Source organism: Ptychodera flava, chromosome 8 (genome assembly GCF_041260155.1).
Source record: "Ptychodera flava strain L36383 chromosome 8, AS_Pfla_20210202, whole genome shotgun sequence".
Lineage (NCBI taxonomy): Eukaryota > Metazoa > Hemichordata > Enteropneusta > Ptychoderidae > Ptychodera > Ptychodera flava.
This window is the reverse complement of record NC_091935.1, coordinates 5,449,914-5,564,524: the sequence shown is the minus strand read 5'-3', so window position 1 is coordinate 5,564,524 and position 114,611 is coordinate 5,449,914. Positions and strand designations below refer to the sequence as shown.

General features: G+C 37.9%; 8 protein-coding genes and 1 pseudogene across 8 annotated transcripts; 3 read left to right on the top strand and 6 right to left on the bottom strand.

The window, feature by feature from the left end:
• Nucleotides 1-6,173: 6,173 nt before the first annotated feature.
• On the top strand, nt 6,174-9,871 carry LOC139139486 (arylsulfatase D-like). Its single transcript, XM_070708400.1, has 3 exons — nt 6,174-6,885; nt 8,166-8,447; nt 9,534-9,871. Exons 1-3 carry the CDS (start codon nt 6,261-6,263, stop codon nt 9,869-9,871), a joined length of 1,245 nt encoding a protein of 414 aa, XP_070564501.1. The 5' UTR covers nt 6,174-6,260.
• Nucleotides 9,872-13,917: 4,046 nt separating this feature from the next.
• LOC139138268 (arylsulfatase D-like) lies at nt 13,918-27,497 on the top strand. The gene is made up of 6 exons (XM_070706577.1): nt 13,918-14,101; nt 18,478-18,766; nt 23,056-23,187; nt 24,090-24,800; nt 25,504-25,788; nt 26,334-27,497. The coding sequence occupies exons 1-6, from the start codon at nt 14,093-14,095 to the stop codon at nt 26,684-26,686; spliced, it is 1,779 nt and encodes a 592-aa protein (XP_070562678.1). The 5' UTR covers nt 13,918-14,092; the 3' UTR covers nt 26,687-27,497.
• A 493-nt stretch (nt 27,498-27,990) lies between these two features.
• LOC139138267 (arylsulfatase D-like) lies at nt 27,991-39,805 on the bottom strand (annotated as a pseudogene).
• An 8,585-nt stretch (nt 39,806-48,390) lies between these two features.
• Nucleotides 48,391-52,774, bottom strand: LOC139139485 (steryl-sulfatase-like). The gene is made up of 4 exons (XM_070708399.1): nt 52,473-52,774; nt 50,927-51,057; nt 49,729-49,945; nt 48,391-48,680 (listed from the first exon to the last, which is right to left on the bottom strand). Exons 3-4 carry the CDS (start codon nt 49,892-49,894, stop codon nt 48,391-48,393), a joined length of 456 nt encoding a protein of 151 aa, XP_070564500.1. The 5' UTR covers nt 49,895-49,945; nt 50,927-51,057; nt 52,473-52,774.
• LOC139139484 (arylsulfatase L-like) lies at nt 50,930-52,737 on the bottom strand. Its single transcript, XM_070708398.1, has 2 exons — nt 52,473-52,737; nt 50,930-51,057 (listed from the first exon to the last, which is right to left on the bottom strand). The coding sequence occupies exons 1-2, from the start codon at nt 52,735-52,737 to the stop codon at nt 50,930-50,932; spliced, it is 393 nt and encodes a 130-aa protein (XP_070564499.1).
• Nucleotides 52,775-62,646: 9,872 nt separating the features above from the next.
• LOC139138266 (zinc transporter ZIP1-like) lies at nt 62,647-63,851 on the top strand. Its single transcript, XM_070706575.1, has one exon. The coding sequence runs from the start codon at nt 62,792-62,794 to the stop codon at nt 63,698-63,700; it is 909 nt and encodes a 302-aa protein (XP_070562676.1). The 5' UTR covers nt 62,647-62,791; the 3' UTR covers nt 63,701-63,851.
• An 18,676-nt stretch (nt 63,852-82,527) lies between these two features.
• LOC139139483 (zinc transporter ZIP1-like) lies at nt 82,528-83,280 on the bottom strand. Its single transcript, XM_070708397.1, has one exon. The coding sequence runs from the start codon at nt 83,278-83,280 to the stop codon at nt 82,528-82,530; it is 753 nt and encodes a 250-aa protein (XP_070564498.1).
• Nucleotides 83,281-87,033: 3,753 nt separating this feature from the next.
• Nucleotides 87,034-90,522, bottom strand: LOC139137879 (uncharacterized). The gene is made up of 4 exons (XM_070706145.1): nt 90,481-90,522; nt 90,009-90,056; nt 88,275-88,523; nt 87,034-87,432 (listed from the first exon to the last, which is right to left on the bottom strand). Exons 2-4 carry the CDS (start codon nt 90,028-90,030, stop codon nt 87,200-87,202), a joined length of 504 nt encoding a protein of 167 aa, XP_070562246.1. The 5' UTR covers nt 90,031-90,056; nt 90,481-90,522; the 3' UTR covers nt 87,034-87,199.
• An 8,318-nt stretch (nt 90,523-98,840) lies between these two features.
• LOC139138265 (uncharacterized) lies at nt 98,841-113,429 on the bottom strand. Its single transcript, XM_070706574.1, has 4 exons — nt 113,266-113,429; nt 105,532-105,621; nt 100,228-100,494; nt 98,841-99,745 (listed from the first exon to the last, which is right to left on the bottom strand). Exons 1-4 carry the CDS (start codon nt 113,354-113,356, stop codon nt 99,519-99,521), a joined length of 675 nt encoding a protein of 224 aa, XP_070562675.1. The 5' UTR covers nt 113,357-113,429; the 3' UTR covers nt 98,841-99,518.
• Nucleotides 113,430-114,611: the final 1,182 nt, after the last annotated feature.

Below are 114,611 nucleotides of genomic sequence, written 5' to 3'. Positions count from 1 at the left end.
CAAATCCTGAGTACATACTGTAGTGACAAGCAGATTACAGTTGAGTTGTCTCGCTGTGCATGATTGATGCTACACACAAGACAGCGAAAATAACCATAAATTAAACGCAAACAACAAAGATATGAACGATGTGTGAAGTTGCTTTTCATCTTTCCCAAAACTCGCACGCTAGTTTGGCTTAGCTGTTATTCCACAGGTAAAGTTACGTCCCCTTTGTTTAGTATGACTTTGTAATCTTTTTTGTTGCAAAATTGTCAAAATCCCGACTGTAGGCTTAAGCGTATACTGAAATGAAGACATTGCCGACGATAATAAATTACAATGAAACCCCGCTATTACCATGCAGCTTTATCAAAATGAGCGCGAAAATCGTTGTCTCGGAAACTATATGCGAGAGAACTGAGTTTCATGTCTGTTTGACGGTCAAACGACGATTTATTAACAAAGAAAAAATTTATATTGCGACTCGCAGCCCGCAGCCTGCAAACTACCGCATCCGCTCGCGTGTTGGCTAAAACGCCCCCATCAATCCCTGTGGTATTTTGCAGTGTGACCTTGATTCATTTACACTAGGTGTCAATAGCCATATAGGGCTTCCCCAGGCTAATGAGACTAGGGTCAATAGCCAACATGCCCTGTATTTGGCTATTGACGTCCCTCCCTTCTTTCGCCAGTTGGTGTCCAAACTCGTCTAAACTTAGCCTATTATTCTTAACAATATGTATTCTGATTAGAAACCAAAATAATTCTTTCTATGTATCCACTGTGGTCATAATATCGCAGTCCCTATGTGCCATTTAGGCTGCCTACCAATGGGTGCCAATAGCCAACTTCGCGGATAAAGTCAGGTTTTATTGACCCCCAGCTGTCAACAGTGGGATATATTTCTACAACACTAGAATTCTAACCATGGAAAAGGGGGATCAACTTGTTAGATGGCCGACGTAACTTTGCTCGATTCTGAAAAGGTTCGAGTAGGGGTCAGGGGGAGTAGGGGTCAGGGGCTGTCAATAACCACATAGGGCAGCTCTTGTCTATTGACCCGGGTGTCAGTAGACACTCCGATATTTTTATTCTGGCCACAGTACCAACAACCGCTCGTATACACACTGCCCGTCCTTCAAAAAAGATTAATTTCAACAATGCTTGTTCTTCTTCAAATCTTCATGCTAACAGTTTCGGCACTTGCAACATTGAATATGAAGCCAAATTTTGTCATATTCATAGCGGATGACCTTGGCATCGGAGATATTGGCTGCTTCGCAAACGACACCATGCGTACACCGGCCATCGACAGCATTAAAGTTGAATAAGAGCAGTTCTAGAAACATTCAATATTGGGGTCACTGCAGGAACCAGTATATGTACAACAGATACTTTTAATGACAAGTCATAAGCCCGCACATCGCTGTAAAGAAAAACAATGGACACACGGTCTCCAGTGCAGGCTATGTGGACAAGCTGAATTGAGTATTAAGGTGTAAGGATGAGACTATATAACATAAGCACAACAGATGAATAATGCTACTTAAAGGTTCAAATTGAAGCAGTAGGTACATGTAAAACAACAGCAAAAGTGTGAGTAAAATATTAAATCAAATAGGGGCATTAATAAAATGAAATGCAATGAATAGAGATGTTTTTGAAAATGTTTTGACCATACGGTGCGCTGAAAATGAAAGATGTGATAAATAATGTGCTCTTCTGCCCCCCCCCCCCAACTGATGCATTGTAGCATCGAATGCCGTTTTGCGGTTGAATGCACAAGAGTCCAAAGTAACAAACGGGCAGACACATAATCGGTACATACTTTATGAGGTTAGTGAAAAAGTCAAGCTACCATTTACAAAGTTAAAATACCCCGACCTTACATGGTATTCAGGTCGAGGTGGAATACTGCCAAGGGATATTCTGATTCATCAGGGTTGCCATTATTTGCGCAAGCGTTATTGAAGGACCGTGAGATTTCATGCATACCTTTTTATGGCGGGCTGCCTTTTTACTCAAGCCGACACTATTCTACTGTAACTGCTGTGAGTGAATGATGGATACATAGTGTTACAACAAAACATCATCGGAAATGGCTGTTTGTATGGCAGGGACATTTCAAAATTTACGTCGTACAATAGCTAGAGGTGAGCTGGAGACTGACCAATATACACGCGGGCCAAGGCAGAGATACATACCCTCATACAATACAATGCAATACAATACAATAGCTCCTTATTATCCCAAAACATGGGCAATTCTTTGTACGACAGCGGACAAGTCAAAAAGTTACACAGATAAGACATGTATAAAATATTTAAAAAGGGTCAGTGACGTTAAAACACATTATATAAAAGCAGAGATGACTAGTCGTTTCTGTTTTGATTCAGTACAGAAATTGCAGTGGGAATGAACGAATGTTTTGATCTATTTGTTCTAGTTATTGGAACCCTATAACGCCGGCGAGATGGTAAAATATTGAATTCCTTGTAAAGTGGGTGGTGATGATTCCTGACTATAGAATTGGCTTTGTGTAAAACTTGTTTTTTATACAATGTACTGAGATTAGTTTGTTGTACTCCAATTATTTTACTACAGATGTTTACTATTCTACCAAGTTTGTTCTTGCACTGTACAGTGAGGTTTCCAAACCAGCAAATGAGTGAAAATGTAAAAAAGCACAAGCATTCTTCTGTCAACTTTGAAGAATTTCAATTTCCTCAAGAAGAACAGACGCTGCTGGCATTTAAATAAAATGATATAATGTTATCCTCCCATCGCAGCTTATTATCCAAAATAGAACCCAGATAGTTGTATTTCTCAACAATTTCCACTTCTTTACCATTAATAATTGTTACATCAGCTAATGGTGCGTCTTTCCTAAAATCTATACACAAATCTTTGGTCTTACCAATGTTAAGTTCGAGAAAAGAACTTTTACTACACTCTACAAAGTCATCAACCACTGGCCCATGATTTCTTTCATGATTTTGGAGTAGACTGATTATGGCAGAGTCATCTGCGAACTTAATTATAAATCTATCATCATGGTGACTTCTGCAATCATCGGTATATAGAATATACAGAAGTGGTGACAGTACACAACCTTGCGGTGAGCCAGTAGATGAGATACATACATCAGAAAAAGTGCCGTTCACTCGAACATGTTGTGATCTCCCAGTTAAGAAATCCAAAACCCAACCGACAATCTTAGGATAAATGCAGATGAAAAATCAACAAATAGAACCCGGGCATACTGGTTAGGTAAGCTCCTGCTGCTCATGAATAGTATGAACAATAATGACATGACACTATGTCACACTATGGTACAAATGAAATGCAATGTATCTAAAGCCAGTTTTGAGCAGTTTTTTGCAGTTTCTCACGAAGTAAAATTCACGATAATTGTTACAATTTCAAATTTAGTCCCTGGAGAATGTCAAGATCATTTAAAAACGTCCTAGTCGTATTAAAGGCTCCTTAAGAAAGAGTGGTTGTACCAGGAGTCGAAGCTGGTGTAATGGTCGGAAGTAATGTTGATGTGCGTGTTTTAACTCGAATTTATTCATTGATCCTAGCTATGATTTCTTCAAGCATTTTTTCTCCTTCCTTGACATACAAACCTAAACCATATTCCCAAAGGTTTCAGACGATACAGATAATACGTTGTGTTTAACCATTTTTAACCATGTTTTCGATGACAGTCTGACTTCAAAGCATGTAATGATTCAACGATGCAAAAATGATACAATATTTTTAACTGCAGCACGCCGGCAACATGCATCCAATGGAATGATAAGGTAGATTCGACAGAAATCGCCGGAAATGTAATCCTATTTTTTCCAAATCCGGAAACAAGCTAGATATAGGTCTCTGTAACCGTCCATAACAATGGGTTTCATCAGATTTCAAAGAGTTCAAGAATAAGTTTAATTAATCCTTCTATGTTGACACTGTACCTTGTAGAAATGAATAAATCTACAACGAAGTGTCTTTTTACGTCCAAGTTACTTGGATAGAATAAATTAAATACTCTTGACACTTACAACAGCTAAAAAGAAATGAATGTCAAGACCTATGAAGTAACAAAAATCTTATGAAACCGTACCTGTCTCTTGCAGGATCTGCAGTTTCAAACTGATAAAACATAATGTATCTGTACCCTTGTATTAATGAAATTTACTCATATGAGAAGAATTACATAGAGCAACAGGAGCTTACCTAATTATTTCCCATATGTAATTAAACTCGGACGTATTTCTATTGTCAAAATGCTAAACATACGTTTTACCTTATCTTCGGCGGTTATGTATATAACGACATTAAACTTGAACAATAATCATTTTCTTTCAAGGTCCATAAGGGACGTTTGTAATTCACAAAGTTAAGTAAGTCAATCCTGAACCATTGATAGTTAGTGGTGGTATCAGGTTCCGGAATGGGTATACGCGTACCCTACTAGAATACTACACCCGTCAGGATTGGTCCCAAAATTGTCTTAATTGTATGACGTGATACAGTATATAAATCACTTTAGTAAGTCAAAGTTGGGAATGCTGTCGCTAATCATTTGAGTGTCGTTTGATGCAAATGAGCTGTGTCTCATTTGAAAATAAACTTAGAAATCACAAGCTCTACAATATCTGAGAATTAGAGAAACGTACACACCATAAGCAGGTGCAGACGTGATATTACTTGAATATTTGACCTGTGTGGCATGCCATATTTAAATCCAGAAAAACATAGTTTTGAACGAACTGAAAGTATCTGCAATAAGGATGAAAGGTAACTTTGTACAGAATTTACTGTTATCTCTGTAACACAAACTCACATACCCAACACACGGAGTTCCATCAGTAATGATGTTTCCCTCATAATTTGCTTAACTTCTTTCCCTGTGATTCTCCACTAAAAGTAGCTTCGAAGAATATGATCCTCCAAAAACGGGCATACAGTTTGGTCGCTGAACCCATTTTCCTGTCCCCTATTATTAAATCTAATTTAATTGTGCCTTTTTGAATTTTTGAACAAAAAATGCCATTCTTGTATTTCGATTTCCTTTCAAAGCTGTATTGTTTTTTATAAAATGTTACTATTTCAATCTTTGGTCATAGATTTTGGCAATTATATATGCGACAGCCATATTTGAGTTCCAACTCACTCATTATTAAGTTTTTTTATAATTTAAGTTTAGCGTTCGTAGAGATAATGAAAAACGTCCTGTTATCACGCTTAGGTAAGCATTTTTACTCAATGTATTTGATTTCAAAGCATTTTATCGAACAAAGCAAAAAATAAGCTAATGAAACTTTTCTGTTTCGTACCTTACCGTACCTTTCTTTTTACTGAAGGTATGCTGTCTGCGTGGGAGCCAGGAGTAATAACTATGATAACTCGCACAGACTGCAAAGCTGGCCGGCCTCTGAATGAAACTACCTTAGCAGAGTTGGTTAAAGCTGCTGGATATTCTACTGCCATCATAGGTGAATAACTGCGTATTGCAAAAAGTGCGTGATTGATGACCATGTTGGTTACCCTTTAACAATAAAATATAAAAAAACTAACATGGCATTGCGGCAGTGACAAGCATACACATTAATTACAAAAATACATGCATTAAAATCCGGGCGGCACACAGTAATACTCAGTAGAAAGCACACACCAGTAAAATGACTGCAATATAAAATTTTAAAAGCTATTTCTGTTCAATCATCATCGGATAGCATTTCGCTCTGTTGTTTTTTTAAAATCTGTACTTTAAAACGACGAGATGGGATGTAAATGATGCGGATTCTTGGAATGCAAGATGGACTTTCCTTTGCATAAAACTTGGTTATCGCGCAAGATTACAGCTACATTTCGTTCACGTTTGTTTGCGGATTATCTTTGACAGTCTTTAGAAACAATCGCTTTGGTCGCCCTCTGTTTCAAGGATTGCTGGTTATTCTTCAGACGACGTCAAATATATTGATCCGGTGTTACAAAAATCTGAGTGGCAAGAAATCGACAGAACCTAGAAAAACCTGGAAAAAATAACTTCATTCTACGGCAAGAGCAGGACATTGAAACAATCTTTGGACAGAGACATTTATAATGAAATCGACAAATAAGGGCCGGCTTTTGATATGCACGCAAGCATATTTGAATCAGCGAAACTGAATTTTACCCTCTTATTACAATTTGTAGGGAAATGGCATCTTGGAACTAACTTGGACTCGTCAAGCGATCACTACTTTTACCCAGTAAACCAAGGATTCGATTATTTTTATGGCATGCCCTTAACTCTTATCGATGATTGCGGGCCAGATGGAAGATATGTACCAAGGCCGAGCCGAAAGCAGAACATCATTCAATGCTGTCTCTGGTCCATGGCTTATGCAGTCGTCGTTGCTGTTCTACATCTCCTGGGTGTATTGGGTAGGAGAGGATTTATTATTATCGGATTCCACATACTGTTGTGGTTTGGTTGGAACTTTGCCAGTAATACACTTTTGTTCAGTCGATTCATGTGCGTGCTTGTGAAGAACCTTGACGTCATCGAACAGCCATTAGTCTTGGATACAATATCGACAAGGATGGTAAACCAGGCGAATTCTTTCATCGAACGAACCACATCTCAAGGACCCTTCTTGCTCTATTTTTCCTTTCTACAAACGCACACCCCTTTGTTTAACATGAAAAACTTCACTGGGTCTAGTAAGCACGGGAAATATGGAGACACCGTTAAAGAAATGGACTGGATGGTCGGCAAAGTTTTGTCAAAACTGAGTGAACTTGGCTTGGAAGAGAACACTTTTATCTATTTTACTTCAGATAACGGTGGTGCTTTAAAAGAAGTTTCTGTTCTCCCTCCTCGTGTTGGTGAGGTGGAAGGGGGATGGAACGGAATCTACAAAGGTATCAGAAACTTTCAAATTAATCCACGGCAGCCACATTTTTCGTTCAGCGCTTTTTACATCGGTCTGACTGTGGCTATATCACTTCTTAAAAGTTTTCTTTTCGGGAAAGATCACGGATATTTATGCTTAGACGTTGAAGGTTCTGTTCAGTGTTTCATTTTACAATAAGGCCAAAGTAATTAAATTCTTTGTTTTGCGTCCCCACCCGCTTACGTTTTTAAGGTTTTCATGAAAAACACACAGTGTATTTGAATAGGAAATTTTAGGACATGACCGCTTAGCTTTCCTGAACTAAAATTAAGTTACAATTTTTTATTTGCTGCAATCAAATTACATTGTGTTAATTTTCTTGTGTGTTTTTTTCAGCCGCTTAGACGCGTACCTTTTCCCATTTAGAGTGGACGCAAAACAAAGAATTTAATTACTTTGGCCTAAATCTTTGATGTGATGTGATAAAACCTCAGACGTAAATCAAAAGACAAATTTTGCCTTCATTTCATTATTTTTTCGTTGATTTCTGCTCTTAAGTTCTACTGATCCGATAATGCCGTAAATTTGCATATGCTTACATTAAATGCGTGCCTTGTCCTTCACCGTGGGTAAAGATGACGCGATGATGTAATTTTGTATTTTATTTCGTGTATGCCTTTATTTTTTGCGCATAACCACCACAAAAGAATACATGACCCGGGCGAAAAGATTTATCGGCCTTCATTTATACAAGATGGATAATGAGGAAAACGCACCTAGCGAACAGATATTCAGACTCTCAAAATTTGACAATGCTTTTATTTGGTCTACTAACTGTGGGGTTGATTTTGAAGCCCATGGAGTAAGTAACGTATCCACTCGCTTATTTTTGTGAAAAGCTGAGATTTGATTTTCCCCATATAGTTCACATAGGCATGGCGGCCATTTTGAATTTGAAGTGTCGGTATAGTTAGTAATTTGTTTCTAAAATACCAAATTTAGCTGTGTCCCTGCTTTTAATTCTTGATTGCAAAAGGGAATGGTTTAAAGTTTTCTTAAGGGAAGTTTGAGCTGAAGTTTAAGTCTTTCAACGAGACGCGTACTAGCTGAATCCATAAAAGAGACAGGTATCTATCTTATAGTGGTTCTATTTTGCAGCATCATATACACTGCAAATATTGAGTACAGCGAAGTAAAACAACATTGCATTTAAGAGAGGCGACACTTAACAGGGAAATAGGAAGGTTTTTGTTTGATTACTTACTTGTAGTTTGTACATAACAGCTATGTGCTTTGATGTCATTTTAGGAGGTAAAGGCCAGAATTGGGAGGGAGGTATACGCGTCCCTACAGTTGTACGCTATCCACGGATGCTTCCAAGAGGCATTGGGATATCAGTTCCAACAAGCACAATGGATGCCTTTCCAACGATTGCATCGCTGGCTGGAGTGGATTTGTCAAGTGATAGAGTTATTGATGGGCGAGACTTGATGCCTCTGCTGAGAGGGAAGAGTACAGCGCCCCCTCACGACTTTCTGTTCCATTACTGCGGTAAATGGCTGGCGGCTGTCACTTTCACATCTCGGGCAGGTACTTGTTACTAATACAGAGTTTGTAACAGATATCGAAAATCCTTGGCCCCTTTAAGAATTTCTTCGTGAACTTTTTACCTGAATGGATAGGATTGGAGGCAGTGAGTTTCACTAATATAAGTACAATTGAATGGTAAAATGTAAGATCCTATCGATACACCAGCCAATTCGAGAGATCTATTGAACCGAAAGTGTTCAGAAGGTGTGTTGTAATGAGTCACACACGGAATTTCCAGTTTTGTACAGATAACATGATCATGTATAGGGTTGATAGAAAGAATATGTTTTCAGTATCAACTTTGAGGAGCTAATGTAACACCTTCAACACTAATGTTTTGTTTTGTTTTTAATTTTATCGCAAGGGAGTTTGCAGTTTTTATCGATCATACACATCTAATAGAGAGTGACAGTTTGTCAAACCTATATAGTCCACATTCATTCTCAAAGAACTTGTTTAAAAATCATTTACATTTCATTCTATGTTTCTCTTATTGGGATCCATCATGTAAAAGGTGTTCATCATCATCGTTGCTTATGAAAATGTATCTATCAATATATATTTTGTCGCAAAGGCGGTCGTGATGGTGCCCTTAAATAATATTTGTCTCTGCAATTTGAGATAGTGTAGGCCCGCTATATTGAAGTATCGAAGGGCTTCAGTCTACGAGAATAAAGATATCATAGAACATAAACGGCAATGAATATCTTGATTTTTGTAATATCAATTTCTCTGCTAATTATTATATGGCCCTTAATCAACTATTGCATACGAGTCTTCATTCATGAAACAAACCTGATTTTTCATGTAACTGCATATCATGTACATTCGCGTTGTAATATACCTGTTATTATTGCAAAATTTATTTTATGATTGATCATGTTCACTTCGAAGCAGATATCACACAAGCATATGTATCCATACTAATATTTTCCGCATAAATTTCGCACTATTTTTTAAACTGTGTCTGAAGTTTCAATAATATACTGTACCTTATAACTTTCATAGATCCAGTATATGTTCCATTGTAATGCATAATCACACAATAAACTTTTGCTTTTATCTGTCGCTGTCCTTTCTCATCAGATAATGCGATATATAAGGTGCATTACGTTACACCAAATATACCAACGGGAGAAAGAGACTGCCTTGGATCTGTGTATTGCCCTTGCACAGGAGATGGAACGACTCGCCACGACCCACCCCTGGTTTACGATTTGAGGAGAGATCCAGCTGAACAGCGCCCTCTTCCAGCTACTGATGATCAAATCAGGGATATTGTATCTCGCGTGGACGAAGCCATATCAGAGCACAGAAGGTCCATTGTACCCGTTGTTCCCCAAATTACACGAGAAAATTTAGCGGGAAGTTTCTTACGACAGCCATGTTGTAATTTTCCTTTTTGCTCGTGTCAAGAAGATTGATATACATAACTCGAACGTTGCAGATCTTTGAGGCGGATAATTAACATATTTTAATGATATGATAATATTAATGATCATAGTCTGAATCACAACAAATAGGTTCGATTTCAAGTTAATTTCAAAATAGGAATCAAAACGACCAAAATTATACTCGTTTATGGTGTCAAAGTTTCTATTGTAATAAAAATCGTTCCGAGTTATCTGTCTTACAATGGCAGGATGCATAAAACTTAAGTAACATATATTATTACTTTGCACTCGAAGGAATTTGTGCTATTATTTAAATACCTCTGCTTTTGTTATCGAGCGCTGTAATTTCTAACAAGGGCATCTGTGTACTTTGATATATATATATATATATATATATATATTATATATATATATATATATATATATATATATATATATATATATATATATCTGTTGTAATATTTAAAAAAGTAACTTAAATTCAATAACTTAGGGAGCTTTCAGTAATTACAGGGAGAGTTTGGCCTGGGGGAATTTCACGCACACCACTATTCATGGTGTCTATGATGAAATTATCAATAGTTTTTTCCAATACAAAAATAGGTAAATCTTTACATTTGTGTACTCTTGATTATTGATATTACTTTTCTTGATTAGACTAGAGTGGTTACAAATCAATGGTTGTGCAAGAAATTTGATTTTGGAAATTCACTGAAATGTCGATTCACTATGCATTGCGGTCTATGATGAAACTATGAATGATTTTTTTGTTAGTACAAAATTAGATTAATCTGTGCATATATGTATGGTTATTAATTTTCTTGATTAGACTAGAGCGGTTACAAGTCTATGGTTGTGTAACAAATTTGATTTTGGAATTTAACTGAAATGTCGATTCACTATGCATTGTGGTCTATGATGAAACTATGATTTTTTTGAGCGGTCTATAATGTGCATGTATTTTGTTGGTGATTTGCTATTCAGGAAATATCACATGGACAATCAAAGTTTTGGCCATAAAATCAGCTTCTGTCAAAAGTGACCCTCCCCCTAAGATAGGTTCATAAAAAGTGACCCTCCCCCTTGAATTGTTCTCTAAAAACTGACCCTGCCCCCAATTTTTCCGGCCCAGCCCCCTATAATTACTGAAGGCTCCCTTATTTATATTTGTAAAGTTTGTCAAACCTTCTGACTACCGTTATTTAATCAGTCTGAAGATCCTTTTTATCAGCTTCTATAGTTTTTGATATTTTTATTTTGGTGTTATGCGTACTAATTAGACTTGTACACCAACAAGTAAAACTTTCCATTTCAAAATCTGATGGATTCCTTGAGGGCGCCCCTCACGCAGTACAGCTGTATACAGCTGTAGCATGGAAGTATAATACTTCCATGGCCGTAGCAATCGATCTTGCCAGTAAAACTGTCTCCCACCCTCAATCACATTAATATTTGCTCAACTAATCTAGAGACACACACACAGAATGTCTTTCAAATATGAATCACGAAGAAAGATACTTAGAAAATTAATTGCATGAGGCAGTATATGTAGTTAGTATCGCTGCTCAAGTGCAATCACTGGACGCCATATTTGCTCTGGCCCATTCCAAATTCTGGTACAGGTGTCAAAGTCCTCACTGTGTTAGGCCTTTTTAAATGACATTTTAAATTCAACCCTAGATTATCAAAGCTTACAGTATTTGTACGTGCCTCTATCTCCTCCACCTACAAACTAATGTTTATCACTAACAGAATTAAGCATCTCCCTACTGATTAAATACAACTTTCCTTTACTGATATACCTTCAACAAAGTGGTACAACTCAAAACAAGGCTTGAATCTCATCAGAATATAAGTACATCAGCCAATCGGAAAACTGGACATAGGCCAATGGGAAAACTGGACATAAGCCAATCGGAAAACTGGACATAAGCCAGTGAAAAACGTCAAGCCAATTACAACATATTTCAAAATAGCCACTCATTCAGTTCAATTTTTAACGTACTATTTCAATTGTTAGCACAGATATATATATATATATATATATATATATATATATATATATATATATATATATATATATATATATATATATATATATATATATATATATATTACCATCTGTGACTCATTGTCCCTGGCCTGTTTTAAAATCCTTAATGGCAAGGACACATCTTTGCTCTATTCCATGCAGTAATTATTTAAGAATCGGTGTTGAAGGTATTATCATGAACCGGGCTCTGCTCACCGCTACAGTCGACTTTCCGCTTATCTTAAAGCCAGAGCTTGCGTTACCTGCGACACCCTAGGAATACAATGTATCTCGCAGAAAAATCATGGCATTCGAGATTATAGAGTTGTATCTGTAGGATCGTATGTATATGCGATACAGTTCTGAACATGAACTCATCGTCATCGCGTGTCAGAATCATGAATTCATCTAAGTTTCCTCCAAATTGACGCAAAGAAAGTTGATATGTAACTCTCTCAATACATTAGCGTATAAGCATTACCTATTTTTTGTGAGTTAGACGGAGACCTTTCCGAGACCACCGACGACCGTGAACCAAAGCCTATTGCATGTTAGACGTGCTAATTGTAAGCTTTATTGTGTAACTTGCTTGTTACTCGGTTAATAAAGTACGACGACTTAGAGTATTTCTGTCTACCTGTTGCTGTTTGTTCTGGTTCAACGGTCCATCCTAGAGTTTACGAATCAAACGCCCTATAGCCTCACTCTGATACATGACATATATCAGATTTGTGAGTTTTTTTTTATTTCTTGACAATAGTACTTACATCTTTTGAGTTGAAAAAGCAAAAATATTGAAAACATAGCACGTCCCCTCAAAAATTCTCCGGGAAACGTTGAATAAGAATGATACAGAAACATATTGCTTTTAAAGGTATACTGTCACCTATTCCAATTTTGCCACAGTTACCATGGAAAATGAAAATCTAACCAATCACAGATTTTAAGCGGGTGACCACTTTTTAAAAACAGCGCCCTCACATGGGCATTTTGAATACCAAGGAACGCCCCTTTGACCATATATGGGCATATTTACATTACAGGTGACTTTTACCTTTAACCCTTCTCTGGCATTTTAAACCCTAGATCACTTCCCAGGAACCCTTTATTTCAAATTCTGACTGTTTAGTTTGTGTGGTTGCAGAAGTAACATATGCTAGTCATATTTATCAGAAAAGACTATTCGTCTGAAATACGAAAAGAAAGAAGTTTGTCACTAAATTATAAATGTTATGGGCGAATTCTATGGAGAAACGTTCGAAGGGTTTTTGCTATAACACGATTAGAACTAACTTGGGATAATTGGATGGTGAAGTAATGTTTGTTTCATCTGTAAATGTAATCTCATCTGCTTTTCTTTTTGAAGTTATACACCTGGTTTTATGAGTAATTTGTAATATTGCAACATTCGGCTATAAAGCACCTAACACTGTTGAGAAATTCGAAAAATATGAAGATCCAATTATCCCACATGAGTTCCAATCGTGTTCTATATGCTGAGTTAATGAAGTTAACTGAATTTAAATAATGCAAAATTATAGTAACAAGAGGAGTGATACCGTAGCTATTATCGTTTCGGGTATCGTTCCGTTTACGACCTTTGGTAGTCTTGTATTGTTGAAAGTGTGTAACGTTATACTTTGCCTGCATACTTGTGACACAGTATCCAAAAGAGCATCCACAAGTCACTCACGGCTACACCCCCTGGGCAGACATATTACAAAACGGTCGAAGAATTCAAATGAATTGTTTTGAGGGGTCATGGGACAGCAGGCCGAAATTCGCAATAAAATATAATAGAAAACAGCCTTAAGTAACGTCATCATGATGTCAATGTTCACAAACAGTCAGAAATAAAGCTATTGCTACATGTGGTTGCCGCGATACACCGGACAGGAATTTGAAAGACGTTAGGCGGGTACATGAGACCCAAAGGTGGCATTGCTAGTCACGCTTAAGAAAACACAGAACCTATTTTGGTATTTTACGAGATTTGACCTTTGGCCAAGAAAATCCGAACTATAGTATGTGAACGCTCTGTGTCACTCTTGTCGCGGTGACTCAAAGTGGCAAAGAAAAGGCATACCGCTGGCAACATCAACGTTGGTTAAAGCGAGTCTATCAGAATAGGCACACAACGATCCGGACACTGGCGAAATCCCTACAGTTCGGCATTGCTTCAGACATAATACCCTCTCCCTTCAAAAGTACAGTAAGCCATGGAGCAGGTACTGTTTGCGTTAATTTCTTTTGTTTTTTTTGGTTTTTTTGTCAGTGCAACTGGTGTTGAGAACTACTCCAACGAGTGTGCACATGTTGATTCCGCATGGTAAAGAACTGGCTTTCTTAAAAATAGAGAACACCTTACGAAAGACAAAGTTTGCCACCTCTTTTCGCACTGGGTTTTTGTCACTTTTATAGCGCATTAACGGTTGACATCTCGTTTATGCCTTCAAAAAGGTCGTGGGTTACTACATCAGATGCGTCAGAAAACGTGGTAGTTGATTTAAACTAGAGACACTTGCGGGAAATTACGCCTTAGAGGCTAGCCAGTACGCTACCATTGGTTCCGCATGATAAACTTTAACCATCGCTGTCTTTTTGGCAGCATTTTTGCGTGAAAGATTTCTCAAGCGCAGGATTCTTTCAAACTGACGACCTTATAGGCAATGCTGACAGAAATAACCTCTTTTTCAGGAAGGTTGATTTAGCTACAGTGAGGTACAGAGCTCTCACGAATGAGTGTGGTATTGTGAGTTGAGAATTTACATTACAACTAATGGATTTTCATCAGAAGAGAACAGTCAACCGTGTTCGAGTTAGTATATAGTACACAATGGACGGCGATACAAGTTAGATGAGCGCAAAAACGGTGGAGAAAATATCAAACCCTCAAATCCTTGAAAATCATGGATTTATGAAATGAACAAATTCAAATAGAATCGGGTGGAAGTATCAATTAGCCTTACAAAGCAAAGCCACTGTGTACGATGCAATGCTATTATCAACAATTGAATTCCACTCCAGGCTGAAATTCTGAGACAAAAAAAATAACAGAGGACGAAATATACAAACAGACTGCATTTGACAAATTTTGTGAGTAGAACATCAACAAGTCGTATTTGAAAAACACGTCTCCTGTATATCTGACTGTGCCTTAAATATCCCTCCCCTCCTCCAGTGTTATCTGAGTTTGGCAGGTTCAAAAAAAACTTTTCTGAACTCTGTGCTGAATCGCCACCGGGGCTTACAGTTAAGCTCTGCTTTCCTTTTCACACAAATTTCACATACATTTATTTTCCTTTAGCAAATCTTCCTTTTGAATCATACAAGTCGATAAAATCTACGGCTATGTAAAAGTATTAAAATGAGAGAGAGAGAGAGAGAGACAGAGAGACAGAGAGACAGAGAGAGGTAGAGAGAGAGAGAGAGAGAGAGAGAGAGAGAGAGAGAGAGAGAGAGACAGACAGACAGACAGAGAGAGAGAGAGAGAGAGACAGAGACAGAGAGAGAGAGAGAGAGACAGAGAGACAGAGAGACAGAGAGAGGTAGGGTACTGTTATCTTATTAAAATAACATGTAGAGATGGTATAGCTTAACGGTAACTTGAAAAATCAAAGGAGAGGGCACAATCGCATCGTTCACCAACTCTACATCTGATTTTAATCAGACTTACTTTCGATACAGATACCCCAATTAACAGAGTGTTTATTTTCTCCTGAATCGAAGTTGCCGTTCTCCGTTCCTAAATTCTGCCGTTGACTGTACTAAAGACAAAAGGTCCAAATTACAATGTGTGCCACGAGATCTACTTTCTTTTGTTGCTGTACTCTATGGCAGGTTTCAGTAGACAGAGAAATACTGGGGGGTTTCAGTTATTATGAGGGGCGATTGGCTGGAGGAATGGGCGGTCACATTTTATAAAATTAGTCTAGGGGAGAGTAACATTTTACATTGCTAAGTTTATAATGAATGCAAAGTCTGAATTGTGTAAAGAAACTCCACAACAATACTGCCATGTACAGTGAATCAACATTTTCCGTGAAATGCCAAAATAAAATTTCTTTTACACATATGCGCTTATTCCCACCCTATTTTAATCACGTACAATTATAGTCGCGCCAGCGGCTTACTGACTACGCATGCGCATATTCATACTATACAATACGAGTTACCGGAAGTGTACACTACTTTCATGGGCGCCGCCATGTTTTTTGAGTTCTCGTAAATAAACAAATACGAAACGTGCAAATCATTATTTTATAACATGCCATTTATAAAATTTATCTCTTTTATTAGCCAGTAAGTGTTATCATCCACCTTGTCGCTGATACAAAAATCGTTAATATCACGCATGAAAATAGAAAAAGGGAGAAAACTGTCATGCTATGAACGGGGGGGGGGGCATACGCAAAGAATGCTGGGATTGAATTTTAGAAAAGCGCCCTCTGTCTCAAAAAGCAGATTCAAAAATTGCCAGTTTTTAGATGGAACGCTATAGTTTTCAGCTTGCAAAGTGGAAGGTGGGCAGTGCGGTTACAATTGCAATGATAATGATGACATAATACGTTAACACGATAGGCTGTTATCATGGTAAAAATTGCCAATTTTTGTTCAACATTTATACACATTACAGAAAATCTATACCTGCACTGCTGCAGGGTTTGACGTCGTGAAGGCCTATGAACGTGAACTGCTTTCATCAGAGGGAAACTGGGCATAGTTGTCATACAAATGTATATGAAGTAACAGTTAATTTATAATTCTAATTCTAATAATAATTCTAATAATTCTATTTTATCATGAATCAATGCAAATAACATTGCCAATATTAACCCCTGCCGCGACAACAAGGGCTGACCCCTATGTAATATTATTAATTATCCAATGTCTATTAAGGCACATATATTGTTAGTTTTAGATTGGAATCGTTCAATGTTTTGTCATAGACGCCCATCTGTAGTGTATCCATATTGTCGGTTAAATTCCAAAATCAAACTACACACCATACTACACATGTTCACGCACGAGTAACTACCCTAATCTAATCAAGCACATAAAGTATCCACTATCTATATATACACAGATATTGCCAGTTTTATATTTAAAAATAGTATTCATAATTTTTTCTTATCGACAACCAAGTACAAGGGCTCAACATCTTTGGTAAAATTCCAAAATCTAATTTCCTGTACATATACACGTACTTGCAATCACCCTATTCTAGTCAGGTACATTTATGTCAATTATTCAATGCCTATAAATGCATAGATATTGGTACTTTTATTTTGGAAAAAAAAATCATATATTTCCTTATAGACTCCCTTGTCTAGTGGATCCACATCTTTTATGAAATTCCGAAATCAAATTTCTTGGATGTACATATATGCAATGTAACCATCCTATTCTAATCAAGTAAATTTATATCAATTATTCAACGACTATAAATGAACAATTATTGCTATTTTATATTGGAAAAATTGTTTATAGTTTTGTCGTAGACTACAATGAATAGTAAATCAACATTTTTGAAGGTATCCAAAACTCAAATTTCTTGTACTTACATGCACTTTGTATCTCCCACTTCAAGCAAAGTATGTTTACATAATTTATTAAACATTTACAAAAGAACAGATATGGCTAAGTTTTGTTGAGGAAAATTGTTAACAGTTTTCCTGATAGACTACCACATATGAATGGACGAAGCACTATATCAGACACATCTTCTCATAGTTGCCGGAAAAATTGTAACCCTCCCCAAAGACAAGCGTGAAATTTCTTGACCCTTCAAAAATGCCTGTGCGAAATATTGTGACCCATATAAAGACCGGCCTTCCCCCTTCTGCATCTGTCCAGTCCCTTAGCTTATTAACACAGCCTATATTTGTGCAATTAGCATTGGTATTGTTGAAAACTGAATTCGATTCCGGACAAAAATTCATATTTCAATAATAACAATTGTCTTTAAAGTGCATATATTGGCTTTGTTGACAAGCAGAATACTTGGCATGCTTACATGCTATAGACAGGAAACAGCATTTGATACACAGAATAAAAAGCTAAGGTATGACCAAAAATGTATTAAATGTCCCTTTAATATTTTTGCTTGTAATATAACAAATTCAGCAGTTCTATCAAGGTTATACACATATTTCAAAGTTTTAAGTTTTGGAGGGGAGGGAGTTGGAGGGTCATAATTTAGAAAGAGGCATCAGGGGGACGGTCACATTTAATGGTTGACCACCCTCAATGTCTTCTGGCTCATTCCCCTCATAATAACTGAAGGTTCCCTTGCATGCTGTATCAAAAAACGAGGCTGCCGACAACGACATTGGAAACCTTGTTTAAAGTAACCCTATACCTACCGTAGAAAAACCCACCGACCCTATACATTTTTTCCGCATTTTCAAAACATCTCAAGTTAATTCTCTAAATTTTATCTTACATTATGGTCATCAGCAAACAACAAGAAAAGAAAAAAAAACTAATTCCCCCGACGTACCTAATTTTAATTTCCGTGAGCATGTTACCGCAAACACACACTTGTTTTGTTTTTTTATTTAGCCTTAGTAAAACAATGTTTTTTTCTTCTCATTTTTACTAGGCGTTCTGTTCGAAGACGTTTGTTTTTCAACGTCTACTACTGCTGCTTGTGGAAGTAGTAATTGTTTTAGGAAGCGATGCAGAGAGAAATAAACCAAACTTCGTAATATTCCTAGCAGACGATCTTGGTATTGGAGATATCGGCTGTTTCGGAAACGACACAATCCGTACACCGGCCATTGACAGCATTTCTGAAGAAGGCGCCAAATTAAAGCACAACTTGGCAGCTGCAGCAACATGTACACCCAGTCGGGCTGCTTTCTTAACCGGACGTTATCCAATACGGTCTGGTGAGAATATTTTTTTGTTAAAAGTATATATTTTAAACAGAAGTTTTAGTTTACAAAAGATAGTACCAAATCAAAGTTTAGGCAACTGTATAACTTGGTATTGCTTCACAGTGGTAACCACATTTATATATGTCGTTTCTCTTTATACAGAGAAAAGGGCAGGGGGTTTAGGGAGGGACGTGCAGTACTTAAAATTACTATTGCGACTGAAGGAAATGGCGAGGTAACCTTTGAAACGATGGGGGTCTGAAAAGCTCGATAGACAAAATAAGGACCTCATTCTGTCCATAGCTACAAGCTCATTTTGTGTCGTGATTAATTAAAACACGTTACGTGGCTAGAAAATAGATATCTTGTGCCCAGTGGCTTCAAAAGATGTAGCTCGGGGGTGTTTTTCAAAGACTATTTCACTATGGAAATAATCCATTTCCATAGGGAAATAGGCTTTGAAAAATTGCCTGGTCGTGTGAACATGCACAGAGGTTGTCTGCAACTGTGAAAGAATTTGAATGGCGGGTTGTTTGAGCGCGATGAGCTGCAAAGTGAAAGAGGTAGATTTTCCTGTCGAACAGCGCAGGAGCTTGAAGAGCTCAGTAACAGTAAGATTCGAGAATAACCAAGGACGTGACTTGATACGCTAAGGACATTCTGGCTTCTTTTGACAAGAAACTGGCAAAACGATGACCGCCGTTAAAAATTTGCCCCATGAACTTCTCACCATGTGTTGTTGCAGGGCATATATCAAAGCAGATTAAAGCAATAACACAAAACAGCATGAGCAAGTGGCAATTATTAGTGCCATCGTTGCTTTGAAATCTGTTTTTTTCCTTTTTAATAAAGCAAGAGACTTTCTTGACAGCGATGCAATACCTCTATTGGACTTTAATACCCCTGAGAAAACGATCATATGGCCGTTACGTCCAATCATCACTATCAGGGAGCCATCCTCTGGCAAATCTAATGATTTTTGCGCCATCCACAATTTTGTCGACATCTGTTCATTTGAGAAATGGAGGTCCCCGCGCTGACTATTGAAGGTTATTGATGGCAAGGACGAGAGGAACGCCAAAACTAATGAACAAGGTGCATCAACGACGGACGCGTGACAGAGTGCGAGCATGATACTGGGCCATACTACAATCCGTTCATTTGGGTCTTCAGGGCCAAGCTGATGCATCAGGTCGGGTTTTTTTAAAAATAATCGTGAATATTTGTTTTATTACATACATTCAAGGGCTTCAAGATGTTCCATATATCGAGTGTTAATAGTCAAAGGAGTTGCACCAATTGTCTATTGAAAGTATCTAGAATTATATTGATAACACGCAAGAGCATTATAATGCCGGATAGTACCAAATAATCTCGCCTACTAGCTTCCCTATATTATGTTAACTTCTTCTTCTCTATTATCAAAGCTCATTTCCGTGTCACTTTAGGAAATCTCTTTCTCAAAATGAGTATGAAAATGCAGCAGGAACAATAGTAATTGCTTACCTTTACGGTAATACGCGCCTGGCAATTAAAATACTTAAAGTTTTGCTCAACATTCGATACGAAAACTTTCAACTATTTTCCTTTCGAAATCAAGGATAAAAATAAGGGTCATCGCGCGCCGAACTACCGTTTATGCAGGACGCCAAACATAGGAAATGCTCATCGAAAATGTGAGAAACGTATAAAAATTTACATATAACATAAATTATATGTGTTTGCTGACCCACGCCCAAGGTTAATTTTTCTGATGTTGTCACACCCTACACCAAAGTAAATGAGGGTCTACGACTACATGATTTTTTAACCTTTGGAACCCGATATATCTAAGCCCAAACATGGTTTGTTATGTTCCTAATACAGACTGCACTAACTTAGACCTCGTTGCAGGAGTGTAACGGCAGTATATATCACATTATATATCTTCATAGAAACTTTGACAGATGAATTCGGGTAGCGTTGGCCGAATTTTTAATTGTGTCCAGTTTTCCTGACAGATGAAGGGAGTCGTCTTGTTTCCAAACTTAATCTTCTTATGTGATCGCAAAAGGGACAACAGCTGCAATGTTTACCTTCACTTGGCTTGTACTTGTACAGAGATCACTACTATTGCTTTGCAAAAACCTTATTACGGCCTTAAAGTCAAGATTTAACAAAATATACCTACACATTACAGATATAGCAATTTTGTCAGGGAAAACATTTAATAGTTTACCTGAGAAGTGAAATATAAATTTTAGGTGAAATAAAAATATCATGTTAGTTGTCCTCATCTAAACTGTCAAAGACCCTATTTGTATCAAGTACAATTGTATCAATCAACAAACGCTTATAAAAGCACAGATTAAGTTAATCTAGCATTGTGAAAAAATTATTCATAGTTTTCTCACAGACTTAAATGTACAGTGGATCAACGTTTTCGTGAAATTCAAATTCAAAGTTCTCGCCCACATATGCACTTGTAACCACTCTATTCTAATCAAGTACAGTGATGTCAATTATCAAAGGTCTATATTGCACAAATATTGCAATGTTATATAAGGAAAAATATTCACATTAATCTTTTGTCGTAGACTCCTATTAATAGTCGATCAACGTTTTTGGTGAAATTCAAAAAACATATTTCTTGTAAACATATACACTTGTAATCACTGTATTCTAATCAAATGCATTTTCTATTCTAATCAAATACATTTATATCAATTACCCAACGTCTTTATATGCACAAGTATAGTAATATTTATATTGAAAAAAAATTATTCACGGTTTCATCATAGACTCGCACATATGGTAAATGAACATTTTCGGTGAAATTCCAAAATTAAATTTCTTGCACACATATGTACTTGTAACCACCCTATGATAATGAAGTAATTTATCTATATATGCACTAGTGTAGTAGGTTTTGTACTGGAAAATATAAATCATATTTTCTCAAAGATTTAATGTACAGTGAATTAACATTTTCAGCGAAATTCCAAATCAAATTTCTTGCACACACATACACTTGTAACCACCCTATTCATATAAAGTACATTTATAAGTCTATAGAGACACAGATATTGCTAGTTTTCTATTGTAAAAAATTGTTCACATTTTTTGTCTTAGCCTACCATTATCAACGAAATCCAAAAATTAATTTTTGTACATATATGTACTTTTTACCTTCCACTTTGAGCATAGTATATTTACATGAATTATCAAACATATATTATTGTACAGATATATCATGTTATCTCATATTTTTATGGGGAAATGTTAACAGTTTGCCCAACAGACTTCTATGTATTATGATTTGATATATCGGCCACAGTATACCTTCTAATTGTTGTGCAAAAAATTGTGACCCTCCCCAAAAGGCATGCATGAAATTTCATGACCCTTCAAAAATGCTTGCGCAAAAAATTGCGACGCACCTGTAATTTCTGTTCCGACCCTGGTTGGGGGGTCAAAATTATAGCAAGTCGGAAGGGGGATTTGAACGCATTGTGAGTTTTTTAGGGGTCATTTGAAAAAATCCTCCCGTCCCTCTCCCCCCAGAGGTGTTTGTGAATGCAGACTCAGTTGGCACAGTCACGCCTTATGGTAAATTCGTCTGCCATCGACAACCCAGCTACTACGCAGGCGCACTGTAAACTTCAATGGTTCATCGAAACTACAATTGCACAAACGCACAAAAACCTCCATATTTGGAGTGCCAACAAACTGATGAGAAAGAGAAATGTCCAGGATGCAATGGGCTAAACAAAGAATATTGGCCAAAAAGCATTACTACCGTGCCAGAAGTCCTGCATATGTTTTATGATAGATGATATTTGCTATGGTTTATCTTCACTGTTGCCGTTCACTTTTCGCATAGAAGCACGGTGTCCCCTTGGAACTACTTTTTACATCGTAATTATTCACGTACGGACAACAAATGTTTGAGCAGTTTAAGCCTCTGAACGTCACCAAATTATTGACAGTTGTTTGAATCATGGAACGACAGCTTCCAGAAGGGCAATTCCCTTTGTTCCACAGGCTATTTTCCACCAAATCTTCATATTTAAAAACCGTATGTAAACTTTGCAGGTACCTATGTTGTCTAAGTGTTTATGAAGCCAGATACATTCGTAATATGCCAATAGGTTTGTTTGAGACTAGTTCAGGGCGATTTAAGAAAAGACGATATGTAAATTTGCCGCTCTCTGCAGTATTGGCGGCAGAACTTTGATATAATCTCTTGATATGTAAAACTCTGAAAGATTTCAAGCGTTTACGGCATTTTCAACACACCTCTTGTTTCATCAACTACATAGGAATGGCATCTAACGTGGAACCAGGACTTCTGACGATGATAACTACTTCTGACTGTACCGCTGGCCTGCCTCAAAATGAAACCACGTTTGCAGAGATTTTGAAAGGTGTGGGATATTCTACCGCCCTCATTGGTAAGCATCATACAAACACCAATGCATGTCTCGTTAAGAGCAGAATGAGGGGACAAGAAATATTTCAGACTATTTAAATCAACGAGTAGGGAAATACAAATGTGCTACAGGCTGTCAGTTTTGACCAAACAAAAGGCTTTGATCTCACCTTTCCGCTTGGGAGATAAGGTATGATCTTAATATGACCATGAATACTGCACAGATGAATCAGAATTGTACCTCCCGGGCCGACATTACGTCAATTTAATTATCGGCGGCGTAGTGGAGACTCTGTCACAAAAACGTCTCAGACAAACAGAGGAAAGGGTCGTTTCTCTTGTCGTTGTCGCGCCCTTTGCTATTTCCTGCATCAGTCTTTTTTGTTGAAAAAAAAATGCCATTAATTAAAGAAATTAACAATGCGCATAATCATGGCAAAAATGTCAATGGCTGCAAATTCACAAAACACACACTTCATAGTTTTGTTCTCTGTCATCTTCGTAACAGTCGTGTATTCTTGTTTTGCCGTCCCATTCGACTCGTGAGCTAAACACCAAATAAGACTACGAAAACAAACAAAGTGCAAAGTAAAAAAATCATTAAGTTCCATCACTTTCATGAGAGACCGAGCTTGGATGTGCGGAAAAATATAAATCTATGGTTTTTACGGTCTTGCTATAGTCCCTCCTGCAATTACACATCGTTTTATTTTGCGTCTGTGACTGCAGGTGTGAGCGAAATGACAGATTCAATATTCCTACATTAGTGGATATAGTACCACTATATATGCTCCTCGAGAGGACACTCTGGCGTTCCTGCAAGGACTCAGGCTGGCGCCCTCAACCTACTATCTTGACAAAAACTATACGTTGTTCGAAACCAACGTGTACTAAAGTATTCTCATTGTGTGTTTTTCTATTCAGGAAAGTGGCATCTAGGTACAAACCTGATGACACGAAATGATCACCATTTCCATCCTCTAAAGCAAGGATTTGACTATTTTTACGGATTTCTCGTTACAAATATAAATGATTGTGGCGATGACGGAAAGAGACTTTTTGCGACCGTGTATGGAAATTATATCAAATCCCGCTGCCTCTGGTCGGTAGGATACTTAGTGATACTGTGTACACTTCGCATGCTGGGCTTAATCAGGCGAAGAACTGTTTTCTTGATATGGAGCTGCATATTGGTATCTGTGGCATGGACTTATGTGCGACATGTTTTACTAGCCGGCCGAATTATGTGCGTGTTGATGAAGAACTATGACGTCATCGAGCAACCCTTGATCCTGGATACAATATCGACCAGAATGGTGAACCAAGCTAACGCTTTCATTGAACGAAGTGCCGCTCACGGACCTTTCCTGCTCTATTTCTCATTTCTTCAAACGCACACCGCTTTGTTTAACATGAAGAACTTCACTGGGTCTAGTAAGCACGGGAAATATGGAGACAACGTTGAAGAAATGGACTGGATGGTCGGCAAAGTTTTGTCAAAGCTGAGTGAACTTGGCTTTGAAGAGAACACTTTTGTCTATTTTACCTCGGACCACGGTGGCTTTAAGAACGAGATAGCTGTCCTCCCGCATCGCATTGGTGAACGAGAAGGAGGATGGAATGGAATCTACAAAGGTATTTTACTCTTGAACATCCTTGATTCGACTGAAATGCATTAATTACTATTTCCACTATTGACATTTCACTCAATTAGTCGATTTGCGTGGACAGTAGATGTGCAGGATGACGTCATCATTTACATTTCCACAAACTTTCACAGGCTTTCAGCTAGATCTTTAAATGTCCATGAACATATTTGAAATTTTACACTTGTACGTGCCACTCTCTATCAGCTGTAACTTAAGATGAGTTCTCTGTTGGTTTGTTCCTGTTTGTAAGATTAAGTATTTGTTAAACTCCCTGTATCATGTCAAATTGTCAAACTCGTCGACACACAATCCGTTTATGTGTAACTTTCAATGTTCTCGTTGACAACTGAATGCTAGTTCGGACAAGAATTGAGTTATCAATGAACGTTGAACAAAGAGCGTTTTTGCGTTAGTTTGACATTTTCTATATTAATACTGAGGCCAGAAGAATTAAAAAATGGAATTGTTTTCTGAAACGTAAAATATGCAAATAACATCAAAAGTTGGAGCTATTACCACTTTCTCGAGGCATCTTCAATAATAGTACGAACAGATCACAGGAATTACTACTGAAATAAGAGAATGAATTATTAACATAATCAGTAGTTGTTCTCCGAATTACCATTATCAAATAGGGATAAAAGTTTTAATTTTGACTGAACAGTTGATGTGTTTTGATGCCATTTTAGGAGGCAAGGCCCAGAATTGGGAGGGCGGTATACGCGTCCCTACAGTTGTACGCTATCCACCGATGATACCAAGAGGCATTGAGATATCAGTTCCAACAAGCACAATGGATGTCTTTCCAACGATTGCATCGCTGGCTGGAGTGGATCTTCCACGTGATAGAGTTATTGATGGGCGAGACTTGATGCCTCTGCTGAGAGGGAAGAGTGCAGCGCCCCCTCACGACTTTCTGTTCCATTATTGCGGTCAGTGGTTGACTGCTGCTACTTGCACAGTATGCGGAGAAGGTAGGTTTTCTCCTGATTGAAGGGTAGTTTAGGGAAGAAGGCGTTCGTTTCAGCGTCTGCATTAGCCTATTAGCATTCTAGCGTCTTCCATGTATCGCCAATGCCTAAATCTAGAACGAATTTAGTAAATGGTCATGGGAAATGTATGGTTCTAAATAATCAGTAGACAGGTTTGACATATATATCTGGGAATATATATGATGTTTTTGTCATTAGACTGATTGCATAGACGGCTTATTGTGTGGAAAGCTGACGGTTCTAGCAACATATATTTTCCTGTAAAGGCGTCACCATCACGCATCGTGCTTACCTTAGGATTTTATGTTGTCAAAAAATGTTAAGTAACATCTCAATTCTTATGTATTTACCATTGGTATGAGTGAATTTCTTTTGTAGAAAACGGGGATGCTCAAAATATGTATTTGGCGTACACTGTTAAACTTCAAGGCTGATATCTACACGAATTACAGCAATGGAGTAGAGTCACGCCCGGAACAAATAACAAAGGCACACTGTATTTTACCTTACTTTTCCGTGTTTCATAGATGATATGGTGTATAAAGTACACTACAATACAGCAAACCTAGCGCCTGGCACGGACCATTGCACAGATCCAATGGTCTGTCCGTGTACTGGAGACCAAACCACGTTCCACGAGCCTCCTTTGGTGTTCAATTTGGTGACTGACCCATCTGAAAGCAATGCATTGGCAGCCACGGACAGAGCCACAGAGAACATTGTATCCCGCGTGGATGATGCCATACTAAAGCATAAGAAAACAGTCCTACCTGTTCCGGTGCAAATTAGTGCAGAGCGTTTACAAGCGAATTTATTGCTGGCGCCTTGTTGTAATTTTCCTCTGTGTTCATGTAAGGAAGAGTATTATGACTTAGACTGACCAGTCATCGGTCAACTTACGTTGATCAAGTACGTTTGCTAAAATAGGCGCATTTTAATGCCACTATTTTATTGCATTGTATTGTATTTGTGATATGCTGAATTACTCAAGCTGAAGTTGCGTTTTCAAACTTAGGGCTAATGTAGTATCAAGAGTCTATCGTTATCAAGAGCCTATTATGTAGTATCAAGTCATAGTAATATTCAAAATGTTTACTATTCGATCGAAACATGGAAAATCTCTCTTCGCCTAGCAAACTTGTGCCTGCATTCTGTGACCTTCAAGGCTTTGTGCCTTAAGACCGCCAATTCTTTTCCAAATAGGCTACCACAGTAACGTTGAGTTATTTTTCTTTACTCAGTCAGGGGCATTTTGCTTTCAGCCGGTACCGGATCAATGACAGCTATAGTAATTATGGATTAAATTTTAGTGTGGACAAGGCCATTAGAATTTGCAGCCAGTGACGAAAACAGTGCCCCCAGTGGTGTTTTTGCAAAAATTTACGGCCATCCGCATTGTTATGATTTTCAGGGGGGGGGGATTATACCTCCTTACGATAATGCAGAATGTTACAGCCATCTTTCACCACAGTCTGCATTTTGATCCAAATCGACAAAGATCTTTGCGCTAATTTTCACATTCAAGATCACTGCAGGTATCAAGGTCAGCATGCACATTATTTTTCAATCGAACGAGTTCCATGAATTTTGGTCTGACTCAACGTAGGCGATACTTATTGAATCTTATGCAATAAAGGTTGTAGTTAGTCATAAAATGGATACATTTTTAAATAAAACTTGTATTTTAGTTATATGTCTTGGCTTTTGTCGTTGATTTTTGTTTACGTTTGGGGAAATTGCCATCATCAACCATACGTAAAAATTCAGAAAATCACATTTTCAAGGTAGCATTCATTTGTTAAAAGTAAAAAACAAAAAAGTAAAGGAACCCTTTAAATTTATAGATTATTTCTTGATCTGAGTAGCAAAGCTGAGATAACAGCTAAAAAGGGAGAAGGATAAATTTGAAATACTTTAACGCCCTTAAATAACATACTCTAACAGAATCGCCATGTATTCCACGAAGTAATTTATGCCACTTTTTGTAAGTTATTGTTTAATGTCCCTTTTCGGTAAACATTTCCCATAAATGATATCGATGGTCAACACACACAAACACAGACACACACAAACACACACACACACACTAAACCCTAACCTTGTCACGTGTCTTTATTAAAACAAAGAGGCTTACGCAGAAAAACGTTTATTCAACACATTGACCACGGCAATGTGGATGTGGTCACTATCTGAGACTTAGAACAGAATACAAAATAATCGTTTATCATGCCATTTACCACGGCAAGGATTATTCACTGCTATTTGTCAGGTCAATTTCTAGCATTGCTCGACGAATTTTATGGAATACTCGTGGGTTTAATTCTCGTATGTATGACAAATAGAAATACACAGTAAAACGAATTTTCTATTCACACTATGAATGCCGATCCATACTGTGGTGATAAATCGGCAATTCTTACGTCCCCTTACGTGACTTAGAGCATCCTGCCCCGGTAATGTTGGTCGACAAACGACGCGATAAAAAAAGCATTGCTCAAAACATATTGGTCGGAAGTAAGTTCAAGCGTAAATGCAGTTACATAAATGAATGTAGTTGGATGTTACAAAACTTTCGATTAAGCTGATCTTTCCATACGTCGGCTAAAATGAAAAGTTTGGAGGGGTTATGATCAATGAAATTGTTGAATGAGCGTGTGTCGGGGACGTGATCGATAATCCAAAGGATAAAATCTTGAATGGAACAATCGAAAAGAATCATAAAAGTAAGTTGAAAATACTCTTGCAACTGCTTTCTTCTGAAAACGTCAAATTACAGTGCTAGTCGCTAATTTACGTAGTTCCAGAGTTTCAGACAGCAAAAGGACATAATAACAAAGCTTAACAGTGAAGAGTTCCTTGTGGTATAAAAAATGAAAACCAATTGTTTGTTTGATATCGATTGTATTGCAAAGGTAGTGGTGCCAAAATGAGTCTCACTCATTCACATATTCCGTGCACGAGCAAAAGGGAAAATTACAACATGGCTGACGCCAGAGACTTCTTTTCAGAAATTTCTCCTCGCAGATTTGCGCCGGAACCGGGACAATCGACTCTTCGTGTAACAGAAGTGCCTCGTTTACTTGAGCGATTACACCCTTGACCTTCCCGTCAGAGGCCGGTAGAGGGCGGCTTTCAGAAGGATCGGTAACCAAATTGTAAACTAGTGGAGGGTCATGGCGCGTTGTGTCATTGCCGGTGCATGGACATAAACTATGACCGGGGCAGCTTTGTTCTCCTGGTGGTACATTCGGAGTAACATAATGTAACTTGTATATGGCGTTATCTGAAAAAGAAATAGGAAAGCCAACTATAAGTTTGAACATCATCTTATCGTCTAAAAGACCCAGTAAAGTTGTACTGATTTTAGACAAACTAATTCAATTAGACGGATGCGTTATTACTCACACACATACACATTGGACTTCAACCGCGTTATTCTCCGTTCAATGCACCAATCATAGATGATAAAACCTCCGTTATATCGTTCTATTCATTATTTTGCCAATTTACCTGTACCTTCGCTACAGGACGAGCATGTGACAGCTGTCAGCCATTTACCGCAGTAATGGAACAGAAAGTCGTGAGGGGGCGCTGTACTCTTCCCTCTCAGGAGAGGCATCAAGTCTCGCCCATCAATAACTCTGTCATGTGGTTGATCATAGACTCTCGAGAAAAACCAAAAAGCGATGCAATCGTTGGAAAGACATCCATTGCGCTTGTAGGAACTGATATCTCAATGCCTCTTCGTATCATCGGTGGATAGCGTACAATTGTGGGGACGCGTATACCGCCCTCCCAATTTTGGGCCTTGCCTCCTGCACGAAGAAGAGACGATTAAGCTGAGGTTTCTTCAGAGTGGGGTGATATATGAATGTCAACAAAAGTCAAGGTCCGGGTTTATATCAATTGGTAACCTAAGAATATCTACTGTTCTGTGCTTTCCGATGAATCACTCTGTTAACATTTTGCAAGCCCTTATGGCAATGCATACCTAAAACTAAAAATTTTGAACTTCAAAATACACTTCAAGACCATTACCTCACTTTATCAAGGGTACAAATCAAAGTTAATTTTGGCAAAGATTAGAGAAAGACAGAAAGTCCTATTTGCCTACATTTTGAATTCATAATAACTGAAATTTCCTATTAACTCGATCAGACAATTTTCGATTTTCTCTACGAATACGCCAGTGAGTGTTTAATTTCCCTAATGGTTTCAATAGAAAATGCCGATCGATAAAGCATCAGTGACCCAGTGTGCATATTCATTGAAGCATGGGAAACACATTCGCAGTACGGCGACGAGAGTCATTCTAGGAATACGAGTGGTTTTGAAATATGAAAGGTGCACCGTACTAGACGACAGATATGATGATTCAAAATCCTGTAATGATTGCAAGAAGGGTAATTATCAGATTGCGCACGCGCATTTCAAAAATTCCAAAATCCGAATTCTACGTTATTACCTCTATAGATTCCATTCCATCCGCCTTCCCGCTCACCAATGCGAGGCGGAAGAACCGCAAATTGCTTCAGCGCACCACCATGGTCCGACGTGAAATACACAAAAGTGTTCTCTTCCAAGCCAAGTTCATTCAGCTTTGACAAAACTTTACCGACCATCCAGTCCATTTCTTGAACGTTGTCTCCATATTTCCCGTGCTTACTTGATTCAGTGAAATTCTTCATGTTAAACAAAGCGGTGTGCATTTGAAGAAATGAGAAAAAGAGCAAGAAAGGTCCGTGACTAGAACTTCGTTCAATGAAAGCGTTAGCTTGGTTCACCATCCTTGTCGACATTGTATCCAAGATCAGAGGCTGCTCTATGACGTCATAGTTCTTCACTAGAGCACACATAAATCGACCACCCAGTCCAACCAGCCGTAAGTAACTCCATGCAATAGACAACAGTATGCAGCTCCATATTAGAATAACAGTTCTTCGCCTGATGTAGCCAAGCAAATGTACCACAAGCAGTATGCCTAAGTAACCTAGCGACCAGAGGCAGCGAGACATGATGTAACCTCGATACACTGGCCAAAACATACATCTTCCGTTATCGCCACAATTGTTGATATTTGACCCAAGCACACCGTAGAAATAGTCAAATCCTTGCTTAAGCGGATAGAAGTAGGCCTATAGGCCCAGGTTTCACGCAAGCAGATACCGGTGCGTTCCCGAAGAGGCTCCTGGAGATACTCGGGTTTTACCGCCTACGAACATATTTTACCGACACACCCTTGTGCTCTTCTGTGATTTGAAGTATTCTTTTACAATCCCAGAGGGGAATTTCTTATTGCACTGGTGAGTCTTCCTGGTTATCAGCAGTTTGAAGTTCTTCTTCGACCACGCGGTTCGTGTCACTCGTAGCCATTGTTCTAACGTCATCTGCATACCGGCCAACATACCGTTTTGGATTCTAACAACCACAGTGAAACATTATGACTACTATTCTGTGTGACATTTGCTCTAAAGATATTACGCAAAATTCGACCATCTTCCAGTGTTTATTTTGTGAAGACTGCTTTCTCTGCAATTCCTGTTTCTACAGTACCAACATTTCGGAGGACGACCCGGTGTATGGTTACGGCAGTAAAGTTGTCACCTCAACTCACAACGGGCACGTAGGCCTTGGTCATCGTTTCCGTATCATAACTGTTTTGGTTTATTCCCCTACGTCTAAAAAGCCTTTGGCTTTCTAGCCGTCTAACATTTTTATTCTGGTACGGTAACTTTTGATTTAACGCTGTACTCGACACTCGTTTACTTCAGTATTTTGTTCATCAGCATCATCATGAACACCAGCATCATCATGGGCTGTCGGCATTATATAATCTTGTTATTGTTCTCCAGTCTAATTTTATGCATTGGAGATGTGAAAACAGCTGCTGGAAGTCCCATTACCTACACCTGGCCTCGTGCAGCCAAATTTTCCAAGTCCAGAATTGTTTACTATAGTAACCACATCGCAACATATAATATCATTTTGCAAAGCAAGATCACACCAATACACGTGGAATTTTCGAATCTGCTTCTGTCTGGAGACATCCATGTTAACCCTGGACCACCTAAATTTCCTTGCGGGGCTTGCAATAAACCAGTGCGTAAAAATCAGTACGGGTTGAAATGTGCTACATGTGAGTACTGGTTTCATACGAGGTGCGAAAGAATCACCGATTCGGATTACTCAAGGCTATGGGATGCATTCAGGAAGATTGGAACTGCTCAAAGTGTTCGTTACCTATCCCATCAGACTCTTTTTACAGCGATCCTGGTTCTGATCTGCATTCAATACAAGGTAACACAGACGATTCGCTACTAACAAATACGCAAGTGGCTGAAAACAGAACTGGTGAAGGTGTTATCTCTCATGATCTTGTCAGATTGTATTATCAGAATACTCGGAGTATTTGTAACAAGCTTGATTCGTTCAACATGTTTTTCAGTGATGGCGCTTTTGACTTAATTGCCATCACCGAAACTTGGTTACATAGTGGTGTTAATGACTCAGAAATTTTACATGATAATTACATCATTTACCGCAAAGATAGAGACAGACATGCACATGTCACTTCTAAATCTCGGGGCGGTGGCGTGCTGTTAGCTGTTAACAAATGTTTGCCTAGTATCCACAAACCTGATTTGGAAACTGATGAGTTAGAAATTCTGTGGTTAATGCTACCTTTCCGTCGTTACAGTGTTTTATGTTGGTGTTGTTTATATTCCACCTGATGCAACGTCTGATTTGCTTGACAAACTGGAGATGTCAATCTCTCGTGTCATCAGCGTTGCTAAACAGCATGATTTTATTTATCTCTGTGGAGACTTTAATCTCCCAGATATCATTTGGCGTCAACACGACGGAAATGTTGCTGAACCGGTCACTTGGAATTCGATTAAATCAGATAAATTTATTGAAACCCTTTCTGAGCACAGTCTTTTCCAATTAAATTATCATTGTACTAGAAATTCCAATATTCTTGACCTGATTTGCGCTAATGACACAGGCGTGTCAGTCAGCGTGTGTGAGGGGGCTGTGCAATCAGATCATCTGCCGCTAGAATGCCATCTCTCATGTAAAGTTGACAAAGGTGTAAAGTCTGCTGATAAATTTGTCTTTAATTATAGAAAGGCTGATTTTGATCATCTTAGAAAGCAGCTGCAATTGATTCCCTGGAATATCTTAAATTCATTCGAGGTAGAAGACTGCGTGCAGATCTTCTATGATTTTCTGTACGCAGCAATCAAAGACAGCGTTCCTATCTCCAGAATTCGTTCACGTAAATACCCACAATGGTACACGACTGATATGATTCTCTTGCTGCGCGAGAAAAGTAAAGCTCATTCCCGTTTTAAACGTACAGGCAAGCATTCTGACTACCTGACCTTTTCCTGTTTACGTGCCCAATCAAAGATCTACAGCGTGCTACTTATGCTGAGTTTATCAACAACATTCAGGTGTCGATTATCGATAATTCTAAACGCTTTTGGTCATTTGTTAAATGCAACGTAAATGTTCTTCTTTCCCCTCAACTTTATGCTACAACGATTCTCAATGTTCGACCATCGATGATATCACGGAAATGTTCCGTTGTTATTTTTTGAGCACATATTGTGCAGATTCTGATCTTACCGATGTCCCATCCTGTCAGGTTTTCAAAAATGACACTTTTAGTAATTTGCACTTTACAGTTGACGAAGTTTCTAGGGCTCTGAAGACGGTCGATTGTAGTAAGGCATGCGGCCCAGACAAAATTCCACCCACAATTTTATTACAGTGCACAGATGAGTTAAGTGTCCCGCTCTGCATTATTTTTAATAAGTCTCTCAGTGCTGGCTATTTTCCGTCTGCCTTTAAAATCGCGAATGTTGTTCCGATTTTTAAGTCTGGTGCTAGAAACGATGTCACAAACTATAGACCTATATCTCTTTTGCCACTTTTTAGCAAGATTTTTGAGGGTTTAGTTCATAAGTATATTTACAATCACGTTAAAAGTACAATTCACGATTCTCAGCATGGGTTTCTTCCGCGCAGATCAACAGCCACTAATCTTCTGTCATACAACAAGTTTATTACTGAGGCTGTTTCCACTGGTCTTCAAGTAGATACCATTTACACCGATTTTTCAAAAGCTTTCGATTCAGTTAATCATAAGCTTTTGGTTCACAAATTAAATTATTACGGCATACATGGAAACCTACTCTCTTGGTTTTATTCGTACCTAGAGGGTAGGAGACAAAGGGTTGTTATCGGTGGGCACGAGTCTGCGGAGATGTGTGTTCCCTCTGGTGTTCCTCAAGGCTCACTACTGGGTCCGCTTTTATTTATTTATATATCAATGACCTGCCCATGTCTATCCATCATTCGACCATGTTTTCTGTATGCCGATGATTCGAAATTTTCTCGGATCATCAAAACTGAATCGGATTGCACAGACTATTGCAATCAGATATCTCTCTTGTTGGTAATTGGTGCAAAGCATGGAAAGTTAAACTAAATCTTAAAAAATGTTTTGTTATTTCATTCTCCAACAAGCGTATTCCACTTCATTCCAATTATAAGCTTTATAAGCAATCAATCACACGTGTTGATGTCATCAAGGATCTTGGTGTTTATTTCTCCAAAAATCTAAGCTTTGTACATCACATCAATTGCACAATCAAAAGAGCACATCAATTGGTCGGTTTTATTAAACGGACTTGCTGCGACTTCACTAATACCACTGCCATCAAAAGTATTTACATTGCACTTGTTAGGAGTATCCTTGAGTATTGTTCAGTAGTGTGGTCTCCACACCAGAAGTCGTACATTGACAAAATTGAACGAGTTCAGAAGAAATTTATTAAATTTCTCTGTTTTAAGGAGGGTGTGGAGTACAATGTTGATAATTATTTTACATTATGTTCTTATTTTAACTTTCGCCTCTTTTTATTCGTCGTCAAGTTTTAGATCTGTGTTTTATTCACAAGTGTGTCAATTTTATTACCGATTGTCCAGATATTAATAGCTCCTTCACTTTCTTTGTGCCCCAAGGCGTCTCAGGTCTTCTGACCTTTTCCGGATTCAAATCACCGCGTTAACCTGTCTAAATATTGTTTTTCGTCTCGGGCAATGTCACTTTTAAATAGTGTCTATCGTTTTGATATTGATTTGTTTACCAGTCTTAGTGCTTTTAAAACACAAGTGTCATCTGTTTTATTATCTCTTGCTGATAGTCATTTTACTACCGAGAGTTTTTGATGTTTGTCAGTCTCTGTTGTTACTTGTTTAGTGCCTTTTTTTAAAATTAGTTTCTGCATGTTGTAATTTGTCTTTTTCATGTTTTAATTTTTCTCTGTTTGCATCCAGTTATTGGGCTATGCCTGTTGGATGTCAGAATGAATAAATAAATAATAAATAAATAAAAAGTGGTGATCACTTCTCGTCTCGAGGTTAGAACCGAGATGCCATTTTCCTGTTGAGAAAATACACCCAAGAGATGAAGTCACAATGATCTTAGGACATATGATATTATATTAATGTCAATACCAGTGAATTTTGTGACGTCAACTGCCACATTATTACTGTGTATGATATTGCATCCGATTATCCAGCATTGTCGTTGGGCTAACAATACAAGTTTTTTGTTGGTATGCGAATAAAGTAGTGGGCATTTAAAAAGGAGGGAAATTTGGCGTAAATCATGTAATACATTGAACGAGAAATCTTGGCAATGGTGCACAATATCATGATGATAATGCCTTTCTCTACGATTTATCAAAATTTGTGTGTCCTCCCGGATGCACTCGTCCGTTGCCTGCTTTGTCTAGCTCGCGCTCAGCATTACCATCCGACGTAGTTCACAACATGTGTCGCTTCGTTGTCTATGCTTTCGCTAACGTCCGTAAATTAAGACAAAAATGAAATTTTACCTACATCAATGATGTAGCTGAAACAAAATTCAGTACGATGGAACATGCCAGAAAATAAAAACAATACATTGCATGGAGAGTAAGAGAATTGAAAGGTAAATTTCTTATGTTTTTTGTTCGTCGGCAACGAAAACAAATGGAAAATAAGAGTCACTGGGACGAGGACCTGTATCGGAAACTACACAGGGGCGATGATGAAAATCTTGAGCAAAGAGGCTGAACTGCGGAAAATCTATACGAACCACTGTATCCATGCGGCATATCAATGACATGTACGTCAGTTGCCATGCAAACCAGGCAAGTATGAAAAGCTACTCTAATCAACCATCAACCGGCCAACAAAGGTATCTGTCTCCAACCTTGTTCGGTTGCGTCTACGGAAAGGACTCGAATGTCCTTTAAAGTCTCGGTCCAAGGTCAGTCATGACGATCGTGAACTCTCTGTTCAACTAGCATCTCGGCTATTTCTAATGCACCGGTAGTAAATCGGCGACAACTTTCATCATCCGTTTTGACTATAGTTCCCGAAAAAGCTTCCCCAGTATGATTTCTCGATTGTACTTTTCAAGCCCACGTTTAAGTCGAGTTTTTCCGTTCGCCAAAGTACAATAGCTCTTCTCAAGAAGCCATCGCCAATTAACTTTATAGAAAAAATCATTTATGATCTTTAAACGTTTAAATGACATTATTGAACTCTGTTGATATTGTTTGTAGTTGAATGCTGTACTACTGGAGAAATATAATGATCGTATTCATGAAACTTTCCCTTTTCTTTCTGCCTTGAATTTCACGTGCTTCATCTGTTTTGAACGACATGATATTGAAAGTTGATGTTTCCAGCTCGATGTCAACTTTATAGGGATGTCATTACTTTCCATTTCCTCCGAAACTTTTATCCTGGCAAATGTAGTAAAATAACTTGTTATGTTGCTTTTTTTCGCATTTGTATTATTTTAGTCCTCACAGTTTTTATAGACCTTAACCTTTATTTTTCGCTGTTATTGTTTAAAGGACTTCATTGAAGATCACAACCTCATTGGGTTTTCTTCCCGATATGTGCTTGTAAATGGGAAATCCTTCATTGTGAATAAGTAAGTAAATAAACAAACAAACAAATGAATAAATAAATAAATTAATTAATTAGTTAATAAATCGGTTGTTTTATTTCCAAATTGAACAATGAATGTACTGCTTATGTTGTGTGTGTTGAGAGTGCATGTTCAGTGCAGCGTAGATGTGTATATAGTATTCAGATTCAGGGCATATCATGCCGAACGATGTTCATTGGCTTCGAACTCAGTTTACATTTTCTTTTATCTTCGTTTTCTACAACTACAAATTCACTGACATTGCCTAAACTATAAAATAATAGCAATAATGTTTCCCCTTCAAGCCCATAATGGACTCAAACTTGCGCTCCATAATGTACTCGGCTATATTACGTACATTATGTCGTGTTAAGTTTACTTTCGCCTACTATGGGCCGGGAGGGGTACATTATTGCTCAAGTATAAACAGGTGTCTTTAAGGACGAACGTACGTCAAAAATGAAACCCAAGGTTAGTTCGAACAAACAAATAAAAGACCGCCGAAAAACTGTGACAATATAGGCATCATAAACCAGCTGTGTTCTGTATTTTACAAGACATTTCCGTCATTTTTGCCCTCACACAAGTCCAAATGTTTTGTCCTACACACAATTGTTGCTGTTGAGTCTATTTAAATTATACAGTCCAATGCACATCTGCAGGGAGGACCTTGGATAATGACGTAAAGTAATTTACACTAGCGTAAGATCTTCTCAGTGAACCATCACGTGACTATTCCGCAGGCTATTACTACTGCTAGCACGGTATACTTACCGATCAAGCCAGTGGAGTATCCGGCATCTTTCACCAACTCTGCGAAAGTTGTTTCATTGTGAGGCAGGCCACCTATGCCGTCCAAGGCAGCTATCATTGTGAGCGACCCTGGCTCAATTGTTGATGCCATTCCTGTTATACAACCATATTACTGTGTAACTGACGACTCGAACATTTCACTACCATGAAGGATAGTGCACTTTATTTTGGTCAAGACAATTAATAGCGCGCTGTGAGCACAGGATATTACAAGCAATAATCGTCTGGGAGTTATGATCAATACGTGTCATGTATTAAACTTTTTTAATTATACAAGCCTTACCTGTGTCGTGTGTATGTTTATCACTTTACCCTTGCTATGTATAATATTTAACATTTCTGCACAGTTTCTTTGAAGTACTATACAGAGATGGCGAGGTTAAGTAATACACAGACACAACATGGGTAAGGCTTGTATGATAAAACGTTTAATACATGACATTTATTGATCGTAACTCAGAGACTAACATTGCTTGCAATACCCTGTGGTATGAGACGTAATAATTTGCCAACGTCATCGTGTTAGACATTCTTCTTTGCATGCTAAATGCCAAGTTATTGTTGAAAAGCAGCTTTATATTATAGAAATAACGGGCGACGCGCTGACCATTAACGTTTATTTATGGGCAAGGGCGAGAGGAAAGCCAAAAATTAACGGGCGAAGCTTGCCGAGCCCGTTAATTTTGGCTTTCCTCTCGCCCGCGCCCATAAATAAACGTTCATGGTCAGCGCGGTGTCTGTTATTTCCATTTTATTATCAGCGAACCCAAACGAAAATTTCCGAAGCGAAAGACGACAGGGCCAAGAACTTGTCAGTGAGTAAAATTTGCAAATCCGGGGATTTTTGAAAAAAGTGTTTACATTTGGCCCACAAGTGCTCCATTTTATGTTTTGATCGATTATGATCTTTGTACAAATCACAATTTACTATTTAGCTGTAAAGTTACAATGTTTACGATATTATTCATATCATGGGCATGTAAACAACCATTACTGTGTATTTGTGGGCAGTCACGCGGTTCAGCTCGACCAATTGAAATGCAATGGAAAGGAAATGGTAATGTTCCCTAGTCACAACAAAAACAAACAATTTTGTACAAAATCAAAAATGGTTTTTGCCTTTGTTATGTAAAAGTTTACAGTTTAACAAGATCACGCTTTTTATTCATATCGTCGACGGTAGTAACTTTTTCCAGTATTAGATGCAAATCTCACTACACAAGACAAAGCGTTTGAAAATTATGTTTTATCCCAAAGGACGACATAAAATTGAGAACAGTGCCTTCCAACAATTTACAACGACGGCTAAAAGGTTCTCGGCGAAATATTGTGAGACTCAGTTCTTACACAAGTGACTTGCACGTAGATAAAACAGTAAAACTACTTCGCATTACATTAAACAACATTATCCTTCTTTCGCGAAAACATGTCGGCATGTAGTGAGAAACTAAGAAAGAGCGCGTTTTTCTATTGTGCGGATAAATTGTTGCCTTTGATTAATTAATATTAACATAATTATGCTAATGACCGAGTAAAGTGAGGGACTGCAGAAATCATTTCGTCATCTTGCTGATTGCAAAGACTACATGTCACACTTAAACACGACCATCCCTAAGCCACAGATGGTCTTCCCTGAGTGGGATGTCGCTTGTACTCGACGTGGCAAAGCAGCACGTCATAGTCACGTGACAGGCTGTATGCAAGCCCCAAAATGGCTGAAATGGGATGGATGAGTGTGTGTGAACAAGCTAGCTAACAAACAAACAGACATACGAACTAACCAACCAATGAATGGATGGATGTATGGATGGATGGATGTATGATGAATGAATGTTTCTTAGAATGAATAACTTTAACCATGGAGCAAAACGACGAGCTGGGACAGCAGCAAGTTTAAGTCAACAACTGATTTTATATATTACCTGATCGTATCGGATAACGCCCGGTCAATATGGCTGCCCTACTCGGTGTACAAGTTGCTGCAGCCGCCAGATTGTGTGTCAGTTTAGCGCCATCTTTGGCGAGACTGTCTATGGCGGGCGTACGGATGGTGTCGTTTCCGAAGCAGCCGATATCGCCCATGCCGAGATCATCGACTAGGAATATTACGAAGTTTGGTTTATTACTTGACGCAATACTTCCTGATACCACCACTGCAAGTAGCAGCAATACTTGTAAAGCAGCCATCTTCGAGGTCGAAGCCTGGCAGAGATAAAAAATCGTCTATGCGTGTTATTTCTTTCTTTCTCTCTTTCGTTCTCATTTTGTATTTTAAATGATTAAACAATCGTAAATATTGGCTAGTGATTATCTGATTTCCTGTTAAAACAGAGATTTACGAAAAATTGTCGGATTCTTATCTTTCCCTCCATCGTTTACATTACACGCAATCATGTTTTGAAAGTTTATGTGTATATGGTAACATTTTTTTATAATCTTCTGTTGCTTTAATTTTAACATCATCTTAGCTAGTCTATCATTGATTAGTGTTAAATTACTGTATTTAAAAGTTATTTCGAATTAAACATAAATTCTATGCACACGCGTTTAAAGTCCACCTAAATCTCACATCAGCTGAATCCCGTTGTTAATTTTTCCGTGATTAATTTAAATCCAGAAGCTGGTGGGATAAGGAAGGAGGGTGGGAACGCTGTAAGGTCGAAGCCAACTGTGATTAACTGTTAGGTGGCCTCGTCCCGGGACCTCCCACTCAACCCTCGAACCCGATCCATTTAAACTATAATAAAACAAGGTGTTATTGTTCACTCAATCGAGGATTACTCGTCACATTTTCAATATTTTCTGGCGAATAACATCGTTGAGTTAATCACTGTAATTGCCGGTACAGGTAACCGAAGTGCCGTGCAACTTTATTCGATTATCCCTGGGTCAATTTCAATAATTCTAAGATCCACTTTTATGTGATATGTAGTGGCATATTGTTTTTTACAAATCACCAGTTAAGTTGAACGAGCGTGTCGTTTAGGTCGCTTTTCTCTGCCAAACTCCATCACTGTGACATGTATCGTACCATGCTTTTGTCCTTAAATAGTTGATGCTGTATAAAGCTGCATGCGTACACGATTTACATGTGATTACTAATGGTTGACTCTTTGACGTCGAACATCTCCCACCTCATTAGAATGATAATGTGTCAAAATGCTACTTTAATTATATGTAATTGTCTACTCTGTGCGGGGACGGTGCTATACTGATATGATAAGGAGACCGTAATGAGGCACTCTTTGACAGTCAATGGAAACTATCCGCCTTTTTAAACATACTATACTTTATAGCGGTGAAATGATCATAGTATAAAATAACTTATAGAGTCTTTGAACTGAAAGATTTACAGATATTCACTGCATACGAAAAGCAATATATGTTGTCGTCGACAATCAAATGTGAGTTCGGGCATGGTTAATGGTGATAGATATTATATGCTCGTCATTTGCCATAATGTAATGAGGCAAACGTACTATTTCGTCGCTTAGTGCCAAACTTCTGACTGTCCTTCTGTTCAACATATATTCAATGTTGCTGAATGTCACCATCCTGGGCTGTCCCCTTTTCTGTGCCTTTATCAAGAGTTGCCGGAGTAACCAACACGTATTTGAGATAATCTTACAAATGGCCCTAATTTGTCGCTTCGATAAGATGCAACCATACTTAAATAAACTGGATTCTCTATTAACGAGACTGATCACTCCAGGTTTATCGAGATGCCCTCACGCTGTAGGAAATCAACGTCTATGCTAAATATAGTAAAACAGATTTTGACACCTGCATTGACGCAATTGAAGACAAATAAAGATGTGTCAACTACCTGGTGCTGTGGTTCGAGATTAGACAACACGATATTATGAGATATTAATAATAGGATGTGAAGCTATCGTGAAAAAATTCAAGAAAATATCATCGTGTCAAAATTTTCAGGTGATATTTATTAAGTTTTGTGACTTTGTCACTAAATGAAATAAAACTCCCAAGAAAAAGGTGTCTTGTTGAAGAATTTTTGATAAAATTAATGTTCTAAATATTTTCTCATGGTATGTTTTAAAATAATGCAAAGTGCCTATTGCACTTTATTATGATTTCAAGTAATGATCATACATCGAGTGATATAGTCATCGCAATAAAGCATAGTGATTCGTTATTTTGAGTACAGCATATCACCCTAAATTATTCTAATTAACGGTAAAATTGCACATAACCATCACTTTTTCAAAGCAATACATCTCATCATAATTACATGAAAACCGCGGTGACCTCACTCTATATCTTTCTAAACAGAGAGAATCTAACATTTAGTACAAAAGTTTACTCGGAGGATGTTGGGGTACATATTTCGGGTAGAAAACCTCATTTTTGCATTATTGTTAAAATCAATTAAGTCAAAAACTTGCTACTGCAATCAAGTTCTTACATAAATGGAGTCATTCCGATTTTGTTTATCACCATGATAATAACTTTTTTGAATGTCACTTTCAGACATTCGACCCCTGCCATGTGAAAATAAGAGAAGATAATGCGAAACAAAATTGTTTTTTTTTTCTGTATGCACTATCGTTTCAAATTAGCTGTCAAATTTCATAAAGTGAAAACGTCATCAAATTTACCCAGCCAGGGAGGAGTTAAATTTTTGTGAAATGTTCAAGACGATATAAAAAGAAGCCGGGAAATCGGGTGATTTGCATAAATTTACACTATCTTCTAACCCAACTTACGACTGCTTGTCTTGCTAAAAGGTGAAACCAACCAATATTTTAATCTTGGGTTAACAAATTAATGAAAATTGAATAAATCTTTGCAAAAAGTGATTTTGAGCAAAATACGCTATGTTATGTGAAAACGCCACCTTATAAGACTGGCAATTATTCAGTCAACAGCCCACACGAAGAATATTAGTGTAGTGGTGAAACTGTTGCTACACTGGGTAAAGAAGAATATTAACGAATGTTAAAGAAAACCCAGTTGGAAGAAAAGATAAAAGAATACTTACCTTGGGGAATACAGCTGGAAGAAGGGAGCCACAACGAATCTTCATGGCTATGATTAATGTTGGGTAAATAAAAAGATTTTTGGTGCAGAGTACGGTCTTCCGTCAAAATACTAGCAGTAGCAGAGTAAATAAAACCGTCAATATAGGCAGTAAAAAAGGTCAGTGCATAAATTTGCAAACTTAATACAGCTTTGAATTTTTGTTGGTTTTTCATTAAAGATTCGGAAATTTAAAAAGTAAAACTTTCACCAAGGAGTACTAGAGAAGAGATGTTATTAAAAGAGGTACACTAAGATATAGACGAAAACTGATATAGACGAAAGAATAGACACAAATTTATAGTATAATAACTGCCAAATAAAACTACTAAAATTTGACATAATTCCTTGTAACATAGGAGCCACATTTACTGTTCACTGTACCATGACTGCATGCATACATGTGTATTAAAATATAGAATATCATAGGTAATGCAGGATATCAGATCCTCTCCGATATAAGAAAGCAACATCATAAAATATCCTATCAGTTTTGATCACGTTGATGTCACAACTTTCTTGTACCTCTTCTGTTATACCTTTACTTTTGCGTACAGAAACGTTCAAATAACAAGGCCAGTTCTGAACGGTCTGGAAAGTTTCGCAGACGTCTACAAGGGTAAAGTGCGCCATCAGAAGTGAAACTCAGTTCATTCTCTCAAATCATGTTTTGGCGTTATTTCAACTTTGATCGACTGTGAATGCATAATACGATTGAACACCATCGTATAGGTCGGAAGCATGCACAAATGCGTTTGTGAAGACGGTCGCTTTGAAAGCCATTAACCTCTACTCCGACTAGCCTTGCTTCAGTGCCACGACAAACCATTGCTAATGTATCCATACACTGTTATCGTCACTCGGCAGAATTACAGAGAATCTCCTTGAGAACAGCGATCTATGTACATATTTATGATATGTATCCCCATAGGTGAGTGAGTGCACATAGGTAGTAACAGAAATTACTGCGGAAATTTCTCGAGATTTAGAAATTTAATTCATCGATGACGACACGTGAGAGAAAAGTAATTAAAATGAGGCAGTCACAAGGGATAATGTAGGGTCACTCTTATCTACCTGTTTGCATCTCTAGGTGCTCGTGTTATTCGATAACCTAATTACTCGGGATGTTATCGAGCTTTTCTCGGTAATCGTTTGCTAAATTACACAGACTGATTTCAAATCTTTACGGCAGAGGCAATCTGTGCATGGTGTCATGACACTGAAGAAAAAAGGGAACCACTGACTTTTACCCTTAAAATGTGTTTCTTAACGACGAGTGTATGGCTTTGGTCTATAGGCATCGTTCTACAATTTGACTTTACGTTTGAAATATTTTGCCTTTTACTGACTTTGATGAAGACAAACCAATGACTAAAATACAAATAACTCCCAGCTGTAAGGCACGATTGAAGGAAAACTACAAACTACAAACTTTTCCAGGCATTTTAGAAACGACTCCATTCCCATACTGACATGTTCCAAGCTAGCCATCTAGAGAATCTAGACGGTTACCTACAAATATGACTTTTGGAGATGTGCTTTTTGACGGTATCTTTAATGTACTCGATACATAGGAACGTATTTTTACTGGATCTTGTTCAGCAGGGAGTGAGTGCGTATTTTATCATACTATTTTCACATTTCTTAAACCAAACTCCCAAACTCAGCAGTGTTTATTTCCATGAACTCCTCAATTTGAGGTGTTCTATCAGAACCGCTACCAGGCGATTCTGTCAGAACCCACCAGGCGGGTTGTGACTCTACAATTTTTTGCAGTTTATATAAGTAGGTTTTAGTGGTATAAGATAATTGTGACCCTGTGGTTTAAGTCAGATAACCGCCGCCCCTTAGAGATTCTGGTATAGAATCGCCGAGGTCTACGGCGATCCTATACCAGAAAGTCCTGGGTGTTGATGGTTATCTATTACATATTTTGAGTCTTCTCGGAGTACTGTTGGGATGTGTATCTATATTAATGTCTTTTAAACGTTTTAGACGATGAGGTCGAGTACTGAACTTTTGTACATGTGAATGAGGCGTTTTACACTAGAACACATCCGATTCAATTTTTGTCTAAAATGTATGATTAGAAGTTATCGCTCCCTGCATAAAGTCATGGAAAAGGGATTAACACATGCAGTTGATTCACTGTTTTAACGATTGCGTATATTGAAAATGTATTAGTCTAGTGGTGAAACCTTGATTTTGGTTGAACCAAAATATTTCAGCTCCTTAATGTTCTTTGTGGTTTCTGTATCTTCGAAGTCTCCTGTTTTGACGTCATCAGTTGGTGGCTTTACCACTCCTTCAATGATGCCTATTCTCTTCTTGACTGACAAGTACAATCCTCGATTTGCACAAGTTCCACGATGCCTCCAAAATGGCTGCTACGTATAAAACAAGTAACGAATCATATCCCAATTTATCAAGAGTCCATGAGACTGATGTTTGTGTCTTTGGAAGGTTTTAGGGGTCTAGGAATTCGTGTCTTTTGTTACATAAACTGTAAAATTATTCATGAAAATCATGAATAGACGCCAAAACCCCAAGATAGCCGCCCTGTTATTTTGCCATTAAAACACATATTGAGTCATATCGTACGTAAAAGCATCTTTGAGAACGATTTAGGTGTCTTTCGTCAGATTTAAGGGTTACAAGATTTCTTATCATTTGTAGGTTGTATAAACTTAAAAAAATAACCCAAATTATCAGTCAAAATGGAGACAAAAAATCCAAGGCGGCCGATGGTTTCCACATCTATTTTGTGTGTTCGGTTAGATTGCAAAGGAATTCGAATCTTTTGTTGACTGAAGTGTAAAATCTTCCACGAGTATTCAAAATCTACCCTTACCTAAATGCTAAGTAAAGCCGTCTTTATATACGAACAACGTTTACGCATAGACTACGGAAATGACCATTCATGGCGATTTCGCTGTTCAATTTATAGCATTTCTTTGAAAATTGTATCGCGTACTCGTGTGCATGTGAATGGTTGTCAAACAGTGGGTTTTCATGGTCCTACGAATAACGAGGTACCGGTGACACACTAAAGTACACAGGAAAACGGGTCTTCCCTTCATACTATATAGGTCATATACATAATGCGGCGGCAAATACGCTATTTTGCGTCCCGTGAATGACTAAAAACATCCCGCCCTTAATGTTGGTCGGGTGAGAGAGTAAGTGAGAGAGTTGCAGTTGCAGTAAAAGATGCAAGTAAATATGATTGGCTGTTTTACAAATTTCCATCAAGTTGATCGATCCAAACTTCGCCGAATATATCGGGCTGGAAGGATTTGGTAGTTATTGGCTTGTTCAATAAGCGTGTGTAAGGGGGAATGACTAACAATCTCACGATGAAAAACAGCACAAATGACCAAAAAAAAACCACAAAGGTAAGTTGAAATTACTCTTATGTCTGCTTTATTCTATAAAATTACAAAATACAGTGCTAGTTGCTAATGTGCGTGTTGCTGGCATTTTAAACAACAATTTTGCTATAGCAAGCACAACTGGTAAACAGCTCCTTGTGATAAAAAAGTCCCTACTCTTTTATATGGATACTTATTTCAGTCCAAAGGTTGTGGTGCCAAAATGCATCTCACTCATTCACATATTCCGTGCACGAGCACAAGGGGAAATTACAACATGGCTGACGCCAAAGACTTCTTTTCATAAATTTCTCTTTGCAGATTTGAGCGGGAACCGGGACTATCGTATCTTGGTGTGATAAAAGAGCTTCATTTACACGAGCAATGACGCTCTTGATCGTTCCGTCAGTGGCCGGTAGAGGGCGGCTTTCAGAAGGATCGGTAACCAAATTGTAAACCAGTGGAGGATCATGGTGTGTGGTGTCATTGCCAGTGCATGGACATAAACCAAGGCCAATACAGTTTTGTTCTCCTGGCGGAATATTCGGAGTCACGTAATGCAGCTTGTATACGGCGTTATCTGAAAAAACATCAAAATGAGCCGATTAGGTCTGTAGTTATTTTTTATGACCAAAGAGGTTTTCAGTCAAGATAAGTGGTTTTACTCAAATTATACTTATCAGACCCAAGTTTCGTTATTATTGACCAACTTATAGATTGGAACTTAGCAGCGTTATTACTCTGTTGATTGTTGTATATGAATGTGAAAACCAAAGTAAGATTGTATTCAATATTTTGCTGATGTAGAAAGTGTCAATATTTCACTTCCGGGGAGGAGGATTTTCCATTCCGTGCTGATGCTTATAATCCCCTCCCCCATGACATTGTGGCTATTTATGACTCCCTCCACAGCCCAACCCCTCCCCACCCTAACACGCATACATACACTCTAACTCTTCGGCCTTACAATTTCATCACACTTTGGAGGAATGAGAAACTACTGTTATTTTCGCAAAACGAAGATACAGCAAACATATTCCATTTTTGTCCATTTTTGCCATTTACTGTTCAAATGTGTCTTTTACTTGCCTGAACCATCAATCTATAAACTTGGCATTTCAACATACATTTTGTACAAATACAAAATGGTTATCTCAATCTATGGACAGAATACCACGTCCTGTGCCAGACAGACACAACCCATGTCACTACTGGATGCCTTCAAAACTCGAAACACCTAACACAAGAGAGATTACTTCTGGCCATATGCAAACATAAAAGAAGCTGTACGCTATTAAATAATTGCCGGATTAAATAGCTATAGCTTCGTTTTGGTAGAAATATGTATGGTGATAACGGTATAAAATATGGTGAACACCAACATTGCAAAAGACTTCATTGGACATTTGAAAAAAGTTAGAGAAACTGAAAATAAAATCACTGAGGTGATGACATGAAAAAAGACAAAGAAAACAAAGAAAACAAGAAATAAGAAGAGTAAAATCGATTGAAGTTACTCTTTAGTGGAAATCTTGACTAGTTAAAAGTAAAAGAACAACATGTAGATAAATATCTTTATAAGCACCACTTGCCAAAACAAAGGAAACTAAAAGAGAAAACTGCAAAATAATAGTTGCAGATATTCTAACAGTATCAGACTTTCATGTCAGAAAAGCGATCGTACGACAAGAAATATTCACAGCTGATAACAGAGTGAGAAATAGAGAGACACTGAATCCTATGTGAGTGTTCTAGGAATACTTGAAAATGATAGCATCTGTGGAACAGACAACTAAGAAGGCATTGTCGGTCACAGTGGCATTGATGTTGTACCAATTCAGGAGGACAGATTACATTGAAAAGTGACAGGATTGCAAATCATTTTATGTTGAATAAAATTATGTCTTAAGGTAGTATTCGCCTCGAAAATGAAAGCCTTTGCTCAAATTTTCTTCACGGAATCTTTCAACTGTCCTCTTTCAAAATGAGGAATAAAAATTGGGGGGGGGGGGTCACCGAGCAATATTTGGTACAAGTGAAAAAATTTACCCAAGATTTACCGATATGTGAAGTTCAAAATAACCGCCACGCCCGTGTTAACTCTATGGAGAAAAACAAAATTTTCGATTTTCGAAAAGTTAAGACGAAGATAAGTTTTTTTTTTACCCCAGGAGCTTTAAAATGAACCCCAACAAGTGGTAGATCAGAAAAGAATTGTTAAAGTTTGGGAGTCGATCCGAATATCTGTCCCCGAGGAGCATTCTACCTTAATCCCTTTAAAGACTGTTTTGGAGACCCACTAATTTCTACTTAGGTAAAATGATGGCCTGAAAGTAAATTCTGGACACTCCCTTACTCCTACCTTCGCCACGACGATAAACAGGTGACAGCCGCCATCCATTTACCGCAATAATGGAACAGCAAATCGTGAGGGGGCGCTGTACTGTTCCCTCTCAGCAGAGGCATCAAGTCTCGCCCATCAATAACTCTGTCATGTGGAAGATCCACTCCAGCCAGCGATGCAATCGTTGGAAAGACATCCATTGTGCTTGTTGGAACTGATATCTCAATGCCTCTTGGTATCATCGGTGGATAGCGTACAACTGTAGGGACGCGTATACCGCCCTCCCAATTCTGGCCTTTACCTCCTGTACATATAGAAGAAACGATATTTGTCTACCAAGCATTGTAGGTTTTTCTGTTTCTTATAAGAAATGTGTGTCAAAGGAATCCTCGACGTTGTCGATGTTGTAAAGGATATAAGGTGGTAACCTTAGAATCTGTGTCGTTCCATGCTTGCCTATTAATTGCTAGTCATTGCAGTAATATATACAAAGTCACCTGAAATCAAAATTTTGATTTTTTGCTTCATACTCCAAGACATTCAAGATAATGCAAGGAGACAAACGAACTTTCGACCAAAGAACGTCGAATTTTAATATTTCGAAATTCAAAATAGCCACTGAATTCAGTATAAACTCAATTAAACTTTTTTTCGGTTTAAACAAATAGACGATTTTCCCCTGATGATTTCAAAAGAAACCCTGAGAAAGTGCTGACTGACCAAGAATCAATCCAGGAATGTATAGTTTTAAAAGCAAGTATATTCGCTCTACGACAAGGATCATCTTAGGTCGAAACTGATCAAAATGTGCTTAACAAACTTATATGTCCGCATAACACTGGCGATATAAGTAAAATTTCGATTTGTTTTGGAGAAGAAGTATATTGAACATTATTTTATGATTATCGTAGGTTTTTCGCAAATTGCAATAGAGTCGCCAAACCACATTGCACATCCCCATGCCTATCACAAACTTAAATGTACTGATACTGATGATGCTCTGAGTGAAATTTCAGTACAAATGGTGTGCTGGTTCTAGGGTCTAAAATTTTATAGACTCAATGGGATTTTCGAAATTCAAATATTGCGGCCAAGGTCGCCCTGACCGCGAGCAACTTTGTGAGCAAATTTACAAGAGCAGAAGACATGCTTGCTTTACACCAAATTTGTGATCGACCAGACCCCTAGGTCATCGGAAGAAGCAATTTTTAGAGTTTGGACTAATCGTACCTGTAGCAGATTTCAACCCCACGAAACTAATAAGGGCCCTAGGCTTGGGTCCCTAATAATTATTCGAACACGCATATACCAATGTGTTCGGTGTTTGAAACAGTCCCAGTACAAAACTTTACCTCTGTAGATTCCATTCCATCCTCCTTCTTGCTCACCAACGCGAGGCGGAAGAACCGCAAATTGGTCCAGAGAACCACCGTTGTCCGAGGTGAAATACACAAAAGTGTTCTCTTCCAAGCCAAGTTCATTCAGCTTTGACAAAACTTTGCCGACCATCCAGTCCATTTCTTCAACGTTGTCTCCATATTTCCCGTGCTTACTAGACCCAGTGAAGTTCTTCATGTTAAACAAAGCGGTGTGCATTTGAAGAAATGAGAAAAAAAGCAAGAAAGGTCCGTGACTAGAACTTCGTTCAATGAAAGAATTCGCTTGGTTCACCATCCTTGTCGACATTGTATCTAAGATCAGAGGCTGCTCTATGACGTCATAGTTCTTCACTAGGGCACACATAAATCGACCACTCAGCCCAACCAGTTGTAAAAAACTCCATACAATGGATAGCAGTATGCAGCCCCATATGAGAATAACAGTTCTCCGCCTGATGAAACCAAGAAAATTTATCACAAGCAGTATGCCCAAGTAACCTAGCGACCAGAGGCAGCGAAACATGATGTAACCTCGATAAACTGGCCAAAACATATATCTTCCGTCATCGCCACAATCGTTGATATTTGACCCAAGTATACCGTAGAAATAGTCAAATCCGTGTTTAAGCGGATAGAAGTGGTGATCACTTCTCGTCTCGAGGTTAGCACCGAGATGCCATTTCCCTGTTGAGAAACATATATACCCATGCGAACGCCACTGTTACAAGGGTTGAAGTCACAATCTCTTTGGTATTATATTAATACATGTAGTAAGTACATCAGAATAAAAAGAAATCACTTATGTTTATACTTTACTTAGGGTAACTCCAAACTTTTCTCTGTCATAAGGATCATGAATAAAAAGATGTGGTCACCCTTGCAAGATTTTATTGGAGTGGAGAAAATGTCACAAACTTTCCATATTTAAGGAATTTAACTTAAAATGGCCCCATTTACCATGTAAACGTTAATGGGAAATTAGGGACTTTTTCATTTTCGATTTTCTCAAAATGAGACGAAGTGAAGTTTTTCACCACATGTTTGAATCGTGTCCCAAATGATATGACTTCAGTTACTAACCGGACGGGAAGCATAAAGTTCATTCCCCCTCCTCTGTGAACGGTCACGTGGTTCTATGGTAGGACATTACCAGGACGCACACGGCACTTACCAATCAAGGCAGTGGAGTACCGGCGACCTTCACCAACTCTGCGAAGGTGATTTCATCGTGCGGTAAGCCAGATGTTCCGTCCAAAGCAGCTATCATTGTAATTGATCCTGGCGCAATTGTTGATGCCATTCCTGTGTACAGCCATGGACATAGTTGTGTGAGTAAGTTGGCTGCACATGATGACGTTAAGTTATCACTATTTTGAAGAAACCGTGCATTTTATGTTCGGTGCCGACCGTTAATCTAGACTTGATCGACCATATAATAAATTGTGAAAGTTATATTAAACTGTCGTCTTTGTATGCCAATCATTGCAAAGATATTTATGGAATTGCACTGAGTTTATTGTATTGTATTGTATTGTATTGTATTGTATTGTATTGTATTGTATTGTATTGTATTGTATTGTATTGTATTGTATTGTATTGTATTGTATTGTATTGTATTGTATTGTATTGTATTGTATTGTATTGTATTGTATTGTATTGTATTGTATCGTATTGAGTTTATTATCAGATGGATAAATAACAGGAATCACCAGACAAAAGTCTATGATTTGATTGGGTTATGGAAAATGTTCCATGTTTGAACTCTAGTCCGTGACCCACATACAGTATATCTCAATCTGCGTGAGGCACCAAGACTGACAATAGCAAAACTACGCGAAAATGAAGATATGGAAGATCAGTACATGTCTTGAAGACAAGTCACGTGATCTTTGGTGATAAATAAACACCTATCTTGAAATAGAAAATAATTTATGGAGCGCATCCATTGTCAAACATGCCAAATAAAACCAGAATACTAGAGAAATGTGAACAGTGGTCAGTTGCTCATACTGTAGATCGATTCAATGTTTTCTTCAATATAAAACTCTTTGCAACTATTTTTTTTGAAATGGGGAGAATTCAAGAATTTGGTAACTGCACAAGTTAGTTATGATCGTCAATTATCAAAGCACAGCAGTTTCATTGTATAACCTCTCAGAAAACATGTTTATTAAAGCATTTTTTTTCTGTTCCCTTCAGAGTGATTTATCGGTATGATTTGCATTGAGTAAAAACTTGGAGACCCCTCATGGATTTCTTGAATGTGCAAGGCTCCCTTTAACACCAAGTTTTTTTTTTTCGTGCGCCCTCTGCCGTTAAGAGTGTTGTTCCACATTCGAGTATAAATGTTTAACATTAAGACCGCGGATTTATCAATGAATCGAGCGCACGTGGCTTGTCTTTGGTGCTTATGTATGATGTTGTCTTCGTTTGTCTAAAATTTACATATGCAAATGATCGAGATACAACCTACTCACTCTGGCAAAAAAAAATAACAAGCGGTCACATGACTGAGTACGAAGCACAGCAATGGCTACAATGGGATAGATGGATGGGCATGTGAACGGGCTAGCAAACGGATGAACTAACCAACTCCAACCAATGAATGGACGGATTGATGCAGAATATATAAATGAATAAACAGGTTTATATCTGGAGCAAATGAACAAAACGTGAAAGCAGCTAGCTTGAGTGAACAACTATCTTTTATATCTCACCTGATCGTATCGGATAACGCCCGGTCAACATGGCTGCCCTACTCGGTGTACAAGTTGCTGCAGCAACCAGATTGTGTGTCAGTTTGGCGCCATCTTTGGCGAGACTGTCTATGGCTGGCGTACGGATGGTGTCGTTTCCGAAGCAGCCGATATCGCCCATGCCGAGATCATCGACTAGGAATATTACGAAGTTTGGTTTATTACTTGACGCAATACTTCCTGATACTACCACTGCAAGTAGCAGCAGTACTTGTAAAGCTGCCATCTTCGAGGTCAAAGCCTGACAGAGATGAAAAATAATTTTCGATGGGTGCTTTTTTCTGTCTCTCTTTCTCGGTTTCGTATTTTGAACGATTATATAATCGTAAATATTGGCGAGTAATTACCTGCTTTCCTGTTTAATACGCGCTTTTTGTTATGCATATATACGTGGTGACTAATTTTCATTCTCCGGCTGTTACAATCTTTGTACAGCTAAATACTATTAAAGAGTCTAAAACAGGTGTTTGGACTAAAAATTGTTACAATATGCATAGTCTTTAAGTCCGCTAAAATCTAAAATTATCTGATTTCCTTGATTTCCTCTTTCCAGCGAGGATTATTTCAAAACATATAAAACTACTCTTTATCTAGTAATTGCCTTTTACCTTGACATGTCTTACATCAGTGGCAATGCATAAATAATTTTGAGGTCCATTTTTGCACTTATAATGCAGACGAACATATTAGAAAATCGCCAGTCCCGTTGAACCACCGTGGACATTACCGTCATAGAAGTGTTTTGAGTTGCCTGTTGTCTTGCAAAATCCCTTATTGCGCATGCATCATTTGTCCCTATATCGTGGCTAGTTTACAAAGATTAATTCAAGTAGAACATATCCCACCCGTTAGAATGATAGTGTATCAAAGTGATACTATAAATAGATATACTTGTTCAACTCGGTTAGGGGGTCGGTCCTATCTGTGGTATGATAACGTGACCTTGCTGAAAATCAGTGGAATTTTTACAAAGACTGGCGACTTGTACTAGCTGTAACTGGTTTTAGGATTCAAAATATCTTATAAAACACCCTTGAAATGATATACAATCTTATAAAATCACTGTATGTAAAGCACAATATATTGCCGTCGACAATCAAATATAGAAGTTCAGCCATGATTTATGGTTAGTACATTGCTCAGTCTCGTTATGTGCTCAGAACACGAACGGAATATTCGATACTAAGAGCAGGTCATTTGCTATCATGCAATGGGCCCAATATAATGTCAAACGTCTGACTGCCTTTGTTCGCATTACAGCTCCATGTTGCTGAATATGACCGACTGCATTGACAGATGTCCTCATTTTCGGTTCTTGCCATCTTATCAGGGGTTGCTGGAGTACTGGCCGACACAGTTATTCGGGACAGTGGGCCTAGATGAGATGCTAACTTCATATCAGTAAACCGAACTCTCTATCGACTTCACGCATCACTACAGGTCTGTCCAGTGACCCAAAAGCTGTACAAAATAATCTTGTGTGCCAACAACGATTTAAAGGACATCACCGTAGTGAAGATTTTGAAACTCGCGCTTGAAGGCAGATAAACTAAACTGTGCGCCACAAAAGTGTAAGACTTGAAATTTTGCTCAATCTTTCCGACAAAAAACTTTCATAGCCATTCTCTTTCAAATTCAAGAATGAAAAATCAAGACTCGGCGTACAAGTGTTGGTACCAGAGCAGGAAACCCGCTAAATATACCGACATTTTGAAATTCAAGATGGCCGCAATCCACAGTGTTAACTCTATGGGAAATTCAAATCTTGAGTTTTCACAAAAATGAGACAGTGAAAATTACATTTTCTCCATAAGCTTCAAAATGAGAGCTCACAAGTGGTAGTAATTTGAAACGTGGGAGTCTGAATATTTGTCCCCGATGCGCATCCTGCTTTAAAGTAGTATGCGATTCGAAATTGAAAGACAAACTTTTGGTCATCCATTCCTCAAAGAAACTTTCAACCATTCCTTTTGGAAATGAATGAAAATCAGGGCACAACATATGGTTTTAGAGCAATAAATTACCCGACACTTGGAATTCAGATCGCTGTCGTGTCTATGTTTACTCTATCCAGCGGAAAATAATGTTTCCGATTTTCACTAAAATAAGCCTTTGACAATACTTTATTAACGCCATGAGCTTCAATATGAGCCCCAAGAGATGGTAGACCAAATGAGTATCGTAAGAATTTTAGAGTCTGGGAATCTCGCCTCGAAGCGCATTCTACCATAATACTAACATGAATTACCTGATGTTGCGTTTGGAACAAAGACGGCACGATAATTGATGAGGATTTTAAGGAAGAAAGCTGTGCAACTAACGTTAGCAATTTCAAGAAAATACAACCGTCTCAAAATTTTGAGATGATTGTCGCTTTGTGACTGATTTTAATGATATACTGAGAACAGTTGCACTGTATTCAGAAAAGAGTGCCCCACGCCCAGAGGTCGTGCCGGACATTATGGAATTAAAGTTCCAGTGTTTTTCCCATGGAATGTATAAAACAATACCAGAGTGCCTACTGCTCCTTAGTTTGCACAAGTATTTCAATTGTAGCAATTAAAGATCACAAATGCCAAGGTTTATGTGAACATCACCATACAGCATAGTGATTTAGTATTGTGAGTACAACATTACGCTCACTTTCAACAACATGAGGCAAATAGTTTATTGTGACAACAGCTGATATGACAACATACGAGTGCAGTGTCATAACAACGACTTAGATGGGGTGAAAATGATCGTGATCGTGATCTGAAGTTAGAATTGAAACGACTCTTACCTTGAAATGTACAGCTGGATTGGGGAAGCCACAACGAAATCTCCGTGGCCGTGATTAATACTGAGTGCTAAAATAAGAAGTTCATAGTACCGTGACGGTGCATATTTCTGACTTGATACTAGCAGGCTTCTCACGTGAACAGAGTAATTGAGGTAGGCGATAACATGATCAGGATCGGTTAACAAACAGTGCAGTGCATAAAATTAACAAAATGCGATAGCAAAATGTTTTCCACATCCGTATTTAAAATATGCAGATAAACATAGGATAAACCGCTTGGAAATAAAACAAATAGGTATACTCGTCAACAGACCCTTGCAAAGGCGCTGTGGGAAAGATTTGGCCGTCAACAGTACCATCTTTACGCGCATGCGTGTGTTAAAAGACACAATCCATGATTATATTTCGGGGATGACAGTACCCTCCACTATCAGCAATATCCAAATATATTTCAAAATAGTTTACAGAATGTCAATTTTTAAAGCTTTCCTATACTTAATATTCGTTTTAATGGCAACATAAAGATGCTTGATAGCCTTCCATAAAGTTTGAGTTTTTGCGTTTCGTGGAAGCAAGGGTTAGAAGTTTGGATAAAAGTTTCGCTTTGTCTCATCCTCTCACGTCAGGTGTCCGCTTTGTCTCATTCTCTTGTGTTAGTTTTGTTCATTTCATCTTTGATCAATAGTGAACACATAAAATGAATAAATACAGTCGCAAAGGCCATATTCTTATGATGAACTGGCGCAGCATAAATGCGTTTGTGATGATGGTCGCATAGAAAGCCATTAACCTTTACTCTAACTGCCCTAAATCTTGTTCTAGTATCACGACAAACCAACGCCTACATAATTACATCCATCGACTGTAATCGTTACTCCGCACAATTACTAAAGGGAATCTTGCGGAGAACAGCGATCCTTAAAACATCATGACATCTTTTGCACAGGTGTGGGCATAAAAGAAGTTGTAACAAAAACTGCCTCAAAAAATCACACAAGATTATCTATTTTAAGTTTGATTGATGACACATGCCTGGGAGGTCATGGAAATTAGTCAGTCTCGCGGGATAAGGTACGGTTATAGTTATCTTCCTGTTGCCAGCTTTCAGTGCACGCGTTCTTTTGGTGACCTGATAACTTAGGATGTTATCGAGTATCGTTGCTTATTTGAAGTATCGTTAGTTGAAATCAGGACGCGGAGATAGATCTCAAAGCCTGTGGGCATGATATCAGGACACAAGAATTAAAAAGCCACAATCTAGCACCTGTAAAACTCCTCAAATTACCTTCAAATATCGGCCTCATTTCCACAAAGGCATTTTACACATCGTTAACCTCACAAGGGCATGGCTATCCCGATCAGATTCCTGGTGGAGGTTTCCAAATATATACTTAGGGAATAGCTTCTCTCTGATCACATTTAAATCCTACTTAGTGTCTTGACACGGTGGAGTCCAGGCTTTCAGCACACGGATTACAGACCTTCTGCAGGTACATATGATCTGGACTTGCCAGACCATGACGCTAAGACCAGACCTTATGTCTTTTCCTTGACAAATGCAATGTAGAGTGGATATAACTTTATTGTCAAATGCAATGTATAGTGGATATAACTGTATGATTCAGCTTCAGAACTCACTTCTCCTCCTCTCGATGCACTTTTCGCTGCTGAGCCTGTTGCGAGTGCTGGAGGCTGGAACTCTATGATGTCAAGACTGTGACCCTATTACTGAGCACAGTGACTCAGCATCGAAAGAGGCACTTGGTGTCTGTACAGTTGGTCAGTTATACCGGAACAGAGACAATCTCATCACCCTACGGAATTACTACCATACAGGTCCTGAACTGCGGGTCCTCTGGGGTTCGGACAAATGGCTGTTCACACGTGCTACGACAAAATACTTGAACGGGATCGACGTTGAAGTTACCGGATCAAGGAATTGTATGCTAAACTCAACTGTGAACACCGAAACAGAGTTCATAGATTGTAAAACGATTTCTCCCCTCTCCCTTATAAAGCACACGAGTTGGATAAGTTTTCGTATCATCGTTATTTTTGTTAATAAATATTTCATTTATATAAGAATAAATAAAAACTTTGTACTTTTATTTCACGTGTGTCTGGATTACTTTTGCATGGACAATAGCTGGTGACATCCACCACATTGTCCTGTCTCCCCACTCATCCACGGCCAGTCTAGATATAGCTCAATTAAGTAACACGTCCCGCAAACATGAATGAAGATCCAGTTATTCAGTTTCTTACGGAGAAGTATATGGCTGCAGTGTGAAAGTAGAGTGATAGTGGCAGCGCAGCTTGAATATGTGTTTTTTTAACAAATATTTCAAGTAAGTTCCCACGAGGACATCTGTATACTTCGCCATATATATATATATATATATATATATATATATATATATATATATATATATATATATATATATATATATATATATATATATATATATATATATATATATATATATATATATATATATATAATCGGAAGTGAGGATGGTCTCAACAAGACACAACAAAAAGGCTTTCACGGTGACTAGCTTTCGCCCTGCTTACAGGGCATCATCAGGTCCAACTGGAGAACTCAAGTACATGTCACAGTAAGTGAGGCTACCCACAATTCTCCATGATCTGTACACACGGAGATCACTCACTGAACTGAAGCAAATTTCTTCTGTACACAGAACAACTCGGTCCATATTTCAAAATTCTGGCAACATAGTTCTGATAATAATACTTTTCTGATTTCCCAATGTGAATAATGATAAGAATAACCCCTTTTCCGCGGAGGAGATGGCAATTTTGTCGACAAAGATTTTTGCAGCCATAGACAATATTTTCAAGGAACTAAGGGAATAAGTTGCATCTGTGTTGGCAAAAGAAAGGGTATTGATTTTCTTAATGTTCTTAACAAAGGAAATTTGCATGTCTGACAGGTGGTATGATGAGACCATCTTAGTTGCTGATAACTTTATCTTGACAAGTGTACAATTTTTATCACCTCCAAACATCGACTTCTCATTCAATTTACTCTTAAATTTTAAACATAATCAATTATTTTGGAACATAGTTTGAACAAATAATTCTGAACTTAAATTGTAAGTTAAAAATTGTTAAAAAACTGATAAATTGAAAAAGCCTTTAGCAAAAAATGTCTGAGTGAACAAATCAAGGGGAATTGTGGGTAGCCTCACGTTCTGTGCATGTGTCACTGTTAGGGTTTGAAAGTGCAAAGTATGCAAAATCAATTATGCAAATTGATTATCAGAACAGTCGACGCAAAAACAGGTGTAAATGCAACAATGGAAAGGAACTTGTGAATGAAGGATACAGTTAAAAGGACAGAGGGGTTTCGGTGTTCAAGCCATCTGGATACATTGTTCTCAACTTCTTTATCCAAAATGTCTCTTTGGAATCCAACATGACGGGGTCTTTGTTTGTGATTTGTTCGATGACGACAACCGCGAGATCACTGTCCAAATGTCCCGATTCATTGAAGTGTGGTGCTACAAGCGGGCTAGTGTTATACTGTCGTCTACGGATACAGCTTCGGTAAGGTGGCCGGAAATTAAGTCTTTGCTTGACCATATTCCGTGTTTATCCAATGTACATTAGTTGACATTTTCTGCAGACGATCGAGTAAATTACCCATGATGACGTACACGATAGGTTGCCTCTTACTTATATATATATATATATATATATAAATATAAATATATATATATATATATATATATATATATATATATATATATATATATATATATATATATATATATATATATATATGGCTTTCACGTTTAATTTCGCCGTAAGAATTAAAATGTGATAATTTTCCTGAAAATATTTAGTGATATTAAGATATATGATAAAATCTTTACGGCTCTGATACGGTTTTTGCGGACCTCGGTCGTCCAACGTACGGGCCCTCGCACGGCCCGACCCTTCCGCCGTACAACTTCGGTCCGCTAAAACTGTTTCAGGGCCGTAAAGATTATTACTGGCGATTGTACACCTCGTACAGATGGACTAATTTTCGGTAAAAAAAAAATTTGTGATTTCAACTTACACGAACGAACAGAAACTATGTATCTACACATACGTGAGGGCGCTATTTCGTTCTAGCTCGCAATGAAGACAATGATCCTTTAAGGCAGGGCAATAATAGCTAATATGCTGACTGCATTGAAAATATGGTATGATCACTTACTTATCAATAAAGCAAATAGAAAATTATGGAAACGAGCAGTTATAAAAAGGGGCATTTTCATCTAAAGTTATGCCGATAGTGGAAAAAAGTTATCGACATCAAAGAAAACATTAATTCACTCCAATTGAAGTGGCTTAAGAAATTATTTGAGAAAAATCCAGATAAGGAGACCCCTAAGTGGGCCAGCTTATCAAAGTATCACATCGCAAGTTTTGACAATAAACTGAATAGTGACTATCACTATCTCCATCTCAATTTCAAAGTCAACAACAATCGAATCCCAATGGTGTATGGGGATATGTTGAATACCTGGAAGTCCTTAGACTTACAAGAATCATTTACCAACATCAAAATGTAATCTTCTTAGTGGTATAATGACAATATAAAGAATGAAGGATGTGTCCTCTATAATGAAAAATGGTCAAAGAGTAGAACTTTCAGGCTTAAAGATGTCTTGAATGATAACACAAAAGATATCTGGAATGATAACACAAATTGAACAATTGGAAATGATTGCAAAAATTAGAGGTACAAATAGATATGTGCTAGAGGAAATCAAAACAGAGTATGAAACACTCCTCAATTCAATTCCAGATTCCTGGAAACAAATTATCAGTTCAAACATCCAAAATTCAAGCTATGATATCTAAGAATTTGAGAATTATGGTTTGAAAAAAGCGTTATAAAAACCAAGTCACTTCATTGGAAATTAGTTGATAAGAAATGGCATGCAGTGAAACGTCAAAAGGCAAAATTGGTCACTGACAATCACAAAGCTACTTTATTCAGTCGACTTAATTCAACAGGAATTGTTATAGCAATTCTGTGTAAATGATTTAAGCTGGAAGATATTTCATAGAGGCCTAGTCACAGGAAGCTTGGCCAAAACTTTTAATTTAAGTGATGGGAAATGCCATATTTGTGGCCAAGAAGAAACACTGGAACACATCTTATTTGAGTGTAAATAATGTAAAAGAAACCGGACAGAAATGTATTTCTTTCTTTTTCAGAAAACACAATTTTGATAACAATACCAATATCAAAAGATAACAAATTTCAAGAACTAAAAATGATAATAATGCATCATCAGACATATACTGTTTCGTATCACTTCCTTTGTAAAATACACAATTTTGAATATCAGAAATTCGGTTACTCATGATGGGATTAAAGTTTCCCTTCAATCCCATGTTATACTTTTAAATGTTATCTTTCCTCATGGATAATTACATCATATTTCACTTTTAAGATGATGAACACAGTTGGGGATTTTATCACAAATATTTCACTTTCATTTTTCAAGTCTTGTAAGACTTGAAGGAGAAGAGTGCGTTGTGAACGCATTTATATGAAGATATGGTGTTTTTATATATTGCTGTTTCTCTTTTTTTAGTTAAAACACGATTGAAACTTATTTGGGATATATTGGATAATGAACTAATATCGGTTTTATCAGCAAATTTAAGCTCATCTGCTTTTCTCTTGAGCAATGCACTTGTTTTTATGAGTAATTTGTAATATTGCAACATTCAGCAATAAGACCCCCAATACCTTTGAGAAATTTGAAAAATATAAAAATCTAATTCTCCCAAATTACATGTAGTTCCAATGGTATTTTAAATGACTGATTTTCTCAGACAAGTTGCTTTGTAATTTTGTGCAATTGCTTGGCACATTCACAGTTATGTAGATTTGTTTTGCCACTTTGTTGGAATAAATTTAACTTTTTCAAAAAAGAGAAAGACAATGGTGCTATGACTAACTCCAACATTTGTTCAGGACATATATGTACATTTTGATTTTAGTCTGGGAAAGATTCGATGATCTTTGAGATTGAATTACTAAGCGAGGCGCGTAGTGATAAATTTTAGGAGTAAATGTTAACACGTGGACAAAACGCGCGTAAATACATATGAAAAATAACCCTACCCGCAGGATATATGTACAATGTATCTTGCTTGTTTCCTAATTTAAACAAACACACGTTAGGTTACAAAGATCATCAATTTCACCGATCTTTTATTGTAGTCGGTCGCGCGAACAGCAGGGACGACCAACTCGGTTATTTTGAGCGATAGAAAGGGCGGCAGATTGCACAAGCAGGCCGAATCTGATGTTGCAATCTATGGCTTAAAGTCCGCCGTAGGCCGCTGTGTGATGAATCACTTTCCATCAGTTTTAATTGCAGTTTTCTGGATGAGCCTTTGGGCGACTTGAATCCGAACCAAACTGTGAATAAAATCCATCGAGCGTAACCGTTATGTGTAAAAATTTGTCTGCACCATAGTACATGAAAGTTAAATATCTGACAGAATTCGAGAGAATGCAGGCTGCACTAGCCTTGTGATGTTTTTTCTCTCCTTTGTTTACCTGTTTCACTGTTTACTTTGTTCTCTTTACCCATTTCGTATCCAATTAATAGAGAGAGACAGACAACGATCCATCACATGTCAAGAAGTAAGCCAATTTTTTTAAGTTTATATAAGACCTGGCAAGCTATATATACGATTGTACCAAATGGTTAAGACTGGTGATCTGTACTGTGAGATGTGATATTTCATGATGTAACAATCTAGTTTTTCAGATTTTCGTTTATTATTTCATGTAATTTATCTGCCGGTGCTCCGGGCTATGCAATACTTCAGGACAAAATTATTGCCATATTTCGACGAGCTGAATAGTTTTCTGAGTCAGAACCAGTGAAATATAATGAAGTGGTCTGGAAAAAGCATGTTTGAATTGTTTTTTAAATAATGCGGGTAACCATACGGTCATAAAACGCCATATGTTGAAAAGCGGTCGGCATCAGACATCGGTCAGCCACTTTCCACGGTATAAAATCTAATCAGTCGTAAGCTATTCATAAATAAATTCAAGTCTTTTTATTAATCATAATTTGAATAGCTTGAAATTCCTTGAAAGTTTTGAGAGAAGAACCTGGTTAGTCGCACTCCTTAAATTTCTACGGGAGGGCCAGTTGAAGCGATGGCACTTCATGGTACATATGTATCGCACCACCACCATGTCACACGCCCACGGCACGTGCTCGATGCAGCAATTCAATGACGCTTTGCGTTGTTTAACCTATCTTTCGCACTTCCGGCACAGCTCGTCTATAAGCAACTCCGTCAGCAAAGTGATCAGTGAACCACTGCCTATCATCGTGGCGCCTATCATTGCGTCACAGTGCAGGTAGCAGTGGGTGAAACATAGACCGACCTCTCGCTCCCGAGCGAGACCATACTTCAGATAGCAGATTATACATTCGACATGGATCTAATATGTGCGCAAACCATTGCAATGGCTGGTCTATTCTTGGTAGCGGGAACAAGCGGATTGGTTCCGATCTACCTTGGCAACTGCATACCGAGTTCGGTCTTGGAACAGTTGTTTAGCTTCCTAAACTTTTTTGCAGGGGGCGTGATTTTGGCAATGAGCATGCTACATATGCTACCTGAGGTTAACCAGGAGCTCCAACACGCCAGCGAGTACATTAAGCTTGATCCTGGTTTCCCAATCGCCGAATTCCTCGTTTGCGTCGGGATTTTCCTGATGCTGCTGCTTGAACAGTTCCTAAGTTTCTCCGCCGAGCGGTGTGCAGGAGCCGAAGACACCGACGATACAGACGTACCGCTGAAACCGACGGAGAGCAACGACTCCACGTATTACGGAGCCGCCGGCCAATGTGTCCAGAACATTGTAAGTTCAAGCAACGAAGGACAAGCCTACCGATCGCATATAAGATCCTGCATGTTTTTCATAGCTCTCTGCACCCACGGGATATTCGAAGGGGTTGTACTGGGACTGCTACCGAGTTCGGCTGAAGTGCTACTGCTTTTTACCGGCATTGCTTGTCACGAAGGACCCGTTAGCTTCAGTTTCGCCGCCACCATGAAACGCAGCGGCCTCCGTTCACCCATTGCAGTTTTGCTGGTCTGTCTACATGCTCTCATATTCCCCATAGGAATTGGAATAGGTATAGGGTTGGGCAGTTCTACAGGTAAACTTCGAAATTTATTCAGTGGCATTATGCAAGGCCTTGCTACCGGCATGCTCTTGTATCTGACTTTCTTTGAGATTCTGCCTGCCGCAATCACCGAGAAGAAGAAAAGAGCACTTAAAACGCTAGTTATGATCTTTGGATTCGCCGCCATCACAGCACTTTATTTCATTCTTTAATTATAAAGCACAATAGAGGGACGTGTCTATCAGTCGAGAGAGACTGTGCGTCATACGGGCCATACGGTTCAAGTCGCGGAACTGCGCAGCTGAGGTTGCAGAACGTTGAAGAGCAAATGGAGTCAGCACCGACAATCCCGCTATCATCGCGAGTCGTCAGTAAGTCATGATTGGGAAAATAGCCACACGTTACGTACACAATCGAACAATCCCCCCTCCCTTCAGCGATACTTGCATTCTGAATGATGTCCGGCTTTAAACAATTGGTGCCCATAATGCACATTGTTGGGGAAGTAAAACAACAGCCTACATGTCGGACAAGCCATGAAACTGAACATATGGCCGAGTCTGTGAGATATGTTATATTAGAGTGTCATACATTATTTGGTATGTGGATCTATGGTGATGGGAACCGCTGAAATGAGACAAGGCCCTACAGTACCGTGTGAACCCTCAAAGAGCAAGTAGCTGAGCTTATCATGATTTTTCGCTATTTTCAAGTTGTTTTCAGTGTTAACTGTATATAGTTGCTTGTTCAACTCCCTAAAGCATGTCGAAATGCACGGTATTCAGTTGTCAAAGCAGAATCTACTTGTGTAAACTGCGCTGGTATCGTTGACAAGTAAATTCTGGCCCTTACTAAAATTCAAATATAAGCCATAACAGTGCATTTTATACGTAGAGACGCTGTGATGTTTGACAAGCTAAATAACAGGTATTTCAACAGACTGAGTGTGATCTGTGAGACTGTGGAGTATAACAAGAACGGGCGACTTAATGCAAAACTAACATAGCGGGAAAAAATCATCTAGAGTTAGAGCTACTGTCCTCTAACAACTAGACCTATTCACAAATTCCAAACGTATTATTGAAATGGTCATAGAACAATGCTCTTTCGGAATGTTTACCCTCAAGAACTGCCATGTTGAAATGTGAAAACTATACTTTCGACGCTAATTTGTGACATCATATAAGGCCGCATGACGTTATCGCATAAGAAAATGCAAGAGCCATACCTATGTTAGTTTTGCATTAAGTCGCCCGTTCTTGTTTATATTCCACAGATCACACTGTTGAAATGCCCCGATGTTTGTCTGTTTTCAAATCTGTAATAAGTTTTCATTAATAAAGACTTTGCTATTTGTTATTTAACAGGTTGCATTTTAGCTGTTTCAGTGAAATCATTAAGCTCAGCTACTTGCCCCTTGGGGGTTCACTTGGTAATGCAGGGCCCTGACTCATTTCAGCGGTGATTTCAAACCGTTTAATGTTTCAAAGCTATTTTAAGAAAACGTGGACCGCCATGAATAAATGTGTTTTTCATAGGGCAGCATGGAGTGCATATAGTAAACAGCCCAGAAAGTTCAAGGATCAAGCTCTGACAGGTTTCGTTTTCTCAATCGACAGGAATTTGTCCTTTGCGCCCTTTGTTTGCTCTGTAACGCTTATTGTCAAAGGGATGCACGATTTTGTGCCATGGCTATTTCTGTAGGTGGGTTTCATGAGTGTCACAGAATCATGAGGGCTAGATTTGGTGATTAATAATCCACAGTGGCTGAATATAGAAGCTGACAGGCTCCATACACTCCTATCATCGAAAGGGAGAACAACCTACCGTTTGGATAGCGAAGCGGAAGACGCCTGGTCAAGCCAGAGGTATTTCAGAACAACAGGCATTTCATATTAATACCATAAACATTGCATTCTCCTTCTTTCATCGTCGGATGTCACATTGGATGCTTCCCCGTAGTTTAGTCTCCTGCCGACAGATTTTGATCCGGCAATGGTCCAGGCGAACTTAACATTATTGGCTAGCTTTTGAGTGTCAGGTGTAATTGTACAAGGCTAGATATCGTATCATTTGTATTACATGAACACTTCAGTAAAATCTAATCCTCCAATTTGTAATGAAAAGTTTTAATGCATTCAGATATATGTCATACGAATTATTATTTGTTCCTTTCAATTGTTTTTATCTGCCTTTTTTCTCTGGATCTATCTTTGTTTGTAGATATACATATTTATTTTAGTTAATGATAATTTTATTTTTATATTAATTTGTAATTTGTGTAACCAGTTGGGTTATGATTAAATATTTCAGATAATGAAGTATTAGTATGTAGGTAATAAAATATAAAGTATGCGAAATGTATTTTTTGCCATTTTAAAGTATTTTTAGTGATGACAATCATCTGTATGCGTATACAGGTACTTCTATGCTGGGTCATATACATGTTGACTATAGCTGCTGCGAACACACAGTTCATCGCATTGTAAACTTCCTCAATGAAACACTTGTAACTGTGTAGTGGTAGTGTTTGATTGTATACCATACTCTGTAATGTTGTAAGAGTAATGCAGACTTTCTTTTCTGTTTGTCCTTCAGGTTTTTGTTCTTTCATTTGTTTTTACAAACACGTAACCTGCGCTTGTCTATCACTTGTGAAGTCGGAAATAAAGGACGTATAGGATTCAGTATGGCCTTTGTCGGTGTCAATAATTCTGCGTTACAGTTACATAAGTGTAAAACTGTTTATTGAGCCATATACTACATATATGTATGTATAGATATGCACATATATATATATATATATATATATATATATATATATATATATATATATATATGTATATAATTATGTATTTATGTATGCATGTATGTATGTATGTATGTATGTATGTATGTATGTATGTATGTATGTATGTATGTATGTATGTATGTATGTATGTATGTATGTATGTATGTATGTTATGTATGTATGTATGTATGTATGTATGTATGTATGTATGTATGTATGTATGTATGTATGTATGTATGTATGTATGTATGTATGTATGTATGTATGTATGTATGTATGTATGTATGTATGTATGTATGTATGTATGTATGTATGTATGTATGTATGTATGTATGTATGTATGTATGTATGTATGCGTGTTCAGGAAAAAGCGATTCTAAAATCTTTAAGGAATAAACCGCCTTGCAGTAATGAATGTAAGCATGTTAGGGGCCAGTGGGTTTGGTTGGCATTCATGTAATTTCTAATACGACTTTTCTGATAGAAAAAAAAACTTTTCAAATAAACAGAAGCTATGTTTGGCGTACTTATTCTGGCTGTGTAACGTGATGGTCTTCATCCTATAAGTGCGCAAATCATGAGAATAAATAACATCAACAAATTAGTGCAACTGCAACGTACCTTCACGTCCTACACATATGGCTGTTTTATAATTTGACTGTCAAATTATTATAAAACGTGTGTAATCGCTTGTCTTTCGATTATGAAGTATCAATAGTCAGAATTATTTTTGATCATCGTCTATGGTAATTACAATCGAACAGAGGCTTTGTCGAATATTACTTCCTGTGAAAACATATAAAATGTCCTCCTTTAATCGCACAAAATATTTGTAATATTCCAGGACTTTGAGAGAATACCCCTACAAAAGAGATAGTAATTTCCGTAGCTAGCAAAAATCGATGATGACGATACGAACGAAAACAAACTTGCCAATTTCAAAATATTCAAATAAATCGCTTTCTACCCCTGACTCCGCTTGCTGCAACTTTCACAACGCTCGGTCGAACCACACATCACATCCGTCGATTTACATAACTTGTTTTATATATGCCCGAAATAGACAATTCGTACGCATTGAAATTCTATGAAATAAATCAATTGCGAAATTTTCTATTCTCGGAAAGATCAGATATGTGGTGGGTGACTACATTTGTTCTTCACATATTGTCTTGAAAATTCTCCATATTGGTAGTATGCATCTCGAAATTGTAATACTCTGTATTTTAACTTCTGCACGAACTTTCCGTTGGAGAATTTTAATTCATTCCCCTCTTACCAAGAATGAATATCAGGGCTCACCGTGCAAAAGCTTGTACTGGGGAAAAATTACCCAATATTTTCTGACTCTCAAACTGACGCCATCACTGTGTTAACTCTATTGGCGTCGGAAAATTAAATTTTGATTTCACTAAAATATGCAACTTTATTTACTCCCGGGCCATCGGCTTCAAAATGATCCCCCACAAGTGGTAGATCACAAATGTATTGTAAAGAAAAATTTTAATTTTAGCAATATACATGCTAAGTGAAACACTTCCAGAAATGTTGTATGTATAATTACATGCTAATTGGGTACGTTTCGGGGGGGGGGGGCGGCAAAACTACACCTGCTACTCGCTGGCTGATTACATTATATTGTGTATATGCTTGCAAATTAAGTTTTAGACTACTGGTATACTTTGGGATGCGGAAAAAATATGCTGATCTAATATGTTCCAGTTTCTACAGAACTGTATGCTAACGATCTGATGCGGATCCAGCGGCGAGTGCCAGACACAAATTCACCGACGAGTGCCGGTGAAACATTCCATCTCAGCCCAATCGGGTGTGGATTATTTCTTTTCATGTCCCTTCAATACTTGAGAAAATTTCAGGTATCGTATTTTAGTTTAAATAAAAACACCGTTGCCGGAATGAATTTAAAATACAGTGCACATTTCCCCATGTGTACGAAACATGTTAATACCGGTGAAAGATTTCTGCTCAATACTGTAACAGGATTTAATGACGATAATCTGACGATGTATTATCCAAACTAACAAATGACTTGTTACTTTGGTCTACCTTCATAGACTGGTCACCTACTACATGGGACAAACCCGACGCTTCATTATCATGTTGATTAGTGCATAGAATTGCTGCTCTAATTGCTTTATATAACTGTCTGATAGTTATATAATGGTTTGATGGTTCAGTAACCTTGTGAAAGAGTTGTCGCGCAGGGTCGGTGCCCCGAGGCCCTTTCAACAACTTCTCGCTACCTTAGTGAGCATTCGTTTTTAGCTCACGTGTGTAAACACGTGGGCTAATGTCATAGCTATGTCTGTCTGTCTGTCCGTGTGTGTGTATGTTAGTGTGTGTGTGTGTGTGTGTGTGTGTGTGTGTGTCTGTCTGTCTGTCTGTTTGTTTACACGATAACTCAAAACGCCTGAACGGATTCAAGTCAGATTTGGTACACAGGTACCATATGCTACTTGCAAGAACTGATTAGATTTTGGTTGTTATGGCTTGCATATTGATGAAGTTATGCAATATCGTTTTTTTCGTACAATGGTTTCCCTATGGAGACGGTAATGACAGTGTAGACATATATCAAGAAATACTGCACAAAATTTCATGAAACTTTTCACAGATGACAGTCTCAGAACATTATGATGATACTGTGAGTGTCATGTCAATTATCTTTTCATTGCATATTTAACGAACTTTTGTTATTAGTGAGATAACTCTGAAATTCCTGCACCAAACTTGATGATACTTGCAACAAATATTGATCTGATATATATCTTATTGTACTTAGAAGCATTTGGCAGTGTCAAGGTAACAAATAGCTCATTTGCATATTTTAAGAAGTTTTGTAATTAGTCATATAACACCGATATAACTTCACCAAATGTGATGAAATCTGCTGCAGATACTGATCTGACTGATATCTAACTGCAGTGTAAAGACTTTAGTAGTGTGAAATTAATTAAGGGTTCATTTGCATATTTAATGAACTTTGTAATTAGTGATATTACTCCAAAATTACAGCGTTAAATTTGATGAAACTTGCTACAGATGTTGATCTGATAAATATCCAATTGTACTGAGAAGCATTGAGCAGTGTCAAGTTAAGAATTAGCTCATTTGCATATTTCATGAAGTTTTATAAATAGTCATATAACTCCGAAATAACTGCATCAAACGTCATGAAAACTGCTGCAGATACTGATCCGACAGATATCTAACTGTGTTGTAAAGCATTTAGTAGTGTAAAGTTAATTAAGGGTTCATTTGCATATTTAATAAAGTTTGTAATTAGGTATATAACTCTGAAATTACGTCACTAAATTTTGTGAAACGTGCGACAGAAATTGATTTGATAAATATTTAATTGTGCTATGAATCATTGAACAGTGTCAAGTTAATTTAGGGTTTATTTGCATATTTAATGAACTTTGTAATTAGTGACATTACTCTAAAATTACAGCACTAAATTAAATAAAACGTGCTACAAATGTTGATCTGATGGATATCTAATTGTCCCATGAAGCATTGAGCAGTGTCAAGTTAATTAACAGCTCATTTGCATATTAAATAAAGTTTTGTAATTAGTGATTAAACTCTGACTACTATGCGAAGTTAAAAAACCCTGCTAAATATAGTGATATTGTTCTGTGAAGGGATTAATGAAACTGTTGTAAAACACGTGAGCATATTCAGTTCATATCTTATTTACGATTGGCGGGGGGGGCAGTCGGTTGAAATTAAGCGACAAATGAAATGAAAAAGCGACTCTCGCCAAAATTAAAGTTCTAAAATTTGACCCCCCGCCAAATTCATCAATTGTAAAATGTGACCTCCCACCAAAATTCAGATTTTCTTCATTAATTAACCCTTTGCACCCTATAACCCTTGGGTGAAAAATCGGGCCTACAAAAGTGATATCGAGAAAAGGAGTGACCTCCCACATTTTCATGCACAAAAAATAGTGACCCTCCCCCAGATGTCACAGTCCGTATCAATAATATCTTAATTGACATACGCTTTTTCATTTGACCTTTGAATTTTCAAAGAATCCCTTTCAAACTTTGTTACGACTAATCACTCGGGTGAAATTCAAATATCATATTTGTTTTTCACATTTGCTCTTTCAAACATGACATTCTCAACACGTACATTTATATCAATCGTCAAACATTTATGAAAGCACAGATTTAGCTAGTTTTGTATTGTGAAAAAAATCATTAACGGTTTCCTCATAGACTACAATGTATAGTGAATCGACATTTTGGTGAAATTCCAAAATCAAATTTCTTGCACACGCATGCACCTGTAACCACCCTAGTCTAATCAAGTACATTAATATCAATAATCAAGAGTCTATAAATACACAGATTTAGCTAGTTTTGTATTCAAAAATTATTTGTATTTTCCTCATAGACCACTGTATATTGAATCAACATTTCGGTGAAATTCAAAATCAAATAGAAGTTTACAGGCTCCACACATTCCTATCATCGAAAGGAAGAACAACCTACCATTTGGATAGCGAAGCAGAAGACGCCTGTACAAGCCAGAAATATTTCAGAACTACAGTCATTTCACGTTGCAAACCCTTCTTAATATCATACACATTGCATTCTCCTTCTTTCTCGTCGGATGTCACATTGGATGCTTCCTCTTAGTTTAGTCTCCTGCCGACAGATTTTGATCCGGCAATGGTCCTGGCGAACTTAACATTATTTGCTAGCTTTTGAGTGCTATTCAAGCCTTAGGTAGGTTTACACTTCCAACACACTAAAGGACAGGTGGCAATCTTTAGGAAATGTGCTTCTGTAAATTTGTTTAACAAAATGTCCGATTTAATTGTACAAGGCTACACATATTTCCATTTGTATTGCATAAACATTTCAGTAAGTTGTAATGCTTTCAGATATATGTCATACGAATTATTATTTGTTCTTTTTTAATTATTTTTTGTATGTTATGTTTCCCCCTCAACTCTCTATGTTTGTAGATATATATATATATTTATTTTAGTTAACTACTGTTTTATTTTTATATCAATTTGTATTTGGTGTAACTAGTTGGGTTAATATTAATTATTACAGATAATAAAGTATAGTATGTAGATAATAAAGTATGTATTGTTGCCATTTTAAAGTATTTTTCAGTGGTGATGATTGTCTGTTTGCATATAGAGGTACTAGTATGCCGTATCATATATATGTTGACTAGCTGCCGCCAACCCACAGTTCATCAGTACAGCGCATCTACTCGATGTTTGACTTGTATTGCAAATTCCCTGTATGAAACACTTGCCACTGTGTAGTGTTCGTGGTTGACTGTATACCGTACTCTGTCTTAATGTCAAAGTAATACAGATTTTCATTTCTGTATTGTCCTTCTTGATTTTTGTTCTTTTTTCGTTTGTACGAACACTTAACCTGCGCTTGTCTGTCACTTGTCAAGTCGGAAATAAAAGGACGTGTTGGATTCAGTAAAAGTAATGCAAATTCAGTATAACCGTTGTCTGTGTCTAATAACTCTGCATTACAAATAGATGAATGTTAAACTTTTTATTCAGCCATATACAATATATGTTTATTATATATATATATATTATATATATATATATATATATATATATATATATATATATATATATATGTATTGTATGTATGTATGTATGTATGTATGTATGTATGTATGTATGTATGTATGTATGTATGTATGTATGTATGTATGTATGTATGTATGTATGTATGTATGTATGTATGTATGTATGTATGTATGTATGTATGTATGTATGTATGTACGTGTGTGTGTGTGTGTGTGTGTGTGTGTGTGTGTGTGTGTGTGTGTGTGTGTGTGTGTGTGTGTGTGTGTGTGTGTGTGTGTGTGTGTAGTGTGTGTGTGCGATCAAAGTCCTGTCTTGGTGATTTTCAACAAATATTGCGCATGTACCTAAGAAATTTTACACGTAAGCTTTAAGTAAGCCATGTTGATTGCATTGTTAAGTCTAGTCCAAATATAAACATATGCTAAAATTATTTTCCTATAAGTTAAAATCAAAGACAAAGACCTTCGTAAATGTACTATCAGTCTAAATCATTAACAATTTCCTGAAATGACAACAACAGCGTGACAATGTGAAGCCTGGCGAAATTTATTGCCACAATAATTATCCAAAGTTGTCGTAAGGAGTTAATAACGTAAGGAGAAATTAAGCGAACAATATGGCCTGTCAGAGTTTTCAACTTTTCATGTATTTCTGCAAAAGCAGTACTCTGTAAGATTACTGTGCTTTTGTTATTGAAAGCTCAAGGCGTCTCGTCTCGATTAAGGGTAGTGACATGAAAAATACCCTTTTCATTGAACGCAAGTATATACTTTGATATGACGTCAGTCTAACGAGTCTACCACTCTGTCAAGGGCAAGTTCCTAACGAGTCTACCACTCTGTCAAGGGCAAGTTCCTGTGCTAGAACTACCGATTACGGAGCAATTTGTCTTTGCTGGTCGACCCTATGTTGCGTCTTAAATTCATGTATCACCTGAGCTATATGAATGCACGGTTGATTCGTGCGTCAGATTCTGTCAACTCTTATAATATCAGAATGCGTATTCAGGGAAAAGCGATTCTAAAATCTTTAACAAATAAACCGCCTTGCAGTCATAAATGTCAGCGTGTTAGGGGCCAGTGGTTTCGTTATGTTGTCATGTAATTTTTCATAAGGCTGTTCTGATAGAAAAAAAATGTTTTCAAATAAATATAATCTATGTCGCTCGTTTCGATTTTTCAGTTCGTGCAGTTCTTTAGGTTGTGTAATGGTGTTCATCTTGTAAATGCTCAAATCATGAGAATACACAACATCAGCGAATTAGTGCAACTGTAGTGTCCCATCACGTCATATACATATGACTGTTTAAAATTTGCGTGTGAAATTACCATGAAAAACGTGTGTGAACGCTTCTCTTTCGAATATGAAATATCAGTAGTCAGATTATTTTCGATCATCTTCTTTTGCAATTACAATCGAACAGTGGCTTTGTCGAATATCATTTCATATGGAAACATATAAAATGCCCTCCTTTCATCGCTCAAAATATTTGTAATATTCCAGCTAGGACTTTGCCCAACACTACGTTTGAGAGTATACAAGAGATATTTATTTCCGTAGCTAGTAAAAATCAATAGTGACGGTACGAACGAAAGCAAAACTGTCGATTTCAAATTATTCAAGTAAAATCGCTTTCTACTCCAGACTCCGCTTGCTGCAACTTTAACTTCGCTTGACCACGACGGAACCACACATCACATCAATCGATCTGCATAAATTGTTTTGTGTATGCCCGAAATAGACAATTCAGACTCAATGCAATCCTATGACATAAATCAATTGCGAAATATTTTATTCTCGGAAAGATCCACATGAACAGATAGGTAGTAGGTGACTAGATTTGTACCTCAAATGTTGTCTTGAAAATTCTCGTAATCCGTAGTACGCGCCTCGAAATTGACAATACACGGTATTTAAACTTCTGCGCGAACTTTCCGAAGGGAGGTTTTAATTCATACCCCTAGAGAACTAACCAAGAAGAAACATTATGACTCAATGAGTTTCTGACTCTCAAACTGACGCCATCACTGTGCTAACTCTATGGGGCAAAATTTCAGATTTTCACAAAAATATGCAGTTGAAAACTGTTTTTACTCCCGGGCCATCGGTTTCAATATGAATCCCACACGTGGTAGACCACAAATGTATTGTGTAAAAGCAGACGTTTAATTTTAGCGATGTACATGATAAGTGAAACACTTCAAGAAATGTTGTATGATTCTATTTTTGTTGTATCCGACAAAACTGCAGACGAAATTGATCTCGCAAATAGAGTACGCTCTGCAATGGAAAAAAATATACTAATTGGGTATGTTCTGGGGCGACAAAACTACACCTGCTACACGCTGGCCGATTACATTATATTGTGTAAGTGCTTGCAAATTAAGGTTTAGACTACTGATGCACGTTTGGATGCGGAAAAAATATGCTAATCGAGTATGTTCCAGTTTCTACAGAACTGTATAATTAAGTGCGATCTGATGCAGATCCAGTGGGCGAGTGTTAGACACAAATTCACCGACGAGTGCGAAACATTCCATCTCAGCCCATTTGGGTGTGGGATTATTTTTTTATGTCCCTTCAATACTTGAGAAAATTTCAGGTGTCGCATTTTAGTTTAAAAAACACCGTTGTCGGAATGAATTTGATTTATATTATTCAACTCCGAAAAATACAGTGCACATTTACCCACATCAAACAGTGTACGAAACATGTAATACCGGTGAAAGATTTCTGCTCAATGCTGTAATAGGATTCAATAACGGTAATCTGACGATGTATTATCCAAAGTAACAAATGACATGGTACTTTGGTTTATCTTCATAGACTTCTCACCGACAGGACAGTGTGCAAACCCGACGCTTTTAACACTTCATTATCATGTTGATTAGTGCATAGAATTGCTGCTCTAATTCCTTTGTATAACGGTTTGATGGTTATATAACGGTTTGATGGTTATATAACTTTATGAAAGAGTTGTCGCCCAGGGTTGGTACCCAGTGACCTTTTCCACATTGGTCAGAACTTAACGAACTTACGAGACAAATAAAGTGCGAAAAGCGACCTCAAATTAAATTTCTAAAATTGACCCCCCTCCTAATTCATCAATTGTAAAATGTGACCCCTCCCCTCCAAAATTCAGATTTGATTCATTAACCCTTTTCACCCTTTTGAACTTTACAACTAATCACTTGGGTGAAATTTCAATATCATATTTGTATTTTACATTTGCTCTTTCAAACAAGATATTCTCATCACGTACATTTATATCAATTGTCAAACATTAATAAAAGGTGTTATCATACATGCTATGCCTGTATTGCCATTCTTCTATTGTTCAGACGGTACTGATATGAGCCCATATTTTAACTAGTGAAAATATGGATTATATTTTCACTGTAACCGAACTACTTACAGCGACGCGTACGCGTGACCTTCGCTGTATGCATGACCATCGTTGGTATATGTACATATATTATAAAACAGCTGAGCGAATAAGACAAATGACAATCCGAAATGTCATTATGATTATGGTCAAAATTATGTTGTTTGCAGTCACTTTATGGGCATTACACTTAGGCACAACTACAGTTGTACCAAAATCATACAAACAAACGTATTGAAAATTTGTATAATTTGCCGACACCTGTCAATTCACGGCCGGTCCCGTGGCGGCAGTGTTTTCGTGTCGTCTACGCTGCTGAAGATTACACCATGGATGTATGATTACACGTAAAGATATCGGTTGACAGAGCATCATGATAGAATCGCTTTACGACAAGTTTCCTGTTGATGAGCTTGAATTACAAGCGGTGAATTACATCGTTTACAGTCGTAAATGAGCCACGAAAATCCAATCGCACGAAAATACTCGCGACAGACAAGGTTGAAGGTGCACATGATATTTGATATTTGTACCTGTCAGTGCACAGGTCATGTTCGTGTCTGGTGGCACCGATGCGGTGCGGGTTTCAGATACAATGTACCATCTAGGGAAAGAAAAACTTTCTCTTAGGTTGTTAAAGGAAGTTTAGTTCTATTTAGGCAAGCCAGGAACGAAAATATACGAGCAGACGACGGAAATACCTTTGAAATGTTTTATTCGTACTGCAGCAACAAATAAAAATCACGAACGAGTTACGACACTACAGCTTACAGTGTACTCACTTCATGTTTTCACTAATCCGCTTACTGAGATGGTAAATTCGGCATATTTTACGTCTGGGAACATGTATAATTCTTCGAGATAAACTGACTGGTACGGGTATTATATCCACTGTATGTGCATTCATAGATGTCGCAGAGCTGCTTGCTCTGTGCTCTCAGCTGTTCACACTCGATAGAGTTTGAGCGTGGCGCGAGTATTTTGACCCGATTTTGGCGGCCTCATAACTTTCACGCAGGGATGAGGTTATGTATCAAAACACGAAAACACACCCGTTTTACACACTCCAGCCTATGTTTTACATCCACCGTCATTTTAAAGTAAAAATAAATCTTCTTCCGATTGTGAAAACCTGTGTCGACATTGTAATATTTAAATTGTTCGCTTTAAAAGTGCCAAATAAACCCTCCTTTGAAGTGGAATGCCCAATAGCGGAAAAATATCAAGAAGTGATATGGTTGTCATCACTCCTTAGCAACCAACTTTTTATAAGTACAGCCAGGAGGAAGCGAGGTTGATTTCAGTTGATTTCGTGAGCGTATGTAGGAAGATAGACACAACCAAACCATGCATGTATGATAAAGGGGTTATGACACGAAGTTAGGGCGATACCACGTCGTATTCTCGTGATGTGTCCGTATTTTGACTCGTTGCTCCGCAACTCGTCAAAATACGGACACATCGCTCAAATACGACGCGGTATCGCCCACACTTCGTGTAATAACCCCACATATTTAGCTAGTTTTGTATTGTTTAAAAAATCATTAACAGTTTCCTGATAGACTACAATGTATAGTAAATCGACATTTTTGTGAGATTCCAAAATCAAACTTTTTGCACACAAATGCACCTGTAACCACCCTAGTCTAATCAAGTACATTAATATCAATAATCAAAGAGTATAAAGATACACAGATTTAGCTAGTTTTGTATTGAAAACAGTCTATAAATACACAGATTAAGCTAGTTTTGTATTTGAAAAAATATTTACAGTTTCTTCATAGACTACAGTCTATAGTGAATCAACATTTCGATGAAAATTCCAAAATCAATTTTTTGACATAACTCCACTCAAACCTTTGTGACATCATTGATTGTAAAATTTGACCAACCCTCGAAAAAAAAACGGTTTCGTAAAAGTCAACCCCCCTGATTTCCACCGACCGACAGCCCCCCCCCCCCACTCCCCGTAACAATGAATGCTACCTTAAATAGCTCTTGTCTTGTGCTGGTAGAAAGGGCGGTGGCAAACCACAAATATCAGTTCGTTGCCACTCTTAATTTGGAGGGTCGTTTTCGAACGACTGCGCTTGCCCAGATCTCAACTCGATTACGTCACTGACTTCAAAGTCTTCGTGTTTGCTTTGGGACATCGGCTAATTTCGGCCTTTGTTTTAACGCTATGCAAGGCCAAGTTAGGAAAAAATCGATGAACATATTTCATCCTAATAAAACAATAAGGCTATGGAACATTAAAACAATAACACAACTTGTAGACGTCTAAATGTGAAAATATTATAGAGTGATGGGTCTGGCTTTTAATAATGAGACATTGACTTAGGATAGTGATGATGAATAAAACGCTAACCAAGGTATGTGTCGCATTAATCGAATATTTGACTCTCATCATCAACTCTCTATGAAAACGGTTGAACTTTGGACAGTAGACCGTTCGCTTAATTGATTCACCCTATTCCACTTTATGCTAGAGGTTTCTTTTTGAAGACTTTCAACCCTAAGATTTGAGACACTGTTGTTAAGTTATTTTGAGTCTTGCCTGGTTTTATGTTTTTTTTATTTTATCTCTTATATATTACTGCTTTAGTAACTACATTTTCTTTCAGAATTGTATGGTATTGTTAATTCGTCCATGGAGTCACGGTCCTCCTTGGCCGCTGCGAAGGGAAAAGACAGAACTATGATTGACCCCCTTTCAATTTTACAAAACTAATCGCATTGAACTTGATCACGCTCACTAACCAACATCCAATCTTTACCTTATCATACTAAAATTGACAGCAAATGACATTATTATCTCCCCGCAAATGTTACACTTTTCCGAAATTTTACAGAGTGTGCACTCATCGACAAACTGGATATACCTAGCACCTGCCACGTGCTATTATCGTACATCTCAGAAAGCCTACCATTGCCGCTTAGGGATACCGTCACTCCCACCCTCTAACTGAGCGGTGTACACTGGGGGCGTCCTTCACAACACAAAACTGTCCAAACATTATTTGAACAAATTTAGACTTCTGTAAGTATGCAGTGCTTGTTAAAAACGCTGGAGAGCAGCTAAATGCTATCAATAGACTTGATGAAATGATTGGAATGCAAAACTAATTATACGTTCTACTAGATGTACAAAAATATTTACGCATTGATGCATTGAGTGACTAACTTGATAGACCGAGCAAAGGTAAGATATAATTATGGAAAGGAAGAAGAATAAAATTAATTATAGCAGACTAGCGTTGACAAAGTAAAGACAGCAAAGACTGCCGTATCAAATCTCGAATGATTTGCATTAACGTATCTTTATAGTTAGCTCTGCTTTTAATTGTGTTATATCACACGTTTTCTATATACATTTGGAATAAAATGCAGACCGCGATAAAAGCAGTAAATCCCCGTCCTTGATAGGGACGGCGATGGACTGAAGAAAAGTCAGTATGACTTACCTTCATAGGTTCAAAGGGAGTATATTCTTAACAATGACGATATAAATTATGGCTATTATAAGCCTATCAGTTCACTTAAAGGGCGGTGGTCGTCGGAACTGCGCTCAAAGGTCGCTAGGGACCCCTACAACCGATATAAACACTGTATCCAAGCTACATTGGCGATTGATGAAAGTTGAAACATTTTTGTCTTAATGTACATTGTAAAATTTAAATGTTGCAGCTATTTTGACATGGTGTATACATAGTGCATGAAATACATTGTTTGTAAACAAGAAAGTCGCATATGCGCAGTTCCGACGACCACTTCCTTTTAAGCTATCACATGTCTTGAAATTGAAAGTTTTCTATTTACTCATATTTTCCGTTGGAGACATTTAACTTTTTCTAAATGAAGAATAAGAATTAAGAATCGCCGTGCAAAATTTAAATTAACCAACATTTCCTGACAATTGAAATTGCAAATGGCTACCATTCCTGTGTTAGCTCTATGGGGATAAGTTAATTTTTCGATTTTCACAAATTTATTAAGCTGGTGCAAACTTTTATTTACTCCGCTAGCTTCAAAACATGCCCGCACAAGCGGTAGACCGAAAAATATTTTAAGAGTGTGAAAATCCCAATATAAGTCTCAGAGGCGCATTCTACCTGAAACATTAAGTCGAGTTGTCAATAGATCTAAAGTTGAATCTGCAGACCAGCTTTGTTTTGTGTGTGTAGCGATTTACATCGTTATGAACTCTGATAACACAGGAAATAGGTAGCCCTTTAATCACGGGTTGTGGTTTTGCTCCAAAATCCTAAAGCAAAATTTATACCATTCTCTTTCAAAATCCAGAATAAAAATCGGGGGCTATGGGCACATGTTGGTACTATATAATCAATTTACCAAATATTTATTTTCAAATTCAAAATTTCATCTGTGGGGAAAATTCCCGATTTTTACCAAACAAAGCCAATTTTACTTACTCCATCAGTTTCAAACTGATCCCTAACAAGTGGTAGTCCAAAGAATATCGTAAAAGTATTAAAAGTCATATGTCTGTCCTCGAGGCGAATTCTACCTTACAACGGTGCTAGATAGTATCCCGGGAGATCGGAGTTTCTTTGCCTTCTTAAAATTTTACAATTACCAATCTCGTCTCCTACTATTGTGTGAGGTCAATTTTGAAAATTTCGAAAATCAAATTTTCCTCATAGGGTTTACAGAGGGTATAGCATCCTGCTGTACTCCAAATAGTTTAGGCTGACCACCGAACTTTTATTGTTTATGATGAGAATGGTTTAAAGTTTGCCTCGGCGCAAGTTTGTTAACGTTCGGTTTTCAGGCGAGTATTTCCTGGAACCTTTCAAATTGCCTTCCGGAGGTTTATAAGTAGATGATAGTCTTACACAGCAAGAGGAAATAAACATACGAACGACGAGTCTCTGATCCAGGAATACTTAGTATTTTACTTGTATCGTGTTAAATCTGTTTCTATAGGATTCTGACAAAAATTCTACTTCACAGCAATGCCGGAATTCCTTGAAAATAAGATGCATCCATTCTCAATGTAACGGCTGTGTATGGAAAATCAAAGGAGACAAAGGTTGGTAATAGAATATGAAAAATTAAAATTTATTAATTGGCAAAGCGTTATGCAGAGTTTGACAGCTGGTTTGTTTAATGGCATATTATGTAACACATTCATCATTAACTGCGTTATTAGCTTGGCCGCTGACACAAATTACTTCCCTTAAAATACATGTACACTACAATGGGTGTTGTAAAGACATGAATGCGGCCCCAATACTGAAGAGTACAACTTGAATGCGACACATCAATAATGGTTAATTAAAACATTTTACGAGCGTTTTCATCTTTTCGCGTCATATGTTCATGAAAGAATAAGATGTTACTAATTATCTGCTTTTAAATAATAAAGAACGTTTGCAATTCATCAATACTTCATACATCTATTTAATTATTTACTCTCAGAATTTCAGTAACTGTCCTTTTTTTAAAGGGAGGTGGTCGTCGAAAGTGTGAGTGCGCGACTGTCTTGTTTACAAACAATGTATTCCATGCTAGCTGCATCACGTCAACATAGCTGCAGCATTTAAATTTTGCGATATTGATTGTTAACAAACATGTTTAGCTTTATCAATCGCCAATGTGCCTTAAAGTTTGTGTTTTCATCGGTCGTAGGGGTCCCTGACAACCTTTGAGCTGAGTTCTGACGACAACCTCCCTTTTAAAAAGGAGAACAGGACTTGCTAAAATATCTAAGGCTTTAATGACATGATCTCGGAGGTTATGGCGAGATCAGTGAGAAATTTGTACAAGCTTAAGGTCAACAAATTGTTCTTTGCGTATCTAATCATGCTAATCACAGAATTCAAGACAATAGATTCTTTGATAAAATACTGCAAAACAACCCCAATTTACCGTCTCGGTAGTACTCGCCTGTTTTACACACAGAGACTGTCGAGAAACGTGGAAGTCTATAATTATAGCGATAATAGTAAACATGTACGTGGCATGCTCTTCTAACATTGCATTTCCTGTCAAGACGCCACGTCATATTTTTTATTACTAGTATATAATACCAGTATGGATGGCGCCAATGTAGCGATCCGATTGGTCTAAACATGAAAATGGCCGTGCTATATTCGCGATATAGCACGGTTGATACGCAAGCAAGGACTTAGCTAGAGAACAATTCCTGCTTTGATGATTTATGCCGGAATTTCAATGTACTGATAAAATATAGTAGCAATGAACCACTTCAGCAACGGGTATACCACTCATTTTTGGCCAGTTTAATCCATATGTGCACGAGTGATAGCGAGTGCATACATGTCTCGAATTAGTCAAAATCTCCGTATGTGATGCGGTTTGTTGCATGATTGTGTAACGCGTCATCATATAATGATAAGTTATTTTTACGACGGTATAACATAAATTATTAACAACATAAATTACTAATAATATAAATTACTAATCTTGCTGAAAAATTTATCTGAAATCGCAGCAATTATCGGCAACTTCCAGCATGACCAAGACCGGCAGCTTCCATGAAAACACCCGTCGCAGAAGGGTTCCATACACTGTGTATATGAATTGTGACTCTCGTGTACTTGCTTGATCTTGTAATTTTACCCTGGTGTAAGTACGATTGACATTCAAAGTATGTAAAGTCTATTTTGAATAAATATATTCTATGACGGCAGCCGGTCTCGGACAAACTGTAAGTCATTGCAAATAGGTGTAATTTCAACAAAAGTCAAAATACAAATTAAACCATAGTCGATATTTCTACTCAAGGTAGAATGCGCCTCGGGGACAGACATTCAGACTTTCGTTTTTACAATTCTGTGGACGCTCATTTTATAGCTCTTGGAGCGAGAAAAGTTTTTCATCGTCCATACTTTTTCGAAAATCTAAATTCATATTTTCCAAATTGAGTTAACACTTGGATGGCAGTCATTATGAATTATTTCACTAGTACCAAACCTTGCAGGGTGACCCCTGAAAGGTTGAAAGTGTCATTGAGGAATGTTTTCACTTTCGAGGCACATACTACCTTGAAGCCACTGCTGCATGTTCATAACACGGTTGTGTAAATTATCGCAAATGGAAGAAATAAATTTTAGTTTAAAGCGAAAGTCCTCAATCCCTTGTTCTCGACTTTATGGTTGATGACATGGACTGTTTAATGTTGAAGTAGTCCTGTGTTCTTCTCTGCATTTTGTGTTCAGTTCATCATTTTGGTAAGAGATAAAGCCGATCGAAAACACCGCCCTCTTTAAGGCAATAATTGAAGCAATGCAATGCCGGCAAATCCAATGATGAGTAAGAGGGTTTTCCAAGATCGGTTCTCCTTCTCCTTAGCTGCTTCTTGCAACATGTCAAAAAATGCCAAATAAAGTAAAAAACCAGTGGCTAAACCCTGCATAATACCACTGGATAGGTTTCCAAGTCTACCTGCAGAATTATTCAAGGCTATACCTACTCCGACCCCTAACGGGAATGTCAGTGCGTGCAGACAGACCAGCAGTACTACGACAGAGGAGCGGAGACCGTCGCGTTTCAAGGTAGCGGCGAAGCTGAAGCTGATAGGTCCCTCGTGGAGACACATTCCTGTGGAAAGAGTGATCACATCAGCCGAATTCTGCAGTAGTCCTATCGTAAAAGCGACGAAAACACCGTGGATACAGAGTGCTATGAAAAACATGAAAGATCTTGAGTGTGATTTAATCGGTGGCGGTTCATCTTGTAAGTTATCCCCCGAGTGTTGGTTCGGTATTGCTGCTCCGTAACAAACAGGGCTATTCCCGGTACTCGAGGGGTTCAATGGAATGTCGCCATCATCACTATCTGCACCGTTGACATCCGCCATGCACCGTTCTCTATAGGATTGTATGGCCATTTCAATTACAAACATCAAAATGATCCCCGCACTAACGAGCAGCTCAGCCATTGGGAAACTGGAATCAACCTTTAAGTAGTCGCTGACGAGTGACAGTTGTTGTCGTACCTCAGGAATCATGTGTAGCATACTGGTCGCTAAAATAACGCCTCCGGCCAAATAGTTCAGGAAGCTGAACAACCGTCCTTCATTCGAACTTGATAAGCAGTCCACGAGGGTTATCGGGACCAAACCACATATGGCTGAAGCGGCGAACAAACTAAACAAGGCAACAACTTTTTGCGTAGATCAACTCCATGTCGAGAACACTTTTCGGGTAAGGGGTGCCGTGAAGTCAATGGCGTCAAAGACAAACACACACGTCAACGTAACAAGCCAACTGTACGGCTACACAAAAGGATGCCCTTTCAGATAAAACATTTTCATATGTTAATTGGGGTTCAGATTATTGTTAATCCCCGACGAGAAAGAATAGATGAATCATGTAGATACATGCGTGCTACTAATGCATATTTTTGCATCCATTTTGGCATTCAAGGACATGCCTTGTGAACGTACACTTGTCTGTTTCTGTATGTATGTGTGTGTGTGTGTGTGTGTGTGTGTATGTATGTGGGTAAGTGTGCATAGTATGTATGTATGTATGTATGTATGTATGTATGTATGTATGTATGTATGTATGTATGTATGTATGTATGTATGTATGTATGTATGTATGTATGTATGTATGTATGTATGTATGTATGTATGTATGTACCAGTCACGTACATACATACATACATACATACATACATACATACATACATACATACGTACATACATACATACATACATACATACATACAGACACGTACATACATACATACATACATACATACATACATACATACATACATACATAATACATACATACATACATACATACATACATACATACATACATACATACATACATACATACACACACACACACACACACACACACACACACACACACACATACATACATACATACATACATACATACATACATACATACATACATACATACATACATACATACATACATACATACATACATACATACATACATACATACATACATACATACATACATACTACATACATACATACATACATACATACATACATACATACATACATACATACACATACATACATACACATACATGCATACATACATACATGCATACATACATACATACATACATACATACATACATACATACATACATACATACATACATACATACATACATACATACACACACACACACACACACACACACACACATACATACATACATACATACATACATACATACATAACATACATACATACATACATACATACATACATACATACATACATACATACATACATACATACATACATACATACATACATACATACATACATACATACATACATACATACATACATACACGTATCTATGTACGTATCTATAGTGCTGTTTACACGCAGGCCTTTGAAACGCCTCTGAAACGGCTCTGGTCCAATACTGGCATAAAAAGTTTCGTGTTGACTCTCCAAGTGGTTCTGAAACGTTTCAAATTTGAGACGGTTTAGCTGGCCAGACCTGAGCCGATGCATGAATTAACTTTATCCACAACTTGCTGTGTGGACGGACTGAACCGCTTAGGAGCCGTCTTAAACGAACCTCACGCAACAGATATTTGTAACATATAACAAGCAACAACCAACGTTCAATTTCCTTTCGCTGTTTTGTTGTGGCTGCCGAACAGAGCACTGCATCTCGTGGCAATAATTGGTCTGACGACGAGATCAGTGTGCTCATCTCAGTCTGGGTGGATGAAAGTGTACAGAGAATGCTGAAGGGAATCTGTAGAGGCAGCCCCGTGTACAAAATAATGCTGGAAGGGCTCAACAAAAGGGTGTAAGTATAGGACGGCTGATCGGTGCCACCGCAAGATAAAGGTACTGAAACTGAAGTACAAAGAAGTTGTTGACAGCAACAGTCAGTACGACAGTATGTCATCAATCAAGTCAGCCATTTTGTTACAATGCTGTATGCTTGGCCATATACGCCTTTTGAAATCGAGAGGGCGCATGAAGCCGGCTTAAACACCGAAACAAAGGCTTAATTCTGTGTGAGTGTGGACATTAACGGACTCAAACTATTAATCCCCTTTGTTTGCAAATCATAAACAGTATCACAGATAATACGTTCAGACAGGAAACATTGGAAACGTTTCTGTGACACTATTTTTGATATGCAAACACAGGGATTAATAGTTTGAGTCCGCTTGTATCCCACACACACACAAAATTAAGTCTTTGCTTTGGTGTTTCGAATTCAAAATATATGGTCAAGCATACAGCATTGTAAAAAGATGGCTGACATGAACGATGTCGTACCATGGAGGTACCTCCAGGGTTGTACTGTCGCCCAGCCTTTTGCTATCAACAACTTTTTTATACTTCAGTTTCAGTGCCGTTATCTTGCGGTGGCACTGATGTATAATCTGTTTAAACTCTTTTTTAGAGTCTTTTCAGCATTTTTTTGTAAAAGAGACTGTCTCTTCAGGTTCCCTTCAACATTCTCTGTATACTTTCGTCCGCCAAGACTGAGATAAGCAGACAGATCTCGTTGCCAGACCAATTATTGCCACGAGATGTAGTGCTCTGTTTGTTGGTGGTTGTTTGTTATATGTTACCAATAGCTGTCGCGTGAGAGCGTTTAAGACGGCCCCGAAACGTTTCAGTCCGTCCACACAGCGAGTTGTGGATAGAGTTAATTCCTACACCGGCTCAGGTCTTGCCGGGTAAAGTGTCTCAATTTTGAAACGTTTCAGAACTTTTTATGCCAGTATTGGACCAGAGCCGTTTCAGAGGCGTTTTAATGGCCCGTGTGTGAATGGCACTAGAAGCGTTTCAATTTTTTTCCTGTCTGAACGTAGTATTTCTATCTATCTATCTATCTATCTATCTATCTATCTATCTATCTATCTATCTATCTATCTATCTATCTATCTATCGATCGATCTATCTATCTATCTATCTAAGAAATTCTCGCCGTATAAGAAATTATTCTCATGTAGCCAAAGTGTAAAATGGCGGGAAATTTAGTACAATCATGTGACAAACAGTAAACATCGTCGCGTCGTCTCAGAGTTGTAGGTTGCCCAGGAATTTGGTTTATAGGCTATGGTAGTTTTTGAACGTGCTGTTGATTTGATACTTTTATTTACACTGATGTATTGACGTACAATACAATGAAAGGAATGCTTTAAACCGGGAGTGCGTTGGTAACAAGAACACAGGGGGTTACATTTTAAGTGATACGTTACTGATTGTGAAGACATTTCCTCTTTAGATATGTTCATGTACGTTTATCAAAATTCCACTATCATAAATCGCCCCCTCTCTGGGCATAAACATACCTGGTATTATATTTTAATCAAACGCTGAAGCAGCATTCGTTTTACGTTTTATTCCAAGTCACGGATAAAATATGCGACAGAAACTTTCGACGATTAGAGGAGAGTCTATCACGATAATAAGATAATCATTGCGCTTTGAATTTTTAATGATGATAGGTTTTACTTTCCTTAATCTCCAGGAATTGAGCTTCATGAAATCGACCTATGAATGAAGAAATTATACAAAGCCAGACAAGAGAAAACAATCTGTGAGATGATATCTGACGGAATATATATTGGTGATTTATTTTACAACTGTGTGTTCCAATGTGCGGTAAACTCAAATTACGTTTCCATAATCTAGCATTAGACACATCAGGTCTCTATACTATTTTGAAGGTTACTCTGTAAATATCGATGATATTAACTTGCGTTCTTGTTAGTTTTTACAAAAATCTTTTTTTAAATTATAAATGGTATATTCTTCTCCGCCGGAGCAGCCGGTAGGTCGTGCTATATACAATCAACACTTAAATGATATAAACTGCTTTTTCGGGTTCTAATTGCTCAAATGTCGGAGTTGAAAGTAGGGCAGCATTACCCCATTCCAAAAGTTCCGTTGTTATTGATCAAGATCAACACCGTTATATTCGGATGAGATTCTGCAATCATCGTTCAGGTACCCAGACAACACTGTTGTGTAGTGCCGGCAGTCGTCACTGAACAGGCTGTATGGACGAGATTTAGGATGACTCGCAAATTTCCTGTTCAGCTCACGGACTTGATCTGGAGAGCATGCACTGTAGCCGATTTCGGTTGGGTTGTCATCGCAACACTGAACTTCCCGGTTTTCTTCTAGAATGGGAAGAAGCGGAGTTTATTATTCGATTTGTCTTTCATCACTTGCACCCATTGCTACGTTTATTTTACCGTAATATCTTATGTTTCCCTTGATTGAATCAAATTATGTCTGGTAGTCTGAGAGTGCATTATGGGAAGGCGAGTTTGGGAATTTCAGTCTCATAGAGGCGAGTATTATTTTTTTCATGTCACTTCAATTCTTAGGAAAATCGCAGTTGGGCCATTTTAAGAAAATTCTTTGTTTACAGTCCTTGGATTTTTGACAAAAACTACCATGTAGCCAGCTTGTCACTAGTATTGTTGGTTCTCACGACAACACGGTAGAATTTTATACTGCCACGACTGTTTTTTCGCCTTGAAAGTCATGAAATTTAAATATATTCCATAGTATGTAGATATAAGAACCAAATGATGATATTAATATTGATTTCAAGATTGGTACTTAAAATATACCGTGTTCTTATGTGAGAAGAACCAACTGAAAACATTTTAAGAGATCCCCCTTTACCTGCACATGTACCTTTTAAGGGCCCCTCAGTCCATCCAACACGCCTACCTATCTTTTGTGAACACAGCCTTACAATCTTCCACCGGCGTCGAAAACGACTTGTCTCTTTATGGCAATAATCTGAGCCTGGGGCCTAATTTTAGAGCACGCCATATCATGTAGTGTGAAATAAAACATGTCTTCGCAAGATTGTTGTATAGTATGTGTTAAGTCAGCGATCCATAGACTTAAAACTTTGTTACTATCTTATGATTAGTTCATTAATCGATCAAGCTGAAAGTATCATCGACTGTATTTATCGTTTAAGTACTATGTAAACTGTACTCACCAATGGAATTATCAGAGGAAAAGTGGAAGACAATGCCCTGGTACTCAATGTACGAGTGTCCGGATCCATCGTGCCATATACTTCTCTTTTTTCGAAGTCGTCGTTTACGCATCCCACTGGATGTAAATGGACTTTGAGATTGATCGTCAGTTAAGTTTTCGTCTTCTTCTCGCCAGAAAATATTGGTAATCCAGTCCCAGAAACTAAAGCCTCGCTCGCACAAACAGTATTGGTACTTCGTTGCATTTTCTGTTCCGTGACAAAGTAACACAAAAGAGAGCTTACTTTGAAAGGAAAATCTTAAAATACAAATACACTGTTTCGTGTACATGAAATCACAGGCCGTAATTGACTGTTAGCGGTTACTTAATGGAACATCATAAGGGACATACAGCCAAATAAGAAAATTTGACGGCTGGTGGTTGTTGACTTTCGGTCTGAAAGCCCCATCGTTTGAGGGTACATGCAGTTTGAGGAAAGCGATTGCAATACCGCCCTCATGCGACGACGATTTTAATATGTATAACGATACAACAGTGTTCAGAGTGTTTTCACTTCAACGAGCTTCTATACTCATGTGCAAGACAATAAACTGGATTCATCTCTCCAGCAACGTTACTGTTGTTCTCCCACCCGCCACTCCTGTCTCTCCTCTCCGTGTCAACGATTGAAGCCACTCACTTGGACAACGGGCAGCGTCCTCTACACAAGCCATGCCGTTTTCACTTGAACCGCGCTTCCCAGCTCAATTTAACAGTAAGAATTTGTCCTCATCACAATATTCCACCGATAATCAACATAAGCTGATGTTACAGGTTAAGAGTGACGCAAACAAGAAATATCAAAATTCATTGTTGTTGTGGCCAAAAAAGAAACTAAAGATATTCGGTAAAAAGATGATCAAAATATAACTTTCTTCAATTTGCTAGTAAACTCTGTTTCAGTAAACATTTTTTTCATGTATGTTTGAAGGAAGGATCACTGAGCTATGTTCACAAGTTACACATTAGTATGTAAAATAATGATTGATTGATAAATGGGTCGTACTACATCACATGAGTCAATTGGTTGCATTTGATAAGAACGGCAATAGCAACGTTTGCTCAGTAAGATTAAAAACTTCCGGTCTTATCTACACAATGTAAAGTTTCCAGCCAAATAGGTATTGTTTGCTTAAAGTAAGGCAGCTGTATGTCAAATTGAAAAATCCGGACGACCTATTTGGTCTGAACCTGTCACAGCCTATTGTTATACCAACAACATGTATTTGATCGGTAAGATAAAAACTTCCGACCTTATCTACACAGTATCACTCCACAAATAATATAATTAGTGTTGACTTAAAGTAAGGCAGTTGTAAATTGCACTGAAAAACCGGAAAACCTGTTTGTTCTGAGCCTGTCATGGTCTGTTGTTATACGACCAAAATATGTTTGCTCAGTAAGATTAAAAGCCCTCTGTTTGATCATACTGGAGCCTCAAATAATATATGAATGAGTTATACTTTATTTAAAGTAGGTCAGTGCAGTTTTGGTTAACCTCACAGTATTCTTTCTGCCTGCTATAGGCTTAACTTTGAATAGCACGCCTTCTTTTAAGGGACGGCGACATTCCGAGGTAGTGTGTAGATATACGGTGATTATGAATACTGTATACTAACTCTTTACATAACTAATTCCGGTCGGCAGACTATTAATGATAACTTTTTATTGGAACTTCTGTAAGGATACTTACCTGGAGAGAAGTGTTTTGACATATCTGTGCTGGCTGATGGAGTTGGAACTGTAAGTGAAGATATCGCCGTACGTTAAGAACACCACGACGAGTCGACATGTACAATGATTTCATAAAACAAACTATGGCTCTATCGAGCTCGATCGAGTCTTCGACTGGATTAAGCTTACATACATAGAGAGTCGATCCGTGTGTTGCAAAATATTAGTCAAAACAAAATTGTGTTCCAGCTTTTGATGTTTTTGTTCATACAGTTCGTTTTTATCCTCATTTCACCATTCTAGCGTTTATTGGTTTGGTGTTTATTTTCCTAAATTTTACATTTATGTTCATCAAATTATTTTTCATAAGTTTTAATGTTTATTTCGTTTGATAACAGTCACTGTATTGTTAACCAGAAGCATACGATGCGTCTCTCAGCAGCAAAGCATGACTGTATGTAACTGAAGTTTGAGCAACAAAATATACCTACCTTCAACATCGTTATTCCATAGTGCTCCTCCACATTTTTGAATAACTGTCATTAAAGAAATTACAGTGCCTTCAGAAAGACGATATTGGCATATTTGTGATTCAAAATCGATGATGATAAACACTGGACTGCAGCTTTAAGGGTATAAGCTGGTTGGATTACATATGTTATGCTAGGCAAATCGACGATGAATCAATCACACTGACAGTGACCATTACTGTCTGTTTCATGAAATTAAAACTCTCTCTCTCTCTCTCTCTCTCTCTCTCTCTCTCTCTCTCTCTCTCTCTCTCTCTCTCTCTCTCTCTCTCTCTCTCTCTCTGTTATGTAGCGAACAGGGTAATTGTTCACTGGGTGTCATGCTTCGCTCCCTATCAATAATTGCGAACGTCCACAATATTTTACTAGGCGAAATTAAACTTTCAATGAAGCAGATGACTTTCTCTGTAACATCTCTGTACTCTCTCTGTCGTTATGAATCAATAAAAAACACAGGGTTTTAACGGGGGAGAAAAAGTGCAAGAAAATGCACATTCTGTTAGCGAATTCATTCTCTTATGGTTGATGATAACAGCTACTGTGTTGTGTTGTGTTGTGTACCATATTAAAGCATACAACGAGTATCCCACTAAGAAAATAAGTGACCGAAGATACTGATTTAAATACATTAGATACCTACCTGCTGAATCATAATTCGATATATCTGCTAGGGATCGAGGACACACTGTAGACAAGGAGATAAAAATTAGTTTTAGAAAACACATTATCATCGTATTCGTGATTTAAAACCGATTATATTCCACAAAAATACAACGTTAATGGCTAAGCTGATTGAAATACATTACAGTGTATTTCACATTACCGATACAACTCAATTTGTGAAAAACGTTGCATGTACAGCAAACACGTACAACTTGAATATCCCATCATATCTAACAGTTATGGACACATTAAAGGGATAAAGCCAATTGAGATTTCATTGCAAAAGCTTGCATGAGATCTAAACCTTATGTAACAAAAATGTTCAGCCATGCATCGTATAAAGAGGTTATACACTTGAATTTTTGAACTTGATTTTTTGGTATAGACCGTAAAACGTTATTCACTGAATTTTTATCATGTCTTGCTGCAAGCAGAGCTGATGTTGTGTACAGTTGCACTGTAGTTCAGCATGTTTCAAGAAGTCAAGCAACACAAACTACATTTCATATCACATCAAACAAAATTCATAAAAAAGCTGAAATATAGCCACATTGCCCATTTAAATGATGGCAGTAAACCAGCAAAGCGTAAGTCAAGCTATCCAGACAGCTGGTCAGTCGATTATTTAGAGCTGATCATTTGCTGTTAGTTAAAAATCTGAAAGGTTAGAGAGATATGATGTGATGTGCTGTGGTGTGCTGTGATGTGATGTGATGTGATGTGATGTGATGTGATGTGATGTGGTGTGATGTGATGTGATGTGATGTGATGTGATGTGATGTGATGTGATGTGATGTGATGTGATGTGATGTGATGTGATGTGATGTGATGTGATGTGATGTGGTGTCATGTCATGTCATGTCATGTCATGTCATGTCATGTGTTGTGATGTGGTGTGGTGTGGTGTGATGTGATGTGATGTGATGTGATGTGGTGTGGTGTGATGTGATGTGATGTGATGTGATGTGATGTGATTGTGATGTGATGTGGTGTGATGTGATGTGGTGTGATGTGATGTGATGTGATGTGGTGTGGTGTGGTGTGATCTGGTGTGATGTGATGTGATGTGATGTGATGTGATGTGTTGTGATGTGATGTGATGTGATGTGATGTGATGTGATGTGATGTGATGTGATGTGATGTGATGTGATGTGGTGTGATGTGGTGTGATGTGATGTGATGTGATGTGATGTGATGTGATGTGATGTGATGTGATGTGATGTGATGTGATGTGATGTGATGTGATGTGATGTGATGTGATGTGATGTGATGTGATGTGATGTGATGTGATGTGGTGTGATGTGATGTGGTGTGATGTGATGTCATGTGATGTGATGTGATGTGATGTGATGTGATTTGATGTGATGTGATGTGGTGTGATGTGGTGTGATGTGATGTGATGTGATGTGATGTGATGTGATGTGATGTGATGTGATGTGGTGTGGTGTGATCTGGTGTGATGTGATGTCATGTCATGTCATGTGATGTGGTGTGATGTGATGTGATTTGATGTGATGTGATGTGATGTGATGTGATGTGATGTGTTGTGATGTGAGATGGTGTGATTTGATGTCATGTCATGTCATGTCATGTCATGTCATGTCATGTCATGTGTTGTCATGTGTTGTAATGTGATGTGTCGTGATGTGATATGTGATATGTGATGTGATGTGATGTGATGGGGTGTGATGTGATGTGATGTGATGTCATGTCATGTCATGTCATATCATGTGATGTGTTGTGATGTGATGTGATGTGATGTGATGTGATGTGATGTGATGTGATGTGATGTGATGTGGTGTGATGTGGTGTCATGTCATGTCATGTCATGTCATGTCATGTGTTGTGATGTGATGTGGTGTGATGTGATGTGATGTGATGTGATGTGGTGTGATGTCATGTCATGTCATGTCATGTCATGTCATGTGTTGTGATGTTATTGTGGTGTGATGTGATGTGGTGTGATGTGATGTGATGTGATGTGATGTGATGTGATGTGGTGTGGTGTGATCTGGTGTGATGTGATGTCATGTCATGTCATGTGATGTGTTGTGATGTGATGTGATGTGATGTGATGTGATGTGATTTGATTTGATGTGATGTGATGTGATGTGATGTGGTGTGATGTGGTGTGATGTCATGTCATGTCATGTCATGTGATGTGTTGTGATGTGATGTGATGTGATGTGATGTGATGTGATGTGATGTGATGTGATGTGGTGTGATGTCATGTCATGTCATGTCATGTCATGTCATGTCATGTGTTGTGATGTGATGTGGTGTGGTGTGGTGTGATGTGATGTGATGTGATGTGATGTGATGTGATGTGATGTGATGTGATGTGATGTGATGTGATGTGATGTGATGTGATGTGGTGTGATGTGGTGTGATGTCATGTCATGTCATGTCATGTGATGTGTTGTGATGTGATGTGGTGTGATGTGATGTGATGTGATGTGATGTGATGTGATGTGATGTGATGTGATGTGATGTGATGTGGTGTGGTGTGGTGTGATGTGATGTGATGTGATGTGATGTGATGTGATGTGGTGTGATGTGATGTGGTGTGATGTCATGTCATGTCATGTCATGTCATGTGTTGTGATGTGAGTGATGTGGTGTGATGTGATGTGATGTGATGTGATGTGATGTGATGTGATGTGATGTGATGTGATGTGATGTGATGTGATGTGGTGTGGTGTGATCTGGTGTGATGTGATGTCATGTCATGTCATGTGATGTGGTGTGATGTGATGTGATTTGATGTGATGTGATGTGATGTGATGTGGTTTGGTGTATTGTGATGTGATCTCATGTCATGTGATGTGTTGTGATGTGATGTGGTGTGATGTGATGTGATGTGATGTGATGTGGTGTGATGTCATGTCATGTCATGTCATGTCATGTCATGTCATGTGTTGTGATGTGATGTGATGTGATGTTATGTGATGTGATGTGATGTGATGTGATGTGATGTGATGTGATGTGATGTGATGTGATGTGATGTGATGTGATGTGATGTGATGTGATGTGATGTGATGTGATATGATGTGATATGATGGGGTGTGATGTGATGTGATGTAATGTGGTGTGATGTCATGTCATGTCATGTGATGTGATGTGATGTGATGTGATGTGATGTGATGTGATGTGATGTGATGTGATGTGATGTGATGTGATGTGATGTGATGTGATGTGATGTGATGTGGTGTGATGTGGTGTGGTGTGATGTGATGTGATGTGATGTGATGTGATGTGATGTGATGTGGTGTGATGTGATGTGATGTGATGTGGTGTGATGTGATGTGATGTAATGTGCTGTGATGTGATGTGATGTGATGTGGTGTGGTGTTATGTGATGTGATGTGATGTGATGTTATGTGATGTGATGTGATGTGATGTGATGTGATGTGATGTGATGTGATGTGATGTGATGTGATGTGATGTGATGTGATGTGATGTGATGTGGTGTGATGTGGTGTGATGTCATGTCATGTCATGTCATGTCATGTGTTGTGATGTGAGTGATGTGGTGTGATGTGATGTGATGTGATGTGATGTGATGTGATGTGATGTGATGTGATGTGATGTGATGTGGTGTGATGTCATGTCATGTGATGTGATGTGATGTGATGTGATGTGATGTGATGTGATGTGATGTGATGTGATGTGATGTGATGTGATGTGATGTGATGTGATGTGATGTGATGTGATGTGATGTGTTGTGATGTGATGTGGTGTGATGTGATGTGATGTGGTGTGGTGTGGTGTGATGTGATGTGATGTGATGTGATGTGATGTGATGTGATGTGATGTGATGTGTTGTGATGTGATGTGATGTGATGTGATGTGATGTGATGTGATGTATGTGGTGTGATGTCATGTCATGCCATGTGGTTTGGTGTTATGTGATGTGATGTGATGTGATGTGATGTGATGTGATGTGATGTGTTGTGATGTGATGTGATGTGTTGTGATGTGATGTGGTGTGATGTGATGTGATGTGATGTGGTGTGGTGTGGTGTGGTGTGATGTGATGTGATGGGGTGTGATGTGATGTGATCTAATATGATGAGATCTGGTGTGATCTGATGTGATGTGCACTGCAATAAATGTTGTATCGCATGCATTTGTACCTGGGAACACAAAATCTTTCATCTTTAATCTACGCTATTAATGAAAATCCACTAGGTCAAGAAGCTATGTTTCAAAAATTACCGAAATACTGACTGTAGGCCACAATATCACAAGCGAATTTCGATAGTCTACTATAGTAGATGCATTGAACAGAAATATTAAAAACTTGTCGAAATTTACAGTTATTGTAGTTTTAAAGCTAATAAAAGTAGTTAATATTTTCTTTACATGTATATCGACAGCGCAAAGGCAAATACGTTACAATATGAAGAGTATTTTGCTGTACATTACTTTGTCAACTTGAGCTACACTGTCATAAACAACAGTTTCTTTATGATGACACCGTGAGGGTCGCCGCATGATTTTTCAAGAGCATGGTATAACAGAAATAAAGTTCTGGTGCGTGAAAATGTTACGGCCGCTTCCTGGTGTCAAAGGATGGCAAGTCTGTCCGACTGAAACAGTATCAATGTAATTTACATAACAATTGGTTCAGTTGTTATGTTAGGGACAAATTACAGAGGGAAGGGCTGGTGTTTTTGAAAGGACAGTCGCAATTTATCACACAAGAAATTTTGAAGAGATATGGTATTTCATACATTTGATGGAGGGTCACCATATTTTGTATAAAGATAAGAAGGCAAGATGTGGCTGATTTAGTGCTTCATCCAAAAATATAAAATTATAATACATGGAGTCTATCAGGCAAATTATTGACAATTTTCCCCCACAAAACATGCTATATCTGTACATTATATATCTTTGACAATGTATTTAAATGTACTTTGCTTGAATTGGGAAGTAAAATGTGCATTTGCGTACAAGAAATTGATTTCTGAATTTCATCTAAAAAGTTGGTTCACTATCCATGGTGTCTATGATGAAACTGTGAATAGTTTTTTCCAGTACAAAAATAGGTAAATCTTTGCATTTGTGTACTCTTGATTATTGATATTAATGTTCTTGATTAGACTAGAGTGGTTACAAGTGCATGGTTGTGCAAGAAATTTGACTTTTGAATTTCACCGAAATGTTGATTAACTATGCATGGCGGTCTATGATGAAACTATGAATAAATATTTTTCAGTACAAAATAAGATAAATCTGTGCATTTATGTATGCATAATTATTTACATTATTGTTCTTGATTAGACTAGAGTGGTTACAAGTCCATGGTTGTGCAAGAAATTTGATTTTGGAATTTCACCGAAATGTTGATTCACTATGCATGGCGGTCTATGATGAAACTATGAATAATTTTTTTCCAATACAAAACTAGGTTAATCTGTGCATGTATGTGCGCTTGATTATTTATATTAATGTTTTTGATTAAACTAGAGTGGTTATAAGTCCATGGTTGTGCAAGAAATTTGATTTTGGAATTTCACTGAAAAGTTGATTTACTGTACATGGTAGTCTCTGAGAGAACTATGCACAATTTTTTCCAATATAAAACTGACAATATCTTTGCATTTATGTACATTTGATAATTAATGTACACTTTTCCACCTGTTGCATATTTTTTTTCGCTTGTCTTTTATCAGTTTTAGGATACCACTGCATCTTCTTTGCTTGTGAAACTTGTGGATAAAGTGTACGTATTTTGTTGGTGATTTCCTATTCAGGTAATATCACACGGAAAATCAAAGTTTTGGTCATAAAATCAGCTTCTGTCAAAAGTGACCCTCTCCCCAAGATAGGTTTATAAAAAAAGACCCTCCCCCTTGAACTGTTTTCTAAAAAATGACCCTCCCCAATTCCCCCGGCCCACCCCCATGTAATTACTGAAGGCTCCCTAATAAGATAATTCAAAGTAAAGAGCCATAGGTTGGAAGTGACATTTGGTTTTTGTCCTTTCTTCCAACAATGGGTTTTGTAAATTCCAAAAGTCAGAATGGCCATATAAAGAAATTGTGTCCATGTCGACGTTAACCTTTCTAGTCAAAATCAAAGCAGTTTGGCAAATACGGACTGAAGCATGATAAACAACGTCCCATTGTTGATGTCAAATTCAAGAGCACCAGAGAAATTTCCAAAAACCAACCGTGTAGTATTGTGTGTGTTGAACTCGCATTTGTTTCAGCTACTAATTACTATCCATAACCAGTATTATCTGTGCACCACTGACGGCTTCAGTGTTTGAACCTGCCTCTGTGCGGAATGATATATGATATCACAGCCATGGACTCCGAAATTTCAAAATCGTGTGTTCTGTATCGCCTTTAACACTCAAATCGTATCAATGTAAGATCTCGATGATAGGAAATACTGGGGAATCTCATGTTGTTACTGCGACTCGATGGATCGATTCACACGGCACAGCGCTTCCCTCTAGTAACACAAGACAATAGGAAACTATTATGTACTTACCAATCACCTTGTTTTTCCGACCGCATCCTTCAACAATAACACAACAAATCACAGCACAGATGAACCAACACAACTTGCGTGTCTGGCAGAACTCCATAATTTTGTAGTGTCCTCGCGACTGTCTTTCGTGATATTGGAAGAAATTTTAGTCGTAACGCTGTATACACTGGCAAGGAGTTTGGGTTGTCACGTGGTATATCTTATTTGCCATTGTTTAATTGTTGTTAACGGAGATTGTCCGGAGCCCCAAACGACTACGTTGCGATAAAGCAGATTTGTTCATTTGATAGCCAAACAGTTTATCAGGTTCTGATATTGATCTAGAGTCTGATCTACGAGTGTTAGCCAAACCTTCCTTATTTTCATTTACATGTAAAGGCCAGTATAACTATAAGAACATTTAACTTATGCACGTGACATCAGTTGGAATTCACACTCTGGTAACATTTTGCACACGAACCTCTTTCACTGGTCACTACAAGGATAGTACAAAGGGGAATAAGCAGCGGTTAGCAACACATGCTTGGCATAGAAACCAAATTTCTAAACGGCACCACCCCACACAGTAAATGTTGTCGAAACAAGATATATGTATTAAGCAAAATGTATGGTTGCAAATACAATGTGGTTTATTACTTGTCTTCTCCTCGGTGAGTTCTCTCGATCTCTCTACAATACAACTTTTTGTAGGACTCAGCTACATCAGGTAAATTTTCTGAGTTTGTCAGCGGGGAGAGGGTGTCACTGGCGTCGCAGTTGCAATGATGAAATAGTACTCTGAATTTTACCTTTAGTTCTGAGAGAGGAAGCGGGAATATTTCTTGGTCGGTAGGTATAAGAGAGAGAATCGGTGGGATACAAAGTCACTGTGGGTAGAGTAGCATACCCATTTATAAAACCGCCTATGCTTAGAATTCCTCAAATGCGCTCAACTCATGCACTTGGCAAGAACAAAGGATTTCAAAGAGACAGAAACTGTTTAAAAAGTTTCTTGTTCCTTTCCTTAATCATATTGAAATGGCCAGTGATTATTTTGTCAACACGGTCTGTATGTACCCAATGCACGGTCTGTATGTACCCAATGCCGGGTGTTAATCTTTGGCATCATTCAGTCAGGACAAAAACATAGTATTTAAAAGACAATACGCTGGTTTTGCAAGGCTAATCTTTTTATTGCAACAAACCATAGGGAACAGAAGAAGATAATGTACTCTTTTTTTCTACAAGAAATGCTGGAAATGTTATCAAACTAAATTCCAAATTTGTAAAACGTTTAATCTAGCAACTTGTTTGGGTAGTTTTTTCGGGGAACGACTTATGAAACGATATCTACCACGATTAACATATTGACCTTCCACTATCCTATTGTCATTAAGGTCACTTCAATTATTGAGGTGTACAAAAGATAGAGTAATCAAGAAGGCAGAGGCTTGAAATTTGATTTGATGACTAACCAGTCTCTGGGAGACCCAATGAATCAGATCTCGACAAGTCAATCAACCAATTGGCCAACCTTAAAATCACAGTCCCTCCATGTGATCAAAACCAATCAATTGAAAATCAGCCGATCAATAGCTTCCTTTTACACTCTACTTTATCCGTTTGTCCAATCATCTCCTTATCAGTATATTATTTTTGTTTTGCTTATTGTTTTCTTTTTTAAATAAGTAAACTTAAAAGTTTTCAACAGTTATACTTCTTCCATAAGATAAGCCTTTGGATCCGAAGTAAAGTTGGTACTGATTATGTACCTTCTTTGGATCGCAATTCATCGACTCGGAGTTCTGAATCAAATGTGCCTGAGCATTGCCCCGTGCAGATGATATCAACTACGGTGCGACTTTATGGTCTTGCGATTTGATTATACAGTCATCGTTCAGGTATCGAGACAACGTTGTTGTGAAATGTTGGCAGTTATTCTTCAACAGCTTGTATTGTCGGGTAGCGGTGAAGCTCTGCCATTTCCTATTCAGAGCGCGCACTTGTTCCAATGAGCATGCGCTGTAGCCTATTCTAATTGGGTCGTCATCGCAACACGGAGGTTCCCGGTTTTCCTCTGGAACAAAGCAGTAAAAAGATATGGTCATTCGATCTATTTATCATTGAATACATCTCTACGTTTATTCGTTCTTTGCCCTGACATCTAGTGTTACCGATCACTTTGAATCAAGGCTTTGAGTCAGTGAAAGGGGACCAAAGGTATTCGAATTTGTCAATGAGTTCGGAGGACTGGTGTGGGTTTGCCAAATTGTGGCGATAAGGCAGGATGCATGATGGTGTGAAAAATTAATGGATGATGGATAATGGATAAATACATGGTTGTAGATGAAGACCAGAGTGGCGGATGGATGGTAGATGGATGGATGGATGGATGGATGAAAAGTTTGATGGAGATGGTGAAATTAAATATAAACAATGGAAAGTGTGTCGCCCCAGTATCTCAAGTTGTCAGGTGATTGATGGTGCGTTGATAGGGTCATATAAATCGTTATTGGCGATGATGGCATTTGTCATAGAAGTGTTGTAAGTTGCACTCACTGATGAGATTGTCAGCCGAGAAGTCGAAAACGATGCCCTGGTACTCGATGTAAGTATGGCCTGCTCCGTCGGGCCATGCACTACGTCTTACACGGGATCGTCGCTTACGAACCTTACTTGATGCCAATAATATTTTGAATTCTTCGTCAGTTAAATCATCAGCTTCTTCTTCCCTTTGCACGTCGAATACATCCACGCCTTTCAGGTTCACTTCCGACAAAGTCAAGGTTCGCTTGCACAGGCAGTGTCTATACTTCATCGTGATTTCTGATTCAGGACAAACAAACAAAGAATTGATATTATATTAATGATAAAAGTTGATATATTCGATGATATTTAATCTTGAGTGTCAAGCTCATTTATCAAAAACCCAACCCGTTTTCAGTCAAATGATTGTCTTGATGACTTTTCTGATGAAAATATCGGACATTCAAACGTTATGGATGATCATTAGTGCTGTAATGCTACCATGACTAGGAAACAATGAACTTTCACTTTTTGTGTAACTGACGGTCTATTGCTACTATATCGTGTCACATTGAAAATCTGGCGTGATACTTTAAAATGGGATTATTTGTCTAACCAAGAGCTAACCTTTGTTCCAACTAATCGCAATATAGTACTACTATTTTCACGTCTCTACCAATCAAATAGCAGTATTTTTATCATCAGTATACTGGTATGTAATATAATTACTCTTTAATCGGTCCTGGTCTTAGCAATCAGAAGGGAAAACAAATCGCGCTTTCTCATTGAGTGAAAACTATATGGTTTCTCTGACTATATTATCAGCGCCCTCGAATGAGACATGACATTTTCAAGTCGAACTATATACCAAAGCTAAGGGGTCACAATCCCATTTCTCCGGAAGTTTAGCCATCGCGGCATGAAACAATCAAAATTGTATATCAGTTAAGAGAATCAAAATGGTACATTGATTACACATGTTTTGATGGATTGTGCTGGAACCATCACGGAGCTTGATTCAAAAACAACTATAGTAAAATAATCAGTTGAATTGTCGCCAATATATTGATAAATAGACCACACTATAGATAACAAAAAACAACTATAGTATAATCAGTTGAATTGGCGCCAATATATTGATAAATGGACCACACTATAGATAACGTTGATAAATGGGCTGTACTTGATTAGAATACTTGAAAACATGTTTGCTGAGCGAGATTATTAACTTCCTGTCTAATCACGCCTCGAGCCAAAATAGATTATAAGATAGCCCTTTCTTGAATAAGGTCATCTTTGCATAAGAACGACCACCATCATATTGTATTGGTTGATACATCGTTTAGAATACAGCTCATTTTACAACCAAATAGGATAATTTCACTGATTTGTGAGTTAGAAATTCTTCAAGCAAAAAAGTTACTCTGTCTGGTGTTTTTATAACTAAGACAATTTTGTTTGTTTGATTTCTTGTTTTGTTTTACTTTTTTAACACATGATTTCAGTTATGGTTCTCTTCGAACACATGATCTGTCTATAAACGGGACCGGCAAATACATGCTAGCCGATCACTTGACTCTGTTACAGTACACAACTAGTGTTTAAAATATGCTGGACTAGATATCATACTCCAAGTGACTGAACGTTTACATTTTTACATTTTCGCCCCATGTGACAAATGTTTTCACATTCTCACCAACGAAGTGGATTATAAATCTGAAATCAATATTACAGGTTTGTGATTTGGCACAAAAATAAATATGTTTGTGTTATTGCCCATTGTCTCTTAGAGAACTATGCGCCATGCCTTTCTTCCTTCTTAACTGAAATGTGCGCCGCTGCAGATATTCGGACTATAAATTTTTTTACAATTATTTTTTGATCTACCGCTTGTGGGGTCATTTTAAAGCTCTTGAAGTAATAACATTTTTCACCGTCTTAGTTTATCGAAAAAATTATTTTCTCCATAGAGCAAACACAGGGATGGCAGCCATTATGAATTTCACGTATCGGGAAATGTCAGGTAAGTTGTTTCATTAGTACCAAACTTTAATAAGCTGTCTCCTCTTCACGCATATTCGATCCGCAAGTACTTTGCGGTCAGTGAAAACACGATAAAAGTTCTAATCGATAATTGTCGCATGTTGTGACTCGCAGTATCAGTGAAGGGCAAACAATCATGCGTTCGTAATCTTTCACGCCATCAAAGAAATGTAAAATTAGAATTGTATCACACCATCAGAGAACGGAAATTGTTAGAAATCCCCGATAAACGAGTGCCAAGGAACCTTGTTTACATCACCCGACTTAAGCATGTGTTTTAACCTAATTGGCTTTTTTTCCAAGCATAAACTTTATACCGGGCAAATCAGGTTTCAACATCTAATCTCCGAATGTCACCTCATCAAGCTTATTGTCAACAGGCCTCCCGGACGAAACTCGTCGTAAATAATGAGACGACACAAACAACAAATCGGAAACGTCTTATCACGGTGATAAACTCAGAACATTGTTGTTCTGTGAGTACAGTACTCTATTGTGAACGTCAAATTGTGGTGGTTCCCTCAGCTGCAAAGACATTCTGAAACTTTTAGAATTTTTTTCTGATCCACCACACTTGGGGTTCATTTTAAAGCTCTAGGTGTAAGAACACTTTTCATCGTCTTAGTTTTCGAAAATCGAAATTTTATTTTTCTCCATAGAGTTAAAGTAGGGATGGCGGCCATTTTACTGTCAAATATTGGTAAATCTTGGGTAATTTCTTCCCCTATTACCAAAATTTGCACTGTGATCCCTGATTTTTATCCTTGATTTTGAAAGAGAATGGTTGAAATATTCCTTGAGGAAAGTTAGAGCAAAAGTCTTTCACTTTTGAGGCGCATACTACCTTATGTACAAGCAAGAGATCAAAAGGAAGAGAAATCTTCAACATTGAACCGACTGTCACGTGGTGAATGACACTTCTGATCATGTACTGACCGCAGGAACAAACATGCACCGTACCAGATTACAATGCCTAAACTTCATTCATTTAAACGACTTCAAATGAAAAAGCTATCTACAGTCACAACGAGATACATCGATGGTACACCTTTGCTGAATACAAACAGCATAACTTCATAACCAGCGTTAGAATTTATTTTTAAATATTTTTCAACGTCTCTAGGGTTTTCTTTAAAAGCAGTCAATACTTAAAGTTTAGCGCTTATGCGCTCTAATTATCCAACTTGTCAAAAACAGTATCACGTTATGTGGACTTTCGTCATTGTTCAGGAGGAGCACGGAGGTAAGAAGGGGACGGGATGGAGGTACCGTACTATAGTGTGTATACTTGTAGCCTAAATGAGAATTATTTTGACAAGGAACACTTTCCTTGGACATAGCCACACCGTCTACAGCATCTAGGTACGCGCAAGATAGTTTACAACCGTTACGGGGAAATAGGTCGAGTCAAATGACATATGACACGAGATACGCAGATGAAAAATGTCGAAAGTCAATTGGTATGCATATTTGTCATCCTATTGTGAAATAACAAAGGGAACTATTGTCAACAAACACTGTGTTACAAATACACTTATGGCCTGTACAGGGTTTAACAGAGGGGAGTGCTCGTGCGATTCAAAAACCGCGCCAAAGTAAATGGTTGCCTCCTCCGAACTTTTGCATAAATGGCGATCTTCCCCAACATACACGCACGAAAAATCATGACCTCCTTAATAAAAGTAGAAGGCTAATATTCGCTTATTCTGTTTTAAATCACATCGCCATTGAAAAAGTAGTGATGTTCATTTTTAGATGTCTGTATAAAAGGCTGAATTGTGACATGTATTTACATGCCAACATCACTATGTTTTGATTCATCTTATAAATAAGACATTTTTACACTTAAACAATGTTTTCATTAACGAAGGCAAGAGAAGATAGAATTAAACGGTTCGGATATTAGGATTATGCCCCAACACAGTTGATTTTGGCAATTGTGGTGACTGAAAGACATAAGTAAATTGGACAATCTTGATGATACCTTGTCAAAACAAAAACTTAGAAAATGTTTGGTTTTTGAATAGGTAAAAGACATATCCCTAAATGCTTGCACAAACTGTCGAAGCCCTCCCAAAATATTTGCATTAAAAACAGTGACCCTATCCCAAATTGCACCAGCCCTACCGCTGTTAATTCCGTCAAGGCTCTTAAACACGTACTGGGTCGAAATTTAATCCAATGAAAATTCAAATAACCAAGTGCAAACGTACATGTATACACTATATATGCATTTTTTCAGCATTTTTTCTCAACGTGAAATAAACAATAACAGTCCTTGTCCATATGCAAAAGACATACATACATACATATACAATACATACATACATACATACATACATACATACATACATACATACATACATACATACATACATACATACATACATACATACATACATACATACATACATACATACATACATACATACATACATACATACATACATACATACATACATACATACATACATACATACATACATACATACACACACACACGCACGCACGCACGCACGCACGCATACATACATACATACATACATACATACATACATACATACATACATACATACATACATACATACATACATACATACATACATACATACATACATACATACATACATACATACATACATACATACATACATACATACATACATACATACATACATACATACATACATACATACATACATACATACATACATACAGACAGACAGACAGACAGACAGACAGACAGACAGACAGACAGATAGGTCGACGTGTCTCAGTCGTAAATGCACACGAGATGCAGTCTTTATACTTTTCTTGACTAGAAAAAGAGGTGTAAATCATATTTTTTCGATGTTTATTTCTTAGGCACGGAGGACTAATATTTCATAATCAAAAAGTTGTCTTAGTTGTTGTCAAAAGTGACAGACAGAGGCCCCTTAGAGTCAAGTAAACGAAGAACGACATGCCATGCTGTAAGATTTGTCAGCACAAGTAGGCAAAGTTTAGCATATGATATCATGATCATCCTTCTGAACACTTCTGTTGGGAAAAAATAAGATTACACACCTACTGAGTAAGAATTATCTTAGGATACGGCCAAAACATGACTTGTAGTGAGCTATTGCGAATAGCAGGCGTTTTCAATGTCCTATTTTTGTCAACGAAAGGACAAAGTTAGTTTTCTTTGAATTTCATCTTTTGGCAATATCAGACGAATCGGAGCGCGTTCACGGATTTCTTGGACTGAGTGTTTCCTGACAGGTATCACTTCAACAAACATGTATATGTACCTACCGTCCTTGTTGAACGTTACCACAGACGTGTTTTGTTTGAAGATTCCGTCATATTCTCCTTCTGCTGGTGTTATGCCCGCGCTGTTTTGAACTGTAGGTAAAGAAGACGTCACAAGTTTAGACGTTCAATCACTGTAATTAGCATGTACGTGTATATATATATACGAGGTGCATGAAAATTTGTATGGAAAAAGGTAATTGTGAGCAATCATAGCAAACCATCTCTCTCCCTATATCCCCCTCCCTCCCTCCCTCAACTCCCTCTCTCTCTCTCTTCTCTCTCTCTCTCTCTCTCTCTCTCTCTCTCTCTCTCTCTCTCTCTCTCTCTCTCTCTCTCTCTCTCTCTCTCTCTCTCTCTCTCTCTCTCTCTCTCCACTAATTGCCATTGCACAGTAAGCCATTAAACTTAAAATCATCAGTACGGTTCAGTCATCAATATTAGCGCCTCTCGTGACCACAGAAAGCAGAACAAAATGTAAGGAAAAAGCTGTAGACCTAAAACAGCATTAAATATGCAAAATAAACGCGTTCGCTCTATATTTGAGCAACATCAACATTTCCAAAAGTTATGAATCTGGTATATTATTGCTTAAGGTTTTCAGGCCTGACTTTTCTGATAACTTGCAAGAGCTACCCAAGAGGTTTAGGCCTGAAAGGATTAATGTTACATTTACATCAGACAGATAATTCTTTTATTTTCTTCAATACGTTTGTATACGTTTGTTACGCTCCTATTTGCATGGCGAGTTTCTGAGAGGTAGGGCAACCAGAAACAATACAAGACATTGACCAAAATGGTTTCTAACTAAAGTCTGTTTGTTTCAGGAGAGATAGTGTCCCTGTCGATTGTTGACGCAAAATATGATGATGATAGGTGGTCAAATGTCCACCTTAATTGCCAAAACACTTACAAATCTCGACAAGTCAAAAGAGAATTGGTATATTGAAGCTATTGCATCATCCAGAAATAGTTATTTTCATTGTTATTTCATTTCATTGAAGACAGAATTTTTAAAATATGTGACTCGCCTGAGATTGAAGATGAGTACTATTTTATGTGTGTGTAAATATTCAGACATAAATATTTATCTAGATGGTCTTATTCACGACCAACTTTTGAGAAATTTTATTCACTTTGTCTTCTACGTGAACAGTGATTCTATTACTTGACAGTGTTTGTATACAAAGCATTTGAGCTGAGAAAGGAATGTATGTAACTGTGTGTATACTTGTGTTCTTTCTCTACTTATTTCTTCTTTTTTGCATCTGTAGGCTATTTTTGCAACTTAAGCCAGATGACTTTAAGAGCAATAAACGTTTTAGTATTTGTAGTTGATGGAAGAAGAAATAAGTGAGGACGGTGACTGGGCAGATTCTAGTGAGTATATATAATGAAGTGACGGGGCACATTCTAGTGATATATATAATGTAGTGACGGTACATTCTAGTGAGTACTTTATAATGCAGTGACCGGGCATATTGTAGTGAGTATATATAATGTAGTGACTGGGCACATTCTAGTGAGTATATATAATGAAGTGACGGGGCACATTCTAGTGAGTATATATAATGAAGTGACGGGGCACATTCTAGTGAGTATATATAATGTAGTGACTGGGCACATTCTAGTGAGTATATATAATGAAGTGACTGGGCACATTCTAGTGAGTATATATAATGTAGTGACTGGGCACATTCTAGTGAGTATATATAATGTAGTGACTGGGCACATTCTAGTGAGTATATATAATGAAGTGACTGGGCACATTCTAGTGAGTATATATAATGTAGTGACTGGGCACATTCTAGTGAGTATATATAATGTAGTGACTGGGCACATTCTAGTGAGTATATATAATGAAGTGACGGGGCACATTCTAGTGAGTATATATAATGTAGTGACTGGGCACATTCTAGTGAGTATATATAATGAAGTGACGGGGCACATTCTAGTGAGTATATATAATGTAGTGACTGGGCACATTCTAGTGAGTATATATAATGAAGTGACGGGGCACATTCTAGTGAGTATATATAATGTAGTGACTGGGCACATTCTAGTGAGTATATATAATGTAGTGACTGGGCACATTCTAGTGAGTATATATAATGAAGTGACGGGGCACATTCTAGTGAGTATATATAATGTAGTGACTGGGCACATTCTAGTGAGTATATATAATGTAGTGACTGGGCACATTCTAGTGAGTATATATAATGTAGTGACTGGGCACATTCTAGTGAGTATATATAATGAAGTGACGGGGCACATTCTAGTGAGTATATATAATGTAGTGACTGGGCACATTCTAGTGAGTATATATAATGTAGTGACTGGGCACATTCTAGTGAGTATATATAATGCAGTGACTGGGCAATTCTAGTGAGTATATATAATGAAGTGACGGGGCACATTCTAGTGAGTATATATAATGTAGTGACGGGCATATTCTAGTGAGTACATATAATGTAGTGACGGGCACATTCTAGCGAATATATATAATGCAGTGACTGGGCATATTCTAGTGAGTGTATATAATGAAGTGACGGGTACATTCTAGTGAGTATATATTATGCAGTGACTGGGCATATTCTAGTGAGTATATATAATGAAGTGACTCGGCAAATTCTAGTGAGTATATATAATGAAGTGACGGGGCACATTCTAGTGAGTATATATAATGAAGTGACTGGGCAAATTCTAGTGAGTATATATAATGAAGTGACTGGGCACATTCTAGTGAGTATATATAATGCAGTGACTGGGCATATTCTAGTGAGTATACATAATGAAGTGACTCGGCAAATTCTAGTGAGTATATATAGTGAAGTGACGGGGCACATTCTAGTGAGTATATAAAATGAAGTGACGGGGCACATTCTAGTGAGTACTATATAATGTAATGACTGGGCACATTCTAGTGAGTATATATAATGCAGTGACTGGGCACATTCTAGTGAGTATATATAATGTAGTGACAGGGCATATTCTAGTGAGTATATATAATGAAGTGACGGGGCACATTGTAGTGAGTACTATATAATGTAGTGACTGGGAACATTCTAGTGAGTATATATAATGAAGTGACGGGCACATTCTAGTGAGTATATGTAATGAAGTGACGGGGCATATTCTAGTGAGTATATATAATGAAGTGACGGGGCACATTCTAGTGAGTATATATAATGAAGTGACGGGGCACATTGTAGTGAGTACTATATAATGTAGTGACTGGGCACTTTCTAGTGAGTATATATAATGTAGTGACTGGGCATATTCTAGTGAGTATAGATAATGAAGTGACGGGGCACATTCTAGTGAGTATATATAATGTAGTGACTGGGTACATTCTAGTGAGTACTATATAATGTAGTGACTGGGCACATTCTAGTGAGTATATATAATGTAGTGAGTGGGCACATTCTAGTGAGTATATATAATGAGCGACGGGGCACATTCTAGTGAGTATATATAATGTAGTGACTGGGCATATTCTAGTGAGTATATATAATGTAGTGACTGGGCACATTCTAGTGAATATATATAATGCAGTGACTGGGCATATTCTAGTGAGTATATATAATGAAGTGACGGGTACATTCTAGTGCGTATATATATGCAGTGACTGGGCATATTCTAGTGAGTATATATAATGAAGTGACTCGGCAAATTCTAGTGAGTATATATAATGAAGTGACGGGGCACATTCTAGTGAGTATATATAATGAAGTGACGGGGCAAATTCTAGTGAGTATATATAATGAAGTGACTGGGCAAATTCTAGTGAGTATATATAATGCAGTGACTGGGCATATTCTAGTGAGTATACATAATGAAGTGACTCGGCAAATTCTAGTGAGTATATATAGTGAAGTGACGGGGCACATTCAAGTGAGTATATATAATGAAGTGACGGGGCACATTCTAGTGAGTACTATATAATGTAATGACTGGGCACATTCTAGTGAGTATATATAATGCAGTGACTGGGCACATTCTAGTGAGTATATATAATGTAGTGACAGGGCATATTCTAGTGAGTATATATAATGAAGTGACGGGGCACATTGTAGTGAGTACTATATAATGTAGTGACTGGGAACATTCTAGTGAGTATATATAATGAAGTGACGGGCACATTCTAGTGAGTATATGTAATGAAGTGATGGGGCATATTCTAGTGAGTATATATAATGAAGTGACGGGGCACATTCTAGTGAGTATATAATGAAGTGACGGGGCACATTGTAGTGAGTACTATATAATGTAGTGACTGGGCACTTTCTAGTGAGTATATATAATGTAGTGACTGGGCATATTCTAGTGAGTATAGATAATGAAGTGACGGGGCACATTCTAGTGAGTATATATAATGTAGTGACTGGTACATTCCAGTGAGTACTATATAATGTAGTGACTGGGCACATTCTAGTGAGTATATATAATGTAGTGAGTGGGCACATTCTAGTGAGTATATATAATGAGCGACGGGGCACATTCTAGTGAGTATATATAATGTAGTGACTGGGCACATTCTTGTGAGTATATATAATGTAGTGACTGGGCACATTCTAGTGAGTATAGCCTATATAATGAAGTGACGGGGCACATTCTAGTGAGTATATATAATGCAGTGACTGGGCACATTCTAGTGAGTATATATAATGAAGTGACGGGGCACATTCTAGTGAGTATATATAATGAAGTGACGGGGCACATTCTAGTGAGTATATATAATGAAGTGACTGGGCACATTCTAGTGAGTATATATAATGCAGTGACTGGGCACATTCTAGTGAGTATATATAATGTAGTGACAGGGCATATTCTAGTGAGTATATATAATGAAGTGACGGGGCACATTGTAGTGAGTACTATATAATGTAGTGACTGGGAACATTCTAGTGAGTATATATAATGAAGTGACGGGGCACATTTTATTGAGTATTTGTAATGAAGTGACGGGGCATATTCTAGTGAGTATATATAATGAAGTGACGGGGCACATTCTAGTGAGTATATATAATGAAGTGACGGGGCACATTGTAGTGAGTACTATATAATGTAGTGACTGGGCACTTTCTAGTGAGTATATATAATGTAGTGACTGGGCATATTCTAGTGAGTATAGATAATGAAGTGACGGGGCACATTCTAGTGAGTATATATAATGTAGTGACTGGGTACATTCTAGTGAGTACTATATAATGTAGTGACTGGGCACATTCTAGTGAGTATATATAATGTAGTGAGTGGGCACATTCTAGTGAGTATATATAATGAGCGACGGGGCACATTCTAGTGAGTATATATAATGTAGTGACTGGAACATTCTTGTGAGTATATATAATGTAGTGACTGGGCACATTCTAGTGAGTAATATATAATAAAGTGACGGGGCATATTCTAGTGAGTATTATAATGAAGTGACTGGGCACATTCTAGTGAGTATATATAATGTAGTGACTGGGCACATTCTAGTGAGTATATATAATGTAGTGACTGGGCACATTCTAGTGAGTATATATAATGAAGTGACGGGGCACATTCTAGTGAGTATATATAATGTAGTGACTGGGCACATTCTAGTGAGTATATATAATGTAGTGACTGGGCACATTCTAGTGAGTATATATAATGTAGTGACGGGCACATTCTAGTGAGTATATATAATGCAGTGACTGGGCACATTCTAGTGAGTATATATAATGTAGTGACTGGGCACATTCTAGTGAGTATATATAATGTAAGATAAAACAGGGGCAGGAAATCAACCGATTTCGAGAAACTTTAATCAGCAGAGATGATTTCGCATGTGAACCGATTTGATGTATTTCGAGTAAAATAAAAGTTGGAAGGAAGGCGGCTTTCTATTTAAACTTTCTCTTGATATGGTTATTTTCGAAAGGAAACTAAGCTTGCAGAGTTTGACAATATTGGATACTATTTGTAATATGAACAGTATGAAGCACGCTGCTGTATTTGTACGCTATCTGTACCTACCCTCCCTTGTGGAAAATGTTTTCGTCTACCGCCAATTAACACTTCTAGTCCGCTCCCCACTTAGAAACCCTAACTACCATATACTCTACGTTACAAAAACTTCGGTTTCCCTCTTTTTGCCCCCGTTTGTTTTCCGTCTGCACACCCTAAAAAACTACTATTTCCTTTGATGTTGCCAGGTAAGATAAAACAAAATGAACACCCCCGTCTTCTGATACTATAAAATGTCCTGCCTGTTCCCAAGCTCGTCATACCGTGCGATAAAACACCGGCCTGTCCGTCGATAAATATCATTCAGCTAATTTGTCGCGAAGTGGTAAGCTAGCCTGGCTACCAAACTCACAAATCAATCGAAACACAATTCCTATATAAAGTACCCTTAACGATGACGATTTCACTCAATAAAAAAACATTTTTTATTCAGTAGTTTTCTATTGAAAGCACCAACTCGGACTGGTTGGAAATTTAACTCCAATGTAAATATTATGAAGACAATCCATAGATAAAACTGCACAGTTGCCGATTAAAGGTTCCGAGGCCTTGACTCCATGACCAGCCGATACAACAGCAACTGGCTGGGCAAAAGAAAAAATTACAAAAACTGTTTACTTTATTCCCATTTATCAGGGAGCTAGAGAGGTATTATGTCTTGAGTCAAAAGTGCCCATTAAGGCTTCCGAAGGTGTCCATTACAAGCCATGTCTGTCAAAGAATTTGGAAAATTTGTGAAATAATGTGTTCGCAGGCAATCTCTTGGCAAGCTGACAATTATTTTCCTATCAACGAACGAGGGCATTTCATTCTTTCGATCAGCGCGCAGCTGGGACAGAAGTGGGACGACGTGCAGGGAGTATGATGTGGTTGTTGATGCGAGGCAGAAACAGTACTGTGAGGCAGTGTAGCATCTGTAGGTGAGAGAGGGCAGTGTGACTTTTTAATAGCAGAGACGTTGCAGGGAGGTTTCCTTCTACCGAGATAGAAGTTATAAAGGATTATGTCTAGTCTGTTTTGTGCACGGCGAATCGGCAGTGCTACAACAATTGCTTTATAAGCAGGCCAGTGACAGAGGTTGAGGATGGGCACCATAACACGAAGTGAAGTCACCACAAATACACTTGTGTAAAGGTCAGAGTGCAAGCACACAATATAAATGTTGTGTTTTTGTAAAACCCTGAACTGACAAACTGTGTGAATATGTACTCAAATTGACAGTAGAAGTCTAAGCCTGATAATTAGGACTCGCGCAAAGTTTGCACAACAAGATGAAGAATTCACATAAACATCTTCCACGACCCTATTAGCAACCAGGCCCTGTTTTTAACTATAATGTTGCGTGCACATCCTGCGACAGTTGCACAAAATATCGCCATGCAAGCAGATGACCAAAAATAGTGTACTTGTCCGGTAGACATCCACATTCTTACAGGGTCCGGGATCCTGTTGACTGTCTTTCGTTAACTTACAGTTTACGAAATATAAGTGACAATAATTACCTTGCCTTTGGGATTTGTAACGTGGTTTCCGCGAATTTCTATTTGTGATAGTTTGTCGCTGTGGACAGTATTTTCTGGGCGACGTTGTGATGGTGCAGATTTGTTTTTACTCGTTAAAAGACAATTTACATCTCTTATCAAGAAGAGTTTTACCAATCTGACACCATTAGTTTTACAGTCATGTCGAAGAACTTCTCATAAGTCACACAAAGAAGAGAAACTCGCCTTATACCCTTACCCAAGACGTTGCGTGCACATCCTGCCACAGTTGCACAACGAATAGCCACACAGATGACCAAAACCAATACGCGTGCCTGGTTGACATCCATACTAGTCCGTTGTCCTGTGGTTTATGTTGTCCTGTCTGCTGTGATGTCACTTTACAAATGTCAGCCACGGCTGCAGTCTTCACTGTGCGCTTGCGCATTGTCACGTGTTCCTGCAAACATTTTATCGTGGAAGTCACGGACAAACATTGGAAGATTCGCAACGGGTATTGTTTAAGGCGTGAAGCGGTTACGTAACCCATCCATGTTCGCCTCGCCTCAGGTTGCTCTCGCCTCTCTTTTCCGAAGAGTGCCGACCATGCATCCTTCGGTAATTTTCGGACTTTCTTTGATTGTTAAGCGAAAGTATGTTCGGCAAAGTTTGTGTTGTTGTTGTCGTGTGGTGCTGAGCGGCATTGACGTGCTGGCGAAAACGGGAGTGTTTTGAGCTTCAGGAAAGTGAGTTTTACCGTTTTAAAAAGTCCTCTCAAATTTTTATGAATATTATAATGAGTGTGTTTGAACCAAATTTGAAGGTCTTTTATCGATACTGCCTGGTTTTACTCAATGGTTTATGGTCAGTCATACCGTCTTTTACACGTGCGTCAAGGAAGGACATGTTTATGAAACTGCTGGCGTGTTATGTTTTGATTGGCGTGAAGCAGTGTTTCTGGCCTGAGAGCTCACAAAGTAAATATGGTTGCTACGCGACTGGCAGTACGATGCCATCTCGTCGTATTTTTCGCATAATCTCGTGTAATTATCAACCACAAACAAAGCCTCCAAAAAGTTTAACACCTTTGAAGCTCATTTTAATATGAAAAGCCAATAGTCTACCGAGACGACCATGGAACAAAAGGCATGCAGCGTTTCCAGTCTGTCTGTACTATTTGTCTGTGTTGTAGTGCAGTCAGCGAAGAGGAATAGCATGCGCTGTCATGGTCACGCTGATATGCTATTTTTTATAATGAATGACAACGCGTAATCTCGGGGTTTACATCTCTGTAGAACGAGTGTTAAGGGGCCTAGAAACTAGAAGCGCAATTCCTTAGTTAAGGGTGAGGGGGTAAGACCCCAATTCATTATGCGCATGTCAAATCACAATAACGATTCTTCTGTAACAAAAATCAAAAAGTAAATAAAATAAGTAAAACAGTCAGACATTGAAAGCAGAGCAATTGTGATATTTTAATTGAAACACGTGAAATCGCTAACAGTGAAGACTTCGAGTAATGACCCGTCTGTTGCGCAAATATGAAACGCGTTTTTTTCACACTTTTGATATATTTGTACCAGAAAAACTCATGACAGATCAACA

What these genes read in the sequence shown, in the direction of transcription:
- LOC139138268 (XM_070706577.1), top strand. An exon ending in ACGTTATCCAATACGGTCTG is followed by an intron (nt 18,767 to 23,055) that starts GTGAGAATATTT and finishes TCAACTACATAG; the next exon opens with GAATGGCATCTAACGTGGAA. An exon ending in ATGGAATGGAATCTACAAAG is followed by an intron (nt 24,801 to 25,503) that starts GTATTTTACTCT and finishes ATGCCATTTTAG; the next exon opens with GAGGCAAGGCCCAGAATTGG.
- LOC139139483 (XM_070708397.1), bottom strand. Translation starts at nt 83,280, where the DNA reads ATGCTACACATGATTCCTGAGGTACGACAACAACTGTCACTCGTCAGC.
- LOC139139484 (XM_070708398.1), bottom strand. Translation starts at nt 52,737, where the DNA reads ATGGCAGCTTTACAAGTACTGCTGCTACTTGCAGTGGTAGTATCAGGA. An exon ending in GCGTTATCCGATACGATCAG is followed by an intron (nt 51,058 to 52,472) that starts GTGAGATATAAA and finishes GGCTGTACACAG; the next exon opens with GAATGGCATCAACAATTGCG.
- LOC139139485 (XM_070708399.1), bottom strand. Translation starts at nt 49,894, where the DNA reads ATGGACTGGATGGTCGGCAAAGTTTTGTCAAAGCTGAATGAACTTGGC. An exon ending in ATGGAATGGAATCTACAGAG is followed by an intron (nt 48,681 to 49,728) that starts GTAAAGTTTTGT and finishes CTATATGTACAG; the next exon opens with GAGGTAAAGGCCAGAATTGG.
- LOC139139486 (XM_070708400.1), top strand. Translation starts at nt 6,261, where the DNA reads ATGCCCTTAACTCTTATCGATGATTGCGGGCCAGATGGAAGATATGTA. An exon ending in ATGGAACGGAATCTACAAAG is followed by an intron (nt 6,886 to 8,165) that starts GTATCAGAAACT and finishes ATGTCATTTTAG; the next exon opens with GAGGTAAAGGCCAGAATTGG. An exon ending in CACTTTCACATCTCGGGCAG is followed by an intron (nt 8,448 to 9,533) that starts GTACTTGTTACT and finishes CTTTCTCATCAG; the next exon opens with ATAATGCGATATATAAGGTG.
- LOC139138265 (XM_070706574.1), bottom strand. Translation starts at nt 113,356, where the DNA reads ATGGATGTCAACCAGGCACGCGTATTGGTTTTGGTCATCTGTGTGGCT. An exon ending in ATGTGCACGCAACGTCTTGG is followed by an intron (nt 105,622 to 113,265) that starts GTAAGGGTATAA and finishes CTTTACCTACAG; the next exon opens with TTCAAAACAGCGCGGGCATA. An exon ending in CTCGGCTGACAATCTCATCA is followed by an intron (nt 99,746 to 100,227) that starts GTGAGTGCAACT and finishes GCTTTGTTCCAG; the next exon opens with AGGAAAACCGGGAACCTCCG.
- LOC139138266 (XM_070706575.1), top strand. Translation starts at nt 62,792, where the DNA reads ATGGATCTAATATGTGCGCAAACCATTGCAATGGCTGGTCTATTCTTG.
- LOC139137879 (XM_070706145.1), bottom strand. Translation starts at nt 90,030, where the DNA reads ATGTCAAAACACTTCTCTCCAG. An exon ending in GTCAAAACACTTCTCTCCAG is followed by an intron (nt 88,524 to 90,008) that starts GTAAGTATCCTT and finishes GTCACGGAACAG; the next exon opens with AAAATGCAACGAAGTACCAA. An exon ending in TTCCTCTGATAATTCCATTG is followed by an intron (nt 87,433 to 88,274) that starts GTGAGTACAGTT and finishes TTCCCATTCTAG; the next exon opens with AAGAAAACCGGGAAGTTCAG.